Raw genomic sequence first — 131,966 nt, forward strand, 5'->3', positions numbered from 1 at the left:
TACATTTATAAAAACTTTTGGTGTGTGTTTATTAATAATAGTGTATTATTTCCTACAGTTAATACTTAGACAAGAACAGAGAAAGAGGCATATGTTAACCAAAGAATAAGGATTTTGTGTGTTTGTAAGAATATATATATATATATATATATACCGGTTACATATATATATATATATATACCGGTTACACACACACACACACACACACACACACACACATATATATATATATATATATATATATATATATATACCGATTAACCACATATACCTGGTCAGTAAATCACCTATTAAAATATTTGTACCCCACCTAAGGATACAGCCTTGTAAATATATATATGTATATACATATATTTAGGAATATTTAGCTAACATTCCCAAACTCATCTTTTATAAAGATTTACCCCTTAATTTTTGATGATTCTATATCTTATATAGAAATTTCTTTTTTTCTATATATTTTTTCTATTCTGTTGTACTAGATATTAGGCTTTGCCTTCTCCAATATCATTACTGTATTTTTATTACCTTTTGGATTTGAAGCCTATCTTAGTATTTGATAGAAAGACTCATCCTGTTAAAATAGTATTATTATATGAAAATATACAAAGTGAAGAATACACTATTTCAGAAAACTCTACACGTACAATTCAGTGGCCCTGTTTACATTCTTCAAGTTCTGTATCCTTTCCCAATATCCTTTTCCAAATTATTCTACTTTCATGAACATTGACATTTCAAGATTCACCCTTCTCTTTCATTCAAGACTAACTTTGCTGGACACGAGAATGCTATATAATCACTGGAATCAATTTGTTTTATTCTATAGTCATACTACAATAATGGTGATTTGAGTTACTTTATGCTATTTGATTATTTTGTAGAAAATTCTCTTTTTGGAAAGAAAAGTATACAGAAATGCAAGAAAGGCTGGAGTATATAATTATAGCCCCTGTCTGCTACATTAAGAATAAAATTAACATTCTTAAAAAAGCCTTCTCCTCTTTCCCACCTGTCCCACTTCTTTTTCTGCTACCCATGGAACTAAATGTAGGAACTTGTTCACCAAGGAGTTTGGGTACAAGTGAATACTTTGTTCATGATATCTAACTAGATATACAATACATGTCCTGTTTAGAAACACTTTCCTTCTTGTTTCTTTCTTTCTGGACATTATGCAATGTCATGTTAATTAGCAACTTGGAGATACAGATCCCCAAGGTCTTGAGAGAATCCATAAACTGCGTGCCCTTCATTTTTTCCAATCTGATTTTTCTCTAGGGGCTAGTGTTCAAGAAACACTTACATTCATCTAGCTCATGGGTATTGCGCAGTGCTATTGGCTTTAGGGATGAAACTCTAATGGGCTGAACCATGCAATCACCTATCCTCTGCGCTGAACAGTGGCAAAGGTGAGAAGGAGAAGGGAGCCAACAGCTTAGTAAATGTAAGTAATGCATCTTGTTTCCCCTGATCGCCAGGTCATTCTCCTCCTTGAGTTTCTCCCACGTACACTCTGCAGCATTGATGCATGAACTCTGTGACTCAATCACCTCCTCCATGGCGCCTACTGATCCCTCCTCAGGAATTCTTTCTCACACCTGACTTCTAGGAATTTATCTCAAACATCATAAGGACTCATACCATAAGATTCTGAAAAAAATGCTTGGTGGTAAGATTTCCCCTAGAGCATTCTTTTCTCCAAGTAACACTCAATAGTCTTTATTTCATATTTCAGATTCAGAAAAGTAGCAGATCAGAAAGCAGATTTTCTGCATTTCAAACCACACATATGGGTGCAAACTCACACATTTTCAGACTCCAACCTCTGATCATTTTCATCATCTCCCTTAAAGAGATTCCCTTCAAACCACAACTTTCAGACTTGAACCTTTGAGAATATTCCAGCCGATCTCCAATTTATATACTAGGGAACTGACCAAAGAAGTCAAGCATTTGTAAATTTGCCACCGAGACCCTGTATCCACTATATGAGAGGCAATTTATAAATATATGGAACACTGAGCAGGTGAAAAATAAAGAATAACTATTGATTCTTTTCCCTCAGGAAAGAGTTCTGTCAGTAGCTGAGACAATTTATACAACTTGCCAGCTAGAAACAGCTGCTCTTTACCTATGCCACCATGTGCATTCACACGTGAGCATGGAAAACTCCTGAAGATTATTTGCATTATGTATTCCTCTGACCTCCTCAGAAAAATAATTGGCATGGAAGCCTGAAATTCTCACTTTTTCTGATATTCTGTTTTTATTAGTTTGTTTTGGTTTTGGTTTTATGCTTCACTCGGTTGTCTTTTTACGTATAGTGACCATTTTGACCATGGAGAACTGCCCCCAAAGGCTTTCTTCCCTGTGATCTCTATAGCGGCAGATTACAAGTCAGTCACCTGCAGTCATCCAGTGGGTAGACTCAAGCCACTAACCCATTGTCTAGTACTTGGGCACTTAACTATTAGTGTCTCCAGAGCTCCTTTGATAATTGATTATGTAAAATATCCAGGGGAGGTGGAACAATAAATCTTCACTCTTCAATAGACCTCTCCGTGCGATCTAGTCTCTGCGAATAGTGACCGCACTGTGGGTTTCCCAGACTGTAACAGTAATGGGAGTGGACAGCCCAGTGCTTCTCCCAGGAGCTGCTGGTAGTTTTCAATTGTTGACCATCAGGATGCAGTCGGATGCCTAACCACTGCATTACAAAGGCTAGATGTTGTACAAATGCACATAAAATGCAGCCATGCATACATGTATGTGGCATGTGTGTCTAGATGCCTTATTTTATGTGTTTCTAAGTAGTATGACATCAAGCACTCTACAGAATATGCTATGTTTTTTATCTAATTTAATTTTCTTCTTTTGTGTGATGCCCTTGATTCATAGTGAATCCATGTGTAGAAGAGAAAAACTTAAGCTCAGAAAATTAAGTAAATTGTCCAAATACACCCACCTAGCCAGATGTGCAGCCATAATTTTTTAAAAGTCCATCCCAAACCTAGAGCCCAAATATACAGATACCTGACAACTCATATAACCTAAATAAAACTAAAGAAATTCAAGTCAAAAAAGATGCATGGAAATATGTTTTTCCTGTGCTTATTGACATCAATTTTAAAACACGGTTAACATTGCTCAAATAAGAATTATTTTTAAAAGTTTTTCATAATAATTGTACTGACATGAAAAATAATTCTCAAGGCATTGGAAGTAAGTAATCCATGTGGGGAAGTCTCCCCCGGAAATGAGAGGCTTGGGTGCATGGCTGGCCCATGTAGCAGACCAAGCCAGGTTCTTGCACACCTCCCAAAGGCAGAACATGATGGCTTCCTTAGGAGGTACCCATACTTAATCCAAGCCAAGGAAGGTTCCTAATGAACAGGAGTTATGGATCATCCTGTGAGAACAGCTGACAGCCAACATGAATTCTGGTGTTGGGGAATTTCTGGATCACTGCAACCATTTTAGCACATGCTCAAGTATGAGCTACTTCATAGAATGACAGAACTGGAAGTTTCCACAGAACCTGGTCTCATCCCACACCCACATTTTACAAATAGGTCTGGAGATTGTAATAATTGCCCCCAAACCGCACAGATGTAATAAAAGTAAAAGATAGAAAGGAGTTCATATCTCCTGACTGAAATACTGAAGTAAATTGATTACATCCACTGAGCACCCACCCCCATCCCCACCCCAGCCAAGAGGTGTTCTTTTCATGGAAAATACAAAACCAAGTAGTTCCAAGTGGCTGCAGTAAGTAGGCAGTACTGTTGATTCCTGAAATCAACCCTTCCTCCATGGGAAGTAGCTTGTCTTTCTGTCTCCCATCCACATTTCTTCTATATTGATTCCATGCCCAGACTTCCCATGGCAGGAAGATGGGGATGGAAGCTCCAGGTTCAGCATCCTCTTAAGTTCAAGTATAGAGACAGAGAAAATTCTCTTTCACCAAACACGCTCAATCTAAAATCCTGGCCACAATTGTATTTGTTCTTCTCCCTGAAAATCACAAACACCAGGTGACAGAATTCACCCACTGAGGCAGAGACTAAGCTGCAAGCCAGTCCCCAGGGCCCCTCCAAAACATGGGGGAAAGGACTGTGGTATGTTTTCAACAGGAAAAGGGTGAATGAATGGAAGGAGCCAGAAAACCAAATATTCATCATGGGAATATGCATAGCACCATTATGAAGTATGAAAGTGGATGATACTTTGTAAGGAAATATATCTCTTAATTAACAATGTATCAATATGTATGCCATGAAATAACTTTCCTATTGTTTACATTTGTCCAATGTTATAAGTCAACTACCACAAAGAAATCATGGAAAAAATATTTTAAGGGATTAAAATGCCAAAACACACTATCTGGAAAGTGGACACAGCGAGAGTGTGTTCTACCACCTGCAGCAAGTGGGAATGGTGAGAGCCCCGAATCATCCTTTTGACCTCTCTTCGTAAAACAAATGGTGTCTTCTGCTGAATATTTGTCACATTGCATCCTGCGTCCTTGAGGATTTATCATTTTCTGACTGCCTACCTTAATGTTCCTTTTAGTATTCAATAGCGCAGCATATTTAGACAGGTTAGTTGTTCATAGGTGCCACTGAGTCAGTTCCTGCCCATAGCAGCCTATGTATCTTCTCAAGTGTAGTTATGTCTGAGCCAATTATTTCAGCCCCTGGGGATATTCATCTTATAGAGTGTATAAAATATACGTTTGTTATTTTCATTGTTGGTTTAGGAACCGTGGTAGCAAATAGTTTGGCTGCTAACTGAAAGGTTAGCACTTGTAACTTACCAGCTGCTATTGGGCCTAGATGAGCCAGAATGAACTCCTCTAAAAATGTGATTAATGGGATTGCTTGTTCATTTCATGCCTTTTAATAATATGAAATTCTTTGTCCTTTTTTGTACACTGATATATATCTGGATCTATAAGAGTGCCTGACATATAGAAAGCAAAATATATGTGCTGGTCTGGGTAGACTAGAGACACAAATCCAGAGACAATCATATATATGCAAGAGAGTTTTATATCAAAGAGTAATTATATTTTTAAAAAACATCTATCCCAGCCCAGTTCTGATCAAGTCCATAAGTCTGATATTATCCAATATGTCATGCAACATATGCAATATGGAATGCAGGAAGACCACAGGCCATTGAGTAGAAGGTCTTGTGGATCCAGAGGCAGTGGAAGCATCTCAGCGCTGATTTCTATTCAAAGGACAGAGTAGAACTATCCCAAAGCATTCTTAGACAGTATCTGTGCGACAGCAAGCCATCTTCTCTTAGTCCGGAGGAGCTGCTGATGGGTTTCTACTGTGCATCTTCTGAGAAGTAGCACAATGCTTAACCTCATTAAGGTTCCTTTAGGTAACCTTTACATTTTTATATACAACAGTCAGAATTTGTATTTTAAAATACCATAAATGTGGAGTTTTTAATTCTTTTGTATTCACTAAAATCATCTCATGAGCAGTGAAAGCAAGACAAAAATAATGAAAAAAAAACTAAGGATAACACACAACCTCTATTTCAATGAAGTTGAGTGATTTTTTGGCCTTAAACTCCAATATATGAACATGGAGAGTTGGGGAAGAAATGCAACAAGGCACGTAGCTCTTTCTTTTCGTTATAAGTGAACATCTAAGAATCACCAGCCATTTGGGAAAATGGGCAAGAAAGAAAGGAGTTAAATCAATCAAGCAACCAACAAAAACATACACTTGAGAATTACATTTCTTGGACGGAAACTCTTAGAAATTAAGAGTTAGGTTATAAAATTTAAACAAATTAAGGGCAAGATAGCAATTAAAAAGGGGAACAGAAGAAATGAAAGTAAAGTTGTAAGAACAATTCAAGGTTTTAAAAAGCTGTCCACCGTGTAATCAAGTTTCATAAAGAGGAAGAGAAGGCAAAGGAGAATTTTTTGAAAACACAATAAAAGGAAATTTCTTCAAACCAAGAATCCAATTGGATAAACTGACTATGAAGGAAACATACTTCATACTGAGTATGAAGTAATATGTACTATATGACAGAAGGCTAACACTAAATAACATTTATAATTACAACAGTAGATTTTTAAATGTACAATAGCTATATTGAACAAGTAGTGGAGGAGAAATGGCATTGTAGGAGAGGTGAAAAGATTCACTTGCAAAAAGGGACTGTTACTCAATAATGTCTAAAATGGAAAACTATAGAAATAGAATCATATGCATATTATCCAGAAATGTAGTAAATTTAGGCAACATTGAAGCTAATTAGATGGTTGTGTGTTTTTTTTACCATATGATTGTTATTGTTCTAAATACCTTTAAAAATTATCAGGTGACACAAATGTTTAGTGCTTTGTTGTAGTTGTTGTTAGAGGCCCTTGACGATTCTTCCTTGGAGAGTCCCATGTTCAAGAGCATGAACCATTGCCACATTTGTGCTCTCCCCACCGTTGTTGATAGGTTCAAACCCATCATGGCAGTAGTGGTGTGGTGTCCTCTTGTTGAGGATTTTCCTCTTTTTCACGGCCCCTCGACTTTACTGAGCATGATCTACCTTTTCAGGGACTGGTCCCTCCTGATAACATCTCCAAAGTACTTGTGAGAAATCTCATCATCCTTGCTTCTCAGAAGCATTCTGGCTGAACTTTTTAAAAAAATCATTTTATTGGGGGCTCATAGAACTCTTATCACAATCCATACATTGTGCCAAGCACATCTGTACATGTGTTACCTTCATCATTCTAAAAACAGTTTCTTTTTTACTTGAGCCCTTGGTATCAGCTCTTCATTTTGCCCCTCCCTCTCTCTTCACTCTCCCTCATGAACCCTTGATAATTTAAAATTATTATTATTTTGTCATATCTTACAATGTCCGACATACCAACGCAGATCTGTTTGATCTTTTGGCAATCCATGGTGCTTTTAATATTCTTTGCCAGCACCATAATTCAAATGCATCAGTTCTTCTTGGTCTTCCTTATTCAATGCACAACTGTCACAGGCATTGGAAGCAATTGGAAATACCATGACTTAGGTTCGCTACATCTTGGTCTTCACAATAATGTCCTTGCCTTTCAACACTGTAAGGAGGTCTCGGACAGCAGATATATCCAAGGCAGTGCATCGTGTGATCTCTTGGCTGCTGATTCCCTGGGCATTGACTATGGGTCCAAGCAAGATGGATTCCTTGACAACTTCAATCTTTGCTTTATTTATCATGACACGTGATACCATGATTCCCTTTAACACATTATTACTGGTCCACTTGTGAAGACTTTTGTTTTCTTTTATTGAGCTGTTATCCATATCAGTGCTTCAGGCCTCCTCACTTTTAACAAGTAAGATTGTGGTCATCTGCATATCAAGGATTGTTGATAAACTTTCCTCTCATACTGATGTTGCTTTATTTTTCACACAGTTGTTTTATATATATATATATATATATATATATATATATATATATATATATATATATTTAAGTGTTTAACTACTTGACAAAATTTGGCAAGTTGAATCCCACAGAGGTGCCTTGAAGATATTTCTGAATATCTGCCTCTCTGGAATATCTTGGCCTTAGAAAAAACTCATGGAGCAGTTGTATTCTGCAGACAAGTGTTCACCATGAATCAGAATCAATTCAAGGGACACGAAATACAACTAACAACTACAACTTGGCATTTAAAAGCATCCCCTGTAGTAACAGATTTGAAAAAACAACATTAGGCATATTTTCCTATCTTTAACTCACAAGTTAAAGACATTATTCTTTTTTATATTTAGCTAACTCTATAGAAAATGTAGGAACCCTGGTAGGGCAGTGCTTATGAGTTGGGATGCTAATTCTTAGATCAGCAGTTCAAAACCCCCAGCTGCTCCTCAGGAGAAGGATGGGATTCACTACTCTGGTAAGGAGATAAGAGTCTCAGAAACTTAGAGGCAGTTCTACACTGTCCTTTAGCGTGCTCTCAATCAGCATCAACTCAATGGCAGTGAATTTGATTTACTGGTTTTCATAGAAAATACACACATATTACCTTCTTGATCATAGTAAGCCTTAATTTACATTTTTGTCTCCATTGTACTAATAGCACCACTAAGTGCATAATTTATTATTTTAAAATGTGTTGCAGGAATTGCAATCATTAGAGGTCTGTCAGAGAAAACATAAGGATGTTTGTTTTATTATATTAATTCTCTTTAGTCATAGCTTATATTAGAATCTTTCAATTCCGCCCCCAAGAACTATTGGAAACCTCTCATTTTACCATTCTCTAATTTGGAAAATACTTCCTTCCTTTTCCTGCACTTTGGAAATCACCTCGAGCATTCTGAAGCTGTATTTGACGAAGGAACCCTTGAAGTGACCACCCTAAAGTAACCTTAAAACTTTAGCCAAAAGCTCTCCCTTAAAAATTGTAGAACCAAGAAATGGCTTAGCTCACTTAATTAGTAAAATAGGGTCTACCAGAAGCATTGTGCTCTTTTAAGAAATATTTAAATGTGATAAACTTGACAACAGAAACTGGCAACATAGGACAGGAGTCTTAAGGTCAATGAGTCTAAGCTAGTAAGGGAGGACAGACTCACAAAAGGAGAGTGAGCATGAAATCAATGCCTTGTGCAGTAGATACTGTTGAATTGGTGTGTTTGCTGTGTATACGCTCACAACAAAAAGACGGAATAACTAAAATTGTGAAGAAAAATTATTTCTAGCATTCTAGCCCAAATTAAAAAAAAAAAGCAAAGCACAGTTTTACTAAAATCTTAGCTGTATTTATTGAATTGGAGAAACTCAAATTTAAAACAGGAACATATTTTTATTTCTCAACTAGATTAGTATGTAATGACCAGTCATTGTTGAGGATTATATTCCATATACCTGCCTTTCTATAAGGCCTTACAACCCAGTGTAAGGTTTTTTAAATTTTAGCAGGATCAACAAATGGATTTCTACCAGTAGATAGAAACAAGCTCTGGTGTGAAGCTTGAAATTGCCTTTCCCCAATTGTCCTCCCAGGATATTGGCAGGTTCTTTCATGAAATATTTTCCTTTGTCTGACAAATAACCTGTCATGTCTGTGAGATGCAGCTGAAAGCTTAAATTGAAGTGTTATTTGACATCATTTAGGGTGTGGCCCTTTCAAGTTGATGTTGGAATATTTCATATCACAATTCATCTGTAAGTTTTGCTTGGATGTTGCTGTGATATTGGAAGCTATGCCACCTGTATTTCAAATACCAGTGTGGCCATCTGTAGTAGGTTCCTTTCAGTGAAACGTCCCGACACACAGGCTAGCAAGCAGGACCTGGAGATACATTTTTTAAAAACTTTCCATTGAAGCTCTTAAAAATAGCAGGGGAATATTATCTGATAAATTGTCAGAAAACATACTTCTCTTGGTGGGAACTCGAAATGTGACTTAAGAAGTATTGCCTTCTCCAAGCAGAGTTGATGAATGACACAGGTGGACAACAGGTTAGAATGGCCAGACTACAATCAAAAGAAACAGCTACAATCATCCACAAATAACTGGAATGTGAAATATATGAAGGATGAATCTAGGAAAATTTAATATGTCAACAATGAAAGGAAACACTCAAAAATAGATATTGTGGGCATTTTAGTGACTTGAAATAGACTTCGGTTGGACATTTCCCTTGGACAACCATACGGACTCCTGAGCATGTGGTGACAGATAAGAGAAAGTGTATCACAGTCATCATTAGAAAGAACATTGCAAGCTCTGCCTTTAAATAGGACAACGCCCTTTAAATAGGACAAGTTTAGGTACAAACCACATACAGATAAACGAATAAATGGAAGATATTTAAAAGGAAAATTTGCGGTCTGAAATCAATGAAACATGCGACTCATATGCACTGCTCATTACTCATGATTGGAATGTGACTATTGGAAACAAAGTGGAGAGGTGAGTAGTTTAAAATATTGTCCTAGATAATAGAAAAAATGCCAGGGGATTGAGAGTAGAATTTTAGGTGGCCAGTAACCCATTCATTGAATTATTTTTTCCCAGTAACATAAATAATGGTTACTCACCAGGATCTGCCCTGATGGAACCTGCAGGAAGCAAATCTACTACATATGTGGGAAGCTATTATTGAGAGCTCAGTATCATCAGCTAAGGGAAGTCAGACAACTGTGAAACAGTGTATCAGTGACTCATATGCAAATTCAAGTTAAAACTGAAAAAAATTGAAATTCATGAGAACCAAAATATGACCTGGAGTATATTCCACCGGAGCAGAGAGCATCCTAGAACCACACTGGATGCTATTAAATGCTAGTGACCAAACCAGACAGCAACCAGAACCCACAAGGTTCTTCACCCATGAAGAAACCAAAAGGTCATTTAAAATGTAGGGGGAAAGAACCCACAAGGGTTATCAAAAGAGACTATGAAGGCTTCTTTTACGTTTAGAATAGCAACAGAAATACAATTAGAATAGCCAATGGATGTCTGGATTGTTATAAGAGCTGTAAGAGACCTCAATAAAATGATTTTGGAAAAAATTAGAATAGCTAAAGTGACAGGAAGAAATTCTGAAATAAAGGAGCTGCACAGAAGATTTTAAAGGTAAGCTCAAGAAGACAAAGCAAACAAAGGATTATAAGGACATGGAGAAACACCTAGAGTTAGAAAGCAATAAAAGGAGAACATTGCAGCAAATGAGGGCTAAGAGAACTGAAGAACAATTCAAGCCTCGAGTTGAAATATTAAAGAATTGTATAGAAACTAACGAAAGACATAAGATGCATCAACAGACGCTGGACAGAATACACAGTCACTGCATCAAAAAGAATTGCTTGATGCTCAATTATGTTAGGATCGCAGTAATTGATGAATAGTAACCAGTAACTGTGGAAGTAGTCCAAGTTGCCTTGATGGCAGTGGTAGGGGAAAAAGCGCCCCCTAATGGATGGAAAGCCAACTGAGATGCTGTAAAAGCCAACTAGACACTGGATATTTTCCGTGGTCTAAGCCATAACACTTTGGAAAGCAGATAGCTGTCTGACTGATGGGAAGAGACCATATGGATGTCTATTGGAAAGGATGGTGATGTAGAAATTATTGAATATTACCCTTAGTAAGTATTGCCTGCAATTAAAGTTGCTGAGTATAACTCAGAAGAGCTCATGGACAAAGAGATGTCACTGCTGTTTTCAGATCTTGTCTGAAAAGGAACTAACAGAAAGGTGTGTGCTTGACTATGCAAACACAATCAACTGCGTGGGTGAGAACAAATTCTGTACAGCATTGGGAAGGTCAGGACCTCAAGAAAACTCCATTGTGCTCATGTGGAAGCTGTCATTAACCAAGTGGCTGATTTCAAACAAAACAAGAGGACATTACATGGGTTACAAGCAAGAAAGGAGATGTCAGACTTGTGTTCTATCACCATACTTTGTCAGGCCGTCCACTGAGCAAATAATCTGAGGAACTGAACTATTTGAAAGATAGCAGGGCTATATTTCTAGGAAAATTCTTATTAACAATCTGTGATTTGCAACTGATACAACTTTGCTGAGTTCTGTTGGAAGTACGTATTGATGGTGATCAAAGGTTACAGCCTTTTAATGGGCTATAGTTCCCAAATAGACCAATAAGTAATTTGTTAAATGGAGAAATAATTAAAGTTGTCCTGTGTTATAATAGATACAAGTTGGCCTGTGATCCACATGGTGGGCAGATCAAAACCACTAGCACTTCCTTGGGGAAAAGACTGAGTTTTCTACTCCAGTAAAGAGTTATGGTCTCAGAAACCTACAGGAAGTCACTATAATCAGCATTAACTCTATGTGAGTGAGTTTGGTTTTTGGATTATTGAAGCTGACAAGGATTTCATTTCAAATTGATGCACAATTAGCACCCATGGAGACAGCAGTCATGATATAACATAACATTGCCATGGGCTAACATCTGCAACAGACTTCTTTAAAGCGTTAAAAAGCAAGTGTTTCCTTGAGGACTAATGTGCGCCTGAACAAAGTCACTGTGTTTTCTATCACCTCATAGAGTAAGGAGGACCCAAGGAGGATTTATGGCTTACCAGAAACGGGTTCACCGAGAGTACTGACTGTCAGGAGAGCAAACAGATCTATGGGAAGGAGTACGATGCTTCTTCAAAGTGAGGACAACTCTTGTGGGGTCCTGTACTTTGGATGAGTTACTAAGGGGAACCAGTACGTAGGGAAGGAGAGCATGCACTGTAAAGCAAAACAGGGGAAGGCTGTCAACTGTGTGCATTGGAACAGTGGCTGCAGAATCAGTTCCAATATAGCAATGCTTGTGAGTGTGGCACAGGAGCGGGCAGTGTTGTGTTTAGTTGTATTCAACAGCTCTATGAGTCTACACCACCTGGATAAAAGGTTGATATAGTGTCATCTTTCCTGGAATTTAGGGCAATAGCTTTTTCCATTTTGTCTGAGGAGGATGTGTTAAAATTATCTGAACTATGTCTAGATCAGTAAAAGTAAAAATCATCATTATAAGATAAATAACCACTTCATATTGCTATGATTAGGTAGCATATTGAAATCTTTATAATATGACTTTCAAGTTTTGTAAATAGAATACATTAATAGATAAAAGGACAGAAATAATTTTCCCAAATAAAAGATTTCTCAATTTTACTTAAGGTAAAATTTTATGCAACTATGTAGAAAGAAGTTGTTATTCATTTTTCCAAAAGGCAAGTGATTCAATCAGATATATTTCTTAACAGCAGATAATTTGGAGTCAAAGGCAATAATACTATGTCAGGGAGGAGCTATGGAGGCATACAGAATATATGCTTTTTATTGTGCAGGACAATGGAAAAAAAAGAATGACAAAGGTATGTTTTCATTTTAATGCCTTGAGAACATACGAGTTCCTGGTCTGCAAACAACTGAGTATCAGTATATGACATTTTACATGATTTTTCGTCCAAAAAGAAAAGTGTGGTTAGCTGTCTTGACAAATGTATCTTCAAACTTGTGTCTTATGTCTGAATATGGGTGTCTGAAATAACTTTGTTCCCATTAACTTTAAGATACATTGGATTTAGAGTAAACAATTGCACAAAATAGTTAAAGAAAAGTATAACATCATGTTTGTTTCCCTCTGTATTGATACCATGTATGTTTGACCCCGTGTCTCTCTTTGATCAGTTGTAAGAAACACTAATGTAACCTGTCTGTCTCTGAGACAGAGAAGACAAAACAAAACTCCTGTTGTTTTTCTGATCTTCCATTGAAGGCAATCTATTATTTTATTTCTATGTAAAATTGTACTGTGTAACACATTTTTAACAAAAATTAACTCTTTCCCTTAAATAATAATGTATTCTTCTATTGATTTCCCTATACCATATCTTTCTCTTTCACCTTAATAAGCCGATGGAGCACATCAATGAAACGTCTGAAGTGGATTTTATATTGCTTGGGTTTTCAGACCAACCTCAGTTGGAGATCATCCTTTTCGTGGTAGTCCTGCTATCTTATCTTCTCACACTCCTGGGCAACACGGCCATCATCCTGCTCTCCTGTCTGGACACCAAACTCCACACACCTATGTACTTCTTTCTCACCAATCTCTCCTTTCTTGACCTTTGCTTCACGACAAGTGTTGTCCCCCAGCTGTTGTGGAACCTGAAGGGACCGGCCAAGACGATCACTCCCACTGGTTGTGTCATACAACTCTATGTGTCCCTCTCGCTGGGCTCCACTGAGTGTGTCCTGCTGACTATCATGGCCTTTGATCGCTACGTGGCTGTCTGCAGACCTCTCAATTACACTGCTGTCATGCACCCATCATTCTGCAAGTCTTTGGCAGGAATTGCCTGGCTCAGTGGCGTGGGAAACACGCTCATCCAGAGCACCATCACCCTTCGTCTTCCCAGATGTGGACATCACCACCTTCAGCACTTCTTGTGTGAAATGCCTGCCATGATGAAATTGGCATGTGTTGACATTCATGCAAACGAAGTCCAGCTGTTTGTGGGCACATTAGTTTTGCTCCTTCTTCCTATGACATTGATCTTAGTCTCCTATGGACTCATTGTCCAAGCAGTGGTCAAAATTAAGTCGGTGCAAGCCTGGCGGAAGGCACTAGGGACCTGTGGATCTCATCTAATCGTGGTGTCTCTCTTTTTTGGGACCACCTCTGCCATTTACATCCAACCAAAGCGATCTTATGGCCATAGCCAGGACATGTTCCTCACACTGTTTTACACGGTTGTGACTCCCACCCTCAACCCCCTTATATACACTCTGAGGAACAAGGATGTGAAAGGGGCACTGAGAAGACTGCTGGGGAGAGAACAAAATGTGTAAGGACAAATCCAAGAAGCAGTGACTTTCTGTGATGGGCGATGATTTAAGAGACAGCATGGATCTACTTTGGGGTATGTTGTGTGGGTGTATCTACACTCCTCTCTGGCTGTATCTATACCCACATGGACAACGTGGTCTCAAAAAGAAAGACTCTCAGATTAACTTATATAGCTCATAGAGATTCTTTTATATTTCTTGAGGGGATGTTGTATGTAAGAGAAATAGAGAGAAGGGACAAAGAGCAACTTTTCCACTCATACCTTTATTACATATCTTTGAAGAATTGAAGCATATAATAAGACTGGGAGGAACTGATAATTGATCAAATATATGTGACTATAACCCATCTCGCTGCTCTTGATTCAATTTCTACTCACAGCGACTTTCTAGGACAGAGGAGAATTCCTCCGTAGCATTTCCAAGGCTGTTAATCTTCCTGGAACCAGGCTGGCTCATCTCTCTCTCAAAGAGAGGGTTCATACGGTCATCTTTATGTTAGCATCACAGTGCTTACCCCATTGCACCACCTGGGCACCTTATATAACATTGGGAGTTACAATAATGTTTACCTTTCAGGTAGAAAACAGATAATATACATGTTAGGATGAGAAAAGTACTTTGCAGCATTTCCTTGGTAACAGTTCCTGTTACAATATTATGAAAAAATTTGCATACGTTACCCAATTCTTTGAATAAATAAATAGTACAAAATAAAATTTGGAAAAACTGTATAATAAAATATAATATATGTGAACCTATCTGACATTTGTAATAATTCAAATGGTTTCATATCAAATTATAGTATCATAAAATATCTATGATATTAATTATGTAGTGGATTCAAAGCCTCTTATATCCAATCTTAGTTGAGCCTATTGTTTTCCCCAATGTCTCTGTGGTTAATAAATATTTAGACTCTGCTAAAGACTGGAATATACATATGTAAATATATTTATATAAGAGTGTGGGGAAAAATATCTATGTGTATATATTTATAGGTTCAGTATTAAGGCAGCAGATGGACACTGGGCCTCCCGCAAGCACTTACCCAATACATGAACCCATTCTTCTATTAAATTGGCATTCCAGGATGCATACCTTCCTTACATGATCGACGAAGACAAATGTGTGTAGAAGCAAACGTGGTGTAGAATGTTGATGGTGCCTGGCTATCAAACGATATAAAGTCTGGGGTCTTAAAGGATAGCAAATAAACAAGCAGCCATGTAGCTGAGAAGCAACCAAGCCCACATGGAGGAAGCACACCAGCCTGTGTGACCACGAGGTGTCGAAGTGATGAGGTATCAGGCATCAATGAACAAAAAAGTATATCATTGTAAATGAGGGTGAGTTCAGATGGAGACCCAAAGCCCCTAAGTAGGCAACTGGACACACCCTTACACAAGGGTCGTGGGGAGGAGACAACCAGTCAGGGTGCAGTGTAGCAACGATGAAACATATAACTCTCCTCTAGTTCTTAAATCCTCCCTCCCCTCTCTATCATGATCCGAATTCTACCTTACAAATCTGGCTAGAGCAGAGGATGTACATTGGTGCAGATATGAAGTGGAAACACAGGGAATCCAGGACAGCTGATCACTTCAGGACCAGTGGTGAGAGTGGTAATATCTGCAGGTGAAGGAAAGGTGGGGTAGAAAGGTGAAAACTATTAGAGGGATCTACATATAACCTCCTCTCTGGGCAATGGACAAGAGAAAAGTGGGTGAAGGGATACATCGGGTAGTGTAAGATATGACAAAATAATTATAACTTGTAAATTATCAAGGGCTCATGAGGGAAGAGGGACTGAGGAGGGAGGGGAATATGAGGAGATCATATCAAGGGCTCTAGCAGAAAGCAAATGTTTTGAGAATGATGATGGCAACAAATGTACAAATGTGCTTGACACAATGCATGTACGTATGGATTGTGATAAGAGTTGTGTGAGTCCCCAATAAAATGATTTAAAAACAGAATTGTTTTGGGAAAGGTTATTATTTTTACATTTTAAAAACATTTAAACACAGAAATTAGTTGTAGGAATGTAGGTACTGGTGGCATTGAAAATCAAATCTGTAAATCTCATAACAATGGATATCCAATTAACTCTGAATCTCCTAACTTACAAAAGGGTTAAATGTTGGTCACAGCCAAGAAACAGATAATTCAACACTGCTGAATACATACATCGGCATATATAATATGCACTAAAACCTTGTTTAAGACCTGGAAGTAGATTCAAGGTAACATATGAAACTGAGGGAATATTTTGGTAGGTGATTTTCTGGATGAGTCAACAAAGTTGGGTTTTGCCAGACACTTTGTGGTAAACCATCAGGTTATCAGATTATGGTGATGGGTACTTGCTGCTCAGAACATTAGGAAGTTCCGTAGAGAAGAAACCACTCTATCGGGGAAAAATGCAGGATTCTGGAGAATTCATTTAGAGGAAAGAACAAATGATGACGTCTGGATAGAGGAGGGCACCCGTCTCAGCAGGTGAGGTGACCTTTGATTAAATTCACTTATTATACTGGTAATGTTCCAGAAGTAAAGAAACTATAACAGAGTCATTTGATGAGTTAGGGATAGTAAAGGTGGGACTGAAAATGTGTAATCATAATATCAGACTGCTTAGTGAATGACGATAATCTTCAATGCTGGAGCTGGTATTAAGTTTCATCACAAGGTCATTATCTAGAAATGACTTGCTTAAATGAAACATTCCTGGGGTTAATTATCACAGGTACCAAAAAGGCAAGTAGTTGGATAGGACCATCACATGGGACGCATTTGGATGAAGGATGAGATAGATGGTCTATCTATAAATAGACAACACTATTTTCAGCAAGCAGGACTGTAATCACAAGTTGTTAATAAAACTTCCTCTAATCCTATTGCCACATTCATCCTCATATGATCTAGCTTCATTGATAATTTGCTCAGCAAACAGATTGAATGACGATGATTAGTGCATGCAAACTTTCCTTGTTCTGCTTACACAACTGCCTCTCAGGCCATGTACAGTTTCCACCTGAGAACAATGAGGTGTTCTGGAGTTCCCATTTTTCTCAAAGCTACTCATGGCTTGTTAGGATCCACTCAATCAAATGCCTTGGCATATTCAACAAAACAAAAGTATTTCTGCTATTCCCTGCTTTCCACCAAGATCCATCAGTATCATTAATGATATCCTTTGCTTCACATTCTCTTCTGAATCTGGCCTGAACCTCTGGTAGCAACCTGTCAATGTAGTGCTGCAGGTTTTGTTGGATGGTCTTCAGCAAAGTTTACTTGCATGAACTCTTAATGATATTGCTTTATGACCTCAGCATTCGGTTGGGTCCCCTTTCTTTTGAATAGGTAGTAATATGGATCTCTTTCATTCAGCTGGCCAAGGACCTTTCTTCCATATTTCCTGCAATGACGAGTGTATGTTACTTTGAAGACTGGGTGTTCCTGGCCCAAACCATGGTGTTTTCAATTGCTTCCCATGGTTTATCAGAGTGTTGAAATTTTTCAATTGATATTTCATCAATTCCTGGAACCTTGGACACTGCTTTCAGTGAAGCTTGCATTTCTTCCTTCAGTACCATGGTACCATGGTTCTATCTCATCTGCTACCTCCTGACATGGTGGAATGTTGACTAGCACTTTTTGGTACAGTGGCTTCATGTATTCTTTCCATTTTCTGTCAAGGATTCCTGCATGGCTCAATCTTCTTCCCATAGAATCTTTCATTACTACGATTTGAGACTTCAGTTGTTTCCTTGAGGTCTTTCCATTTAAGATATGCTGAGCATGTTCTTCCTGTTTGGTTTTCTATTTCTAGTGTTTGCACATTTCATCATAATATTGGGTTTTGTTACAGTTTTGTCTTTCTTGGATCTACAGCCAGTGCTCACAGAAGCAACAGTCAAATACCCAAAGACCCATTGCATGGGGTAAATCTACTGTGAAAGACCTCATTAAAGAAATAAAGGATATTACTTTGAAGAGTAAGAGGTACCTGACTCAAACCATGGTGTTTTCAGTTGCCTCCTGTGCGTTTGAGAGTTGGACAATGAATACAGGAGGCCAAAAAAGGATGGAAGCATTTGAATCATGGTGCTGGCATAGACTATTCAAAGTAACACAGAATGCTAAAGAACAAAGAAATCAGTCTTGGAAGAATACAGCCAGTATGCTCCATAACATGAGAGCACTTTGGATATGTTTTCAGAAGAGACCAATCCCTTGAGAAGAACATCATGTTGGGTAAACCAAGGGGTATCGAAAAGAGGAAGACCTTCCATGGGATGGATTGACAAAGTGGTTTCATTGATGTGCTCAAACTGAAGGAATGTATTCAGGATACACAAAGCCCGATAGCATTTCTTTCTGTTGTGCACTGAGTCACTGTGAGTCAGAACCAGCTCTAAGCTGCCTAACACCAACACCTATAAATCGTGATCTCATCTAGAGAGATTTTTAAAAAATGAATCAAATTTTAATAATTGAATTTTAACTTACCAACAATAATTATTTTCATTTATTAAAGAACACTCTGACCAAAAGGATGATAGATGAGAACATTTGAAGGTGAATCCATCAATTATTTTGATCAAGTTTTCTTAATAGATCAGTATAGATACATGAACGGCTGTAATAGAAACTTCACATGGCTGTCTCTTACCGTCATGCACATTTCACCTCTTGAATCTCATCCTTAAAACCCTCTTAGAACATTGGATCTCAAAGAGCCTATATCCATTGCACACTTTGGTTTTCATTACATGTATTATATCAATTACTTATCTGTTAAATGATTACTTAACACCTAGCAACCCAGGTGTTAAAGGTTGGGTTGCTAGATTCTTCCCTCCTGCACTAAGTTGTAGGCTTTATGGGGGAATAGATGGTGATTTAGATTTACACCAAATCCCATATAATACCTACTCAAGAGTCTGTGTTCAATAAAAACTTGTTGAATTAGCGGTGAATAAAGTAATAGAAGGAGACATGGATAGGAAATAATAGGATATAAGAAATAATAAAATACATTTATTTTGTCATATTGCAAATGTGAAGAAAGCATGGTTTGAAAAGAGAATTGACATGAAATATATTTCATTTTCCCTCAGTTTCAGGTTGGGTTGCTAGGTGTATTTTGAACACATTAAAGAACTGAGTAAGAGGACTCTTGAGTTGAGATTTTTTGTTATAGTCAGCTCCACTAATAGCCACAGATGTATAATAGCCTAGCAAATACATAGACCACAAAGAATTAAAAAAAGCTACATATCCATAGTCAACTAATTTTTTTACAATTGTGATAAGTATATTTGATTGGTGAAAAAGTGTGTCTTCAATGAATGATGTTGGACATATTAGATTTACACTTGCAGAAAAATGAAACAGAATATATGCTTCACATCGCAAACAACAACGAAATTATTCAAAATGGATTGATTAACTGAGCATGAGAACCCAAACAAGAAAAATCTTAGAAGAAATTGCAGAAGCAAGGTTTTGGGAGGGCCTAGCTTTAAGTAATAGTTTATCTAATAAAATAAAACAACAAGAACACAAATAGCAAAAGATAAATTAAATAATGGCATACCATAAACTATTAAATGCTTCTGGTAATAAAAAAAATCTTAAAATAAATAAAAAAGACAAGCTATCAAATGTGAGCATATCTCTGCAAACCATATACCTAATAGAGTAGAATAACATGTATCTATCTATCTCTCTCTTTCTCTCTCTATCTATCTATCTTTCAACTTTGACAACAACAAATATAGCAGCCCATTCATAACATGGGCAAAGAATTGAACAGGCATTTCACCAAACATAGCATTTCAATAGTTATTTAATAGGCAAATATACTCAACCATTTTAGTTGTCAGAGATTGAAATGCTAAATGTAATAAAAACCAAGATAAGGACAAAGAAAACAAAAACAGAAAACAACAAATGTTGTCAAGTTGTGGGACTTGGAATTCTTCCTCATTGCAGATTTGAAAGCAAAATGGTACACTTATTATAGAAAACGTAACCATCCAAATCCTTGGTGTCTTTGTCATCTAAGTGCTGCTGGAAGAGAAATACCACAAGGCGGGTGGCTTATAACACTGAAGTCTATACTTGTACAGGGTAGGAATCTCTAGCGGAAGGTCTTTGATTTCTGTTGATTCCGTTTAGGAGGAAGATCCTTGAATCCTTTCAGCACCTATGGCCATGGCATTCTCCGGAAACTTTCATGTGTCTGGACATCCAGCGTTTTTCCCCCTGGATCCAAGAAGTTCCCAACACCAGCACCGGGCCCTGAATCCAAAGAATATCGTTGTCTTTTGACAACACAATCAAAGTATTTAAGACGAAATATCGCCATCCCTGTGGCTGCTGAGGAGCATTCCACCTATACATTTTCCAAGAGAGTTAGAGCCCATGGTACTTTCCCTCTTCTTTGTTAACACCACAGATACACGCATATAGTTTCCCAATATCAGTATGTAAAATATAAAGCCGATGATGCTACGTCTCAGATTTAGAACTTATAGGGAGAAGACAGGTTAGGAATAGAGAAAGAATGATGTACTACATTGTAAGGAAAAATATACAAAATCATTATATCTATATCATGCAATAAGGGTTTTTGTTCCAGCTTTAGCACATTACAAGTGTGACTTTCAGGTGATATGGAGGCAGGGTAGTGTGTATACAGCCAGTGGATTCAGGGATTCAGCCAGTTCACACTCACTTTGTGGTGATTTTGGTAAGCTCGCTGTTAAAATGGCACTTGTAATCAGTGTTTGCTCCAATGTGGCTGGCTGGACAGCTTCCCAATATGGACATGGAAGATTTACATTCCCTATAATTCTTTTAATGTGAACCTCTTTTACTGTCCTTATTTAAGTACTAACTGTAGGAATAATAAACTACCTAGTGCTATGTGTATATGTACACACACATATGTATATATCTTTGGACACACACACACATATATATACACATATACACACACCTTTTAGTGTATATATACACACACATTTACATTTATAAAACCTTTTGGTATGTGTTTATTATTAATAGTGTATTATTTCCTACAGTTAATACTTAAACAAGAACAGTAAAAGAGGTATATGTTATAAGAGTAAGGAATGTGTGTGTGTGAAAATATATATATACCGGTTAACTACATATACCTGGTCAGTAAAACACCATTAAAATATTTGAATCCCATCTAAGGATACAGCCTTGTGAATATGTATATATTTAGGAATATTTAGCTATTATTCCTAAACTCATCTTTTACAAAGATTTACCCCTTAATTTTGATGACTCTATATTTTATATACAAATTTATATTTTCTCTATAATTTTTTTCTATTCTGTCGTACTAGATATTAGTCTTTGCCTTCTCCAATATCATTACTGTATTTTTATTACCTTTTGGATTTGAAGCCTATCTTAGTATTTGATAGAAAGACTCATCCTGTTAAAATAGTATTATTATATGAAAATATACAAAGTGAAGAATACACTATTTCAGAAAACTCTACATGTACAATTCAGTGGCCCTGCTTACATTCTTCAAGTTCTGTATCCTTTCCCAATATCCTTTTCCAAATTATTCTACTTTCATGAACATTGACGTTTCAAGATTCACCCTTCTCTTTCATTCAAGACTAACTTTGCTGGACACGAGCATGCTATATAATCATTGGAATCAATTTGTTTTATTCCATAGTCATACTACAATAATGGTTATTTGAGTTACTTTATATTAATTGATTATTTTGTAGAAAATTCTCTTCTTGGAAAGAAAAGTGTACAGAAATGCAAGAAAAGCTGGAGTATATGATTATAGCATGTCTGCTGCATTAAGAATAAAATTAACATTCTTTAAAAAAGCCTTCTCCTCTTTCCCACCTGCCCCATTTGTTTTTCCACTACCCATGGAACTAAATATAGGAACCTGGACACTGAGGAGCTTGGGTACAAGTGAATAGTTTGTCCATGATATCTGACTAGATATACAATACACGTCCTGTTTAGAAACACTTTCTTTCTTGTTTCTTTCTTTCTGGACATTATGCAATGTCATGCTAATTAGCAACTTGGAGATACAGATCCCCAAGGTCTTGAGAGAATCCATAAACTGCGTGCCCTTCATTTTTTCCAATCTGATTTTTCTCTAGGGGCTCTGTTCAAGAAACACTTACATTCATCTAGCTCATGGGTATTGCGCAGTGCTATTGGCTTTAGGGATGAAACTCTAAGGGGCTCCATCATGCAATCATGAATCCTCTGCGCTGAGCTGTGGCAAAGGTGAGAAGGAGAAGGGAGTCAACACCTTAGTAAATGTAAGTAATGCATCTTGTTTCCTCTGATGGCCAGGTCATTCTCCTCCTGGAGTTTCTCCCACGTACACTCATCAGTATTGATGGATGGACTCCGTGACTAAATCACCTACTTCATGGCTCCTACAGATCCCTCCTCAGGAATTCTTTCTCACACCTGACTTCTAGGAATTTATCTCAAACATCATAAGGACTCATCCCATAAGAATCTGGAAAAAAATGCATGGTGGTAATATAATTCTTGACTTTTATTTGCCAAAGGAAAGGTTTTTCCCCTAGAGCATTCTTCTCCAAATAACACTCAATAGTCTTTATTTCATATTTTAGATTCAGAAAACGAGCAATATCAGAAAGCAGATTTTCTGCATTTGAAACCACACATATGTGTGCAAACTCACACATTTTGAGACTCCAACCTCTGATCATTTTCATCATCTCCCTTAAATAGATTCCCTTCAAACCACAACTTTCAGATTTGAACCTTGGAGAATATTCCAGCCGATCTCCAATTTATAAACTAGGGAACTGACCAAAGAAGTCAAGCATTTGTAAATTTGCCACCGAGACCCTGTATCCACTATTCGAGAGGCAATTTATAAATACATGGAACACTGAACAGGTGAAAAATAAAGAATAACTATTGATTCTTTTCCCTCAGGAAAGAGTTCTGTCAGTAGCTGAGACAATTTATACAGCTTTCCAGCTAGAAACAGCTGCTCTTTACCTATGCCACCATGTGCATTTACACGTGAGCATGGAGAACTCCTGAAGATTATTTGCATTATGTATTCCTCTGACCTCCTCAGAAAAATAATTGGCATGGAAGCCTGAAATTCTCACTTTTTCTGATATTCTGTTTTTATTAGTTTGTTTTGGTTTTGGTTTTATGCCTCACTCAGTTGTCTTTTTCTTATAGTGACTATTTTGACCTAGTAGAACTGCCCCAAAGGCTCTCTTCCCTGTGATCTCTATAGTGGCAGATTACAAGTCAGTCACCTGCAGTCATCCCATGGGTAGCCTCAAGCCACTAACCCTTTGTCTAGCACCTGAACACTTAACTATTCGTGTCTCCAGAGCTCCTTTTATAGTTGACTATGTAAAATATCCAGGGGAAGTGAAACAGTGAATCTTCACTATTGAATAGATCTCTCCCTGCCTTCTAGTCCATGGTTATAGTGATCGCACTGTGGGTTTCCCAGACTGTAACAGCAATGGGAGTAGACAGACCGGTTCTGCTCCCAGGAGCTGCTGGTAATTTTGAACTGTTGATCATAAGGATGCAGTCAGATGCCTAACCACTACATTACGAAGGCTAGATGTTGTACAAATGCACATAAAACGCAGCCATGCATACATGTATGTGGCATGTGTGTCTAGATGCCTTTGTTATATGTGTTTCTAAGTGGTATGACATCAAGCACTCTACAGAATATGCCATGCTCTTTTTTAATTTAATTCTCTTCTTTTGTGTGATGCCCTTGGTTCATAGTGAAACCATGTATAGAAGAGAAAAACTTATGCTCCGAAAAATTAATAACTTGTCCAAATACACACACCTAGCAAGATTTGCAGGCATAATTTTTAAAAAGGCATTCCAAACCTAGAGCCCAAATATGCAGATACCAAACAACTCATATAAACTAAATAAAACTAAAGAAATCCAAGTCAAAAAGATGCATGGAAATATGTTTATCTTGTTCTTATTGACATCAGTTTTAAAACACGGTTAACATTGCTCCAATAAGAATTGCTTTAAAAAGTTTTTCATAATAATTGTACTGACATGAAAAATAATTCTCAAGGCATTGGAAGTAAGTAATCCATGTGGGGAAGTCTCCCCCGGAAATGAGAGGCTTGGGGCATGACTGGCCTATGCAGCAGACCAAGTCAGGCTCTTGCGAATCTCCCAAAGCCAGTAGGTAATGGATTCCTTAGGAGGTACCCATACTTCATCCAAGCCATGGAAGGTACCTAATGATAATAAGGTATGGATCAACCTGTGAGAATAGCTGACAGCCATCATGAATTCTCGTGTTGAGGAATTTCAGGACACACTGTAACCATTTTAGCACATGCTCAAGTATGAGCTACTTCATAGAATGACAGAACTGGAAGGTTCCAGAGAACCTAGTCTCATCCCATACCCACATTTTACAAGTAGGTCTGGAGATTGTAATAATTGTCCCCAAACTGCACAGGTGATAATCAAAGTTAAAGATAGAAAGGAGTTCATATCTCCTGACTAAAAAACTGAAGTAAATGGATTACAGCCACCCAGCACCAACCTCCAACCCCACACCAGCCAAGATGAGTTCTTTTCATGGAAAATTCAAAACCAAGTAATTCAAAGTGGCTGCAGTAAATAGGCAGTACTGTTGATTCCTGAAATCAACCCTTCCTCCATGGGAAGTAGCTTGTCTTTCTGTCTCCCATCCACATTTCCTCTATATTGATTCCATGCCCAGATTCCCATGGCAGGAAGATGGGGATGGAAGCTCCAGGTTCAACATCCTCTTAAGCTGCAGTATACAGACAGAGAGAACTTCTCTTTCACCAAACACACTCAATCAAAATTTCTGGGCACGATTGAATTTGTTCTTGTCCCTGAAAATCACAAACACCAGGTGACAGAATTCACCCACTGAGGCAGAGACTAAGCTACAAATCCATCCCGGGGCCCCTGGACAACATGGGGGAAAGGAATGTGGGATGTTTTCAACAGGAAAAGGGTGAATGAATGGAAGGAGCCCAAACCCCAAATATTCATTTTGGGAATATACATAGCACCATTAAGAAGTATGAAAGTGGTTGGTACTTTGTAAGGAAATAAATCTCTTGAATAATTATGTATCAATAAGTATGCCATGAAATAACCTTCCTATTGTTTACATTTGTCCAATACTATAAGTCAACTACCATAAAGAAATCATGAAAAAATATTTTAAGGGATTAAAAAGCCAAAGCACACTTTCAGGAAAAGGGGGCATAGTGAGAGTGTGTTATACCAGCTGCAGCAAGTGGGAATGCTGAGAGCCTTGAATCATCCTTTTGATCTATCACAGTAAAACAAATGGTGTCTTCTGTTGAATATTTGTCACATTGCATCTTTTGTACTTGAGGATTTAACATTTTCTGCCCACTCACGTTAATATTCCTTTTAATATTCTATAGCACAACATATTGAAACATGTTTGTTGTTGTTCCTAGGTGCCACTGAGTAAGTTCCTACCCAAAGCAGCCTATGTATCTTCACAAGTGTAGTTATGTCTGAGCCAATTATTTCAGCCCCTGGGGATATTCATCTTATAGAGTGGATAAAATATACATTTGTTATTTTCATTGTTGGTTTAGGAACCGTGGTAGCAAATTGTTTGGCTGCTAACTGAAAGGTTAGCACTTGTAACTTACCAGCTGCTATTGGGTATAGATGAGCCAGACTTGATTCCTCCCAAAATGTGATTAATGGGATTGTTTGTTCATTTCATGCCTTTAAATAATATGAAATACTTTGTCCTTTTTTTGCACACTGATATATACCTGTATCTATAAGAGTGCCTGACATATAGAAAGCAATGTATATGTGCTCGTCTGGGTAGACGTCTGGGTAGACTAGAGACACAAATCCAGAGATACTCATATATATGTAAGGCTGCATGAGTAAGTGTTTCCAGGCCTCCTCACTTTTAAGGAGCAAGAGTGTGTCATCTGCATATCAAGGATTGTTGATAAGCTTTCTTCTCATGCTGATGCTGCATTATTTTTCACGCAGTTTATATATCTATATCTATATCTATATCTATATCTATATCTATATCTATATCTATATCTATATCTATATCTATATCTATATCTATATCTATATCTATATCTATATCTATATCTATATCTATATCTATATCTATATCTATATCTATATCTATATCTATATCTATATCTATATCTATATCTATATCTATATCTATATCTATATCTATATCTATATCTATATCTATATCTATATCTATATCTATATCTATATCTATATCTATATCTATATCTATATCTATATCTATATCTAATCTATATCTATATCTATTTCTATTTCTATATCTATATCTATATCTATATCTATCTATCTATCTATCTATCTATCTATAAGTGTTTAGCTACTTGACAAAGTTTGGCAAGTTGAACTCCCACAGAGGTCCCTTGAAGATATTTCTGAATATCTGCTGCTCTGGAATGTCTTGGCCTTAGAAAAACCCATGGAGCAGTTGTATTCTGCAGACAATTGTTCACCATAAATCAGAATCAATTCAAGGGACATTAAATACAACTAACAACTACAACTTGTCATTTAAAAGTGTCCTCCTGTAGTAACAGATTTCCAAAAGAGCAGCATTAGGCATATTAGCCTGTCTTTAACTTTTTAACTCATGAGTTAAAGATACTATTTTTTTTTGTATTTTTAGCTAACCTATAGAAAATGTAGGAAACCTGGCTCTGCAGTGGTTGTGAGTTGGGCTACTTATTATTAGATCAGCAGTTCAAAACCCCCAGCTGCTCCTCACAAGAAGGATGGGATTCTCTACTCTGGTAAGGAGATAACAGTCTCAGAACTTAGAGGTAGTTCTACACTGTCCTATAGGGTCCTCTGAATCAGCATCGACTCAGTGGCGGTGAGTCTGTTTTACTGGTATTTATAGAAAATACACTTACACTACCTTTTACCACAGAAAGCCTTAATTTACATTTTTATGTCCGTGTAAAAATAGCACAACTAAGGGCATAATTTATTATTTAAAAATATGTTGCAGGGAATTGCAAGCATTAGAGGTCTGTCAGAGAAAACAAAAGGATATTTTATTCTATTAATTCCCTCTAGTCATAGATTATATTAGAATCTTTCGATTTTTTTCCCCCAAGAACTATTCAAAGCCTCTCATGTTTCTATTCTCTAATTTGAAACATACTTTTTTTCTTTTCCTACACTTTGTAAATTACCTCTAGCATTCTGGAGCTGAACATGACGAATGAACCCTTGAAGTGTCCGCCATAAATTAATCTTAAACCTTAAGGCAGAATATCTCTTCAAATAATTTTGGAATGAAGAAATGACTGAGCTCAATTAATTAGGAAAATAGAGTCTGCCAGGAGCATTATGCTATTTTAATAAATATTTAAATGTTATAAAATTGACAACAGAAACTCACAACATAGATCAGGAATCTAGGGTCAATGAGTCCATGCTAGTAAGGGAGGACAGACTCACAGAAGGAGAGTGAGCGTGAAATAAATGCCGTTGTACAGTAGATACTGTTGAATAGGTGTCTGTTTGCTGTGTATATTCTCAAGAAGAATGAGAACAGAATAACTAAAATTGTGAAAAAAATTATTTCTAGTATTCTACCCCAAATTAAGAAAAAGCAGAGCACAGTTTTATTAAAATCGTAGTTGTATTTATTGAATTGGAGAAACTCAAATTTAAAACAGGAACATATTTTTATTTCTCCACTAGATTAATATGTAATGACCAGTCATTACTGAGGATTGAATTCCTTAATCTCGAATTTTTATAAAGCCTTTCAGCCCAGTGTGCAGCCTTTTAAAACTTAGCAGGGTTAACAAATGAATTTCTACCAGTAGATAGAAACAAGCCCTGGCTTGAAGGTTGAAATTGAACTTCCCCCATTGTCTTCCAAGGCTATTGGCAGGTCCTTTCATGAAATAGTTTTCTTTGTCTGACAAATTTCCTGTCCTCTCTGTGAGATGCAACTGAAAGCTTAAATTCAAGTGCTATTGACATCATTTAAGGTGTGGTCCTTTCAAGTTGATGTTGGAATATTTCCTATCACCATGCATCTGTAACTTTTGCTTGTGTGTGGCTCTGACATTGGAAGTATGTCACCTGTATTTCAAATACCAGTATGGTCACCTGTAGTGGGTTCATATCAGTGAAACGTCCAGACACATAGGCTAGCAAGAAGGACCTGGAGATACACTTCTTTAAAACTTTCCATCGAAGCTCTTACAAAGAGCAGGGGAAATTATCTGATACATTGTCAGAAAGCATGCTTCTCTCGGTGGGAACTTGAAATGTGACTTAGGAAGGACTGCCTTCTCCAAGCACAGTTGAATGACACAGGTGGACAACAGGTTGGAATGGCCAGACTCCCAATCTAAAGAAACAGCTGCGATCATCCCCGAATAACTGGAATGTGAAATACATGAAGGATGAAGCTAGGAAAATTTAAATTTGTCAACAACGAAAGGTAACACTCAAAAGCAGATATTATGAGCATTTTTAGTGACTTGAAATAGACTCCTGTTGGACATTTTCCTTGGAGAACCATATGGACTCCTAAGCCTGTGGTGACAGATAAGAGAAAGTGTATCACAGTCATCATTAAAAAGAACATTGCAAGGTCTGCCTTTAAATAGGACAATGCCCTTTAAATAGGACAAGTTTATGACCAACCACGCACAGAAAAACGAATAAATAGAATATTTTTAAAAGAAATTTTGCAGTCTGAAATCGATCAAACATGTGACTCAGATGCATTGATCATTGCTGGTGGTAGAAATGTGACTATTGGAAACAAATAGGAGGGATGAGTAGTTTAAAATTATGTCCTAGATAATAGAAAAGATGCCAGAGGATTTAAAGCAGAATGTTAGAAGGCCAGTAACCCATTCATTGGAATGAACTTTTTCCACCAACTTAAGTAATGGTTGCATACCAGGATATGCCCTAATGGAAGGTGCAGGAAGCAAATCTACTACACATGCGGGAAGAGGCCATTGAGAAGCTCAGTATCATCCGCTAAAGGAAGTCAGACAACTGTGAAACCGATAATCAGTTGCTTACATGCAAATGCAGGTTTAAGCTGAAGAAAATTGAAATTCATGAGAACCAAAATATAACCTGGAGTATATCCCACCAGAATAGAGAGACCATCCTAGAGACAGACTGGATGCTATTAAATGCTAATTGCCAAACCAAACACCAACAAGGACTTCATCCATGAAGAAAACAAAAGGTCATTTAAAATAAAGGGGGAATGTATTCACAAGGATTATCAAAAGAGACTGTGAAGGCTGCTTTTATATTTAGAATAGCCAGAAAAAAATTAGAATAACCAGTGGATGTCTGGATTGTTATAAGGACTGTAAGAGCCCCCAATGAAATGATTTTGAAAAAAATATTAGAATAGCTAATGTAACAGAAAGAAATGATGAAGTAAAGGAGCTGTACAGAAGATTTTAAAGGAAAGCCCAAGACAAAGCAAAGGATTATAAGGAAATGGAGAAACACCTGGAGTTAGACAGTCAAAAAATGAAATCATTGTGGCAAATGTAAGGCTAAGAGAACTGAAGAACAATTGAAGCATTGGGTTGAAATATTAAAGAACTGTATACAAAGTAATGAAAGACATAGGATGCATCAACAGAGGCTGGAAGGGATACACAGTCACTGTACCAAAGAGAATCGCTTGATGCTCAACTATTTTAGGATGGCAGTAATTCATGAATACTAATCGGTAGCCTTGTTAGGAGTCCAAGTTGCATTGATGGCAGTGGTAGCGGAAAAAGCGCCCCCTAATGAATGGAATGCCAACTGAGATGGTGCAAAAGCCAGCTAGACACTGGATATTTTCTCTTATCTAAATCATAACACTTTGGAAGGCTGAGATGGTGCAAAAAACAGCTAGACACTGGATATTTTGCCTTGTCTAAGCCATAACATTTTGGAAGGCTGATAGTTGGTTAACTGACGTGAGGAGACCATATGTATGTCTATTGAAAAGGATGATGATGTAGAAATTAGGGAACATTACCATCAGTATTGCCTGCAAGTATAGCTGCTGAGTATAACTCAGAAGAGCTCATGGATGAAGAGATGTTACTGCTGATTTCCGATGCATCTAGTCTGAAAACGGACTAACAGAACGTGTGTGCTTGACTATGCAAAGACAATCAACTGCATGAGTCAGAACAAATTCTGTACAGCATTGGAAAGAACAGGATCTCAAGAAAACTCCATTGGGCTCATGTGGAAGCTGTCATTAACCAAGTGGTTGATTTCAAACAATACAAGAGGACATTACATGGGTTATAAGCAAGAAAGGGGATGTCAGACTTGTGTTCTATCACCGTACTTTGTCAGTCTGTCTACTGAACAAATAATCTGAGAAACTGAACTATTTTAAGAATAGCAGGGCAATAGTTCTAGGAAAATTCTTATTAACAATCTATGATTTGCAACTGATACAACTTTGCTGGGACCTGTTGGAAGCACTTATTGATGGTGATCAAAGATTGCAGCATTTTAATGGGCTTTAGTTCCCAAATAGACCAATAAGTAATTTGTTACATGGAGAAAATATTATAGTTGACCTGTGGTGTAGTGGTCACCAGTTGGCCTGTGATCCATATGGTGGGCATTTCAAAACCGTTAGCAGTACCCTGGAGAAAAGACCGAGCTTTCTACTCCAGTAAAGAGTTATGGTCTCAGAAACCTACAGGAAGTCACTATAATCAGCATTGACTCTATGTGAGTGAGTTTGGTTTTTGGATTATTGAGGCCGACAAGGATTTCATTTTAATTTGATGCACAATTAGCACCCATGGAGGCAGCAGTCATGATATAACATAACATTGCCATGGGCTAACATCTGCAAAAGACTTCTTTAAAGCGTTGAAAAGCAAAAGTGTTTCCTTGAGGACTAATGTGTGCCTGAACAAAGTCCCACTGTTTTCTATCACCTCATAGAGTAAGGAGGACCCAAGGAGGACCGATGGCTTGGCATGAACGGGTTCACCGAGAGTACTGACTGTCAGGAGAGCACTGACTGTCAGGAGAGCACTGACTGTCAGGAGAGCACTGACTGTCAGGAGAGCAAACAGATCTATTGGAAGGAGTACGATGTTTCTTAGAAGTGAGGACAACTATTGTGGGGTCCTGTACTTTGGATGAGTTACTAAGGGGAACCAGTACGTAGGGAAGGAGAGCATGCATTGTAAAGCAAAACAGGGGAAGGCTGTCAACTGTGCGCATTGGAAGAGTGGCTGCAGAATCAGTTCCGATATAGCAATGGATGTTAGAGTGGCACAGGAGCGGGCAGTGTTGTGTTCTGCTGTGCACAGGAGCTCTACGAGTCTACACCGCCTGGATTAATGGTTCATATATTTACATATTTTCTGGAAGTTAAGGAATTCCCTTTTTTCGATTTTGTCAGTGGAGGATGTGTTAAAATTACCTGAATTATTCTTGATTAGTACCAATAAAAATCATCAGTATAGGATAAATAACCACATTATATTAAATATTATTATGATTAGGTAGCATGTGGAAATCTATGCAACATGATGTTCAAATTTGGTACATGGAATCCAATAATAGATAATAGGTCAGAAAAATTCTCCCTAATAAAGGATTTCTCAATTTTACTTAATTTACTTAAGATATAATTTAATTTTTGGAATATAAACACATATGTAGCTACGTAGAAAGAAGTTGTCATTCATTATTCCTACATGCAAGTGATTCAATCAGATATTATCTTACAGCAGATAATTTGGAGTCAAAGGCAATAATACTGTGTAAGTGAGGAGCTATAGTGACATACATAATATATGCTTTTTATTGAGCAAGACAATGGAAAAAAAAGAATGACAAAGGTATTTTCTGATTTTAATGCCTTGACAACATATCAGTGCCTGGTCTGCAAATAAAGGAGTATGTGTATTTGTAGTTTTACATGATTTTCTTCCAAAAATAAAAGTGAGGTTAACTGTCTTGACAAATGTATCTTCAAATTTGTGCCTTATGTCTGAATATGGTGTTTGAAATAACTTTGTTTCCATTAACTTTAAGATATATTGGATTTAGAGTAAACAATTGTACAAAATAGTTAAAGAAAAGTATAACATCATGTTTGGTTCCCTCTATATTGAAATCCATCGATATTTGACTCTTTGTCTCTCTTTCATCACTTGTAAGAACACAAATGTAACCTGTTTCTGAGACAGAGAAGACAAAACAAAACTCCATTCATCTTTCTGATCCCCAATGCAAAGCAATCTAATATTTTTGTTTTTATGTGAAATTTTACTGTTACATTTTTTACCAAAAAAATATCTCAGTTTACCTTAGATAATAATGTATCCTTTTATTGATTTCTCGCTACCATATCTTTCTCTTTTACCTTAATAAGCCGATGGAGCACATCAATGAAACGTCTGAAGTGGATTTTATATTGCTTGGGTTTTCAGACCAACCTCAGTTGGAGATCATCCTTTTCGTGGTAGTCCTGCTATCTTATCTTCTCACACTCCTGGGCAACACGGCCATCATCCTGCTCTCCTGTCTGGACACCAAACTCCACACACCTATGTACTTCTTTCTCACCAATCTCTCCTTTCTTGACCTTTGCTTTACGACAAGCATTGTCCCCCAGCTGTTGTGGAACCTGAAGGGACCAGCCAAGACGATCACTCCCACTGGCTGTGCCATACAACTCTATGTGTCCCTCTCGCTGGGCTCCACTGAGTGTGTCCTGCTGACTATCATGGCCTTTGATCGCTACGTGGCTGTCTGCAGACCTCTCAATTACACTGCTGTCATGCACCCATCATTCTGCAAGTCTTTGGCAGGAATCGCCTGGCTCAGTGGCGTGGGAAACACGCTCATCCAGAGCACCATCACCCTTCGTCTTCCCAGATGTGGACATCACCACCTTCAGCACTTCTTGTGTGAAGTCCCTGCCATGATGAAGTTGGCATGTGTTGACATTCATGCAAATGAAGTCCAGCTGTTTGTGGCCACATTAGTTTTGCTCCTTCTTCCTATGACATTGATCTTAGTCTCCTATGGACTCATTGTTCAAGCAGTGGTCAAAATTAAGTCGGTCCAAGCCTGGCGGAAGGCACTAGGGACCTGTGGATCTCATCTAATCGTGGTGTCTCTCTTTTTTGGGACCAGCTCCGCCATTTACATCCAACCAAAGCGATCTTATGGCCACAGCCAGGGCAAGTTCCTCACACTGTTTTATACGGTTGTGACTCCCACCCTCAACCCCCTGATATACACTCTGAGGAACAAGGATGTGAAAGGGGCACTGAGAAGACTGCTGGGGAGAGAACAAAATGTGTAAGGACAAATCCAAGAAGCAGTGACTTTCTGTGATGGGCGATGTATTAAGAGACAGCATGGAACTACTCTGGGGTATATGTGTATGTGTATGTGTGTATCTACACTCCTCTCTGGCTGTATCTGCACCCACATGGGCAGCATGGACTGAAAAAGAATCTCAGAGTTAACTTATGTAGCTCAAGGTGTTTCTTTTATATTTGTTGGAATGGATTCTGTATGTGAGAGAAAGGGAGAGAAGAGACGAAGAGCAACTTTTCCACACACACCTTTATTACATATCTTTGAAGAAATGAAGCATATAGGGAGACTTGGGAGATTTGGGAATGACCGAATATATGTGCCTTTAACCCATCTCACTGCTGCCATTTCTATTTCAACTCACATCGACTTTCTAGGACAGAGGATAATTTCTCCATAGCATTTCCAAGGCTGTTAATCTTTCTGGAACCAGGCTGACTCATCGCTCTCTCACAGAGAGGGTTCACACTGTCATCTTTCTTTTAGCACCACAGTGCTTACCCCACTGCACAACCAGGCTCCTTATATAACATTAGGAGTTACAGTAGTGTTTGCCTTTCAAGTATAAAATAGAAAATATACATGTTAGTGTGAGAACAGTACTTTGCAGCATTTCCATTGTGAAACATTTCCTGGTAAAATATTTTTGAAAATATTTTGTACACATTACCCAATTCTTTGAAGAGATAAATACTGCAAAATCAAAATTAAAAATCTGTATCAGAAAACATAAGAAGATATGCGAGCCTATTTGACATTTGTAATAATTCAAAGGGTTTCTTTATCAAAAAAGATAATATCACAAAATATCCATGCTATTAATTACGTAGTGGAATCAAAGCCTTTTATATCCAATCTTATTTGTGCCTACTGTTTTCCCCAGGTTCTCTGTGGTTAATAAATACGTACACTCTGGAGCTAGATTACCTCCGTTTGAAATTCGCTTTCATATTGTGGTGGTCACCTAATCTGCTGTCAATTGAAGGATAATGAGCATAGGGGTGGGGTCTAGGCTGCCAATCTGGAGATAGCCAATGAGATTTCTGTGGGCATAGCCTTCTTTTGTGAATTCTGGGAAACATGGTACTTCCTCCTTGGAGGTGGAAGTAACCTCTCTCTCTCTCTCTCTCTCTCTCTCTCTCTCTCTCTCTCTCTCTCTCTCTCTCTCTCTCTCTCTCTCTCTTTCTCTCTCTGCTACTCCCTGGGAGACATGGCAGCTGACAATTTCTGTGAAACTAGAGAAGCCACCTAGAGACCCCTGCGTGTGCAGAGATGCTTACCATGCCACTGGATCCAATGACTTTCTACCCACTGGCCTGTGATAGACCTGCATTTAGCCTCATTGCATGCATTTTGTGACTCTGAAGATGACTTTATGGATTTCTGTCAGATGTAATCTCGGACTTATGGACTTGCTCTTGACCGGGCTGGGATGTTTTCTCAATGTTCAATTGATCTTGTATATAAACCTCTCCCTTAGACACGTATGTGTGTCCATGGATTTGTTTCTCTAGTCTACCCAGACTTACACACATACTTATTATATTTGTAGTCCACTCTGACATTTATGTAACCTATAGACTTCTCAGTTCAAGCACTTCATAGATTTGGGATGAGGGTTGAATAAAATACATGCTAAGTGCTTACAAATCACTGACTGGTACTGGTAAGTGGTGCCTAACTCTTAACAATTAAGAAATTACTTTTCAAAAACAATTGTGTCTTGAAATCTCAATGAATATTTTTTCACCCGTCTACCATCATTCTTAACATGTAATTTGTTCATTTGAATTGCATTTGTTTTCTGTTTTACTAATCTTCTTGAGACCAGCTAAGATTTGTCGTTTCTACTCTTGAGTTTCTTTGAGAAACTACTCAAGTTCAAAATTCCATTCTATCAAGAACTGAGCAGGGTATATACTACTGAAATAGAAAAGCTCATGGCACGCCATTTCTGTAATTGACCTCAAGGCTAAGTGAAACTGTCCCACAGGCCTCCTTCTCCCCACTGACACACTTTGCTCAGCCCAAGGTAATCTATATTTTATAATCACAATTAAAACAGGCTTATAGTTGCTCTTAGGCCAATTCTTGTTTAAACTACCCTCTCCATATCAGAGAGAAGTTATAACTCTTCCCCCCTTACCTGGAAGCCTTGGATCATAAAACAAGTGCCTAAGGTTTTGCCTAAATATATTCTTATTTTACTTCTATCTATACTGCTTACTTTGCGAGATATGGTCTTTTAACTTGCTGTTTTGCTTTCTGTATTTAGCTCACTCCCTAAATGATATAAGAGGCGTGGCTACAGACCAACCTCCAGTGCAGTCAGATGGACCGCAGCTGTGTAAGAATGATAACAATAGTTCCTAATTCTCTTAGTTGTTGTGAGATATACCTGATAATTGAGGTAGAATTTAGCCCTCAACTTCTATCTCTGCTTCTGATGATGCAAGACTACTGAAATCTCTTAAATGCTTAAATAAACCAACGTGTTTTCTCTTTACATCCATCTAGCCATTGCTCTGTTTTTTCTTCCAGGTACAGACATTTCAAACAGGTTTAATTCCTTATATCTACTTCTTCAATACACACACTTTATCAAAACTTAGAACCTGGTTACTTAAACTACAACTGCCCTAGAGTTAAAATTTTTTTTCTATATCTGGTAATTTCCCCCTTTTCAATAAAATTACTTTTGCATATGACTGAAATTTATACACCATATTTCTTATTGAGAAATAGTCACAGATTAATACATGTGTTAGATTTCTCAGGTGGAAAATAAATTGGTTCTTGGCTTCCCACAAGAAAGAATTCACACCCAAAAAATAAAAGAAAGAATTCACATCGAAGCCTGGTTTGTGAACAAGTGGGCTTTTATAAAGGACTGAAAAAGCTTCAGGTTTTACAATGTCAAATGAGTACACCCTATTACGGGGAAGCATGCCAAACCCCATGTTAGTCTGCTAGGACTAACCACGGAACACAGGTAACCTCACGGGACTACTCACCCACCTGTGGTGACCCGAGGCCAAAGAGACCTATGCATGGCAGACAGGGTTCAGAAGCAGGGTCAAGGGAAGAAGGCAGAAGGGCCCAAGAGGTGGGCAGGGCCTTCAGATGCTAAGGTATTTAAACCTCTGGCTGGGGAGGCATGCTCAAAGGGATTGGTTGACTCCATTGGCTACATTAAACCCCATAGGCCTAGTTTGGGCTGCCCAGGTGTACTGCCTAACTGGCTTTGAGTTTGAATTGGAGTATGCCCAGTTAAAATCTTTCTGATTCGTTAAGGTTCGCCTGATTCTCTTCTAACCTCTTCTATGGGGGCCTTTGGGTATGGGGAGGGACAATCCCCTTTATTCCCCTGCCTAACACATGGAAACACTTCCTTCTTTATTTTATTGTCACAAATGTTTCATCAGGGCCCCCTCTGTCCTTTATTCTATAACACACTACCCACTTATATTTTTCACTAAGATGGATTTAAGGTATACCTATGGATATGAATTGTTTCCTGATTTGATATCTGCCATTAGGATGTTTTTTTATTACCAATAAAAAGTATATATGGTATAACTTAAAAGCTATTAGATAGCTAGGACAGCACAGTATGTTTGGAACCTAAGACATATACCCTCAAGTAACTAATAATTTAAATTTTTAGAATCCCAAAATAAATGAGCTATATTGAAATTATAAATATTAAAATGATAAGAAACATGTAATGCAATGTCTAGGGCCCAGAGAGGGAAATACATATAATTAAATGCAAATTTTACATCAAAGGGCTAAAATCTGTCAAATAAATAGATGCTCAAGATAGTATTATAAGAATGGCAAGTTAAACTCAAAAACTATGGTGTTGTTCATAAGAAGTATGTTTTAGGTACAGATGAGTTGATTCCAATTCATAGCATACCTATGTACAACAGACTGAAACACTGCCCTGTCCTGATCCATCCTCACAATTGTTCTTACGTTTGAAAGAATTGTTACAGCCACTGTGTCTATCCATCTTGTTGAGGGCCTTGCTCTTATTTGTTTCCCCTTCTACTTTCCTAAGCATGATGCCCTCTGGGTTTCTCCTAATAATAAGTCCAAAACACATGAGGAAATGATGTTTAATAGAAATTAAATATGAAATAGCATACAACTGAAAGGATTAATAAAACAAAAAAGTACACTCTTGGAATAAATAAGAAAAATGATTAATATGTGGCAGATTACTCAAAGGAAAATGAAAGTCCAAGAAACCAATATCATTAACAAAAATGTAACAATATTACATATTCTAAATAGAGCAACACTCTATTAAGAGAATATTTTTTCCTTTAAAAAATTAATTGGGAATTAGTACCTGTATCATAGAACTCCACAGTTCAATCACATCAAGTAGAATTGTATAATTGTTACCACAATCAGTTTTCACACATTCTCTTTCTTCCTAGACGCCTTGACCTCATCTTCCCCTTTCCCCACCTCTCAAAATTCTTATTCTACTTCCTGACCCCATAGTTCATCAATCCTGTGTTTCATATCTTTTGCACATTTGAAACAGGAGCACTTTGTGTGAAGATTTGGTTTTCTAGAAAAACAAAACCGGTAACACTCATATACGTATAAGAAATGTATATCCATAAGGAAATTTGTATTAAGAGTAAGGCCCACACAATCACAAGGCCCAAGCAAGCCCCCTGCCTCTGGAGGCTGGGGGGGTCAAATGCTAAGCTGGAGAAACGTCCTAACTTACACAGCTGCCAGCAGTAGGGAATCAATTAGCTTGGAGATCAACCAGAAGACTGAGGATGAAGGAGAATGGTGGGGAGACGACAGGCTGGAAGAGGCAGCATCTAGTTGATTCAAGTTCTACAGAGAACATGGCAGGTCACTGACAGCTCCTAGAGTCATCAGGCCAACTGTCCAAGTCCCAAGAGGCCAAATACAGGATGTAGGCCAGCAGGAAGAAGCGCGAGAGAGTAATCCACAGCATCTCTTTTGTAGATGTGAAATAGGTCATAGCTTGAATGAGATGTCATTAGTCTGCACATTGTGAGGAAGGTCTTCCTATGGAAATTCTGAGAATCCTGGAAGACCCAAGTTAACGCAAAAAGTATAATTATCCTGGCCCAGCCAAGCTGACACCAGAATCTAAGTATCATATCCTTTTAGTTGGCAATGGGACAGATTCAGAGAAGCAATGGGTGTGTAAATAGCCATGCAGGATTGTGTGTCCATGTGGGATTGATGCAAGCCCAGAAACTGTGTAAAAATAATCAGAGAGATACTTTCCAAGGAAGAGGTGTGGTATATTAGGTATATAGCAAAATCAGACCTTACTCAGAAAATCAATTCAAGAATAGTTAGAAAGCTTTTTGTTTGATTTTTAATGTCGTCAAATAACCAATCTTTTCACTCTGTTTTTAAGATTTCTAGGACTTATTTATCACTATTCATCTGCCAGTTTGTCATACTTTCTGTAATGCTGGGTGCTATGCCACCAGGATATCAAATGCCACCAACGGGATTCCCCTGGTGCACAAATTTCAGTGAAACGTTCACACTAAGACAGTTTTAGAAGGACAATGAGGTCTACTTCTGTCAAAACCGGCAAGTGAAAATTGTGTGGACAGCAGTACAAGATTATCCGGTGAAATGTGAGGAGATGAGCGCCTCAGGTTGGGGGCCACTCAAAACGCACCACGCTCTCACAAGAGAGACAAGCAGCAAAGATGCTGAGAATGACACAGGACTGGGTAGTGATTCATTCTGGTGTACAGGAAGGCACGAAGTATGAGTTGAAATTACCCTAAAACCTCTCACAACCACAAATAAATGATTTAAGAAATCATTGTTGGGATGAGGTCATGAAAATATTTTTCCTTTATAACTGGATCTTAATCGTTTAGGGTGTATGAGTTTGGTCAGCATGAAAAATGGTCACATTTAATTTTTTCCCCTATTGATACTTAATTCTTTCATCACTATGTATTGGGGAAAAAAACATACTCCCCAAAAATGCTTATTTCATTTACTCAAAGTCCCAAATGTGTTTTCAATGAAAGACTAGTTCATATATGGCTCATTATGCAAATATAGTATGTCCATGGCTCATTATACAAATATAATATGGCCTTCTATACTTAAGATTTATATTGTGTTTTGATAGACAATAGAAAATGTCTTCATATCCTTCAGTTTTTTTCTCAAAATATTTTGACATTGTTGGCACTTTTTATTGAGATATCACTCCATACAGAAAATTAAAATATACAATCAATATGTGTGCATTTTGAACCTTGCAATTCAAAAATAACTGCAGTTGTTGTTGCTGCCATTAAGTCAGTTGCAACTCATAAGAACCATAAAAAACAGAACCAAAGTATCACCCAGCCATCACAACTGTTGTTTTAGCCAATTGTTCCCATCACTGTGTCAAACCATCTTGTTGCGGGCCTTCCTCTTTTTTACAGTCCATCTACTTTACCAAGCATGATGTCCGTCTGCAGAGACTTTTCCTATAGAACCTTTCATTTGTGGATCAATCCTATTTGGGGTTCTCTCATCCTATTGACTAGTTATTTTCTTCTCCTTTGTGATGTTGGGGAAATTTTCTTCTATGATTTCTTGTGCTATGTTCTCTCTCTCTTTTTTTTTTTTTTTGCTTCTTCTTGTTCTTTTGAAGATGCCAGTTGTTTCCTTAATAACATCATTCTCAGGATTTCTTCTGAATTCTTTGCTTTATTTATTGATTGTTTCTCTTCTCAGGTGTCAGGGTGATTGTCTTTGAGATCACGGATTCCATTTTCACTTCACCCATTCTATTCCTCCGGTCTTTTGCTGAGTTACCTAATTGTGTTATCTCATTGTCTTATGGGATTCCTTTTGGATTAAGGATTTTAGTTTTTCAATTTTTTCCATTGCTCTTGTGAGTGCTCCCCACATCTCTTGAAAGGATTTGAATATCATTCTTCTGAATGTTGTATCTGGTTGTTCCAGGGCCTCTTCTTCAGATTACTCCTTTGAATTTGGATGATTTTCGTTGTTTGCGTTTGTTTTTCTTGATTTTTTTTTTAGTTTGCTACAGTTGACAGCTGTTTCCTCAGCATTGTGGAACAACTATTAGCAGTGGGCAAGCTGCTGGGTTGAGCAGAGGTCACTCTGTTCAGTGACTGGGAAAGGTCTAATAGGAGCTGAAAACACATGAAAGTTGAAAAAGGGGAAGAGACATGTAAGTGGAGCAAGGGGGCGGGAGACAAGAGAAGAGAATAAAATAAAATAATGGTAGTAATAATGAGTGACTATATGGATAGGACAAGCAATTTATAAAAATAATGAGAAAATTTACTTTTAAAAGTTTCATGAAAATATATTTCAAGGGGCAAAATAGAGGGCACCGAGACATAATGGATGAATGTAGGGCAATCAGCAACAAAAGGGACAAAAGACTCAGGTGTGGTCTGGGTGCAGCTGCTAATTTCTGTTGCAATGATAAAGTGAATTGAGATGTGCACTCAGAGGATGGGGGACCCCTTGCTTGGATAGGTGTGTGGAAATCTAAAGGACTGACTGTTTTTCCCTGAGGGAATGGGTATTCTCATGAGGGCACTGGAAGAGGAAGTGAGAGAGCTCTTTAAAAATATAATAAAAGTATTGTAATAGAACCAACATACCAAACCAATAAGAAAGCAATATAGACCAAAACACCCCTTTGTGGGTGGGGATTCCTGCTCTTTGATAGTATTATTCTATGTACATGTATTCTGAGTGGGGGAAGTGGGACAAGTATGGGGGACGTAGTGGGAGAGGTCACCAAAGAACAAAGCAGGATAAAAGGAAAAAGGGGGTGGGGGAGAGAATTAATGTTGGGTCCTGATTATGTACTGCACCAAGCTGCCCACGCAGAACTATCTCCCAGAGGTCATTCAGGTAAGCTGCTTGACTGGTTGAGTTGCTTCAGGAGTAGGGGAAAATTGGCTGTGCTGGGGAGGAGCAAGCTTCACTGAAGTGTCTCATGTCATTGGTCCATGGTAAAGGAGAGACTGTCAGCAAGTATTGATGCTCTCTCACATTAAGAAATTTGTCTCTACTTAGCTTTATGCAAAAATTCTTGCAGCCAGCATGTTCAAGATGTCCCTCCTTATGGACCTTCTGTGGTAGTTACTGAAGAGGTCTTTGCATGCATGTTAGCTGGCAGTCATCTTCCTTGTATTCGCCTACAAATATTTAAAATATTGCAACAAGATGCTTAAATTTTTTTCTTTAGTTCTGTCTAAAACATGCTGAACATATTCTTTCATTTTGGTTGCGTAACTCAGTCTTTGCACATTTCATTATTATACTTTACTTTCTCTTCCAGCTGCCCTTTGACACTTTCTGGTCAGTTCTTAGAAGTCTTCATTTCTTCTATTTGCCTTAGCTACTCTAGGATTAAGAACAACTTTAAGAATCTCTTCTGACATCCACTTTGGTCTTTGCTTGTTGTCTTGTCTCTTTAGTGACTTTCATCATTGGCGTTTTCCTCGATGTTGTCCCATGGCTTATCAGTTAGTATGTCCTTAGTGTTCAATACCTAAATGCTGTTCGTAAGATGTTCTCAAAATTTGGGAGGGCTATTCTCAATGTCGTATTTTGGATCTTGTGGACTTGGTTTAATTTTCTTCAGCTTACATGTGAGCTAAACTTACAAAGGAGAAGTTTATGGTTTTTTCCCCACAATTAAATCCTGACTTGGTTTTAGGTGCTGACAATGAGCTTTTCCATCTTCTCTTCTCACAGATGAAGTCCATTTGAATTCTATGAATTCCATCTGGAGAAGTACAACTGTGTAATCATCTTTTATGTTGTTGAAAGAAGGTATTTTAGATGAAGAAATTGTTGGCCTTGAAAAATTCTATCACTATCACCAGATTGGCTTCATCACCAAAGCCATATTTTATAATTACTGTTCCATTCTCTTTGTTTCCAACTTTATATGCCTACTGCCAATAATTATTAATGCATCTTGATTGCATGTTTGATAAGTTTCACAATGAAGATGTTGGCAGAATACTTCAGTTTCTTAATCACTAGCTTTTGTGTTTAGTGCATAAATTTGAATGAAAACTAGCCAGGGGCTGACTGTGGAACAGGGCATCAAGTATTCAGACGTAAGTTCAGATTGAAGTTGAATAAAATTGAAACAAATTCTCAAGAGCTAAATTATGAGTAAGTATATCCAACTTATATATTGAGAATACTGCAAGAAGATTTTCTGCAGTGAACACTAAGGACAGGAGTGCGGATGAAACGAGAGATGACATCAGGCACACCATTCATGAAAAAAGCAGAATGACATTAAAATGCAACAGAAAGAAAGAGAGAAAAAAGAAAGATCAAAGTAGATGTCAGAAGAGACTCTCAAACTTTTTCTTAATCATAGGGTATCTAAGGCAAATGGAAGATATGATGCATCCAAAGCCCTGAACAGAAAATGGCATCTCAAGAAGACAAAGTAAAAATTATCATGAAATGTGCAAAACACCTAGATTAAGAAAACCAAAAAGAACACACTCAACATATCTTAAATGGGAAAAAACCCTCAAGAAACAAATCAAGCTTCAAGTTTCAGCATTGAAAGGTTCTACAGACATAATAATGAATGATGCAGGAAGCATGAAAAGAAAATGGAAAGAATACAGAGAGTCACTGTAGCAAAAAGAACTAGTCAACATCCCACCATTTCAGGAGGTAACATGTGATCATAGGAACAATGGTACTGAAGGAAGTTCAAGCTGCACTGGAACCATTAGCCAAAAACAAGGCTCCAGGAATTGATGGAACACCAATTAAATGTTTCTACACGCTGATGAGGCACTGGAAGCAGACACAGATCTATACTAGCAAATTTGGAAGTCAGCTACCTGACCAACTGACTGAAAAAGATCTATATTTTTACTCATTACAAGGTAAGGTGATGTAGCAGAATGCTCAAACTTAGAAAATAGCATTGATCTGATATGTACGAAAATTCTTCCTTAAGATAATCCAACATTGGTTACAGGAGTACATTGTCAAGGAGCTGTCAGAAGGTCAGGCTGGATTCAGAAGAGGACGTGTACAAGAGATATCGTTGCTGATATTAGATAGATCTTGTCAGAATGCAAATAATAGCAGAAAGATGTCTACTTGTGTTTGTTGAAAATACAAAGACATTTTATTATGTGGATCAGAACAAATGACGATAGCTTTCAGAATGAGAATTCTAGAACAGTTCATTGTTCTCAGGTGGAATTTGTACTAGATAAAGAGACAATTGTGGAAACAAAATAAGGAAATACTGCATGATTTAAAATCAGGAAATTTTCACTATGGGGCTGTATCCTCTTATCATATTTTTTCAATTGTTTGCTGAGCAAATAATCAGAGAAGCTTAATTATGAGAAGAAGAATGTGACATCAGGATCGGAGGAAGGTGTATTAACAACCTTCAATATGCAGAAAACTCAACTTTGGTTGTTGAAAGTGAAGAGATCTTGAAGCACTTGCAGATGAAGATCAAGAATTGCAGCCTTCAGTATGGGTTACAACTCATTGTAAAGAAGACAAAAATATTCACACCTAGACCAATAGGTAGCATCATGATAAATGGAGAAGTGATTGAAATTCTGAAGGATTTTGTCTTATTTGCATTCACAATCAATGCTCTCAGAAGCAGAAGTCAAGAGATCAAAGGACACATAGCACAGGGGAAGACTCCTTTAAAATGTTGAAAAAGGGAGGTTATTTTGAGGACTAATGTATGCTTGACCCAAGCCATGGTGTTTTCAATTGCCTCATATGAATGGAAAAGTTGAACATCAAATAAAGAGGAGCAAAGGAGAGCTTATGCATTTGAATTTGATATTGGAAAGTGTATTGAAAGTATATCATGGACTACTAAAAGTAAAAGAACAAACAAATGTATCTTGGAAGAAGTACAGCCAGAATGTTCCTCAGAGACAACGATGGTTAGACTTGTTCTCCCATATTTTGGACATGCTGTCAGGAACACAAGTCTCTGAAATAGGACATCATGCTTGGTCAAGTAGCAGGTCACCCAAAAAGAGGAAGACCCTCAGATGAATTGACACCGTGGCTGCAAAGATCATAGGAACAATTGTGATGATAACACAGGTGTGGGCAATGTTTTGCTCTTTTGTGCACAAGGGACGCTATGTGTCAGAACTGACTTGTTGACATCTAACAACAACAACAAGTAAAAGGCATTTTATTTTATTTTTCCCCTCCATCAAAATTCCCAACTACATTAGCAACGACGTTTTTGTCAAGAGACAAAATAAGCTCTGGAAACACATGCAAAATAACAAAGAGCAGTAGTCCAAAATAGTTGATGACTGCCTAGCTCTGAACTAGGAAAATAATCTTAGACTCTTGTATAAGTATTACAGAAAAGATCTTTAAATGACTTCTAGATAGATGATAATCTGGTCAACTTCACAACGACATTCCTACTACATTTCCACCAAAACTAAACCAATCTCACTTCCATGGATTCAATGTAAACTACCTTAAATCACAGGATAAAACTGCCCGTTTGTGTTTCTGAGACTGTAACTATTCTTAAGAGTAGCCTACAAAATGATTAAACTGAAAAGAACAGAAAATGCAAAGTGCAAGCGTAGATAAGGAGCAATTAGAACTGACTCTATTGTCGGGATGTCCATTTGGTAGAACTAAATTACCAAATTGATGTTATCTACTAAAATTGGACTTAAGCATTTTTCAAAATAAGCCCCGAGCGTTACAAAATAAATCCCAAGAACAATCTACATAAATTTGTTTACTTGCTAAAGACATGGACAAAGGCATTCAATATGACATTATTTATTAAAAACAGAATTTAGAAATCATCTAAATGCCTATTAACATTATAGTAGAGGATAAATAAATTGTGTCATATTTATACACTGCAAATAAAGTACAGAAATAAAAATTGTATTCCATTGTTACCTATGTCAACATGAACGAATCTCTCAAACTTATGCTGAGAGGAAGACAGAAACAAGAAAAATCATATTGCATGTGTAGTTCATAAACAATCAACATGTTTTTATTTCCCAATTGTGTTCACGTTCTAATAATTCATTAAGCTGCCTTTGGTGGTTTTTTTAAAAAAACTTTTTGTTTATAAAATAATTTATTTTTAATAAAATGAATAGGCTGTCATAAAAATCCAGATTCTTGTATACCAGAAAGGAGAAAACAATCAACTTTAAGTACATATAAGAACAGAAGTTAGATAGCTTTGCAGTTTTGCCTAGCTCTAAGCAATGCTGAAAGACCAGAGAAAGAGAAACACCTGTTTTAGAATGGTCTCTCGAGGCAGTTCATCTTTGGACACTGCAGCACCTGGAATTAATTGCCATACTGGGAGAACTAAGTCTCTGGGACCTCTTAGGATTCTGTGTTCTATGTCCTTTCCCAGCCTCTTATACTTTGCTGATTCTCCACTCAACAAAGAGCTCCTCCATGTAGGACAGAGATACTGACTGGGCGCTGCAAGGTAGGGATAGAGCACACTTATTTCACATGCAAATAAGATGATCAATGTACAAAAGAAGATGGGAATACCTCCTCTGGTAATTTATTCACTTCTTTTGCACCTCAGTCTTAGACCTAAAGCAAAATAATTGGTCATGCATCCAATTCTTAACTTTTAATAGTAAATGGAGATTCTAATGGAATCTGATGTTTATCTGAATGAGGGGCAATAACACGGTACACACATTTTTAAGGTTTGTATCCTGGTGAAATACAATTCCTCTACCAACATAAAAGGAACATACTGCTCTAAATTAGGAACCACTTGGGACTGTGAATTGACCTTACATGCCATTTTCATTTCAGGTGTTATATGTACATACGTCTGGTATAAAAACATGGGAGAAATTCTCCTTTGACGTGGAATAGCATTAAAGAGAATAGAAGAAGGGAATGGGTCTGCTTTATCTTCTTCTGCTGATAGAAGGAAAAGAAAATTGTTTTTAGAGTGCTACAGGAAAATGGATAGGAAGTGATTATGAATAAATAGAAAAAGGTATTGCATTTATGTGTATATGTGTTTGTGGGCATAAATTTATATGTGTTTGCTAAAAAAATTTTAAAGATTTTTGTTAGAATTTTAAAACAGTGATAAACTTATTTCTTCCATAAAAAGTCTTTCTTAGTCACTTTTTACTCTGTTGCTTCCTTTGCTTCATATTCAGGAACCTGGCGGTGTACTGAGTAAAGAGTTCAATGGCTTACATCCATTAAAGGGTCCACAGGAGAAGAGGTATAGTGATTTGCTTTCATAAGAACCAGCGCTTTGGGAAAGTTATGTGGCAGTTGTACGCTTTGTCACAGGGTCACTATAGGTTGGAAAAGTCTCCACGGAAGGCAATTAAAACATTTCCAGTTGAAGGAGCCCCAATTGCTTCATATTACTAATGAGGGTAAGATCCTTCACCTGGCATTTCCTTTAACTTCGTCTCATTTCTACTAATTTTTACGAAATATAATGTTATATGAAAACTTAAACTTAATAGTTGAACATTGATCTATTTTACTTCCATAATTATTATAATAAGTAATTAAGTACAAAACTACTTAACATTTACTTTTGGAGATGCTCAAAATTTTCAAGGCCTTTAAGAATCTCGATTCCTTTAATCCTCTAGAACAGTGGTCCTCAACCTTCCTAATGCCATGACTCTTTAAGACATTTCCTCATGATGTGGTGACCCCAACAATTAAATTATTTTCGTTGCTATTCCATAACTGTAATTTTGCTACTGTTATGAATTGAGCGACCCCTGTGAAGGGGTCATTCAACCCCCAAAAGGGTGGCGGCGACCCACAGGTTGAGAACCGCTGCTCCACAAGGTAACATTTTGTGTGGGCTTGATTGATGAGAGCTGAGCTAGCGCTTTCATTGAACTGAAATCTCACTATTCACTGATATTAATTCACTCCATTCAGATACAGCACCGTCTTCATTCAGCCAGCAAGACCCGAAGGCTGGTGTCCATCCCCAGCACCACAAATCCAGGAGGATTAGAAGCCTTGTTCTGAATGCACTCCATGAATTTCTATCACTAAGAAGGTGATGGCATTGAATGAGTTAATGAAATCTTAGAGATAATATGTGCATGCACAGAAATTCTGCAACATGCTCTTTCAAAGTTATCTACAACTGTTAGTATTATTACTTTTAGCAGCCATATATTTTGCCAATAAAAGGGGGAAAAGGGGAAAATCTCTACAATCCCCAGAAAATGGCTACCATTCATATAATGAAAATCCTTGTAAAAAACATCTAGCTCAGCACTGATGGTTGAAGAGTGAAAACTCTGCCATATCTTATTTGTATACATTAAATATCAATATTGTAGAGTTTCCTAATTTAATTTGAATGACATGCCATAAGTCATGCATTAATTAAATGTGTTCTATGACCCTGGCCAATTCATTTTGCATCTCATCTTTGTGTGTATGTGTAGGTGTAATAAATTTTATGCAAGTTTCTAGCAATTTTTTTAATCACGCAAATGCTTTCCACTCACAATAAGACTTCACATGCCTCTCAGCACAGTTTTCTTAATATGATTTATTTTACCTGATGAAAAACGTATCAAAATGTGTTCCATGGTTCCCTGTGATGTCTCTTAAGGCCTGCAGTTGAGTTACTTTGAATGCTGGTAGTGTGACAAGTGGCCATGCATTTTCCTCTCTTCCTGTCCTGACAAGATTTTCCTCTTTTTGTCTGAGCAGAGTAATGGGGAGGACTAATGGCAGTTTCCATGGAGACTTCATCCTGGTGGGCTTCTCTGAGGAGCCCCAGCTGGAAAAGACACTCTTTGTGGTGGTCTTGTGGTGCTACCTCCTGACACTCATAGGAAACACACTCATTATTTTGGTTTCCTTCATAGACCCCAAACTGAAAATGCCCATGTATTATTTCCTCACCCATCTCTCCTTAGTTGACATCTGCTTTACCACCAGTATTGTCCCCCAGCTGCTGTGGAACCTAAGAGGACCAGACAAGAGCATCAGTCTGGCGGGCTGTGTTGTCCAGCTCTATGTGTCCCTGTCCTCGGGCTCCACCGAGTGTGTTCTCCTAACTGTGATGGCTTTTGACCGCTATGCTGCTGTTTGCAAACCCCTGCACTACTCAGCTGTGATGAAGCCTCAGCTGTGCCAGGCTCTGGCAGGAGTTGCATGGCTGTGTGGAATGGGAAATGCGCTCATCCAGGGCACTGTCACCTTCTTGCTTCCTCGCTGTGGCCACCGGTGGATCCATCATTTCTTCTGTGAGGTGCCCTCTCTGATTAAGCTTGCATGTGTCAACATCCATGCCAATGAGGTCCAGCTCTTTGTTGCTTCCCTGGTCTTGCTTCTCTTGCCCTTAACCCTGATACTGTTGTCCTATGGACACATAGTTCAGGCGGTCATCAGAATTGGGTCAGTCCAGGCATGGAAAAAAGCCCTGGGCACGTGTGGCTCTCACTTGATGGTAGTGTCTCTGTTCTATGGGACCATCACTGCTATCTACATTCAGCCCAATAGTTCTTATGCCCACAATCGTGGGAGGTTCATTTCCCTGTTGTACACAGTCGTGACTCCGACCCTCAATCCCCTCATCTACACACTGAGAAATAAAGATGTGAAAGGAGCACTGAGAAGATTATGTCACAGAGACGACAGTCTATGACAAATAGGATCCATGGTGGCAAATCTTTGGTAAAGAAGCCTGGAAATCTTGTACAATATTTAGCTGAAGTTCCTATAAGGAACAATGGTGACCATTGCTGCCTGTATTATTGTATGTTGCTCATCCTCCAAGCGTTCTACTGCAGGATGCTTTTGGACACTGTTGAAAAATAGTTTTCCAAGTCCTTTACTTCCCTTTCATTTCTGTTATTTATTCCTGTGTCTTCTCTGGTCATCCTTAGTTTCCTGATTTGTTCCTTCCTTTCACCCTTTCTTCCTTTTTTCTTCATCAATATCCCTTCTTTTCCATGTCCACATAAGGAATCTAACAGTTTACCTTGATATTTAAATATATATACATAATAGAGTTATTGACTTATCTTACACATTTAATTATATCTATTCGCATACAATTCTGTTGTTCAACCCATATAGGTGGGGTTATTCAATCATCGATGCCATCTGTCTGCCCCTCTCCACACCCTCTCTTCCCCTCCTCCCTTAAGCTCAGTGAATCATGTCTCCTGTCACTGTCTCTGATAGGTCATCCATCTTGACCTTTATGGACAAGAGATCCTAAGTATACAAATGAACATGCACAAATCTAATGTGGTCATTGAGGTACAACACACAAAATTCTTACTAGTGAGAGAAGGAAATGTTGAAGAGCTGGAGGATAATTATGTGTTTATCAGTGTCATTTTGCACCCTGGTTCTATCATGCATTCCATGCGACCCTTTGAGAGGGATTGTCCAATAATCTTGCAGGTGGATTTTGGGTCTCCATTGCATCCATGCCCCTATAAAGCAAACTGGTTGTGTGTTTTTGAAATTTTGATATCTCTTCACATTGCAAACTCATGATTACTCAGGCTGGTGTGCTTCCTCCATATGGGTTTTATTTCTTCCATGCTAGATGGCCAATTGTTTGACTTCAAGCCTATAAAACCTCAGATGTTATATCTTTTGATAGCTGAGCACCATCAGCTTTCTTCACTACATTTTCTTATGCATCCATTGTGTCTTGATACATTGAAAATTATAATCTTCATATTAATATTTTAACAAATCCTAAAAACTTCCCCCCAAAACTTCCCCTACACCAGAAAGAAACTATTTCTTCAAGGCTAAAGTGATGTAGTTGAGTTATTCAATTGAAACTGAATTTTAGCTCCATTGTTTCCTTTTTGACCTTGTGCAAACTTTTGTTTGTTTGTTTTCTCCTAAAGCTATCTTATGAGAAAAAAATCAATTAGCTCTATTCTTACTTTGATTAATACATTTTAAAGGTCATAAAATGAAATAACATGTTCTAAACACTGACCATAAATATTAATAATACCTTTTTATAATTGTACTAATAGTTACAATATTTACCTTATTTTGAGCAAACATATTCTCATTACTTGAATTGTATCCAATAAAAGCTCTAACCTAATAAGTAGCTCATTCTCTCTTGTCTCATGTCTCTAAATAGAAATAATTGGTTGAAAATGTGGGGAAATAGGTAAACATTATTCTACCTTCCAAATATGTAAGCCCATAACATTATTTTTCTACTTATTTATACAGGAGACCTGGTGTCCCTTTTAAGATATGTGGTCATTTCCATCTCTCTATGTTGGAGGAATGGGAAGAAACTCGTTACCAAGTAGAATGCATTGGATAGATGATTCTAGAAGATCAAAATGATAAACCTTAAAACCTTGTCAGTTGTCTCTCCCATCTTATGCATGTTTGTCCCAATCTGTCTTTCGACCTTCTCTGGTTTTTTGTTAGTTCATATTTGGGTTTATCTCAGATATGTTTTGTCATTGGGGGTCACCCTCTTGAAATTGTGCTACATGTTTCTGTATTTTTCGGTATATGAAACCAAGGATTGATGAACCTATAAGGACAGCTAGGTGAATAAGGCTTTGGGGTGGGGGTGGAAAATATAGGGGTGGTGTAAAAGTGGAGACAATATCATGGAACCCAGGCAGGCAAAAAATGTTTGGAAACTGATTGTGGTAACAATTGTAACTCTTTACAGGAGTAGAAAACCCCATCTTTCTTCTGGTGAGTGGCTACTGGTTTTGAACTGTTGGTCTTGTGGTTAGCAGCCGAATGTGGAACCACTGTGTCATAAGAGGTCTTAACATATATCCCGAATTCTTATCAGTTCCATTGCCAACCCCCTCACATGAGTCTCCCTCATCTTTACCTTTGATTTCATGACTTCTACCCTTCTCTCAAGTGAAACTCACAGCCAGTAAAGAGTTACAGTCTATGAACCTCATGAAGGTCACTTCATGCCTGTCCTATGGGTAACTCTAAATTGGCATCAGCCCCGTGGCAGGAAGTGTTTGTGAACTTATTTACCAGTAGTCTTATATTGGTTGTTCCTATTGGGGCAGCTGCTTTGTTTCCGGGATACTGAATATATCGAACAAGTCCATATGAAATGTCAGCCAGGTAGCCCATGGTAGACAGATTTCAGGGTAACTTCCAGACTAGGGGACTGGGGGAAAGGAACTAGAGATGTCTTCCTGAAAAAAGAAAAGTAGCTTGGAAAACCTCATGAACAGGCACAGCACCCTGACTGATATAGTGCAGGGAAATGACCACCTCCGTTTAGAAAGGACCCCAAATATGCTGTGGTTGCAATAAAGGAATCAAACACAGCCATGATTGTGTGTACTTGAAATTTTCATACTGGCCATGAGAACATTTTCAATTCAAATGATTTATATCTTGATCTCTTTTGATGATATATGCACACAGTCATATCCTCTGTAGGAATTCAAACAAATGCTTCTACATGAACATTCACAACAGCACTATTCACGACTACCAAGAGAAGAAAAATCCAAATTAATTCCTTACAGAAACTGCATAACCACACAGTGTAATGCTATCTAACTATAAGTTGAATGAAGTACCGACGCATGCTACAACATAGATGATCCCTGAAAACAGTAGGATGAATGGAAGATTACCTAGTATATCACTATAAGAGATTATAGTACATAATCATAAAACATTACCTATAATATAATCACTTAGAGGAATATTCAAAATACATAAAGTCATAGAAACCAGAAACAGATGGATAGTTATCAAGGTTTGAGAGAAGGAACAAATGATAATGACTTTTTTGTAATTATTTTTTTGGGGGCTCGTAATATTCATATCACAATCCATCCATCTATCTATGGTGTCAATCACATTTGTACATATGTTGCCATCATCATTCTGAAAACATTTGCTTTCTACTTGAGCCCTTAATATCAGCTCCTCATTTGTGCCCCCTCCTTCCACATGATAATGACTTTTTAATTGGCTCATGATTGTCTTTGGGGATGATTAGATATTTGGAACTGTACAGAGATGGTGGCAGCATAGTATTATGAAATCTTCTAAATGTCACTAAATGCCCCTCGAAAGGTTAAGGTTGTATATTATGTGATGGAAGTTTTAATGAAAAATCATACTTCTTCATGATAAAAGTACTGAAAGGGCTTATTCCATTCTTGTCAGATTTAGTAAGTGTCTATTGATTTGAGTCCCTTTCACACCATCAAAATGCTTAAATAATTAACGACAAAGTTTTATTCAAATGACAAAATAAAACAAGGTTATCTTGAAACATATATTAACTAACAAGGTCTTCAATCCAGAATATTTGAAGATTTCCTATCTATCAATTAGAAAACAATCTTAAAGATTCTTGAAAACATAGTACCCAATCGTGAAGTGACTTAGATACGTAGGATGATCTGTTCATGTTTACAATGAGAGTCCTACTCCATATCATGAGAATGGCTAACAGTAAAAGGACAAAAACACAAGCAGAATATTCATAACAACAGGATTTATAGATGAAAAAATTGGAAAGCAATCACCAATGATCATCAACATTAAAATGCATAATGCGTTGCAACATATTTCTACAATGAAATAAAATACATCAGTCAAATTTGTACGCCATTGAGACTGTACTAATGTGAATGAACCTCACAATAATATATTGAGAGCATGCAATAAGAGGAGAAATAATCTTGCATGATTATTTAGATGTTGTTCATAGATAATCAAAATGAGAGCTGCACGGGGGACAGAAGATGTAATATATGCAAAGGGTGTTAGCGATTCTTCTAGTGTGCTCCATATGGTTCAATTTTTGAGTATGTTAATTTTATCATAATTTCCCTTTTTGTTTATAAACTAATCTTTAAGAAAATGAATCGACACATAAAAATTCGGATTCTTTTATGCTAAAAAGTAAGAAAATAACGATATTAAGCACATGTAGGAAGAGACGTTAGCTTTGTAATTTTGCTTAGCTCTAGACAAGGCTGAATGATCAGACAGGTGGAAACATCTTCTCAGAATGGTCTCATGGGAAAGTTTCTCTTTGGATACTCTGACACCTCAAATTATTTGCCCTACTGGGAGAACTGGGTCCCTGGGATCTCTCTTGGGTTCTGTGTCCTGTGTCCTTTCCCAGTCTCTACTGACTTGCTTGTTTTCAGTGATCACCACTCAGATAACAGCCCCTCACCCTGCACACAGACACTAACCTGTCGCTTCAAGGTAACAGCAGTTTGCACTTCAGGACAGAAACTCCCTTTTCAAACTCAAATAAGATGATCCGTGTATAGAAGACTAGAATCATTTTTCTATTTTAATTTATTAATTTCTTTTGGCAGTCCTGATTCATACCGATGAAAGCATGCTTTCTTATGCTTCTGGTCCTTAGTATTTAAATGTAAATTGAGATTTGGGTTTAAATCAGATGTTAAATGGATGAGGGGTGGTACTATGTGCACATGCTATTTTAAAGTTTGTGTGTTGGTGACAAACAATCCATCTACTCGCTTAAAATGAACACACTCATATAAATAAAGGGCCAACTCAGGACTGTGAATTGAACTTGTATGGCATTTTTGGACGTGAAATATGGGTATGTTATAAAACATGGGGCATATTTTTATTTGACTGGGAGAAGTAAGGTGGCTAGCTGCAAGCAGCCTAAAGACAATAGGGCAGTGACATGGGCCTTACTTTATCTTAGTCCTTTGATTTAAAAAAAAATAAGTACCTTGCTGTGAAATAATAGCTAAAAGGATAGGAAGTTAACATTAATGAATGAAAAAGTTATTACATTTAGGTATGTCTATGCATCATTGTTTATTGCTACATATGCACTTGTTAGAAGTATAAGAAATTAGAGGGGGGGGGAGAAAAAAAATAATTATAAGAAATTGTGAGTGCATTTGTTAGAATTCTTAGTAAATATTATAACTTGCTTCTTGCCTAAGGTCCCCTTCTTAGTCACTTTTTACTGTATTACTCTCCTTAGGCCACTTGGAAAGAGCCCTGTGGGTGTAATAAAGTGTTTAGCTGCTACGTGGCAAGTCAGGGGTTCCAGTCCACTAGTGGCTCTGTGGAAAAAGGAACTGGTGGTGTGCTTTTAGGAGACTCTGGGAGGCACTTCTACAGTGTTCAATAGGGTGGTTGGGGTTGGAAATGACTACATGGAACATTTCTTTATGAGGGAGCTCTGATTATTTCTAATTTCTACTGGATCTCCATAGTCACCACTTGACACTTCCCTTGACTTCATCTCATTTCCACTGATTTCTACTAAGTATATTTTTACATGAAAACTGAAATTTATAAAAGGAGTTAATTGTTGAGATTTCATAATTTTATTTTCATAATTATTTCTGACACAATTATAAAATTTCAGTGTATGAACCTAGGATATAATTTTAAGATTAAGAGATGATTTCTTAAAAATGTAAAGTACCTCTTTGCCCTCCCATGAGGTATAGCTATGGCCTTGGGTTCGATCTTTTGCATTGTGAATATAACATTTACTTTTATATTTTGTTCACATTTTTGAGAGCTTGTTAAGAAACTTGACCCCAAAAGACAAACTTCTGTGTAGGCTGATGAGCATAGAATTAATCTCTTTCATTCAATCCAAGTGCCTTCCTCTCCCTGGTACTCATTCACTTTATTGAGATAGAAAAGCCTTTTCATTCAGATTTCCACCCGGAATGCTGCTTTCCTTTGAGACATCGACGAACAAAGGAGCGCTAGCATACATTCTTCTGAATGTATTCCATGAATTTTTGTCACTAGTAAACTAGTGAAACAAATGAGCTGATGCATTCATAAAGGTAATATGTGAGTGCTCAGGAATTATGTAATGCACATTATAAAATTTAGTGACAACTGTTGATATTATTACTTTTAGTTGCCAAAAATTATGCCAATATTGCAAAGGGGGAAAATCTCTATAACCTCCAGAAGCTAGTTATCATGTTTATAGTAAAATTCATGAAAAATATTTCCATTCCAATAATGATGGTGGAAGAAGGAACATCTTGACACACATTATTCACATAAATTAAATATTCTTATTGTTGAGATTTCAGACCTAATTTTAATGACTTAAGATAAGCAACACATTGATTATATATGTTCTATTACTACACTATTCTCTTTTAAGTTCCTATTTCCTTTTTTGTTTATGAGTATGAATGACACATTTTATCCCAGTTTCAAATTTTACTCTCTCATGAAAATGGGTTGCACTCACAATTCGATATCAGGTGCCTGTCAGTCCAAAGTTTTTTACCTCATTTATTGCACCTGATGAATAATGTACCAAAATGTGTTCCATGGTTCCCTGTGATGTCTCTTAAGACCTGCAGTTCAGTTACTTTAAAAGCTGGTAGTGTGAAAAATGGCCATGCATTTTCCTCTCTTCCTGTCCTGACAAGATTTTCCTCTTTTTGTCTGAGCAGAGTAATGGGGAGGATTAATGGCAGTTTCCATGGAGACTTCATCCTGGTGGGCTTCTCTGAGCAGCCCCAGCTGGAAAAGACACTCTTTGTGGTGGTCTTGTGGTGCTACCTCCTGACACTCATAGGAAACACACTCATTATTTTGGTCTCCTTCATAGACCCCAAACTGAAAATGCCCATGTATTATTTCCTCACCCATCTCTCCATAGTTGACATCTGCATTCCCACCAGTATTGTCCCCCAGCTGCTGTGGAACCTAAGAGGACCAGACAAGAGCATCAGTCTGGCGGGCTGTGTTGTCCAGCTCTATGTGTCCCTGTCCTCGGGCTCCACCGAGTGTGTTCTGCTAACTGTGATGGCTTTTGACCGCTATGCTGCTGTTTGCAAACCCCTGCACTACTCAGCTGTGATGAAGCCTCAGCTGTGCCAGGCTCTGGCAGGAGTTGCATGGCTGTGTGGAATGGGAAATGCGCTCATCCAGGGCACTGTCACCTTCTTGCTTCCTCGCTGTGGCCACCGGTGGATCCATCATTTCTTCTGTGAGGTGCCCTCTCTGATTAAGCTTGCATGTGTCGACATTCATGCCAATGAGGTCCAGCTCTTTGTTGCTTCCCTGGTCTTGCTTCTCTTGCCCTTAACCCTGATACTGTTGTCCTATGGACACATAGTCCGGGCCGTCATCAGAATTGGGTCAGTCCAGGCATGGAAAAAAGCCCTGGGGACGTGTGGCTCTCACTTGATGGTAGTATCTCTGTTTTATGCGACCATCACGGCTGTCTACATTCAGCCCAATAGTTCTTATGCCCATACTCGTGGGAGGTTCATTTCCCTCTTGTACACAGTTGTGACTCCGACCCTCAATCCCCTCATCTACACACTGAGAAATAAAGATGTGAAAGGAGCACTGAGAAGATTATGTCACAGAGACCACAGTGTATGACAAATAGGACCCATGGTGGTAAATCTTTGGAACAATAAAAAAGCCTGAAAACGGTGTGCACTATTTAGTTGAAGTACCTGTAAGGAATAACGGTGACTACTGCTGTTTGTATTATTGCGTTTCACTCATCCTCCAAACGCTCTACTTCAGGATTCTTTCAGACACTCTTGAGCAACATTTCCCTAAGTCCTTTATTTCCCTTTCATTTATATTATTTTTCTTATTTCTTACTTAGTTTATTACCTTGTTCCTTCCTCTCGTCCTTTCTTCCTTTTCTCTTCATCAACATCCCTTCTTTTTCATGTCTACATAAGAATTATAACTACCAGTCTTCTGGATGCTTTTAAATTATAACCCTCATACCAATATTCTAACAATTCCTGAACATTTCCCTTAGAGCTGCCCATATACAACAAGGAAACTCTTTCTTTGGGGTAAAGAGTTCAAGTGGAGGTATGCAACTGAAATCGTGCCTTTTAGCTCCACAATTTCCTTGTTTGACCTTGAGCACGCTTTTGTTTGTCCTTCTTTTTCCCTGAAGTTATCTTATGAGAAAAGATGAAAGAACTCTATTCTTACCTTGATTAATAGATTTAAATGGTAATATTATAAGAAAACGCATCTAAAATGTTCATAACAGTAATTAGTATATTTTATTTGTCATATTTATACTTGCACTATTTACCTTATTTTGATCTATTATATTCTCATTACTTTAATTGTATCTAACAAAACCTCTAACCTGGTTAGTTATTCCCTCTTATCTCATATTTCTAAGTGGAAGTAATTCAGGGAAAATAAGTTAAACTTTATTGTGCGTTCATAATTTGTAAAGCAATATAATTTATTTTTTCTACTCAAATATAAAGGTGTCCTGAGCTCCTTATAGTAAATGCAGCACAGTTTCATGCAATGGTGGTAACAAAGCTGAGGGTGTTTTTCCAGAAGGACATGTGGTAGTAAAGAGTGATACTTGACATGGAGAATCTAAGAGTCTACAACATGCCATTTCAATCTGTTTGGGAGCTACATAATCCTAGGCATATTTTGAAAATTCATTTGAGAATCAGTTTCTTCATGTCTAAAATGAGGACCCTCTCAATGTTTTATTATGGGCATTGTACAAGATAGTTAAAAGGCATGAAGATAGAACCCAATAAATGTCTGTTATATTAATATATCTGCTGAATTTTTTGTTTATAACTATGATCTAAGAGCTCTGGAGATACAGTGGGTAAGAGCTCAGATGCACAATGAAAGAGGCATGTTTTGAACCCACCACTGTATCTTAGAAATATATGACATTCTGCTATCCAAAGACATACAGCCTGGGAAACTGTACAGAGCCGTTCGACTCTGTCCTGTAGGTTTCCTATGATTGGAAACAACCTAGGTAGCATTTTTTATTTTAGCATGAGTGCCCTTAGTAATAAGTCTACCCCATGCAGAGATGCCTTGAAATAATGTCCTATCTGCTTCCTAAGGCAACAGCCTTGAAAACCTCTGGTGAACACGTGTCCTCTGCATACATCGGGTCACAATATGTCAGAATCTACTCTATAGCAACTGTCCCCACTCCCACCCCCAAGTTCAGGTGGAAGAAGGACCTGATTATCTACTTCCAGCAAGCAACTAATGAAAACTCCATGGATCACAATATTCTGATGCTACAAAGATGAGAGGGCATGTGCAGAACAATATGTAGAAAAGATGAAGCCATTGAAAAAGAAAGCATATTAGTGGCCGTTGGGGTTATGAGAGGAGAAAGTGATTATGATTACCTAATGACTGTTCTTTGGTTCTTTAGATATTTAGGATGTTTTGGAGGGTGGAGGAGATAGTCAAAATGATTTGAAAATGGATAATTGTGGTACTTTCAAAGATTGAGGGTATACTAAATGCCACTGTCTTGTATACTTCAGACTGATTAATATTATGAATGTTTCTGTTGTATGAATTTTAATAAGACAATATTGTGGTCTGAAGGTCTCATTTGAGGAAAGTTTTAAATTACAGATGCTATTTCCTCATCACAACAATATTTGGAAAAATAATTTCTTCTAAAGTTATATTTTGTAAGGTGCTTTGTGTTCTCCCCACCCCATTTTTCTATATATTCAAGTATACTTTTGAAAGTTTCCAATCAAATGCTAAAATCAAATGAGTAACTTAAGCACATATAAATAATAGGTAGTCAACTAAATCCTCATATACGTACTCACAGCAGCACTGTTCATAATCAATAGGTGTAAGATATATATATATATATAAATGAGTAAAAAAAGACTATACACACACAGGGGTTTCACACAAGGGCTCTAACTGGCCCATGCTGTTGTTAGGTACCATTGAGTCAGTTCTGACTCATAGTGATCCTGGGTAGCACAGAAGAAAACTCCACAGACTCCTGCTCCCTTCTAAATTGTTTAAGCCCATTCATGTTCTAAACATGCCTCTTTCATTGTGCATCCTGCTCCATTCATGTTTGAGCCCATTCCTGCAGTTCCTTGATCAATTCACCTTCTTCAGGGCCTTCCCCCTTTCCATTGCCTTTGTATGTTACTAAGCATGATGTCCCTTTACAGGATCTGCTATCTCCTGATGACATACATGAAGTACATGAGATGAAGTATCACCATCTTTGCCTTTAATAGGATTTCTGGCTACATGTCTTCAAGACAGAATATTTTTGCTTTTTGGCATTCCTGCAAACCTTCGATGATCTTTTTCTAGCACCATAATTCAAATGCATTGCTTCTTCTTAGGACGTATTTAGGGTCCAACTTTTACACGCATATGAGGCTTTGAAAAAAACATGGCTTGGTCAAGCACCGTTAGTCCTCATAGTAAGATCCGTGCAAGAAAGAATCTTTCACACCTTCAATCTTTTCCCCATTTATCATTTCAAGAATAGAGTTCATGCACTGAACACTAATGTCAGAGACTCAATGAACTGTGGGATGACATCAAGAACATTATACATAACTAAAATGATGGTCATTTAAGTACATAATGAAAAAACGGTGAAAGCAGATGTCAGAAGAGAAGCGCTCTATGAATATGATCAATTTTAGCATTTATTAAGGAATGAAAATTTAATCTTACACCATTTATCTTCTACATACTATGAGAATTGCTAAAGTGTAAAGAATAGAAAACCAAGTTTTACTATTGATATATAGCAATGGGATTTCTCATACTATTTGTGAGAGTATAAGTTTGTACAAGCACTTTGCAGAATAATTGATGGCAAATGCGCTAAGTATAAAATGTGAAGTTCAAAGTCATCAGGCACAAGTTGGGAAAGAAATGAGGCTGTCTTCTCCCTTAAAGACTTACAGTTTCAGAGACTCTATAGAAGAGAAGTAGGAACAGGAATGCCCTAGATGGTGGTGGGTTTATGAATCAGAGTGAATTCAATGACAGAGGTTTTTTTTTAATATTTGTTGTCATTAGATGTGTTCACTTTGCTTCTGACCCATAGCCATCCTGTCTCCAATAGAGGTCAATATTGCCCAACCTTGTACCACTTCCTCCTTTTCACTGCTCTTCTGTTTTTTTACCAAATATGCTATCATTTCCCTCATGGCATATCCAAATATTGTGAAACAAATCTAGGCATATTTGATTCTAAGGAGTCTTCTGACTACATTTCCAAGACAAATTTGAGTTTTCTTCTGGGAGTCCATAATACTTTCAACATTCTTCCCCAGCACCATAATTTAAATGCATCCACTCTTTGATCTTCTTTATTCGATACACAACTTTCAAAGGCATATGAGGCGATTAAAAATACCATGGCTTGCGTCAGGCACACATTAGTCCTCAAAGTGACATTCTTGCTCTTCAACACGTTAAAGAGATCTTGCATAGCACATTAGTTCAATGCAGTAAGTGTCTTCATTTCTTGACTGTCACTTCCATGAGAATCAAAACAAGGTGAAAAATCCTTGAAAACTTCATGCATCCATCCATTCATCATGAAGTTGTCTATTGGTCAAGATATGCAGATTTCTGGTTTGTTTTAATTTAGTTGCAATCCATATTAAAAGCTGAAATCCTTGATCTTTAGTAGCAAGCATGTTGAAAACACCTTACAATTAGCAATGGAGGTATGACATCTGCGTAATGAAGATTGTTCATGAGCCTTCCTCCCATTCTAATGCTATTTCCTTTATATTACCCACTTTCCTGTGTTACCTGATACACATTGACTATGTGTGGTTAAATCATACAATCCTGACACACAACATTCCAGATCTTAAATCACTCAGGATTCTCTTGTTTTGTTCACACAACTGCCTCTTGATGCATGTACAGGTTCAACATAAGTGCAATGAAATGTTCTGGAATTCCCATTCTTTTGGAGGCTATCCATAGTTTATTATGATTCACACAGTCAAATGCCTTTGTTATTGTTTTGTTTAAATACTTTTATTGGAGGCTCCTACATTTCTTATCACAATCCATACACAATCCCAGTGTGTCAAGCAAATTTGCCCATATGCCACCATCATAATTTCCAAAGCATTCTTTTCCCACTCAATAGTCAAATGTCTTTGTATAGCCAATAAAATCAAGTAAACATCTTTCTGATTTTCTCTGTTTTGAGACAAGATCCATCTGACATCAACAATTGTCAGGGAAGCCAGCGCCTAGCAAAACATCACGGGTCTGGTAGGCACAAGTGCACAGTGCTAATAAGTAAAGATTATAGTGAAGTCATAGAAAATATGAGAGATAGAAGAGAGATTGAAGTAATGGAGTAGACACATTTCGTGGCCAATGTCACCTCAGCTTCACTTGGGGGTCCACATGGAGAGAAAAAGATGTATTGCTAACCAAGGCTTATCTAATCTCTGGGGATGCGCAAGCCCCCTAATTACAGGTGAAGACATATGTAACAGGAAAGGGTTGTTCTATAGGCAATACAGTAAGAGGAGGGGAACAATCTTGGGGTATGTACACAATAGGAAGGGGTGGTATTGGGGTACACATGGACAAGATGGAAGGAACCTAGATTCAGGGAGGCAGCTTAATTTTGGATGCTACTGAGCCTGTTTGAACTGTTCCCTGGCTCATTATTGAAAACCATTTTCAGTAGAGTGTGAACCTCCCCTTCATTGGCCAGACTGTTGGCCACAAGCCTTTAGGGAGAAGTAGCCCTTTGTCCTTAACAGCAAGCAATGAATGCCTCTTGTGGTGGGATAGACAGTAGTCTGGCAACTGAATGCCTTCTGGGAGGATGTCTCACCATTCTGCACTGCAAATAACCTCTAATATTTGGAATACCTTTTGGGGGAAACAGAGCAGCGGAAAAGTCTCTTTATAATGCCACAAACAATGATATTGCTTGTGCCATGTCACCTTTTGAATCTGCCCTGAATTTCTGGAAGCTGCCTCTGACTGTACTGCTACAATCTGTTGATTGGTCTTTAGAAAAATTTTACCTGCATGTGATATTAATGATATATTTTATAATATGAACTAAAATTTGGCCCAACCTTCTTTGAAATAGCTACAAATGTGAATCTCTTTGGTTGGTTGGAACAGCCACATGGACCTATCCAGACCTCTGCAGTCAGAGAAGCCATGTAGAGAACCCTGCCAGCATTGAGATGCTTCCAACCCCACTGGATCCAAAGACTTTTCACCCACTGGCCTGTGATTGTCCTGCACTCAGTATCATTGCATGTGTTTTGTGAGTCTGAAGAGGACTTTATAGATTGGTAGTGGACATATGGGCAAACATCGGACTTACCGGCTTGGACTGGACTGGGTTGAGATGCTTTCTTAATGTACAATTACCCTTTATATAGAATTCTTTCTTATGCACGTATGAGTTTCTATGGACTTGCTTTTCTAGTCCACTTGGACTGACACAGTGATCATTGATCCTTGCATGACTGAAGTTTCTTTTCCTATAATTGATCTATTCAACCATTATTATCACTTACCTAGAACTTGTATATGCATCAGTTTTTAACCTGAAGCATAAAAATAGGAAGAAGAATTAGCGTTGAAAAAAATGTTTTTCTCTTCTACTGAGATGTGAAGAAACATTATATTCTGAATTCCTCACATTAAGTGACAATTGATAGTATGTTAATAAGAGAAAATGAATGAATGAAAGCAAGTGTGTAAAGAACGGAAGGGCCAAATCATAAACCAATACATGAATAGGTTATTTATTATCCACTCTATCAGTAATAATTTAAGTATTTTAAGTTTATCACTGTGAAGAAAACAAAATTAGGGAGTACCAGCACTACCTAAAATTAATAAGTATAACAACTAATAAATATCTATAAGATCCATTGTACAAATATATAATAGAATATTAATCTTCAGTAAAGGGGAAATGGAATGCTGGTTTATGCTCTATAACATTAATAAACCTTCAGCACTATACTGAATGAAATATATCCATCACACAAGGGAAAATAGTATGTGCTCCCACTTATGTGAAATATTTAGACCAGGCAAATGAGTCAAGACCAAAGTGGTTTACTGGTTACCAGGAGTGGTGAAAGGAAGGAGAAATGGGACCCATTATCTACGAGACATTTCATTCCTATAGAATGATGGACAATTTGGAAAATGAAAGATGGTGATGGGTTAGCAACATGATAAGCATAGTCACTCTCATCAACTTGTACATGAGAAGTGTTAAATGTGTTCGGTTTGATAGAGATAGTGCGTGCACTTGGAGTTCATTCCACTATGTCAGACTGTTAAGTGAATTATCTAGTAAAAGGTTCTGAAAGGATTACATAACAGTATGCGACTAAAAAGGCCTGATTTGTAGCAGACAGGGGACTGGTTTTGCCACCACGACAATGCACTTGCTCACAGTGCTCTCTCAGTGCACCAGTTTTGGGCAATAAGCAGCATGCCTCTCTTGCCCCATACACCTTACTCATTTGACCTCAATCTGTGCAACTTCCTTTTGTTTCCCTGATTGAAGATGGACATGAAAGAACAACAATTTGATGACATAGAAGATGTGAACAAAAAATGAGGGAAGTGCTCTCCTCTATCCAAAAAGAGGAATTTTTAAAATGTTTCCAACAGTGGAATAACAGATTTGACAAGTATATTAAATGTATTAGAGAGTACTTTGAAGGTGATAAGGCTGTTTTGTAAAAAAAAAAAATTACTACACACCTTTGAAAAAAAATTCTGGCTTTTTTGTGTACCTTCCTCATATATTTTTTGCCAAACCTTCTATCACCAGAAACAAACACAGAATACTTCCTAAAGAATAAGTGCCCTTTCTTCCTATTTTTCTTTCTCTGGTATCTACTGTTAAACATTTATCTCTGTAAATTTGCATATTCTAAAATATTTCATATACGTGGGACCATACAGTATTGGTCTTTTGTGATCAGTTTACTCCTTATTGGTCTGAATTAAATACCAGGCCTTCTGCCACTGTGGAATCACTATTCCTCGTTTGTAATGCTTCAACCCAGATTCTCACTTGGCTAATTGCTTCCCCCTTTCAAAATTCTTAAAATTCACCTTCTCAAGAAGCCTCCTCATGACCACCCTCTTTAATCCTGACATCCATCCACGTCCCCACCAGCTAGGCCTCACCCTTTCCATCTGCTTCTTTCACCCAAAGCACATGCCATTCTCTTATTTAGCACACAATACTATTTATTAGATTTGCTAAGTTCCATCTGTCTATATCCCTTAGATTTTTAACTTCTCAGGTGCAAGGATATTTGTCATAAACCCTGGCATACTATGAGCTGAATGTTGCAAATTGAATTAATTTAGCAATATTCAGGAGACGGTCAGGTAAGCATTTAAAAGAGCTGAAAGTACTTATCTTCGGAGAATGCGGAATGGAGAAGAGGAAGTGGAATACTAATTTAAAATCAATAAATAATCCATGTGCTGGAATCTGAGTTTAGATTATGTATACATACTCCTTTGAAAAAATAAATTTCCATTTTGAAACGTAAAGATGTTCATATTTAAGTTTTTGATGAAATTGAAATGTTAGTTTATTTATTTTTGGAAGTTTGGCTTATTTTCTCATAAAGGCAGGGAGCCTAACTAGAAGTGCTCAGTAATGCTGTCTCTTTGTCATTGTGTTTGTTATAAAAGCAAAATATGTAAAAAGTACCGCAGAAGTAGTAACATAATAAAGGATATCCATATGAGAAACAAATCCCTCTTCCACTGCTTGCCTCATCTCCCTATTTTTCACCCTAGTACAATGAAGAATATTAAATGTTTGTGTATTGTTCTCAATACAGTCTGCGAACATGTATATTGAGTTATACATGTCAGTGATTGGTGAATAGGGTGACAAAGGTCTAGAAGAATCATGTGTTAAGAATTAATCCAGTGTCATGGAGTTTACTCCAATCCATCCTGTCCCCGTGTGTGTCAAAGTAAACCTGATCCACAGAGTTTTCAATGGCTGATATTTGGGAAGTGGATCACCAGGTCTTTCGTCCTCAAATCTTATGGTTATTATGTAATATTTTAAACCACTTGCATCACTCAGAAATACCCGTCTTCTCTACACTTTCCTGTAAATAGCTCTTCCCCCTTAAGTATAAATATCTTGGAGGTCACTCCAATTCTGTCACTACAGATTTACTTCATGGTTTTTATTGACTCCATAATATTACATTGTTAAAATGTCCTTAACAATATTGGGACTGGTGTTCATTTTCAATGCTTCTCATCTTTTGGTAAGATAGACAAGCTGCAATGCAGGTCCTTGTGCATCTGTCTTTTCACACATATGTCGTAAGATCTCTGAGGCATACGTCCATCAGTGGAATTGTGCCAAAAGACGCATTCGAGTTTACATGCTTTCCTATATACTCACTGTTATTGAGTCAATGATTCACCGCGACCCCGTGGGACAGAGTAAAACTGACTATCTCTATGAGTTTCCAGAAGCATAACTCTTGAGAGGAGTGGAAAGCATCATATTTTACCTGAATAGCAGCTGATGGTTTCAAACTGCTGACCTTCCAGTTAGCCACCCAATCCCATGCCCTGCACAAAGCATGCAATACTATTTTTACAATTTGATGTTCAAGCACCAAGTCTCCACTGCTCCTGGCTGGAGAATGCTGGGCTCCCATATGTGTCTTTGTCCCCAAACACCAAACCCAAGGAGTTCAGAGCCTGGTAGACTCTCTCTTTGAGAGCTAAGTCTCTGTAAGTCAGTTTTACTGATGTTACATTATGCTCAGTTGCTCTCTGCAAAGAGGCCAGAGTCAAGTGGTTTGATGGCATGAAGGAAAATGCAATCATTTGGTTTTTGCTAATTTGAAGCATAACACTGGAATGCAACTGGATTTAATTCTCACTTCTTGCATTCGTAAGGATAAACCTTTTAAAACCATATGTGTGCAAGACATGTAGAAACCAGTGTCTTGCTCCTATGTTGTTTCCTTCAGAGCAGTGGTTCTCAACCTGGGGTCATGACCCCTTTAGGGGGGGTCGAATGACCCTTTCACAGGGGTCACATGCTTCATAAGAGTAGCAAAATCACAGTGATGAAGTAGCAATGGAAACGAATTTATGGTTGGGGATCACCACAACATGAGGAACTGCATTAAAGGGTCACAGCATTAGGCAGGTTGAGAGCCTCTGCTTTAGAGTAATGGGTCGCTGCTAGGGTTGGGGTTGAACAGCTGACTTTATTGTTAGTACTTGAGCCCTTATCCCACACTTATCCAGCACACTCAGGACTCCAGTGGCCATAAGACATCTCACAGGCCCCTAATTCAAACAGAGGCTATTAGTATAAAATAGATTCATATTCTATGTCTTGTACTATTAATTCCTGTTGTATAACAAACATAATTATCATGGAAGAATAAACAACACGAGGGAATAGAGTACTGGAGGTAGACAATCTTTCCACAATTAACAAACATTATCTTTTTCAAAAATAGTACGCACATATAAAGGAGACGTTCACCTATTTTATAATGTTTAATATGCAAATTATCTTGGCAACAAGAGAATTAATTCCGTTTCTCCTGAGCTCATTCACCTAACTTGCATGTCCGAAGTTTGCATTTTGTGAGGAGCATGTTCATGATAACTTATGAGGATGTCCTGTCCTTCTAGTTCTCTTCTTCTGGACACATTGGCAGCAAGAGGTGCCAATTATTCTGAATCTCAGAGGCTTAAATACAGGATGAGGCCAAAACTGTAATGAACTGAAAACTCATGGAAAAATTCCCATGGGTATATTGCTTGTATGGATGGCCATTAATTGGGGTTGGTTTCTTGTGTTTGACCCTTCAGTAGACTAGAGAGAGCTTCTTTGAGTCTGTCCATGACGGAGAAGAAACCCACCTGGCCTGGCCAGCCAGTGTCTGGATATTATATCCAAGCTACAGCCCATTCGTCCATCACTTCCCATCTCTGAACTGATTATCCAACACACTGATGGTTGAAAACCCACATCACGTAAATGCAAAGAGCTGTGGGGAAAGAGAAATAGCCAAAAATAAAGGTAATCTTGTCATTTCTTCATAGGCTGGGTGAAAGGAAATTCAAGGGCATAATTATAAAGTAATAATAAGTTTCAAAGGTGTGTTCCAGAAGCTGTGTGTGTGTGTGTGTGTGTGTGTGTAAGGGAAGACTAAAAGGATTCTGAAGAGTTCTGGCATCTAAGATAAAAAATATTTCATTGTTTATTTCTTTGCTATTTTTACTTCACAATTTTGAGCAACTGGCAACAAATATCTCTTTACAGTGTTTAAAGTAAATATGTCACTTTGAGTTTTAAGATGCTACTGATGCAGGCCATGCTATTTTCAAAAGCCTCATATACATACAAAGTGGGACAATGAACAACAAAGACTAAAAAAGAAACTCCTTGCATTTGAATGATGGTATTTGCTGAAAATGTGGAAAGTATCATTGATTGTTTAAATAACAAACAAATCTATCTTGGAAGAAATCCATCCAGAGTCTTTCTCAATGATGAGCCTTTCATCTCAAGTACTTTGGACATGGAATCAGAAGGGGCCAGTCCTAGACAAGGACATGGTGTTTGGTAAAGCAAAATGAAGGACCCTCTAAAAGAGAGAGATTGACACAGTGGATCCAACAAGCAGATCAGACAGAAGAGGGCACGGGATGTACCATGCTTTGCTTCATTATATGCAGCATTGATATCTGTCAGAAAAATAAAATGTGCTAGCGCTTAACAAGGATATCAACTCCATTACAATTTGGAGAGCCACTGACATTTTTGACCTAGGATGAGCATAATTAATTTGAAATAAGGAAGGACTTTTTATTCAAACATGTTAGGGTATTTTGAAAATGTGAGCACAAGTACAAGTTGGGAGAAAAGTGTAATAGTTAGTGACTATGAAATATTGAACAACTCTTTCTGTATCTGCTTTGTTTGGGATATGTATATTTAATTGATAGCTGTGAGTGATAACATTGAAGTACAATTGGTTCTGTTTCACTACTTGAGTGACAGATACATAATTATACATCAAAGAAAAGGGTTATATGCTGAGTACCAAGAACATCGTTGCTCTGTAAACAAAATGAAGAGATTACAGTTGGGGTATTGGTGGTTAATGAACTCAATTTTTGGGTTTAGGAATTTAAAGGTTTGAACTGCTTCTCACTGGCACTCTCCTTCCCACAATCTCTAATGAATTAGATGACCCTAACACTAAAAGTATAGGTCCAGCTCACCAGGTCCACTAATCTCATTACATAAGAATCTCTGTGTATAGAGACTATAAGGAAGGACCAACTAGGAGAATCATAAAAAGGGATAATCAGAGGATCCTGTGACTGATTTCTTAGTAGGCAAATCATGTTTACTATCACTCAGTGAATATTTATTTTCTATGTATTACTCTTTTCTCTTATACTCGTAGATGCCCCAAATAAGGAAAATGTAACATTGTGTGGACCTCATAAATAAATTAAATCATCATGAATAATAGCTGGTTATGGAATTATTATCATGTGGCAAGACCCGAACTTCATATGGAGTTTACATTACATCACTTACTCTACACATTATTTCTCTAAACTAGTTATAATTATGTTCACCTTAAAGATGAGGAAATTTCCCCCAAAGAAATTAAATGACTTCTCCAAAGTCACAGAGCTAGCATATGGAATTACTTTATTTATAATAAGGAAGAAAATGCCTTTAGAAGCATAAGGGAATATATAAGGTAAATTTATCATAGGATGACAATTTTTTAGCTAGGAATTTAAAGGAAAAAGCAGTCATTGATTTAAACTTCAGATATTATGTCAGACTCACAGTGTGTGATTGCATGGGGGAAGAGGAAGATTGAGGCACCTCAGTGGAAAACAGTGTAACTAACAGGAATAAATAAGGAAAATGGGGGGAAGTATTTATGTATATATGTGATATTGATTATCCTAAGGAATTATAAGGTACGTAGTCCCAAATTTTCGGGAGCCAAATATTTCAAACTCTTTCTGGTCATTTATCTCATGGTGAAATCCCATGAAGTTTACCAAGATATTTTTTAAATGACATTTTCATCGCGAGCAAGTTCTGAGTATGTTTTTCCATACACATATATGTGATTTTATCTTGTTTGTGTGTGTGTGTGTGTGTGTGTGTGTGGTTCTCTTTTCCAATTCTCATGAAAATGACAGTGTTGAAGCTTGGAAGGGGTCAAAGGAGCCCTGGCATCCCGTCCTTCCATGGTACTGCTTTGCTGAAGTGCTCCAGTTCAATGAGGCTTTGGTTGGGGGTCACTGTGAAGAACATGAAGATGCCAAGATGGCTTGGCGCTGTCCTCGGCTGCTGATGTACCAGCTGTCTTCATAAAATTGCCTGCTGGCCTTTGTTTCAAGAAGCACTGCTTTCTCCTAATCTATGTAAGTCTTCATTCACTTGTGACCATTAAGCATTCATGACATGTTGAACTTATGGTAGTACTAATGAAACTCTTGAGAAGAGAACACATCAAAATCTCAAAGGAGTAAGTACTCAAGTGGAAGACACCCATGGACTAAGCAAAATCTCCCAATGACTTTGCTGGTTTTCACAACAATATATCCACATTTAACTGACCATGCTGATTAAACATTTTACCATAAGTATATATATAAATAAATAAAAATGATGCCCTTTTATTATAATCATGCTACAGATGCAGATTACTACACAAATGAGAATTTCATTTCGGTATCTGGTTCACAATTCTCAGTGCCTTCTGCCTTTATAAGTGACAACCAGCCCTACCTGGGGGTCTTTAGAGGTCTCAGCTGAAATTTCATCTAACAGTGGCAACATGTGGGTCAGCAACCAGAGCTCCCTGGATGATTTCATTTTATTGGGCTTCTCTGACCATCCCTGGCTTGAGACACCACTCTTTGTCATCTTTCTGGTGACTTACATCTGTGCCTTATGTGGGAATATTTCCATTATCCTAGTTTCCCGGCTGGATCCTCAGCTTGACTGTCCCATGTACTATTTTGTCTCCAATCTTTCCCTTCTGGATCTCTGCTACACCACCAGCACGGTTCCACAAATGCTAGTCAACCTCAGGGGACCAGAAAAGACCATTAACTATGGTGGTTGCGTCGCCCAACTCTATATTTTCTTGGCCTTGGGTTCCACTGAGTGCATCCTTCTAGCTATCATGGCCTTCGATCGTTATGCGGCTATTTGCAAGCCTCTTCACTACCCAATCATCATGAACCAGAGGCGCTGTATCCACATGGCCACTGGGACCTGGATGAGTGGTTTTGCTAACTCCCTTGTTCAGTCTACGCTCACGGTGGTGACTCCAAGATGTGGGAGGAGAGTGGTGGACCATTTCTTCTGCGAAGTTCCTGCCCTTTTGAAACTAACCTGTACAGACACTCGTGTCAATGAGGCTGAGCTCAATGTCCTAGGGGCTTTGCTTCTCCTGGTGCCTCTCGCCCTGATCACAGGCACTTACCTCTTCATAGGGAGAGCAGTCATGAAAATCCGCTCTGCAGAAAGTCGCTGGAAGGCCTTTAATACATGTGCTTCCCATTTGCTGGTGGTCTCGCTCTTCTACTTCACAGCCATCACTATGTATGTCCAGCCTCCCTCTAGTTACTCTCGTGACAGAGGGAAGATCATGGCTCTCTTCTATGGAATCATCACACCTACCCTGAACCCGTTTATCTACACGCTGAGGAACAAGGATGTGAAAGCGGCCCTTCGACGGGCACTGACCAAGGAGTTTTGGGTCAAGACAAGATGATCTCTGAACAAGGAGACCTAAGTGACAAGCATGGATGTGTTAACCTTGCCAACAAGATGTCGGCTATGACAGTAATGAGAAGCAGGGTATCAGGTGGCATAAAATTCACAAGTCGAACAGGACCAAGAAATGAACAGTGTCTACATAGCGTATCCACTTAGGACAAGAACGGTTTCACCAAACTGAAACCTTCCAGGTTGGCGTCAGTTTTATGATAACCCTCATTACCTGGTCATGTAGCCTTAGGGAAAAAGTAGTGTCACACATCAGGAAACATATCTAGAGAGTTGTATGTTTGGGTTAAATGGTTTATATAAGTTAATCCCAAGCAAATGAAAACTGAGCATTTTAGAAATGCATGGCACTAATATTCTGAGATAAATGGAATCAATATGCATTGATAGCATTAGTCATCTTCCAATGTTCAATGTCTGACTATATTAAGACTCTTTCAAAGAGATCCTGGTGGTGCAATGGTAAAGCGCTCAGCTTCACACCAATAGGTCAGAGTTCCAACACACCAGTGGCTCCATATCACGAAATACCTAGAAGATCTTCTCTCATTAAGATTACAGTTTAGGAAGCCACATGTGGCACCGTTCTCATCTGTCCTGTTGGGGTGCTATGTGAGGGAATTAACAAGGCACATATCAAGAAAGTTTTGGTTTTTTTGTCTTTGATTAAAGCCATAAAGTCAACTGAATCGACAGAAAATTCTGGTAAAACATAAGCTAGAAATATGAAAACAAAAATGCATGAAATATTTCATATTGGTGATTCTAACAATAAATTATTTTTTGCCAGAATCTTTGGTCAGGCTTATGTTGCTTTTTTTAAACAACAGAGAGGGTGATGACAATATAAGTAGAAGTTGTTCTGTGGCAAGGAAAAATCTGGGGTGTGCTTTGGATGGTAAACAGAGGTGGAAAATACTTAAGGTGGAAAAAGTCCTAATGTAAGAAAATTAAGATTCTAGTCATTTACTTGCTTTTCAATGATGCTTTCTTCACCACTTGGTTTGCTAAGCTCTTCATATTTCATTGTAAGCGTTTTAAGAGCTTCATATATAACTCACAAGCTTGGTTGAATTGTTAGTGAGATTTTTTAAATGTTTTATACCACCTGAATGAAAAATATGCAGATCCAAAGATGTCGAGAAAAAATGACATATTATCAGTGCAGAAAAATACTCATCTTTATTTTCTGGAATAACAGGGAGACCGCATGCATTCTGAAGGGGCATATGCTGTTTCATCAGTAGAGTGATGGACAAGCTTTGATATTGGGAGAGGGAGAAATAACTTCTTGTCTTTTACTACTTTTCTGAACTCCAAATTTCTCTTAATTTGGATATTACATATAGAAATGTATTATAAATCCATGATGATAAAAATAATGAAACAGGATAGAGTTTCCAGAAGCAGACTTACACATACCCTATTGCGAAGTTTATGATACTTATGTCATTGCTTATGGTGGGGAAAGTTTCATCTTTCCAAGATTCTGTGTGGGAACAAGCAAATATCCATATGCAAATGTTTCAAATTCTTTGAAAAGGATTAATACTTATGTCATGAAAAATTTCCAGGTAATGAGAGAACATCAGTAGTCATTTGAAATTGACATATTATAAATCAAAAGTTTGAAAAGCCAATAAAGTGATACTTTTGTAATAATGTATAGCCTTACATATTTAGGTTAGGAAAGAAAAGTATTCTGAAGAATTAGGTAAGCTAAATACCTAAATAACTATCAGTAGTTAGGATGGAACATTTTCAAACTAAGTAGAAGAAAGGAAGTGATGCAAATCAGATCAAAAGTTACTGAAACAGGAAAGTACAATGTATAGTGGAGGGGGTTAAATCATTGCCTCAAAAGCATTACTGAAATGTCAAATTTCTGGCCAAATCACTTAAGAATAAAATATAAACAACAAAAACATGTATGTGTGTGCGAGAGAAAAAGAAGATGGAATTTTGAACACAGTCTTTGAAGTGCTTTATTTCTCCCATAGGGAATTTAATTTGATATGTTATTCTTCGTCCCAGAAGACAATTAATAAATAATAAAATGTTCATTTTGTCTTCCATATAGTTCCACACTATTTTCTATGTGGGGATTCATGCAATCATAAGTTAGGCAATCATACTGAGTTCTCAATTATAGCATATCCGTTCCCACAGATTTCCCCAAAGCTTCTTGATAAAGGTGCTGCCCACCTATAAATGCATTGGATGTATGTATGCATTGTGATAAGAGTTGTATGAGGCCCCAGTAAAATGATTTTTAAGAGAAAGATCATATCCAGTAAAAAATGCATGTAATCACATTTCCTCCTCTCAGTTCACTGTTGCCACTATTTCAAAATAATAAATTAAGTTCCTCTAGGAAGCTATTGCTAAACATGAACAACGTTCTGAAAATGCTTCGGTCTTTTTTCATTATAAATTACTTAATATTATATTATAAGTGAAATGACAGTATGAGTGCTGGGGTTTGAATTAGAGTGCTATGTGACTGGTAGCATTAACCATCTATCTGAATTCAACACTGCCACAATTTATGAATACTGAAAATTGCAAATATTCAATCTGGGATCTAATAAATTGAATACAAAACAAAACTCGACTATACACTGCCTACAAGGTACATATTGACATATAAATATATATTCACTGGCATTGAGTTGATACCAACGAGTAATAACCCTATAGGACAGGATAGAATTGCCTGCCTCTATTGGCTTCCGAGGCTGTAACTTCATGCATGTTGAAAGCCTCAGCTTTCCCTTGCAGAGCAGCTGGTGGTTTTGAACTGCTGACCTTGTAATTAGCTGCCCAACTCATAACCACTGCATTACCAGGGCTCCCTTAAATATATAGGAAGTCGGCGCGCCTCCTCTCCTGCCTCCAGAGTGGGAGCCCGGCGCCAAGGGCGGGGGCCAGGAACCAGCGGGCGTGGGGGCTGTTGGAGCCATGGAGCTGGCTCCAGAGCTGCTGCAGCTGGAGCAGGCTGCTGAGACAAAGGCAGGCAACAGGGCCAGTTGTGAATGTATGGATTCCTGAGTGAGACCTGGAACTTAAGCAAAGAGAAACCTTCAAGGAACAGCTTCCACTGAAAACTACCACTTACAGGCTTTGGGTTAAGACAGCAATTTCTGTGCCTTCCTGATAGTACCGAGACAAGCTTCCCTGCGACCAGCAACCAAGAAAGGAGAAACTCTCTTCTTTACGAAACTGACTGCTTAAGATACCTGAATCGCAAGAACAAAAACTCAAGTGAAGTGCTAAAATTATTCTGACATCGTTGGACACTCATCCTACTGCGGAGCATATTTTTCAGAGCTTCCTGTGCTGAGGTTCCGAGCCTTCCCTGGTGCTTATTTATCCCCGGGACTGTGACCATGTGTGAATTCTGGCTGTGTTTCAACTGCTGTATTGCCGAGCAGCCCCAGCCTAAAAGGCGACAGCAGATTGACGGAAGCATGATCAGTGAGCCAACCAACTTTGTGCACACAGCCCACGTCGGCTCAGGAGACCTGTTCAGTGGGATAAACTCTGTTAGCTCCATTCAGAACCAGATGCAGTCCAAGGGCGGCTTGGGGCGTCATTGGCCGCCAATGTGCAGATGCAGCTGGTGGACACGAAGGCTGGCTAGCCCAGGGCTCCTAACAGATGTGTGATGGTCCTGTTCACCCTCTTGTGGTTGCTCCAGTGATGCGTGACTGTCCTGTGAAGAAGCTATCGCCGGATGACTACTGTGTCCCCGTCAGCTGGCATGCATGCCTCGGGACTCGTGGACAGAGTTCTTTGGATCGTGGCTTACTTTTCCAATCACTCTGAATCTGACCTTAGCATGATCTTTTTCATAACTGCTCCCACCATGTTGAAACCTCCTCCTTTTTTGTTGTTTTCCTTGCTCCCCGCCTTAAACATTTCTCTCCCCACTTGCTGCCCTCCGCCTCATGATTTGGCTTGGTAAGCAAGGACCTAGTAGTATTTTTTAATCTGTCACATGCTGTATATTTTGGCAAGTATGAGACACACAAGCACAGTTCCTTCGCGACTTCAACGGAGTGGATCTCGCGTGCTTCATGGAGTTGCTTTGTGGGGAGCCCACCGAGCGCCAGAGGCCAGTCTCTTTGCTGCCGGGGGCTGACGACCCTGCTGCTATTGGGGAGAACATGTAGCTGGGACAGCGGGCCACGTGGGCTTCCCAGGAAAAGATGACTTGTAGCGTTATTTAGAAGGAAGCCTTTTTGGTCGCTTTGATTAGAATTGCAATAAAAGAAATGCTTACACTCAAAAAAATATATAGGAAGTCAAACACACAAAGATTTAAAAGGATATACTGTCTTAAAACAAATTAAAAGAAAACTGTATAAATTATGGAGAAAGTAGATTTTGGACCCAGAGATTACCCGTATTAAGGAGTTCTTTCATGATAATAAACGAGAATGTGCAAAAGAGAATATAACGATCTTAAATATTTATTAAGTTGGGTTTTTTAAAATACTTTTATTGGCGGCTCTTACATCTCTTATCACAATCCATAAATTCCTCCAGTGTGTCAGGCACATTTGCTCATATGCTACCATCATCATTTTCAAAGGATTCTCTTCCCACATGAGCCTCTGATATCCGCTCCCCCTTTATTCTCCCACCCTCCCCTACCTACCCTCCCTCATTCATGCTTGATAAGTTATAAATTATTTTTTCCATATCTTACATCGTTCTACATTGACCCTCGCCCTCTTTTCTGTTATTGGACCCCTGGGAGGGGGTTCTAGTTTGAGTCTTGTGATCACTTCCCGCTCTCTCCCCCCACCCTCCCCTAATCCTCCTGGTAACTCTACTCTCCTTGTTGGTCCTGAGGGGTTTTTATCTACCCTGGATTTCCTGTGTTTTGGGCTCTTATCTGTAGCAGTGTGCATGTTCCACTCTAATCCGATGTGTAAGGTAGAATTGAGGTCATGATAGTGGGGTGAAGGAAGCACCAAAGAACTAGAGGAAAGGTATGTTTTTCATTGGTGCTATGTACCTTCACTCACTCATCTCTTCCCTGTGACCCATCTGTGAGGGGATGTCCAATTGTCCACAGATGGGCATTGGGTCTCCACTCCATGGCCCCCACACCCCATTCAACTTGGGTATGGTTTTATTCTGGGTCTTAGATGCCTGATACCTGATCCAATCGACACCTTATTATCACACAGGCTGGTGTGCTTCTTCCATGTGGGTTTATTGCTCTGAGGTAGATGACCGTTTGTTTATCTTCAAGCCTTTAAGACACCAGATGCTATATCTTTTGATAGCCAGGCACCATCAGCTTTCTTCACCACATTTGCTTATGCACCCATTATGTCTACAGTAATCATGCAGGGTAGGTTAGCATCACAGAATGCCGGATTGTTAGAACAAAGTGTTCATGTGTTAAGGGGGTATTTACGTCAAGACCCAATAACCATCTGCAACCTCAATTCTTAACATAGAGATATGAGTACATAGTTCTAGGCCCCTTTCTTTATATATATGCCTATATTTAAGCCTCTATAAATGTCCTTTGCCTCCTGGTTCTTTCCTCTATTTCCTTTTTACTTCCCTCTGCCCCACCATCATGTTGGACCTTCATTCGGGTTTAGTAATTCCTTGCAGCTACATTACCCTTGATTGAACCCCACTAGGCTTCCAATGACCTTCCTTCCATTGATTTTACTTCACTTGCTGTTTCCTTGGTTCCCCCCTTTCCCCTTCCTTTCTCCCACCTCCCCTTCTTCCTTACACCCTGAAACCATTGGTTCCATTCTTTTCATCTCTGGATTATTTGTCCCACTTATCTAGATAGACATGCAGATACATTAATAAGTGCAAAACTCAGGCAAAGCCAAATAAGATAACAAAGGAAGCGAAAAGCAACAAAACAATAACAACAATTGCACAAAATAACAATAAAAAAAGCAAGCAACCTACCAAAATGGGAAAACCTATAGGAACTTTAAGGTGTGTTTGTTTCCCTTTACAAGTGTTTTCCAGTCAAGTCTGCTAGGGTGGCACACTCTGTCTCCCAAGTCTATTTTTGCTATTCCCCATGGTTTCATCAGTCTGCTCCTCCTGCTGCTCTTCTGCATGACTTCAGTGCCTCACCCCAGGGTGATGGAGCCAGACAACTGTGCACTATTTCCGCGCTGTGTCTCCACTGCTGTCCCCGCGGCGTCATGGTTCAATGAGGGATGCTATGTCCCATGGTGGGGCCAGCCCAATGGTTCTTCCTGTGTGTTGTCTGCTCCAAACAGGAACATTGTCATTGGGGCTTGGTGGGCCAGGATATCCTCTCCTCCCTCTCTATCCCTTTGTATTTCTCCCATGTGTGCTCTAGTCCTACGTGCCCTCTCCCCAAGCTGTAGTCTCAGTGCTGCCCTCTAAAGTTCATTCTTATGAGTGTGGGGGAGGGGTTGTGGTGGTGTCCACATCGTTGGGATTGAGGCTGGCCCCACAGATCTCTCTATTGGTTCCCTGATACATGCCAGTATGTCGTATTCATGTTTTGGCATATTGGGTTGAAGCCTGGTCTCTCTTTCTCTCTCCCTCTCCTGTGGAGATGTAAACAATATTCTCCCCTTGGGTGGATTAGTGCCCTATTCCCCCTACTACTCATGGCTTTTTCCCCCTTCTGTTTCTTCACACTTGTATTTAGTTGGCTGCCACGTATATCCCTGGATTGGGGTTGGCCCCTGCCATAGTTGCTGGACCTCACCTCAGGGATGTATGTATATAGCATTTCCCCTATGCCCCCCCCTTTTTTTCTTAAGCTTACCTCAGTGAACTCATGTTGTACTTGTCCTTTTGTCTTGACTTACTTCACTTAGCATGATTTCCTCCAGTTCTTCCCATGAGGCAATGTGCTTCGTGGTTTCATCGCTGCATTTTACAGACACGTAACACTCCATTGTACATATGCACCACAGTCTTTTTGATACATTCATCTGTTGGTGGAAATTCGGGTTGTTTCTAACACCTTGCCATGCTGTGACACAATGTGTGGCACAAAACGGTGCCACAATGAGCCTTGGAGCTCAGAGGACTGGCCATGGTTATTTCTCGCCTCTTCTGGGTAAATGCCCAGTAGGGGGATTGCAATGGGGTATGGTAGTTAAATCTCCATCTAGTTTAGACAGCACTAAATCAATTTCCATAATGGCTGTACATATCTACAGGTGCACCAGTAGTGGGCAAGCAGTCCTATCTCCCCACAGCCCCTCCAATAATTGTTACTGTATGATTTTCTGAATTGGGCTATTTTTGAGGTTGTTGGGTGATATCTCATCGTTGTTTTAATTTACATTTATCTTATGTCTAATGATCAGGAATATTTTCTCCTATGTTTATTGGCCATTCAGATTTCTACCCCTGTGAAACTGTTATTCAGGTCCTTTACCCACCACCTTAGTGGGCAATTAGTTTTATTCTTATTGCAAGCTTGCAAAGTATTGTACATCTTAGTAATAAGGCCTTTGTGAGATGTCTGTATAATCCTATGTGCTAGAATTTACTCAGGTTCAACTTGTGTCCAAGCATGTGGTCTATCCTAAGTGTGTGTCATGAGGTCTTGAAAAGAATGTGAATTTTGTCACATTTTGGTGGAAAACTCTGAAAATATCTCTCAGGTCAATTCGTTCAATTTTACTGTTTAGATCTGTAGCCTCCGTGTTGAGTTTCTTTTCTTTTGATCTGCCTTTGAATTAGTTAACGTTTATTGTGTCAACCTGGCCGATAAACAGATGTAGGGGTAATGGAAGGGCAGAAAAATAAATGGCTCGGTGAGCCTCACCTTTTGATTTCTTGAGTCTCTTGCTTTGTGATGGTCAGATCAGGGTGCAGCTGCCTTAGCCAGCTCCCTGCTTCAGCTGTCAAGGCTCACTTCCTGCAAGATATCCCTGAGGTGAAGCTGTATGGACCTATTCCGATGCAGCCCTGGGTGCTGGATCATCTGTTTGGAGACCCCTGCCAGTCTTGAGTTGCTTACATGTTCTCTGATTCAACTTTCCTCTTGTAGTTGACGTCTAGTGTGTGCTTTGTGAGATGGAGGAGGACTTTGTGGATTGGTGTTGGACCCTAACAAGCCATGGTTCCCCTGTGGAAGACAGACTGGGAACCAAAGTTCACAAATGAAAAGCTGAGGATCCTCTAAGCAAGAGACGTTAACTTTGGTTCAGACTTGTGTCCATTGGTTTGTCCCTATAAGTGGTGTTCACATCCTACTGATAATGGTTTCTATGGAGATCCAGAGAACAGGTCCAAACTGCTCAGTGACAGCCAAAGTTAGGCTGTCATCATGAATCTAGGGTCCGCTCATATTGTCACATGTATACCCTTATTCCCTCCTCTTCCAATAGTGTATGACACCCTAGGTCATCCTTCTCCCATTACTGTATGAATTAGTTAAAGTTTATTGTGCCCACCTGGCCGATAAACACATGTGGGGTTCATTGAAGGGCAGAGCGATAAATAGCTCAGTGAGCCTCGCTTTTCTAGATCTTGGGTCTCTTGCATTGTGAAGGTCAGACAAGGGTGCAGCTATCTTAGCCAGTTCTGAAGGAGCCATGAAAGGAGGCTGTGCCTCGTGTCATCTAACTGTCTAGGACAGTGTGCAAATGTCTATCCTAGCTGGTTCTCATAAACTGCTTCCTTACTGCAAATGGCAAGAAATTTGGGGGAGCCGCTGCAAACAGTGTTCCTTGATAGAATGTAAACAAAAGTGGTATGGACTGAGACATGGATTTCACTCTCAAGGCTATGAGAAAGTCAAGTGTGGGCATAGCAAACTTGTCTGGGAACACTGCCAGTATTTAGTACAAAAAAAAAAAGTAAAAGACACTGACATCCATTGGGGCTGCAGTTTGTACCGTCTCTGTGTCTACTTTGTGTTGCAGTCCTGTATTGCCTCTGTATTGCCTGTGTGTGTGTATGTGTGTCTGTTTGGTTCATGTCCATTCTCCCTGCTCAAGAAACCACATCCAGTTCCCTGCTTCAGCAGGCAAGGCTCACTTCCTGCAAGACATCCCAGAGGAGAAGCCACATGGAGCTACACTGATGCACCCCTGGGTGCTGATGCAGCCATGTGGAGACCCCTGCCAGTGCTGAGATGCTTACACATTCACTAATTCAACTTTCTCCCTGCAGTTGACATCATTGTATGTGTTTTGTGAGCTGGAGGAGGAATTTGTGGATTAGTGTCAGGCATATGGGTTCATGTTGGACTTGTGGGCTTGGGCAGCACTGGGTTGGGAAGTTTTCTGGATGTGCGCTTACCCTTCATATAAAACTCTCTCTGATACTCATGGGTTTCTGTGATTTGTTTCTCTAGAGTATCCATACTAACACACTGTATTACATATACCACAACCCTTTCCTGTGACCTATGTCTTTACCTGTAATTAGCGGGTTTGCACGTCCCCAGAGAATAGATAAGCCTTGGTTATCAATAAATCTCTCTCTTTCCACGTGGACCACCAAGTGAGGCTGAGGTGAGCACACTACCTTGAAATGTGTCTGACTCTGTTATTTCTATCTCTTTCTTATCTCTCGTGCTCTCTCTTACTTTACTATAATCTTTACTTATTATCTCTGTACAATTGCGCCTACCGGACTGGTGATGATGTGTTAGGGGCAGGCTCCCCTGAGAAACTCCCACCGAGAACGAGAAATAACCCATAGCAAACAGAGCATTCAGCATCTCTCATGCTTGTCGTTCTATGCTGTTGTTCTAGGATAGTGTTTTTTTCCTTTTTCTTACTATATTGCTGGTTACTGTGTTAACATTTGTGTGATAGAATATAGATCATCAGCAATTTATACCTGTCTCGTGTGTATTTTCCTTGTGTTGAGCTCGGTTCCTTGAGACATACTCTAAATGAGTGCTGACTGGATATCTGAGAAGAATCTACAAGGTGGGCAGCTCCAGCTTTGAATAAGAGAGATCATCTAGCAAAGCCTTGAGCACACTGTGCAGGGACAGTAGGGTCAGGTACAAACCATCTGCCACATCGAACACTCGATCTGGGGAAGAGAGTACATTTTTTAATGACAGATTCAAGTTCTCAATAATAGTCAAGGACACCCTAGTGTTTGTTCTGTTATTTAAATTAACCAATATTCTAGCAAGAATCCTTTTCATTCCCAGGGATTTTATGTAGCTCTAGTGGTGTAGTGGTTACTTGTTGGGCTATTGACCGTAAGGTCAGCCATTTGAAACCACCAAGTGCTCTTGGGGAAGACAGATGGGAATTTGTGTTCCCATAAAGAATTACAGTCTCAGAAACCCACAGGAAGAAGGTCTACCTTGTCCTGTAGCGTCAGTATTGATTCAATGGCAGTAAATTCTTTTGGTTTTTTGTTTGTTTGTTTGTTTGTTTAATGATATCATAATAAACTGGCCACTGGCAGATATAGGCCCTCTGGGTTCTCACACATCCCTGCTGTCCTTGGCAGTAACTTCATCCATCTTAACTCCAGTGATTCTGTGCTGTCACTTAGCTTCTGCTACCAAGAGATCCCATTAGACTCAATGAAATTAAGGAGTTACCTCAGTGGTGGTGTCTTCTCTGGTCCTCCTTGACTCCCTTAGTGTCTTAATGCTGCTGCAATGAAAATAATATAAACAAGTGACTTTAAAGAACAGGAGTCTATTGTCTCACAGTTTTGAAAGTTAGATGTCAAATTGTGGCATCATCTCCAGGAGAGAGGTCTTGCTTATTGGTAGCCCCAGGAGTCCCTTTGGCTTATAAGAAACTAGAAAAATTCAATGCCATCAAGTTGATTCCAACTCATAGAAACCTTATAGACAGGATAGAACTGCCCATGTGGGTTTCTGCGATTTTACTGCAGGGGAAAACGTCATCTTTCTCCCGCAGAGAAGTCAGTAACTTTGAACTACTGAGCTTGCAACTAGCAGTCCAAGTCATAACCACTATGCCACTGGGGTTCTTTGGTTCATAAAAAGATCCTTATTCTCTATGTGTGGTTCCATGCCTGTTTCCTTTTTTTCCTATGGCATCACTCCGAAGGGCATAGGTTTAGGACCCAACCTGGTTAACATGCCCGCATTAATATAACAAAAGAAAACCTTCCTTCCAATAGAACTCAGGGATTTAGACTTCCATGTAACTTGAGGTAGGGAGACGGGAGTCGAGGGGGAACACGATTCAATTTGTAACACTCAATTTTTAAATTCAAAAATTACTAGCTCGGGGCTGACACTTTCTCATGTGACTCTGTCTTTCCTTCCTTAGACTTGGGGTGCCCCTTTATCTGTGTCGTCATGAAAGCACAGATCCAGGCTATCTTAATACATGTTAATATAAGAAATGCTCACTGTCAGTCTAAACATTAATGTCTCTCAAGTAAATTTCAATATATTCAGAAGTAAAAAAGAAGGTAGAGTATACTCCCAGATCTCAGTGGAATTAAATTAGAAATCACTAACAAAATCAACAATAATTAGATAAATATTTCACAAAAGAATGTAGTTTAGGACACATACAGAGAGTGACATCTTCTACTAGCTACATTTTAAAAAAAGGTTAAAAGAAACAGGCAAATTAATTTTAAAATTTATGTAATCTAATATGTTAAAAATATTCCCATTTTCAACATCTAAGCAGCATTTAACACATGAGATGCTTTATTTTCCTTTTCTATATTGAGGCTTCAAAATCTCATTGGTAGCTTACACTTACAGCACGTTGCCATTTGAACCAGCCATATTTCAAGGACTCAAAGGCTGCATGTAGCTAGGGGTAACCATACTGGATAGTACAGTTCTGTATCATAAGCCAACAGAGGTTTTGCAGGAGTGCTGGTGGCATAGTGGGTGCTGTGTTCACATTTGTTCCATATGATTTACAGCCTTGTGAATCTACAGAGCCGGTTCTATTCTGTTGTAGAGGGCCGCTGGTCCTACTCTGTACTTTTGAATGACTATGAGTTGGAATTGAGTGCAGGGGAGCGAGTTTTGTTTGCTTTTAATGTTCTTGTCCATCTATTACTAATTTGTTTTGTTGTGTTTGTTTTCAAAACCATTTATGACTTAAGATAGAACAAGATTTGAAGCATTTAGATATATGTAAAACACATGTTAATGTTTCCATCAGAGGTTGGTCATTTGTCTCCTAACATGTACTACTTTGTACTCAACAGTCATGGGTGAATTCGACTCACTCTTTGTGACTAGCCTACCACATATTCCATGAGTAAATGCTAGCTTATCCAGGATCCTTCTTGTTCTCGGGCCACACATCACAGTCCCAGCACAATTACCAAAGCACACGTATTTAATGCCAGGTCAATTATCCCAACTCACTCTTAAATTGGTATCCATGAGGTTGCTTCATCATCTGGTTCTATTGTACACGTTATCCAAGGCTTTGGGCTGCTATGTTTTTATGTGGGATATTGGGGTGGGGGGAGCAAAAATCCCCTATCTCAAATAATCAACATTTTCTCAAAATTTGATTTTGTGAAAATGTATGCATATTTACTGTGATTTAAAAAACCTTTAAAAAGGGGGAACACACTATCTGAATATCCCACATACACCCCTTGGCCACATCTATGACTACTTATCATGTATTATGCCAGGATTGACACAATCAAGAAGAATGGGGTGGCATTCATTGCCAAAAAGGACATTTCAAGATCTATCTTGAAGTACAATGCTATTTGTAATAGGTCTATATCTATCTACTTCCTAGGAAATCTCATCCATGCTTATTCAAATGTATGCACCAACCACATAAGCCAGTGCTGAAGAAATTCACCAACCTCTTCAATCTGCAATTGATCAAATGTCTGATCAAGATGCAATGATAATTATTGGAGATTGGACAGCAAAAGTTGGAAACAAAGAGGAATAAACAGTACTTGGAAAATATTGTCTTGGTGATCCCATGATAGAATCCCATGATAGAATTGTGCAAGTCCAATGATTTGTTCATAGCAAATATCTTTCTAAAAATAATACCAACAACAACTATATACAAGGATTTTTAGAAATGGAAAAGACAAAATTCAAACTGACTACATCTGTGGGGTGAGACCATGGAGGCTTACTATCAGCAGATAAAAAAAGAGGCTAGCTCAAGATAAATGTGAAGAAAACTAAAATAAGTCCACAGAGCCCAAATATGGCCTTGAGTCTCTCGCACCTGAATTGTGAGAACATCTTTGCTGCCTTGAACAGTCATGACAGAAGACAAGATCACCATTCATGAAGATAGACAAAGGTCATTGAAAAGACCTGAAAGAAAGAAAACATCAAAGTGGATGTCAGAAAAGACTTTGAAACCTGCTCTTAATTGTAGAATAGTTAAGACAAGTGGAAGAAATGATGATGTCAAAGAAATGAACAGAAAAATTCAAAGGTGAGTTAAAGAAGACAAAGCTAAATATTGTAATAAAATGTAGAAAGACAGAATTAAAATATCAAAAGGGAAAAGCATGCTCAGCCAATCTTAAACTGAAAGAGCTGAGAGAGAAAAATTCAAGCCTCAAGTTGTAATCTTGAAAGATTCTATGGAAAAAATATTGAATGACTCAGGGAGCATCAAGAGAAGATGGAAAGATATCTAGCGTCACCATAACAAAAGGAATTAATAGACATTCCGCCACTTCAGAAGGTAGCATATGACAAGAACCAGTGGTGCTAAAGGAAGACTTTCAGGCTTCACTAAAGGCATCAGTCAAAACCAAGTCTCCAGGAATTGATGGATTACCAATTTAAATGTCCCAACAAGCTGAGGAGGCAGTGGAAGCACCAACAACTCATCAATGCCAGGAAAGTTGGAAGACAGTTAAATGGCCAACTGAATAGAAGATATGTATATTTGTACACATTCCAAAGAAAGGTGACCCACCAGAAGCCCAGATAGAGAGCAATATCATTGATATCACATGTAAGTAAAACTTTTGTAAAGATCATTCAACAACAGCTGCAGCAATATATTAGCAGGGAACTGCCAAGGGCTCAAGCCAGATTCCGAAGAGGATATGGAACCAGGGATATCATTGCTAATGTCAGATGGATCTTGACTGAAAGGAGAGAATAAAAGAAAGATATTTCCTTGTGTTTCATTAAGTATTAGACTACATGTGTCATAACAAATTATGGGAGCCTTGAAAAGAGTGGAAATTCCAGAATACTTCACAGTATTCATGTGGAATTTGTACATGGGTCAAGAGGAAGTCGTGAGAATAGCACAAAGGGATATTACATGGTTTAAAACCAAGAAAGGTATGCATCATGGTTTTATCCTCTCACCAGATTTATTCAATTATATACTGAGAAAATAATCAGAGAAGCAGGATAATATGAAGAAGAATGTGGCATCAGGATTGGAAGAAGTCTTATTAACAACCTGTGATATGCAGATGATGTAACTGTGCTTGCTGAAATTAAAGAAGATTTGAAGCATTTACTGATGAAGATCAAGGATTGCGGCCTTCAATATGGATTGAAACTTTGTTAGTCTGGGTAGACTAGAGAAACAAATTCAGGAAGACTCATATGTGAATGAGAGAATCTTATATAAAGGGTAATTGTACATTAAGAAACCATCCCCAAACAGTCCAGTCCAAGCCCATAAGTCTGATATTAGTCAATATGTCTGATACCAATCTCTAAAATCCTCCTTAGACTCAAAAAACACATGCAATGACACGGAATGCAGGAAGATCACAGGCTAGTCAGTGCAAATTCAGTGGCGGTAGAAGCATCTCAGTGCTGGCAGGGGTCTCCATGTGTCTCCTCCAGTTACAAGGGCTGCATCAGGGTAGGTCCATGTGGCTTCTCCTCAGGGGTGTCTCTCATGAAGTGAGCAGAGAGACAGAGTCTCTCCTGAATTCAAGGAGGAAATACAGGAAATTCCAGAATTCTCAGGAGAAGGCCATGCCCACACAGAAGCCTCATTAGCTATGATCCCATTGACAGACTAGACTCCACCCCTTCACTCTTAATCCTCTCAAGTGCCAATTTATACCAGACTATATAACTACCACAATAACCTAATGTAAAGAACTCAAATTTTTACACCTGGAAAAATAGGTAGCATCATGATCAATAGAGAAAGGTTTTAAGTTGTCAAATATTTTGTCTTGCTTGGGTTCATAATCAATGCTCATGGAAGCAGCAGTCAAGAGATCAAATCATACATTGCATTGGATAAATCTACTTAAAACACCCTTTATATTGTTGAAAAGCCAGGTTACTTTGAGTACTAAGGTGTACCTAACCCAAGCCACGATGTTCTCAATTACCTTACATGAACGTGAACGTTGGACATTAAATAAGGAAGATTGAAGAAGAATTGATGCATTTTAATTTCGGTGCTGGTGAAGAGTAATGACAACTTCATGGACTTCCAGGAAAACAAACAGATCTGTCTTAGAAGAAGGAAGGACAGACTGCTTCGTAAAGGCACGGATGGTGAGACTTCATCTCACATGTTCGGATATATTGTCAAGAGAGACCAGTACCAGAGGAGGACATCATACTTGGTAAAGTAGGAGGACAGTGAATAATACAAAGGCTGTCCACAAAGTAATTGACATAGTGGCTGCAACAATATGCTCAAGCATGGGAACAATTGTGAGGGTGGTGCAGGACCAGGAATGTTTCATTCTGTTGTGCATAGGGCTGCTATGGGTTGGAACCAACTTGATGACCCCTAACAATAACAGGAACCCTGAGAGTATCGTGGTTAGGCATTGGCTGTGACCTGCAAAGTTGGCAATTTGAAACCAGTTGCTTTTCAGAAGAAAGACAGGGTTTTCTACTCCCGTCTACAGTTCTATAAATAGTCACTGTCTTGCAAATGCCCAGGGACAGTTTTACTCTGCTCTACAGGGTCGTGATGAGTTGGCATAAACTCTATGGCAAGGACATCAACGACAGCAGAAAATAAATACGTCCTTGTGATATTAATATTATCCTATAATTCTGCATTCTGTTGGGTCACCTTTCTATGGAATGTGTACACAATGGATCTCTTCCATTTGATTGGCCTGGTAGCTGTCTTCCATATTTCTCAGCATAGATGAATGAATGTGTCTAGTGCTTCCTCAGCTGTTGAAACATTTCAATTGGCATGCCATCAACCCTTGGAGCTTCACTAACATCAACATCCGATCATAATCAATATCGCAATCTCTTCCTAAAGAGTCGTTCTACTATGGTCAAACAGATGCAAAATGTGATAGCTTATATCTTAACCATCTTGATGCACAGTAATTACCTATAGATTTTTACAATGGAACTACAGAAACAAATGTTTGAGAAAGCAGATTTATGGTGTAATATCCTAAAACCTGCCTACCATTGTCATGTGATCACCCTATAATAAACTGATGAGCACGTATGCTTGTGTTTTCATGCTCTAAACCAATCATGCAACGTAATGTCAGTCACAAAAACTCATATATAAGATTCCAGTCCCTAGAATAAGAAAATCTATAAAGACAAAATAGATAATTGATTGCTTAGGAATTGGGTTAGGGCAGAGTTTGGGGTTATAAAGGTTATAGTCAAAAGCACTGACTGTTTTTGAAATGATGAAAATTTACCAAAGTTGGTTTTGAAGTTGGTTATTTATATTTGTGACTTTTCTAGCAACATTATCTATGATACCAGTTTATGTGGAAAGGGACCAAGACAGTTTAAAATGAAAAGAACTCTAATGATCCTCACTTCTCCCTAGATCAAAAAAAAAAAAAAAAGCTGACATAACTGGCCATTTCTTTTTCTTTTTTTTTGATTAAATCATTTTACTGGGGGCTTGAACACTCTTATCACAATCCATGCATCAATTGGATCAGGCATGTTTGTACATATGTTGCCTTCCTTCTTTTCTAGATATTTACACTATATTGAGCCCCTGGTATTAGCTCTTTTTCCCTCCTCCCCCCAACCCCTGATAGATTACACATTGTTATTATTTTCATCTCTCACACCAACCACTGTCTCCATTCCCCCATGTTTTCTGTTGCTTTTCCCCCTGTAGAGGGGTGTATGGTTATGTGTCGATCATTGCGACCGGTTCCCCCTTTCTCCCTATTTCTCCCTCATTCCTCTTACCCTATTCCTGGATTCTGTGTGTCATGAGCTCCTATTCCTTTCTATACCTGTCTAGATGTTTGGGTCTAGTCTGAATTGAGAAGCAGCAGTGGGGTCATGGTTGGGAGGGGGGGGGGTCGGTGAGGAAGCCTCAAGGAACCAGAGGTATATAGTGTTTCATTGATGTTTTACTGCACTCTGGTGACTCATCCTTCCTTTTGGCCCCTCTGTGGGGAGATTATTCCATGGTCTACTGATGGGCTTTCGATCCCTGCTCCAGCACCCCTCGTGCTGAACAATATGATTTTGTTTGTTATGTGTCTGCTGATGCCTATTACCCAGTCCCTATGACCCCTCATGACTGCACCAGTAGTGTGCTTCTTCCATGTGAACTTGTTGCTTCACTTCTGATAAGCCTTTAAGATCCCAGACACTATATCTTTTAATAGCCGGGCACCATCCGCCTTCTTCTCCATATTTTCTTATGCACCCATTTTGTTTTCAGTGATTGTGCAGGGAGGGTGAACATCTCACTGCCAATTGGCTGGAACAAAGTGTTCTTTTATGAGTGTAAAGCCAAGAGTCCAGGGTGGGTCAAGCACTCCAGAGAACTACACCTTTTAAGATGACTGGGCCCAATCCTGGAATTGATATATATTAGGAAAAGTTTTGGGATTTCTATGCACCAGTAACTGCTGTATGCGTTCTTTCCACCTCACCACTTAAAAAAGTGGTGTCTATTGAAGTTATTTTATGTTTGTTTAAATAATATATATTGTTAAACACATAGGGTTTAGATAACATGCCTTTGGGTTCACAAGTCTCCAGTTATAGTTCAGATGTTTTTAGATTTATCTCTTGAAACTGAGGATCGTTGTTGATGAGTCTCACTTGCATCCAGGGTTGATTTAAATAAAATATTGGATTTGGGCCAGTTCTTATCAGAGGTGTTGGAACGGTCCCGTTGTATATCATCGAACTCATAGTGCCCCCTGTAGGACAGAATGTAATACCCATATAGGGTTCCCTAGGCTGTAATATTTAAGGAGCAAATTATCAAGTCTTTCCTCCCATAGAGAAGTAGGTGGTTTCCAATCACTGATGTTCAGCAATCAGCCAAGTACTCTAACCATAGCACCGCTACTTCGTCTTATTGGAAAGGTAGTAGAGGATATTTTTCATATGGGACAAGAAAGACAAGAATTGTGGTCATCCAGGTAGATGAATTATAAAAATGACTGCAATCAATTTCTTCCATCTCTATGTGTATAGACGGCTTCTCACACCAAGGGCTAAAGTTAATTCTGCTGGTGTTGAATCTTCAGTGGGCTTGGTCATTTGCTTTATCAATAAAATGAAGTGGCCATGGGCATCCCAGCAATTCTGAGGCAAGGTCATAAGAAGATTTGCAGTTTCCATTTTGGAAACCTCCTTCTTGAAGCCTACCTGGCTTATTTTGAAAATCCAAGCTACAAAAGGAAATCATGCACAGATGCAGCTAAATGTTCAGCCATCAACTACCAATCACAGAAGTGATCCATTTCAGACATCAGTTTAATCTGGTTGAATCTTCAGATAGCGATAACTCAGAGTCATATCTCCCTATAATTCTACAGAAGACCTCATGCAAGGACATTCCCACTGAACCCAACAAAACCACACACACTAAAGCAATAATAATACGCTGGTCTAAGTCACCAAGTGTTAGAGTGCTTTGGTCTGCAGAAATCAAAAGAACAGAGACACATACATAAGTTATAAGAACTTTTTCCCATCTTGACAAACTGTAGGATTTCCAAAGTACTCGTGTGGTTATTTAAATAATAAAATTTATAATATTATTTAAGGACCTAGGGTGAAGTTTTTTTCTGTTTGTCTTCAGGTGAAAAAAGTGTTAGAGATTAATTAAATTAAATTCTACAAAAGGAATTTAGGATTGAATATGGGTCATGGTTCCAGATGTTGTTGAGAACACACGTGCTTATTGATTACTTACGGCTCATTGTCCCAGATGATAATATTCCAATAGAGATGTTTAAAATAGTTGAAGAGATAATAATGAATAGTAGATGACTACCAACAAAGTAAAATCAAGCAAGTCTTACAACACTAAATTCTGATATAATTTCACTTTGAGTGATAAATGATAGCTATGTGCTCATATATACTTTTAAAAAATCCAGATGTATATTTGATGATTTTTCCTGTATCCAACTATTAATTATTATTAAGTAAACTGGATAAAATCCACTGACACAGTTAACGTCTATCCATTCCACCCATAGTTTTTTTTTTCAATTTATTTATTTATTTATTTATTTTTACTTTTTATTAGGGGCTCATACAACTCTTATCACAATCCATACATATACATATACATACATCAATTGTATAAAGCACATCCGTACATTCTTTGCCCTAATCATTTTCTTTCTTTTTTTTAAATCTTTTTATTGGGGCTCATAAGGCTCTTATCACAATCTGTACATACATCAAATGAGCAAAGCACCCTTATACATTTGTTGCACTCGTCACTCTCATAATTCACCTTCCACTTGGGTTCCTGGAATCAGCTCGGTTTCCCTTTTTTTCCCCCCATACCCCTCCCTCCCCGATCCCACCCCTGGTCCCTTGATAGTTTATAAATAATTATTATATCTTATCTTACACTCCCCGGCGTCTCCCCTCACCCGCCTCCCCCTTGACAATCTCCCAGAGAGGAGGTTACAAATAGATCTCCGAGATCGGTTCTCCCTTTCTACATGCCCTTCCCTCCTGGTGTTGCCACTCCCACGGCTGGTGTTGAAGGGTTCGTCTGTCCTAGATTCCCTGTGCCTCCAGATCCCCACTGCACCGCTGTACATCCTCTGGTACAACCAGGTCCGCAAGGCAAGTTAGGATTGGGATTCATGATGATTGGGAGGTGAGGAAGCGTTCAGGAACTAGAGGAAGGTTTTGAGTTTAATTGTTGTTACACTGAACCCTGTGTGGCCCATCTCCTCCTCACTACCCCTCTGGAAGGCCACCCATAGTTTTATATCAGACCATCATACCACAAATATATAATTTTCCAATCATTTTTAAAAACATCAAAATAGAACATAAAACATCTCCAATGAAGTACCATTTCAAATCAACCTTTCATCTGGTGTTGCAGTGGGTTAAGCAATGATCTGCTTGGGTGTTCAAATTCAACAGGTACTCCATGGGAGAAAGATGAGGCTTTCTATTCTCATAAAGATTCGCAATCTCAGAAATCCTGCAGAATAGTTCTACTATGTCCTATAGTATTGCCATGAGTTGGATGTGATTCCACACAGCAGCTGGATCACTTTTAGTTCTATATAATATTTTTAAGAGCCTTTCATTAAGTACATGGCTCTGCTCTCTTGAGCGTAGAAAGAAATTCTTTTCAACTAAATAATGAAGGAAGCAAACTAAGCTTCTGATGACATAAGACAGGAACAAAGCTGCATATATTTTTAAATAATAAAAATTTAGACATTAGGGTGGACATTTGCAAATTATTGAGATTTAAGGAAAGATATTCCAATTCAGTAAGAGAAAAAAATTTAATCGTAAGACTCTTACCACTATTCAATAAGTTGACTATAAAATATCTCATAAGCAACTTTGGTACTAACAATTTGTTCTTTCATATCTTAAGTTTGAAAAACAAAACAAAACCTCACTGCCATCAAATTGATTCCAACTCAGACTCTTCCTGTAACACAGGTTGAACCACAGGGGAGTAAAGCTGCTCCTGTGGGTTTCTGAGGATAATGCTCTATGGAAGTTGGAAGACTAATCTATCTCCCTAGGAGCTGCGGGTGGTTTCCAACTGTTGGCATTTCCGTTATCATCCCATCTCAAAACCACTATGCCACCACTTTAGAGAGAGTAAACTGGAAGACCAGTGGGCTCATTATGAAAAAGAATTCTAAAAAGTTGTGAACTCCCACAAAATGTGTCCTGAAAATATTCGCAAGTTCTTTAATTGAAATATTCACCCATAGGATCGGTGACAACCTATATGAAGTGGAGAAAGGGTTTATATTTGGGTAGAATGTTGGCCAAGATAGTCTTTAAAATGCTTTCTAATTCTTTATACTATGCAGAGTCTTTGAATTTATAAACCTAATGCTCTGGGTTGATGATGACTCATATCAACTCTATAGAGCAGGGTAGAACTGCTCTACAGGGTTTCTTTTGCTTGTTTGTTTGTTTTTTATAGTTTTATTGGCATGTAATTCATATATCATACAATGTAGTCATTCAACCATACTAAGAAGACATATGTAATACCACAATCAATATAAGAAGATTTTCTTCTCATACTCATTGTTGCTAGCTCCCAACTTCCACCCAAGTTCTCTGCCATGCCCTTGGGTAATTATTAATCCATTAATATCTCCATAGATTTATCCATCATGGATATCTTTCTTTCCTTTTAAAAAAGCATTTTATTGGGGGCTCATACAATTCTTATCACAATCCATACATCCATCTATTGAGTCATGCACATTTGTACATTTATTGCCATAATCATTCTCAAAACATTTGCTTTCTACTTGAGTCCTTAATTTCAATTCCTCATTTTTCTCCCTCCCTCCCCTCTCACCCCTCACTCATGAACCCTTCATAGTTCATAAATAATTATTATTTTTGTCATATCTTACACTGTCCAACGTCTCCCTTCATCCACTTTTCTGTTGTCCACCCCACAGGGAGGAGGTTATGTGTAGATCCCTGTAATCGGTTCACCCATTCTACCACTCCTTCCTCCACCCTCCAAGTATTGTCCCTCTCACCACTGGTCCTGGGGAGTCAACTGTCCTGGATTCCCTGTGTTTCCAGTTGCTATCTGTACCAATGTACATCCTCTGGTCTAGCCAGATTTGTAAAGTAGAATTGGGATCATGATAGTGGGGGGAGGAAGCATTTAAGAACTAGAGGAAATTTATATGTTTGATTGTTGCTATCCTCAACCCTGACTGGCTCATCTCCTCTCCACAACCCTTCAGTAAGGGGGTGTCCAGTTGCCTACACATGGGCTTTGGGTTTCCACTCTGCACTCTCCCTCATTTAAAATAATATGATTTTTTTGTTCTTTGATACCTCTACAAGGTTTATTAGACTATAATGTTCCCCCATCTCAATTGGGAACATTTCATTTCACACAAAAGATGGCTCTGTCTTTCAAAATTTGACAAGAAGACACTTCAAGTGTACATACAATACACATCCACCCAATTACACTTTTTTGGTACCTATTCTTGACTGGTTAAATGTAATCAAAGTTATCTGAGAATCAGTCTATATTTTGACATAATTCAGAATGTCAAAGTAGTGCTTAACCTAGAGCAGCACATCCTCCCAAGGACAGTGATGGACTAAGAACAGCAGTAACATGGTTTTCTTTTTGTTTGTTTGTTTTCAGCTCTTTCTGTATGCCAGAACTTCACGTGTACTTTCTTCATTTAATCCTCATAAAAACCTATATACAACATTGTCTATTTGTAGCAGGTTATATTATCCACAGATGTCCACAATAATATCTTCCATCCCAAATGCTTACCTACAGTGGGACCTCTCCACTTCTATAATGATTATGGTGTCCTATGTGCCCACCTTTTGAACCTAGGTTGACTATGGTCCATGGACAATGGTGGAATAATGCCATAGGATTTCCCAGCCTAGGTCAAAAAGCCTTGCAGTTTCCACCAGGCTCTTTGGGCTGTTTGTTCTGGGAAGTCCTACTACCCATGGGTTACCAATTGAAGAGCCACAAGTAGGCATTTCCAGTGAATACTACCATCTGAGCCCTCAATCAACCGGAAGCATCTCCTGCCAACCATGTGTGTGAGCCCTCTGCAACATCCAGCCCAGTTGAGCTTTCAGACAACTGTACCCCAGTTGATGTCTGACTATAATTGAAATAAGGACCCAGTATCCCAATGGAGTGATTTTGTGTCCCACCATCAAGTTTAAGGTGGTTTATTACACAGCCATTGTAACCAGAATAATTCATTTTTTAAATGAGGTTGAAGGACTAGCCTCCCTATATTTAACCAATAGTTTATCCTGCTTCCTCATGTGTGCTGTCCTTCTCAAGATATGTGTTCATTTCAGCATATTCACCAGCTGAGATAGTTAACATGCATTGTGTCAACGTGGCCAATGAACGCATGTGGGATTAATTGAAGGGTGGAGAGATAAGTGGCTCGGCCAATTTTCTCTTGCTCTTTGATCATCGGACCAGTGTGCGGCTGCCTTGCTTATTCTCTGCCTATATTTACAAGCTACTCTATCTGTGGGACACCTATCCCATGGACTGTGCTGCTGTAATTTGAGGTTCCTTCAAGTCCTGCTTTGCCATTCTATTGGAATTTACATCTCTTGAGCTGGGGACTCTCAGACTGTCTCGTATCCATGCCTGTGTGTTGTCCCTACCATGTGGAGCAGGGTTGGTCTGTCTACCAGGTGACCTCAAACTACGTCCCACGGGCCAAATGCGGCCCGCCTAGGACATTTATCTGGCCCTCTGGCATTCATGTCCCATTTGTTTTTTTAATTCAAAATAAGATATGTGCAGTGCGCATAGGTATTTGTTCACAGATTTTTTTTAACTATAATCAGGCCCTCCAATGGACCTGAGGGACAGTGAACTGGTGCCCTGTTTACAAAGTTTGAGGACCCCTGGAACCGATAGAACATTTCAAATTGGGCAGTGTGTGGATTCTGGGGCTACGTCCTAAACGCCCTTGCAGGGTCCACTTTGCTCACTCTGGGTGAAATACACCTGGAGAGGGACTGGGGCATCTTTTCCCTTCCTTTTTCTTTTATCTTACTCAGAGGTTTCCAGCACATGTTGTTTTGCAGACCACTAGGATGTAGCTTTGTAGGCTCAAAAACTGTATACATTCCTATAACATGTCCAACAAGTTTTAATTCCAGTGTGGCCTCTGATATTATGTATGGCTTGAGTTGTAGTTACACATGCATAAAGTCTGCTCAGGCATTCCAAAAAGAGAATGCAGCCCAGTTACAGTCTCTTCTGGAAGCTTCTATCTGGTAAGTTGACCAGTTTACAGGGCTCTGGGGCCTCGGGGACCATCATGACTTCAGGGGCCAGATCCGCACAGAGAGACACTATAATTTTTTAAGCAAGCCAAATGATACATCTTTTTCTCCCCGAGCTGCTTGTGGGTTCCAGTCATTGACTTTTCCATTAACAACCAACCTCTTAACCACTTTGCCACCAGGGATCTTTATGATTTTATAGTAGTATCCAAATAAAACATTTTCAAAAGCACATGAGGGAAGTGATATCTGGATTTACAATGATTTATACAAAAGGGCATAATTCAATCTAAATTGCATTGACTTTGTAACAAACAAATTGACGGGGGAGTTAAACCCTTCTTGCTGGGAGTTCCTGGATCTGAAATGATTGCTTTTCAATAATTTGTTCCAACGAATACAACTAAACTGAAATGTCACGTAAGCAGATGATCATTAAATCATCTCAACAGAAAAGCACTCCACAGAAATATGCTGTGTAATTGCAAGCGTTAGTCCCAAGGTATTTTCAAGAAGCTCCAGAGACCCACAGCAGCCAGGGACCTCTCTGACCTTGCCAGAGGAGCTTCAAAGTCTAACCTCCAGTCGGTAAAAAAGGACGAAAATACCATTATGCTCCCTCTCCACAGACCAGACTTCATAGAATGTTGCTGCACGACATAGATCTAGTCTCTCTGTCTAGTCATCATTGCTCACATTCAGAGCTTCTCCTCAAGTTCAAGGAAGATGTTCCTGGATGTGCTCTGGTGAGTCTTCTTGGGCTGTAAAAAGGAAGATTGCCATGAATAATGGACTCCCATATTTAATCACAGTGGGTAAGATTAAACCAGTCATTGTTATTTGGTTTACAATAGCCAAAATCGACTTTAGGAGCGATGGCTTTATTTAAATGGAGGTGAGATATCAGGGAGAGAACGTTGCAAACTCCTTTCATTCCAGAAACTTAAATGGGATGCAATGTCTATCTTTCTAGCAAAGCTCTCTTGGTGTAACCATCATGTAGAAAATCAGGGGTGAAGAGAGGGTGGGAGGAGACCATTTTTAATTCACTATTTCTTATTATTCATTGACTCTGGATGGCTTAAACGAGATTTGAGAACTTTCATTGACCAATGTTCACAAGTAAAATGTTCAAATATGAAAGAAAAAGTTTCCATTGTGATAAGAGCTGAAGAACCCCCAATAAAATGATGCTTTGAAGAAAGGAAAAAGGTAAAGGAATATCATAGGTGTGAACCCTTTCACTAGCTGCACAAGCAATAATCAGTTTTTAAAACCACAGATAAATCATAACAGGACAAAATGTTTCCAGTAACAATGAGTCATCCTTGATTTTGGTTTTCTTCCATTTCTTAGAAAGGACTGACATAGATAAAAGTTCACAAAATCACAAGTTGGTCCAGTATATGTTTCATATTTTAGGAAATAGAGGGCAAAATTTATAACCCAAAATATAAAATTCAATTAAATTTCTCACATCATGCTTTTATTATCATTTAAAGTCGCCATTTTTTTACCTCAAATTAAGATAGAGACATGGGTTTTCAATGCCCTCTTTGTTACAAGGCAGTGAATGTGTTGGCAAGAGAGTGTGGGATTAAATAAATGTAAATGTAATATTCTGAATTCATCCTCAGAAAAGAAAAACGGCACAGTTCTGGGATACCCAGAAAATGACATGACCATCTTTCTCTTCTTAGCTAAGGAAATTAGATTAGATAGGATGGTCTTTGGTCTTGAGCCTTAGAACCTACAGAAATTTATAAAGAAAAATAGTTTGACATAATATCTAAACATTAGATACATATCAGGTCCCCTTCCTTTCTTTTTCTACTTCTGCCTCTGTTATCAGACATGACTGTGACAACCAGTGAATTCGATAGGAATTCCCACCCACTGCCTTTGAGGTGAACTGGACCCACAGTGACCCTGTAAGATGGGATAGAACTTCCCATTTGGGGTTTCTAGGCTGCAAATACGTATGGGAGCAGATAGCCTCTTCGTGGGAGTTGAAAGCTTCTTTCTCCTTGGCTCAACTAGTGGAGTCACATGAGTGGTTGTCATCTCAAAGTATAACCCACACACCACTAGAAAAAAAACAAGTCTTTGCCATCCAGTCCATTCTGACTCATAGGTATTTCTCTTCATTGATTTCCAAGACTAACTCTTTATAGGAACAGAAAGTTTGTCTTTCTCTTGAGGAGCAGCTGCTAGTTCTGAACTGCTGACCTTGTGGTTAGTAGTCCAATACATAACCACTATATTATAAGGGCTCCCAGGCACCCTTTACATAGGTTTTAGGTGGATATTAATTTCTGGTAAATTAATAAACTTATGTATTACTGTATAGCTTTATCTGTATGCATAAGATATACAGGCAGTGAATGGTTAAACTCTTGACTGCTAAGCTAAGAATGAGACGTTTGAACCCACGATGGGAGGAAAGAGCTGGTTATGAGCTGCTATGAAGATTACGGACCAGGCAATCCTGCAGGAAAGCTTATCCATTTGGTTATTATTTCCTTTCTAAAATATATGTCGATAAATACCTCCTCTTTGGCCATTTCTACAAGGAATTTAGAATATTTAAATTCAGTTTATGTATGTTCTCATAAGGATAATGATTATATTCCATATTACTGCAGAGATATTGTCCGTATAATATATGATTATGATTTTATTTTTCCAAGAAAAATAATTGCTTTAAAATATCATATATGAAGCAAAATTATAAAATTACAATAACAAAACCTATATTGTAATAAAGGCATGCAAATACCGAAAAATAATTGAATACAATCATAACAAGAAGCTTAGTTTTACATATGCATCGGTGTACAAATGGAATAAAACTATATAAACAATTTCATTGTTATATAATGTAATGTTCATAAGATATATCAAGAAACTTTGCTCTTAATGTGTCCCACTAAGAAACTTCTATCACATGTATATAAATTTCCCTAGATGCAAATTTTAACCTGTCTTAGTCAATGGTTTTTCTAATGGTCAAAGTCATTTAAAATGGCTCAACATAATTATTAATATGTAACATTCAATATGCAACAATGTGTAACAATATGTGATGTGTACCATTCAATAATAACATGATGATCCTGATTTCTTTTTCTTAACTTCACTGAATAGGTTTTAGATTTTTCAACAATTTCTTGTTTTCTTTGTGTATCCAGTTTGCCGTGCAGCCAGCATTGCTCTTAGAAATCCAGAGGGAACATGGCTAATTTCACTGCATTGACTGGCTTTCTTCTCATGATTTTTTCTGCTAATCCTGAGATAGAAGTCTTATATGCTTCTTTGTTTTTAGTCTTATATTTGGTGGCTTTAATTGGCAATATTCTCATTATCACTGTGATTTCTGTCGACAATAGCCTCCACTCACCAATGTATTTCTTCCTTAAAAACCTCTCCTTTTTGGATCTGTGCTACATTAGTGCCACTGTACCAAGATTCGTCTGCAACTCCTTCATGCACAGTGGCAATATTTCCCTCTGGGAGTGCATCCTGCAGTGTTTTGCCTTCACAGTCTGTGGTTCTACTGAGATGGCCATACTCACAGTGATGTCCTATGACCGCTACGTGGCCATCTGCTTCCCACTGCGCTATGAAATCATCATGGACACCGGCAGCTGTGTTCACGGAGTCTTAGCTGCCTGGACCGGTGGGTTCATCTCTGGGGTCATGCATACAGCTGCTACTTTCTCCATCCACTTCTGTGGTCCCCATGTCATTCACCAGTTCTTCTGCAATGTCCCCCAACTCCTGAAACTCTCTTGCTCCAATGACTACATCAGTGAGCTTGGGGTCTCTGCCTTCCTGTCCTTGGCAACATTTCTTTGCTTCACCTTTATTGGCCTCTCTTACACACGTATATTTTCTGCTGTGCTCAGGATGCCATCTGCTGATGGAAGATCCAAGGCCTTTGCTACTTGCATCCCCCACCTATGCGTTGTCATATTATTTACTTCTACAAGTGTTTTTGAGTTTCTAAAGCCAGCTTCTGACTCTCCAACTGGATTCGACTTTTTGCTCACTTTTCTTTATACTGTCGTGCCCCCGACTTTCAATCCCATGATCTATAGCTTAAGAAACAAAGTCATGAAGAGTGCTCTGAACAAGATGTTTAAAGGAAGAAAAGCCTAACTGTTTTGTTGGGGCACTTCTTCTCATTCCTGGTGAGGAGGCAAGGTTACAACATAATGGGAAAGGAGAACATGGCCCATCGAGAAATTGAAACTAAATAAAAACGCATTTACTAAAAGTTGGTTCGTCTACGTAAAATCAGTTCACGAGCATTTATATCAGAGAAAGCCATGATATAACAAAGTAAAGACAGAACATTTAAATAGTCTTAACAAAACTTGTTTATTATACCTTTTACATTTAGTCCTATAATCCCCTGAAATCCAACTTTTGTCAATGGTGCGAGGTAGAAGTAATTGTTTATTGTACTCATATGAATCTCATTTAACCAGTGTGGTTAATTGGGAAACAATCTTTCTCCAATGATTTGAAGCCATATCTAAAAACAGAAGAACATCAATATATTCATGGAGATACCCCATGATTATTTATTTTACTTTCAAATATTTTATTTTATTTTTAACAGTTTTATTGGCATGTAAATCACACATCACACAATTTAATTGTTCCATCATATTAAGAGAGTTTGCACACTCATAACCACAATCCTTTTCAGAACAGTTTCTCCTTTCTCGTACTCACTGTTGTTAGCTCCTCCCAACGTCGCTTATCACGTCCCTCGTTACTGTACCTAGAGATTCACTTGGCCCTCATATACAGAAAATCACACAAAACAAAATCAAGAAACAACGAGAACAAAAACCACCAAGGACGAAAGAAACAGAAAAGCTTGGTTTCTAAAATTGAAACAAAAGTTGAAAATATACTAAACACAGCTTGAAAATGGGTCAAAAGGGATATTAACTCATAAGGTGTTAAATGCTAACCTAACTACCTCATCTGTAATTGACTTTACAAGGCTCTCTGTCTAAGAACAAGGGTATTCACGTCCCTGGACTATGTTCGGAAGGGAATTACTAATGGCAGAACTCATGCGTTGTCCCTGAAAATGGATTTGGGCTTCCATTGTCATCCATAGCCTTTTCAAAACTGGGTGTTCACAGTTTAAGAACTGAGACCATTTGCTCTTTTGTATATGCATTTTACTATTTGCAGTCCTTGGATCACGCAGGCTGGTGTGCTTCTTCCATGTGGACCTAGTTGCCGCTTTACTTAGATGGCTGCTTGTTCTAATACAAGCCTTTGAGAGCCCAGGTGCTATGCTTTCTGGTAGCCAGGAACCATCTGAAATTATGCTTGTAAAATCTGGCTTTTCAGAGCCCAATACACAATTTGTTATCATGTATGGATTAGAGAGTTCAATGACTGTGGGCATTGTTTACACAAATACTGACAGTTGGGCATAGGGCAGAGGTTTCACTAATGCTCCTTCACAAAAGCACCAGACTAGTACTCCCTGGGCCTTAAGGCTGAAACCCCTTTGTGTGAGAAGGAGCAGATGAATTTGTGGTCATTGGACTTAGTTCCGATTTCTTGTTTGAAAGTGTTCAATGAGCAGTAGCACAGGATTACCATCTATTTACTATTTTAACGCTCTCTTTGCTCTTTTAGGACATGCTGTGGTTCATTATCTTTTAGTGCCACTTTCCATACAAATTTGGAAGGCCCCTCATATGCACAGAGGTCTCCAAGCCGTTCAATTAGAATCCTAAAACTGTAACACTGTTGTAATGAGTGAGCTGGAAAAGTGTAGCTCCCAAATCACAGGAACTTTCATCCAATGAAAATGTGAAAAGGCGAAGCTATTTCTTTCCAAGTAACCTTTATCTAGGTTAGTATTCTGGCTAAAAACAGTGTTTGGATGCCTCTAACCTTTTTTTCTGAAGAATGCAGTGCCCTTTGGTTAATACCACACCAAAGCCGTAGTTTGGACATTCTCAATAGATTCTAATCATGTTCCTTGGCACCGTTCTCTGAGTTTAGAGAAGAACAATTTTAAAATGTCTAAAGAGTCAAGGTCAGGGCTGGAGGGTGAATGGGTAAAGTTCCCCACGGAATTGCTCACAGAGAACAAACAGTACATGTCTTGATGAGGGGAAATATTCTCAATGCAGCTTTCCAGGTCTTTTCTCATCAATGAAATCTTCAATTTTCTTCATGCGTTTCCTAATAAGCCTCCATGATCTCCTGCACCCTTTGATAAAATCCATTAAGATGAGTCCTTTGAAATCCCTAAAAGGAGTCACCATGACATCCCGAACTTACCTCTCTGCCTTGAATTTAACTGGCACAATGGATCTCACTTAGAAGCCACCATTTTGATTGGTCCTTGTTTTAAGAAAACACCCGATCCTTAATGGTTTCTGGAGCAAGTCCTGTATTACAGTGAGAACTGGTTTTCACTTATTCACAGATTACAGAGACATTTTAGTTAGTATAAGCCCATGAATGCATGTTCTGAAACTCTAGTACCAATTCTTTTTTACTTACCCTCAAGTGTCTTTTTAATGTGTCCTGCTAGCATAGTGGGTTAAGTGTTTGGCTGTTAATTGCCAGGGAGGTGGGTCAAGCCCACCAACCAATCTGCAGGAGAAAGATGCTGATGACTACTCTCATAAAGATTGACCATCTGGTAAACCTTAGGGAATAGTGCATCTGATTCTATTCTGCCATATATGATTGCTATGAGTTGGAATCAATTCAATAGCAGTGGGTTTCGGTATTTTTGGTTTTCATATATCTTTTTGTTTATAATAACAGTCTCTTTATTATTGAAACACTGAGATATCTATCTATTCCAAGTTATATTCTAATTCTGTGTTCCACATTTTCTGATCTCTATAATTTCCACATCCATACTGGATTAGTAGTTGTTTTTGATTTTATTCCCACATAACATCTTCTGGGATTTTGATAGGAATAGCACTGCACTACAGATTAAGTCTAAGAGAATTGTTTTCTTTAAGGATTGCATTTTATAATCTATGATCACACATTTCTTTTCATTGATTTAAGGCACAGAACAAATTCTCCCATAGGACCTTTAGAGAGGTTGTCACCCCGATAACACACAGAGTTCAGATTTTTGGTCTCCAGCATTGTAAAGACAAATTTATGTTGTTTTAAGATAACCACTTTGTGATAATTTGTGACAGGAGCTACAGGGAATTAAAATCGCTGGTAAAATGGAATTAGATAATGCTAGCCTAACTTTCCAATTGAATGCAATGATTATACCTGGGTTGAATGCACAGAACAGATGTCTAGGATGATGCCAGAGGTAACTGCGAAGTGCACTGCATAAGAAAATCAGAATTTGCACTTCCACCAAATCAGAGGAAAGTTTACAATTTTTTTCCACTTGTATTGGTTGCACTGAAGCCAAGCAATCTGAAATATGGAAAAGGGTGTCTTCACAGAAATAAAGAGAGACAGATACAAAATAAACCCTGAAGTTTGGGATCTAGGAATAGATATGGTGTCTCCTAACCCATACAATTATAGAAATCTTGTTCTAAAAATATTTTTGTTAAAATGGGTGAAGGGAGACATTGGACAGTGCAAGATATGACAAAATAATAATTTATAAATTATCAAGGGTTCATGAGGGAGAGGGGAAAGGGGAGCGGAAGGGAAAAATGAGGAGCTGATGCAAGGAGCTTAAGTGGAGAGCAAATGTTTTGAGAGTGATGAGGGAAATGAATAAACAAATGTGCTTTACACAATTGATGTATGTATGGATTGTGATAAGAGTTGTATGAGCCCCTAATAAAAAGATTAAAAAACATTTTTGTTGTTGTTTTCTTGTATCACAATCCCCCAAGTAAGATTATGCTGTTGGTTAACACAGCACAATATTTAATACCACAGAGAAACTTCAGAGTCTCATTGAGAGCATTTTAAAATGAAAATTGTATAACAACAATAGAGAGCTCAAAAAAGTCATTAGATGTGGTAAATAGCAGGCTAGGGATGGCAGAAGCAAAATGACACCACAGTCCCAGATTAAAACGACTGTGTGGGCAGGCAGATAGATCCATAAAAGCTATTCTGTCTTGGTGAATTCAGGAGGTTGGTCTGGACAAATCTCCTACGCAGACTTTCTAAAACGAAGACTTGAGAAATGAAGTTAAACAGATTCAAATGGGAAGCCTGGGCTTAGAGCTTCATGGGAATATATAGAAAATCAGGACAAATACCTATGAGAGGTAGAGACTGTGTGACCACAGCAGACGAGGAGGGATAAGCAGCAGCAGGCAGCTGTGTGGCACACAGGCCTTTTTGAAACACTGCAGCAGTCCTCTCACAGCAGGAGCCGCATAACCAGTTCCACTGGTCCAGAACTGCACCAGCACCTACAATGCTGATCGACAATCAGGAAGGTATGCTTTCTTCCATTACCTTGCACACACTCTTGGTGAACAGAGAGGTGACCCCTTTATCCAGTCAGGAGCTGGTCAGAACCCTTCACAATCAATGCCAGTACTGTCTCACTTTGTCTTTTTTCTATATCTTTCTCCTTGGCTCTTCCTTCTTTCTCTGAATTTCCCCCCTTTTCCTTTCTCTTCCATCATTGTGTGGCCCCCTTGTGAGCTGGTAGAGCTAGCTTGGTTGTGTTTGTTCACTACAGGGGAACACGCTGACCTTTCACCAGGACTACGTTGCTCCTCCAACTCTTCCTTCTTAGGTTTTTCCTCGTCACCTGTCCCTTCCCCTACTTTTTTCCTGTTCTTTTCCTCTACCTCCTCCTTTTCTTTTCCCACTTGTTGCTGGGGCAACAGAAGCACCCACTCCTTCCCTCAAGGGACAGTGGTGCACACGCCCATTTGGTGAGCTTCACACCAACTGCAGCCATGTTGGCAACTAACATTTTTGCTAGTATTGTGATGCCTGTTTTTTCTATGGTTACTTGCATTTGTCTTCATTTTAATCTTTTTTGTTTTTCTTTCTACCTTCTTTGGGCTTTCTTCTGTGCCTCCCTTACTTTTTCATTTTCTCCTTTGAACTTTCTCTCTCCATTGTTCTCCATTGTTTTTTCACCAGTATGAGGGAGTCAGCAATCCTACCCAGCCTTACACAGCATAGCTGCTGTTATCCTCACTGAAAGAATGTCCCATGCACTCCAGAGGGACACTGTGTAATGGCTCTTGGGTCAACTCAACAGGAATGATTAGCCATAATAAATATCTACACACCCAGTGAAAATATCACAAAATACAGAATAAATGTTAACAGAATTGAAAGAGAACTAGAAAACTCCAAAATAATAATAGGTAACTTTACTAAACCCATTCCAGTAAAGGACAGAACAAGTAGAATGAAACATCACAAATGTGTTAGTTTGGGATAGCTAGAGCAACAAATCCAGGGAGACTCATGTGTGATCAGAAAGAGCTTTATATAATGAGTACTTTTATATTAAGAAAACATTACAGCCTAGTCCAGGTCAAGTCCATATGTCTAACACCAGTCCACATGTCCCATACCAGTCTATACATTTCTCTTTAGACTTATGCAGTGTAGCCTACAGAATGATTAAACTGAAAAGAACAGAAAATGCAAAGTGCAAGCGTAGATAAGGAGCAATTAGAACTGACTCTATTGTCGGGATGTCCATTTGGTAGAACTAAATTACCAAATTGATGTTATCTACTAAAATTGGACTTAAGCATTTTTCAAAACAAGCCCAAAGCGTTCCAAAATAAATCCCAAGAACAATCTACATAAATTTGTTTGCTGGCTAAAGACATGGACAAAGGCATTCAATATAACATTATTTATTAAAAACAGAATTTAGAAATCATCTAAATGCCTATTAACATTATAGTAGAGGATAAATAGATTGTAACATATTTATACATTGCAAATAAAGTAACGAAATAAAAATTGTATTCCATTGTTACCTATGTCAACATGAACGAATCTCTCAAACTTATGCTGAGAGGAAGACAGAAACAAGAAAAATCATATTGCATGTGTAGTTCATAAACAATCAACATGTTTTTATTTCACAATTGTGTTCACGTTCTAATAATTCATTAAGCTGCCTTCAGTGATTTTTTAAAAAACTTTTTGTTTATAAAATAATTCATTTTTAATAAAATGTATAGGCTGTCATAAAAATCCAGATTCTTGTATATCAGAAAGGAGAAAACAATCAACTTTAAGTACATATTAGAAGAGAAGTTAGCTTTGCAGTTTTGCCTAGCTCTAAGCAATGCTGAAAGACCAGAGAAAGAGAAACACCTGTTTTAGAATGGTCTCTCGAGGCAGTTCATCTTTGGACACTGCAACACCTGGAATTAATTGCCATCCTGGGAGAACTAAGTCTCTGGGACCTCTTAGGATTCTGTGTTCTATGTCCTTTCCCAGCCTCTTATACTTTGCTGATTCTCCACTCAACAAAGAGCTCCTCCATGTAGGACAGAGATACTGACTGGGCGCTGCAAGGTAGGGATAGAGCACACTTATTTCCTATGCAAATAAGATGATCAATGTACAAAAGAAGATGGGAATACCTCCTCTGGTAATTTATTCACTTCTTTTGCACCTCAGTCTTAGACCTAAAGCAAAATAATTGGTCATGCATCCAATTCTTAACTTTTAATAGTAAATGGAGATTCTAATGGAATCTGATGTTTATCTGAATGAGGGGCAATAACACGGTACACACATTTTTAAGGTTTGTATCCTGGTGAAATACAATTCCTCTACCAACATAAAAGGAACATACTGCTCTAAATTAGGAACCACTTGGGACTGTGAATTGACCTTACATGCCATTTTCATTTCAGGTGTTATATGTACATACGTCTGGTATAAAAACATGGGAGAAATTCTCCTTTGACGTGGAATAGCATTAAAGAGAATAGAAGAAGGGAATGGGTCTGCTTTATCTTCTTCTGCTGATACAACGAAAAGAAAATTGTTTTTAGAGTGCTACAGGCAAATGGATAGGAAGTGATTATGAATAAATAGAAAAAGGTATTGCATTTATGTGTATATGTGTTTGTGGGCAAAAATATATGTTTGCTAAAATTTTTTAAAAGATTTTTGTTAGAATTTTAAAACAGTGATAAGCTCATTTCTTCCATAAAAATTCTTTCTTAGTCACTTTTTACTGTGTTGCTTCCTTTGCTTCATATTCAGGAACCTGGCGGTGTACTGAGTAAAGAGTTCAATGACTTATATCCATTAAAGGGTTCACAGGAGAAGAGGTATAGTGATTTGCTTTCATAAGAACCAGTGCTTTGGGAAAGTTATGTGCCAGTTGTACGCTTTGTCACAGGGTCACTATAGGTTGGAAAAGTCTCCACGGAAGGCAATTAAAACATTTCCAGTTGAAGGAGCACCAATTGCTTCATATTACTAATGAGGGTCAGATCCTTCACCTGACATTTCCTTTAACTTCATCTCATTTCTACTAATTTTTACGAAATATAATGTTATATGAAAACTTAAACTTAATAGTTGAACATTGATCTATTTTACTTCCATAATTATTATAATAAGTAATTAAGTACAAAACTACTTAACATTTACTTTTGGAGATGCTCAAAATTTTCAAGGCCTTTAAGAATCTCCATTCCTTTAATCCCCTAGAACAGTGGTTCTCAACGTTCCTAATGCCATGACTCTTTAAAGACATTTCCTCATGATGTGGTGACCCCAACAATAAAATTATTTTCGATGCTATTCCATAACTGTAATTTTGCTACTGTTATGAATTGGGTGACCCCTGTGAAGGGGTCATTCAACCCCCAAAAGGGTGGTGGCGACCCACAGGTTGAGAACCGCTGCTCCACAAGGTAACATTTTGTGTGGGCTTGATGAGAGCTGAACTAGCACTTTCATTGAACTGAAATCTCACTATTCACTGATATTAATTCACTCCATTCAGATACAGCACCCTCTTCATTTAGCCAGCAAGACCCGAAGGCTGGTGTCCATTCCCAGCACCACAAATCCAGGAGGATTAGAAGCCTTGTTCTGAATGCACTCCATGAATTTCTATTACTAAGAAGGTGATGGCATTGAATGAGTTAATGAATTCTTAGAGATAATATGTGCATGCACAGAAATTCTGCAACATGCACTTTCACAGTTATCTACAACTGTTAATATTATTACTTTTAGGAGCCATATATTTTGCCAATAAAAGGGGGAGAAGGGGAAAATCTCTACAATCCCCAGAAAATGGCTACCATTCATATAATGAAAATCCTTGAAAAAAACGTCTAGCTCAGCACTGATGGTTGAAGAGTGAAAACCCTGAAATATCTTATTTGTATATATTAAATATCAATATTGTAGAGTTTCCTAATTTAATTTGAATGACATGTCATAAGCCATGCATTAATTAAATGTGTTCTATGGCACTGGCCATTTCATTTTGCACCTCCTCTCTGTGTGTATGTGTAGGTGTAATGAATTTTATGCAAGTTTCTAGCAATTTTTTTAATCACGCAAATGCTTTCCACTCACAATAAGACTTCACATGCCTCTCAGCACAGTTTTCTTAATATGATTTATTTTACCTTATGAAAACGTATCAAAATGTGTTCCATGTTTCCCTGTGATGTCTCTGAAGGCCTGCAGTTCAGTTACTTTGAAGGCTCGTAGTGTGACAAGTGGCCATGCATTTTCCTCTCTTCCTGTCCTGACAAGATTTTCCTCTTTTTGTCTGAGCAGAGTAATGGGGAGGATTAATGGCAGTTTCCATGGAGACTTCATCCTGGTGGGCTTCTCTGAGCAGCCCCAGCTGGAAAAGACACTCTTTGTGGTGGTCTTGTGGTGCTACCTCCTGACACTCATAGGAAACACACTCATTATTTTGGTCTCCTTCATAGACCCCAATCTGAAAATGCCCATGTATTATTTCCTCACCCATCTCTCCCTAGTTGACATCTGCTTTACCACCAGTATTGTCCCCCAGCTGCTGTGGAACCTAAGAGGACCAGACAAGAGCATCAGTCTGGCGGGCTGTGTTGTCCAGCTCGATGTGTCCCTGTCCTCGGGCTCCACCGAGTGTGTTCTGCTAACTGTGATGGCTTTTGACCGCTATGCTGCTGTTTGCAAGCCCCTGCACTACTCAGCTGTGATGAAGCCTCAGCTGTGCCAGGCTCTGGCAGGAGTTGCATAGCTGTGTGGAATGGGAAATGCGCTCATCCAGGGCACTGTCACCTTCTTGCTTCCTCGCTGTGGCCACCGGTGGATCCATCATTTCTTCTGTGAGGTGCCCTCTCTGATTAAGCTTGCATGTGTCAACATCCAAGCCAATGAGGTCCAGCTCTTTGTTGCTTCCCTGGTCTTGCTGCTCTTGCCCTTAACCCTGATACTGTTGTCCTATGGACACATAGCCCGGGCGGTCATCAGAATTGGGTCATTCCAGGCATGGAAAAAAGCCCTGGGGACGTGTGGCTCTCACTTGATTGTAGTGTCTCTGTTTTATGCGACCGTCACGGCTGTCTACATTCAGCCCAATAGTTCTTATGCCCATACTCGTGGGAGGTTCATTTCCCTCTTGTACACAGTCGTGACTCCGACCCTCAATCCCCTCATCTACACACTGAGAAATAAAGATGTGAAAGGAGCACTGAGAAGATTATGTCACAGAGACCACAGTGTATGACAAATAGGACCCATGGTGGTAAATCTTTGGAACAATAAAAAAGCCTGAAAACGGTGTGCACTATTTAGTTGAAGTACCTGTAAGGAATAACGGTGACTACTGCTGTCTGTATTATTGCGTTTCACTCATCCTCCAAACCCTCTACTTCAGGATTCTTTCAGACACTCTTGAGCAACATTTCTCCAAGTCCTCTATTTCCCTTTCATTTATATCATTTTTCTTATTTCTTACTTAGTTTAATACTTTGTTCCTTCCTCTCGTCCTTTCTTCCTTTTCTCTTCATCAACATCCCTTCTTTTTCATGTCTACATAAGAATTATAACTACCAGGCTTCTGGATGCTTTTAAATTATAACCCTCATACCAATATTCTAACAATTCCTGAACATTTCCCTCAGAGCTGCCCATATACAACAAGGAAACTCTTTCTTTGGGTTAAAGAGTTCAAGTGGAGGTATGCAACTGAAATCGTGCCTTTTAGCTCCACAATTTCCTTGTTTGACCTTGAGCACGCTTTTGTTTGTCCTTCTTTTTCCCTGAAGTTATCTTATGAGAAAAGATGAAAGAACTCTATTCTTACCTTGACTAATAGATTTAAATGGTAATATTATAAGAAAACGCATCTAAAATGTTCATAAAAGTAATTAGTATATTTTATTTGTCATATTTATACTTGCACTATTTACCTTATTTTGATCTATTATATTCTCATTACTTTAATTGTATCTAACAAAACCTCTAACCTGATTAGTTATTCCCTCTTATCTCATATTTCTAAGTGGAAGTAATTCAGGGAAAATAAGTTAAACTTTATTGTGCGTTCATAATTTGTAAAGCAATATAATGTATTTTTTCTACTCAAATATAAAGTTGTCCTGAGCTCCTTATAGTAAATGCAGCACAGTTTCATGCAATGGTGGTAACAAAGCTGAGGGTGTTTTTCCAGAAGGACATGTGGTAGTAAAGAGTGATACTTGACATGGAGAATCTAAGAGTATACAACATGCCATTTCAATCTGTTTGGGAGCTACATAATCCTAGGCATATTTTTAAAATTCATTTGAGAATCAGTTTCTTCATGTCTAAAATGAGGACCCTCTCAATGTTTTATTATGGGCATTGTACAAGATAGTTAAAAGGCATGAAGATAGAACCCAATAAATGTCTGTTATATTAATATATCTGCTGAATTTTTTGTTTATAACTATGATCTAAGAGCTCTGGAGATACAGTGGGTAAGAGCTCAGATGCACAATGAAAGAGGCATGTTTTGAACCCACCACTGTATCTTAGAAATATATGACATTCTGCTATCCAAAGACATACAGCCTGGGAAACTGTACAGAGCCGTTCGACTCTGTCCTGTAGGTTTCCTATGATTGGAAACAACCTAGGTAGCATTTTTTATTTTAGCATGAGTGCCCTTAGTAATAAGTCTACCCCATGCAGAGATGCCTTGAAATAATGTCCTATCTGCTTCCTAAGGCAACAGCCTTGAAAAACTCTGGTGAACAAGTCTCCTCTGCATACATCGGGTCACAATATGTCAGAATCTACTCTATAGCAACTGTCCCTACTCCCACCCCCAAGTTCAGGTGGAAGAAGGACCTGGTTATCTACTTCCAGCAAGCAACTAATGAAAACTCCATGGATCACAATATTCTGATGCTACAAAGATGAGAGGGCATGTGCAGAACAATATGTAGAAAAGATGAAGCCATTGAAAAAGAAAGCATATTAGTGGCTGTTGGGGTTATGAGAGGAGAAAGTGATTATGATTACCTAATGACTGTTCTTTGGTTCTTTAGATATTTAGGATGTTTTGGAGGGTGGAGGAGATAGTCAAAATGATTTGAAAATGGATAATTGTGGTACTTTCAAAGATTGAGGGTATACTAAATGCCACTGTATACTTGTATACTTCAGACTGATTAATATTATGAATGTTTCTGTTGTATGAATTTTAATAAGACAATATTGTGGTCTGAAGGTCTCGTTTGAGGAAAGTTTTAAATTACAGATGCTATTTCCTCATCACAACAATATTTGGAAAAATAATTTCTTCTAAAGTTATATATTGTAAGGTGCTTTGTGTTCTGCCCACCCCATTTTTCTATATATTCAAGTATACTTTTGAAAGTTTCCAATCAAATGCTAAAATCAAATGAGTAATTTAAGCACATATAAATAATAGGTAGTCAACTAAATCCTCATATATGTACTCACAGCAGCACTGTTCATAATCAATAGGTGTAAGACTTAAATATATATATATATATATATATATATATATATATATATATATATGAGTAAAAAAAGACTATACACACACAGGGGTTTCACACAAGGGCTCTAACTGGCCCATGCTGTTGTTAGGTACCATTGAGTCAGTTCTGACTCATAGTGATGCTGGGTAGCACAGAAGAAAAATCCACCGACTCCTGCTCCATTCTAAATTGTTTAAGCCCATTCATGTTCAAAACATGCCTCTTTCATTGTGCATCCTGCTCCATTCATGTTTGAGCCCATTCCTGCAGCTCCTTGATCAATTCATCTTCTTCAGGGCCTTCCCCTTTTCCATTGCCTCTGTATGTTACTAAGCATGATGTCCCTTTACAGGATCTGCTATCTCCTGATGACATACATGAAGTACATGAGATGAAGTATCACCATCTTTGCCTTTAATAGGGTTTCTGGCTACATGTCTTCAAGCCAGAATTTTTTTGTGTTTTGGTATTCCTGCAAACTTTCGATGATCTTTTTCCAGCACCATAATTCAAATGCATTGCTTCTTCTTAGACGTATTTAGTGTCCAACTTTTACACGCATATGAGGCTGTTGAAAAAAACATGGCTTGGTCAAGCACCGTTAGTCCTCATAGTAAGATCCTTGCAAGAAAGAATCTTTCACACCTTCAATCTTTTCCCCAGTTATCATTTCAAGAATAGAGTTCATGCACTGAACACTAATGTCAGAGACTCAATGAACTGTGGGATGACATCAAGAACATTATACATAACTAAAATGATGGTCATTTAAGTACATAATGAAAAAACGATGAAAGCAGATGTCAGAAGAAAAGCGCTCTATGGATATGATCAATTTTAGCATTTATTAAGGAATGAAAATTTAATCTTACACCATTTATCTTCTACATACTATGAGAATTGCTAAAGTGTAAAGAATAGAAAACCAAGTTTTACTATTGATATATAGCAATGGGATTTCTCATACTATTTGTGAGAGTATAAGTTTGTACAAGCACTTTGCAGAATAATTGATGGCAAATGCGCTAAGTATAAAATGTGAAGTTCAAAGTCATCAGGCACAAGTTGGGAAAGAAATGAAGCTGTCTTCTCCCTTAAAGACTTACAGTTTCAGAAACTATAGAAGAGAAGTAGGAACAGGAATGCCCTAGATGGTGGTGGGTTTATGAATCAGAGTGAATTCAATGACAGAGGGTTTTTTTTAATATTTGTTGTCATTAGATGTGTTCACTTTGCTTCTGACCCATAGCCATCTTGTCTCCAATAGAGGTCAATATTGCCCAACCTTGTACCACTTCCTCCTTTTCACTGCTCTTCTGTTTTTTACCAAATATGCTCTCATTTCCCTCATGGCATATCCAAAAATTGTGAAACAAATCTAGGCATAGTTGATTCTAAGGAGTCTTCTGACTACATTTCCAAGACAAATTTGAGTTTTCTTCTGGGAGTCCATAATACTTTCAACATTCTTCCCCAGCACCATAATTTAAATGCATCCACTCTTTGATCTTCTTTATTCGATACACAACTTTCACAGGCATATGAGGCGATTAAAAATACCATGGCTTGCGTCAGGCACACATTAGTCCTCAAAGTGACATTCTTGCTCTTCAACACGTTAAAGAGATCTTGCATAGCACATTAGTTCAATGCAGTAAGTGTCTTCATTTCTTGACTGTCACTTCCATGAGAATCAAAACAAGGTGAAAAATCCTTGAAAACTTCATGCATCCATCCATTCATCATGAAGTTGTCTATTGGTCAAGATATGCAGATTTCTGGTTTGTTTTAATTTAGTTGCAATCCATATTAAAAGCTGAAATCCTTGATCTTTAGTAGCAAGCATGTTGAAAACACCTTACAATTAGCAATGGAGGTATGACATCTGCGTAATGAAGATTGTTAATGAGCCTTCCTCCCATTCTAATGCTATTTCCTTTATATTACCCACTTTCCTGTGTTACCTGATACACATTGACTATGTGTGGTTAAATCATACAATCCTGACACACAACATTCCAGATCTTAAATCACTCAGGATTCTCTTGTTTTGTTCACACAACTGCCTCTTCATGCATGTACAGGTTCAATATAAGTGCAATGAAATGTTCTGGAATTCCCATTCTTCTCAAGGCTATCCATAGTTTATTATGATTCACACAGTCAAATGCCTTTGTTGTTGTTTTGTTTAAATACTTTTATTGGAGTCTCCTACATCTCTTATCACAATCCATACACAATCCCAGTGTGTCAAGCAAATTTGCCCATATGCCACCATCATAATTTTCAAAGCATTCTTTTCCCACTCAATAGTCAAATGTCGTTGTATAGCCAATAAAATCAAGTAAACATCTTTCTGATTTTCTCTGTTTTGAGACAAGATCCATCTGACATCAACAATTGTCAGGGAAGCCAGCGCCTAGCAAAACATCACGGGTCTGGTAGGCACAATTGCACAGTGCTAATAAGTAAAGATTATAGTGAAATCATAGAAAATATGAGAGATAGAAGAGAGATTGAAGTAATGGAGTAGACACATTTCGTGGCCAATGTCACCTCAGCTTCACTTGGGGGTCCACATGGAGAGAAAGAGATGTATTGCTAACCAAGGCTTATCTAATCTCTGGGGATGTGCAAGCCCCCTAATTACAGGTGAAGACATATGTAACAGGAAAGGGTTGTTCTATAGGCAATACAGTAAGAGGAGGGGAACAATCTTGGGGTGTGTACACAATAGGAAAGGGTGGTATTGGGGTACACATGGACAAGATGGAAGGAACCTAGATTCAGGGAGGCAGCTTAATTTTGGATGCTACTGAGCCTGTTTGAACTGTTCCCTGGCTCATTATTGAAAACCATTTTCAGTAGAGTGTGAACCTCCCCTTCATTGGCCAGACTGTTGGCCACAAGCCTTTAGGGAGAAGTAGCCCTTTGTCCTTAACAGCAAGCAATGAATGCCTCTTGTGGTGGGATAGACAGTAGTCTGGCAACTGAATGCCTTCTGGGAGGATGTCTCACCATTCTGCGCTGCAAATAACCTCTAATATTTGGAATACCTTTTGGGGGAGACAGAGCAGCGGAAAAGTCTCTTTATAATGCCACAAACAATGATATTGCTTGTGCCATGTCACCTTTTGAATCTGCCCTGAATTTCTGGAAGCTGCCTCTGACTGTACTGCTACAATCTGTTGATTGGTCTTTAGAAAAATTTTACCTGCATGTGATATTAATGATATATTTTATAATATGAACTAAAATTTGGCCCAACCTTCTTTGAAATAGTTACAAATGTGAATCTCTTTGGTTGGTTGGAACAGCCACATGGACCTATCCAGACCTCTGCAGCCAGAGAAGCCATGTAGAGAACCCTGCCAGCATTGAGATGCTTCCAACCCCACTGGATCCAAAGACTTTTCACCAACTGACCTGTGATTGTCCTGCACTCAGTATCATTGCATGTGTTTTGTGAGTCTGAAAAGGACTTTACAGATTGGTAGTGGACATATGGGCAAATATCGGACTTACGGGCTTGGACTGGACTGGGTTGAGATGCTTTCTTAATGTACAATTACCCTTTATATAGAATTCTCCCTAATGCACGTATGAGTTTCTATGGACTTGTTTTTCTAGTCCACTTGGACTGACACAGTGATCATTGATCCTTGCATGACTGAAGTTTCTTTTCCTATAATTGATCTATTCAACCATTATTATCACTTACCTAGAACTTGTATATGCATCAGTTTTTACCTGAAGCATAAAAATATTGGATGAAGAATTAGCGTTGAAAAAAATGTTTTTCTCTTCTACTGAGATGTGAAGAAACATTATATTCTGAATTCCTCACATTAAGTGTCAATTGATAGTATGTTAATAAGAGACAATGAACGAATGAAAGCAAGTGTGTAAAGAACGGAAGGGCCAAATCATTAACCAATACATGAATAGGTTATTTATTATCCACTCTATCAGTAATAATTTAAGTATTTTAAGTTTATCACTGTGAAGAAAACAAAATTAGGGAGTACCAGCACTACCTAAAATTAATAAGTATAATAACTAATAAATATCTATAAGATCCATTGTACAAATATATAATAGAATATTAATCTTCTGTAAAGGGGAAATGGAATGCTGGTTTATGCTATAACATTAATAAACCTTCAGCACTATACTGAATGAAATATATCCATCACACAAGGGAAAATAGTATGTGCTCCCACTTATGTGAAATATTTAGACCAGGCAAATGAGTCAAGACCAAAGTGGTTTACTGGTTACCAGGGGTGGTGAAAGGAAGGAGAAATGGGACTCATTATCTACGAGACATTTCATTCCTATAGAGTGATGGACAATTTGGAAAATGAAAGATGGTGATGGGTGAGCAACATGATAAGCATAGTCACTCTCATCGACTTGTACATGAGAAGTGTTAAATGTGTTCGGTTTGATGGAGATAGTGCGTGCACTTGGAGTTCATTCCACCAGGTCAGACTGTTAAGTGAGTTATCTAGTAAGAGGTTCTGAAAGGATTACATAACAGTGTGCGACTAAAAAAGGCCTGATTTGTGGCAGACAGGGGACTGGTTATGCCACCACGACAATGCACTTGCTCACGCTGCTCTCTCAGTGCACCAGTTTTGGGCAATAAGCAGCATGACTCTCATTTGACCTTAATCATTTGACCTCAGTCTGTGCAATTTCCTTTTGTTTCCATGATTGAAGATGGACATGAAAGAACAGCAATTTGACGACATAGAAGATGTGAACAAAAAATGAGGGAGGTGCTCTCCGCTATCCAAACGGAGGAATTTGAAAAATCTTTCCAAGAATGGAATAACAGATTTGACATATGTATTAAATGTGTTTGAGAGAACCTTTGAAGGTGATAAGGCTGTTTTGTAAAAAAAAAAAATTCTTATACACCTTTGAAAAAAAAATTCTGGCTTTTTTGTGTACCTTGCCAAATATTCTATCACCAGAAACAAACACAGAATACTTCCTAAAGAATAAGTGCCCTTTCTTCCTTTTCTTCTTTCTCTGGTATCTACTGTTAAACATTTATTTCTGTAAATTTGCATATTCTAAAATATTTCAAATATGTGGGACCATACAGTATTGGTCTTTTGTGATCAGTTTACTCCTTCTTGGTCTGAATTAAATACCAGGCCTTCTACCACTGTGGAATCATTATTCCTCGTTTGTAATGCTTCAACCCAGATTCTCACTTGGCTAATTGCTTCCCCCTTTCAAAATTCTTAAAATTCACCTTCTCAAGAAGCCTCCTCATGACCGCCCTCTTTAATCCTGACATCCATCCACATCCCCCACCAGCTAGGCCGCCCCCTTTCCTTCTGCTTCTTTCATGCAAAGCACATGCCATTCTCTTATTTAGCACACAATATTATTTATTAGATTTGCTCAGTTCCATCTGTCTATATCCCTTAGATTTTTAACTTCTCAGGTGCAAGGATATTTGTCATAAACCCTGGCATACTATGAGCTGAATGTTGCAAAGTGAATTAATTTAGCAATATTCAGGTAAGCATCCAAAAGAGCTGAAAGTACTTATCTTCGGAGAATGCGGAATGGAGAAGAGGAAGTGGAATCCTAATTTAAAATCAATAAATAATCCATGTGCTGGAATCTGAGTTTAGATTATGTATACATACTCCTTTGAAAAAATAAATTTCCATTTTGAAACGTAAAGATGTTCATATTTAAGTTTTTGATGAAATTGAAATGTTAGTTTATTTTTTTTGGAAGTTTGGCATATTTTCTCATAAAGGCAGGGAGCTTAACTAGAAGTGCTCAGTAATGCTGTCTCTTTGTCATTATGATTGTTATAAATGCAAAATATGTAAAAATTACCGCAGAAGTAGTAACATAATAAAAGATATCCATATGAGAAACAAATCCCTCTTCCACTGCTCGCCTCATCTCCCTATTTTTCACCCTAGTACAATCACGGATATTAAATGTTTGTGTATTGTTCTCAATATAGTCTGCGAACATGTATCTTGAGTTATACATGTCAGTGATTGGTGAATAGGGTGACAAAGGTCTAGAAGAATCATGCGTTATGAATTAATCCAGTGGCATGGAGTTTACTCCAATCCATCCTGTCCCCGTGTGTGTCAAAGTAAACCTGATCCACAGAGAATTCAATGGCTGATATTTGGGAAGTGGATCACCAGGTCTTTCGTCCTCAAATCTTATGGTTATTAGTTAATATTTTAAACCACTTGCATCATTCAGAAATACCCTTCTTCTCTATACTTTCCTGTAAATAACTCTTCCCCCTTAAGTATAAATATCTTGGAGGTCACTCCAATTCTGTCACTACAGATTTACTTCATGGTTTTTATTGACTCCATAATATTACATTGTTAAAATGTCCTTAACAATATTGGGACTGGTGTTCATTTTCAATGCTTCTCATCTTTTGATAAGATAGACAAGCTGTAATGCAGGTCCTTGTGCATTTGTCTTTTCACACATATGTAGTAAGATCTCTGAGGCATACGTCCATCAGTGGAATTGTGCCAAAAGACGCATTCGAGTTTACATGCTTTCCTATATACTCACTGTTATTGAGTCAATGATTCACCGCGACCCCGTGGGACAGAGTAAAACTGACTATCTCTATGAGTTTCCAGAAGCATAACTCTTGAGAGGAGTGGAAAGCATCATATTTTACCTGAATAGCAGCTGGTGGTTTCAAACTGCTGACCTTCCAGTTAGCCACCCAATCCCATGCCCTGCACAAAGCATGCAACACTATTCTTACAATTTGATGTTCAAGCACCAAGTCTCCACTGCTCCTGGCTGGAGAATGCTGGGCTCCCATATGTGTCTTTGTCCCCAAACACCAAACCCAAGGAGTTCAGAGCCTGGTAGACTCTCTCATTGAGAGCTAAGTCTCTGTAAGTCAGTTTTGCTGATGTTACATTATGCTCAGTTGCTCTCTGCAAAGAGGCCAGAGTCAAGTGGTTTGATGGCATGAAGGAAAATGCAATCATTTGGTTTTTGCTAATTTGAAGCATAACACTGGAATGCAACTGGATTTAATTCTCACTTCTTGCATTCGTAAGGATAAACCTTTTAAAATCATATGTGTGCAAGACATGTAGAAACCAGTGTCTTGCTCCTATGTTGTTTCCTTCAGAGCAGTGGTTCTCAACCTGGGGTCATGACCCATTTAGGGGGGTCAAATGACCCTTTCACAGGGGTCACATGCTTCATAAGAGTAGCAAAATCACAGTGATGAAGTAGCAATGGAAACGAATTTATGGTTGGGGATCACCACAACATGAGGAACTGTATTAAAGGGTCACAGCATTAGGCAGGTTGAGAGCCTCTGCTTTAGAGTAATGGGTCGCTGCTAGGGTTGGGGTTGAACAGCTGACTTTACTGTTAGTACTTGAGCCCTTATCCCACACTTATCCAGCACACTCAGGACTCCAGTGGCCATAAGACATCTCACAGGCCCCTAATTCAAACAGAGGCTATTAGTATAAAATAGATTCATATTCTATGTCTTGTACTATTAATTCCTGTTGTATAACAAACATAATTATCATGGAAGAATAAACAACACGAGGGAATAGAGTACTGGAGGTAGACAATCTTTCCACAATTAACAAACATTATCTTTTTCAAAAATAGTACGCACATATAAAGGAGACGTTCACCTATTTTATAATGTTTAATATGCAAATTATCTTGGCAACAAGAGAATTAATGCCGTTTCTCCTGAGCTCATTCACCTAACTTGCATGTCCGAAGTTTGCATTTTGTGAGGAGCATGTTCATGATAACTTATGAGGATGTCCTGTCCTTCTAGTTCTCTTCTTCTGGACACATTGGCAGCAAGAGGTGCCAATTATTCTGAATCTCAGAGGCTTAAATACAGGATGAGGCCAAAACTGTAATGAACTGAAAACTCATGGAAAAATTCCCATGGGTATATTGCTTGTATGGATGGCCATTAATTGGGGTTGGTTTCTTGTGTTTGACCCTTCAGTAGACTAGAGAGAGCTTCTTTGAGTCTGTCCATGACGGAGAAGAAACCCACCTGGCCTGGCCAGCCAGTGTCTGGATATTATATCCAAGCTACAGCCCATTCGTCCATCACTTCCCATCTCTGAACTGATTATCCAACACACTGATGGTTGAAAACCCACATCACGTAAATGCAAAGAGCTGTGGGGAAAGAGAAATAGCCAAAAATAAAGGTAATCTTGTCATTTCTTCATAGGCTGGGTGAAAGGAAATTCAAGGGCATAATTATAAAGTAATAATAAGTTTCAAAGGTGTGTTCCAGAAGCTGTGTGTGTGTGTGTGTGTGTGTGTAAGGGAAGACTAAAAGGATTCTGAAGAGTTCTGGCATCTAAGATAAAAAATATTTCATTGTTTATTTCTTTGCTATTTTTACTTCACAATTTTGAGCAACTGGCAACAAATATCTCTTTACAGTGTTTAAAGTAAATATGTCACTTTGAGTTTTAAGATGCTACTGATGCAGGCCATGCTATTTTCAAAAGCCTCATATACATACAAAGTGGGACAATGAACAACAAAGACTAAAAAAGAAACTCCTTGCATTTGAATGATGGTATTTGCTGAAAATGTGGAAAGTATCATTGATTGTTTAAATAACAAACAAATCTATCTTGGAAGAAATCCATCCAGAGTCTTTCTCAATGATGAGCCTTTCATCTCAAGTACTTTGGACATGGAATCAGAAGGGGCCAGTCCTAGACAAGGACATGGTGTTTGGTAAAGCAAAATGAAGGACCCTCTAAAAGAGAGAGATTGACACAGTGGATCCAACAAGCAGATCAGACAGAAGAGGGCACGGGATGTACCATGCTTTGCTTCATTATATGCAGCATTGATATCTGTCAGAAAAATAAAATGTGCTAGCGCTTAACAAGGATATCAACTCCATTACAATTTGGAGAGCCACTGACATTTTTGACCTAGGATGAGCATAATTAATTTGAAATAAGGAAGGACTTTTTATTCAAACATGTTAGGGTATTTTGAAAATGTGAGCACAAGTACAAGTTGGGAGAAAAGTGTAATAGTTAGTGACTATGAAATATTGAACAACTCTTTCTGTATCTGCTTTGTTTGGGATATGTATATTTAATTGATAGCTGTGAGTGATAACATTGAAGTACAATTGGTTCTGTTTCACTACTTGAGTGACAGATACATAATTATACATCAAAGAAAAGGGTTATATGCTGAGTACCAAGAACATCGTTGCTCTGTAAACAAAATGAAGAGATTACAGTTGGGGTATTGGTGGTTAATGAACTCAATTTTTGGGTTTAGGAATTTAAAGGTTTGAACTGCTTCTCACTGGCACTCTCCTTCCCACAATCTCTAATGAATTAGATGACCCTAACACTAAAAGTATAGGTCCAGCTCACCAGGTCCACTAATCTCATTACATAAGAATCTCTGTGTATAGAGACTATAAGGAAGGACCAACTAGGAGAATCATAAAAAGGGATAATCAGAGGATCCTGTGACTGATTTCTTAGTAGGCAAATCATGTTTACTATCACTCAGTGAATATTTATTTTCTATGTATTACTCTTTTCTCTTATACTCGTAGATGCCCCAAATAAGGAAAATGTAACATTGTGTGGACCTCATAAATAAATTAAATCATCATGAATAATAGCTGGTTATGGAATTATTATCATGTGGCAAGACCCGAACTTCATATGGAGTTTACATTACATCACTTACTCTACACATTATTTCTCTAAACTAGTTATAATTATGTTCACCTTAAAGATGAGGAAATTTCCCCCAAAGAAATTAAATGACTTCTCCAAAGTCACAGAGCTAGCATATGGAATTACTTTATTTATAATAAGGAAGAAAATGCCTTTAGAAGCATAAGGGAATATATAAGGTAAATTTATCATAGGATGACAATTTTTTAGCTAGGAATTTAAAGGAAAAAGCAGTCATTGATTTAAACTTCAGATATTATGTCAGACTCACAGTGTGTGATTGCATGGGGGAAGAGGAAGATTGAGGCACCTCAGTGGAAAACAGTGTAACTAACAGGAATAAATAAGGAAAATGGGGGGAAGTATTTATGTATATATGTGATATTGATTATCCTAAGGAATTATAAGGTACGTAGTCCCAAATTTTCGGGAGCCAAATATTTCAAACTCTTTCTGGTCATTTATCTCATGGTGAAATCCCATGAAGTTTACCAAGATATTTTTTAAATGACATTTTCATCGCGAGCAAGTTCTGAGTATGTTTTTCCATACACATATATGTGATTTTATCTTGTTTGTGTGTGTGTGTGTGTGTGTGTGTGTGGTTCTCTTTTCCAATTCTCATGAAAATGACAGTGTTGAAGCTTGGAAGGGGTCAAAGGAGCCCTGGCATCCCGTCCTTCCATGGTACTGCTTTGCTGAAGTGCTCCAGTTCAATGAGGCTTTGGTTGGGGGTCACTGTGAAGAACATGAAGATGCCAAGATGGCTTGGCGCTGTCCTCGGCTGCTGATGTACCAGCTGTCTTCATAAAATTGCCTGCTGGCCTTTGTTTCAAGAAGCACTGCTTTCTCCTAATCTATGTAAGTCTTCATTCACTTGTGACCATTAAGCATTCATGACATGTTGAACTTATGGTAGTACTAATGAAACTCTTGAGAAGAGAACACATCAAAATCTCAAAGGAGTAAGTACTCAAGTGGAAGACACCCATGGACTAAGCAAAATCTCCCAATGACTTTGCTGGTTTTCACAACAATATATCCACATTTAACTGACCATGCTGATTAAACATTTTACCATAAGTATATATATAAATAAATAAAAATGATGCCCTTTTATTATAATCATGCTACAGATGCAGATTACTACACAAATGAGAATTTCATTTCGGTATCTGGTTCACAATTCTCAGTGCCTTCTGCCTTTATAAGTGACAACCAGCCCTACCTGGGGGTCTTTAGAGGTCTCAGCTGAAATTTCATCTAACAGTGGCAACATGTGGGTCAGCAACCAGAGCTCCCTGGATGATTTCATTTTATTGGGCTTCTCTGACCATCCCTGGCTTGAGACACCACTCTTTGTCATCTTTCTGGTGACTTACATCTGTGCCTTATGTGGGAATATTTCCATTATCCTAGTTTCCCGGCTGGATCCTCAGCTTGACTGTCCCATGTACTATTTTGTCTCCAATCTTTCCCTTCTGGATCTCTGCTACACCACCAGCACGGTTCCACAAATGCTAGTCAACCTCAGGGGACCAGAAAAGACCATTAACTATGGTGGTTGCGTCGCCCAACTCTATATTTTCTTGGCCTTGGGTTCCACTGAGTGCATCCTTCTAGCTATCATGGCCTTCGATCGTTATGCGGCTATTTGCAAGCCTCTTCACTACCCAATCATCATGAACCAGAGGCGCTGTATCCACATGGCCACTGGGACCTGGATGAGTGGTTTTGCTAACTCCCTTGTTCAGTCTACGCTCACGGTGGTGACTCCAAGATGTGGGAGGAGAGTGGTGGACCATTTCTTCTGCGAAGTTCCTGCCCTTTTGAAACTAACCTGTACAGACACTCGTGTCAATGAGGCTGAGCTCAATGTCCTAGGGGCTTTGCTTCTCCTGGTGCCTCTCGCCCTGATCACAGGCACTTACCTCTTCATAGGGAGAGCAGTCATGAAAATCCGCTCTGCAGAAAGTCGCTGGAAGGCCTTTAATACATGTGCTTCCCATTTGCTGGTGGTCTCGCTCTTCTACTTCACAGCCATCACTATGTATGTCCAGCCTCCCTCTAGTTACTCTCGTGACAGAGGGAAGATCATGGCTCTCTTCTATGGAATCATCACACCTACCCTGAACCCGTTTATCTACACGCTGAGGAACAAGGATGTGAAAGCGGCCCTTCGACGGGCACTGACCAAGGAGTTTTGGGTCAAGACAAGATGATCTCTGAACAAGGAGACCTAAGTGACAAGCATGGATGTGTTAACCTTGCCAACAAGATGTCGGCTATGACAGTAATGAGAAGCAGGGTATCAGGTGGCATAAAATTCACAAGTCGAACAGGACCAAGAAATGAACAGTGTCTACATAGCGTATCCACTTAGGACAAGAACGGTTTCACCAAACTGAAACCTTCCAGGTTGGCGTCAGTTTTATGATAACCCTCATTACCTGGTCATGTAGCCTTAGGGAAAAAGTAGTGTCACACATCAGGAAACATATCTAGAGAGTTGTATGTTTGGGTTAAATGGTTTATATAAGTTAATCCCAAGCAAATGAAAACTGAGCATTTTAGAAATGCATGGCACTAATATTCTGAGATAAATGGAATCAATATGCATTGATAGCATTAGTCATCTTCCAATGTTCAATGTCTGACTATATTAAGACTCTTTCAAAGAGATCCTGGTGGTGCAATGGTAAAGCGCTCAGCTTCACACCAATAGGTCAGAGTTCCAACACACCAGTGGCTCCATATCACGAAATACCTAGAAGATCTTCTCTCATTAAGATTACAGTTTAGGAAGCCACATGTGGCACCGTTCTCATCTGTCCTGTTGGGGTGCTATGTGAGGGAATTAACAAGGCACATATCAAGAAAGTTTTGGTTTTTTTGTCTTTGATTAAAGCCATAAAGTCAACTGAATCGACAGAAAATTCTGGTAAAACATAAGCTAGAAATATGAAAACAAAAATGCATGAAATATTTCATATTGGTGATTCTAACAATAAATTATTTTTTGCCAGAATCTTTGGTCAGGCTTATGTTGCTTTTTTTAAACAACAGAGAGGGTGATGACAATATAAGTAGAAGTTGTTCTGTGGCAAGGAAAAATCTGGGGTGTGCTTTGGATGGTAAACAGAGGTGGAAAATACTTAAGGTGGAAAAAGTCCTAATGTAAGAAAATTAAGATTCTAGTCATTTACTTGCTTTTCAATGATGCTTTCTTCACCACTTGGTTTGCTAAGCTCTTCATATTTCATTGTAAGCGTTTTAAGAGCTTCATATATAACTCACAAGCTTGGTTGAATTGTTAGTGAGATTTTTTAAATGTTTTATACCACCTGAATGAAAAATATGCAGATCCAAAGATGTCGAGAAAAAATGACATATTATCAGTGCAGAAAAATACTCATCTTTATTTTCTGGAATAACAGGGAGACCGCATGCATTCTGAAGGGGCATATGCTGTTTCATCAGTAGAGTGATGGACAAGCTTTGATATTGGGAGAGGGAGAAATAACTTCTTGTCTTTTACTACTTTTCTGAACTCCAAATTTCTCTTAATTTGGATATTACATATAGAAATGTATTATAAATCCATGATGATAAAAATAATGAAACAGGATAGAGTTTCCAGAAGCAGACTTACACATACCCTATTGCGAAGTTTATGATACTTATGTCATTGCTTATGGTGGGGAAAGTTTCATCTTTCCAAGATTCTGTGTGGGAACAAGCAAATATCCATATGCAAATGTTTCAAATTCTTTGAAAAGGATTAATACTTATGTCATGAAAAATTTCCAGGTAATGAGAGAACATCAGTAGTCATTTGAAATTGACATATTATAAATCAAAAGTTTGAAAAGCCAATAAAGTGATACTTTTGTAATAATGTATAGCCTTACATATTTAGGTTAGGAAAGAAAAGTATTCTGAAGAATTAGGTAAGCTAAATACCTAAATAACTATCAGTAGTTAGGATGGAACATTTTCAAACTAAGTAGAAGAAAGGAAGTGATGCAAATCAGATCAAAAGTTACTGAAACAGGAAAGTACAATGTATAGTGGAGGGGGTTAAATCATTGCCTCAAAAGCATTACTGAAATGTCAAATTTCTGGCCAAATCACTTAAGAATAAAATATAAACAACAAAAACATGTATGTGTGTGCGAGAGAAAAAGAAGATGGAATTTTGAACACAGTCTTTGAAGTGCTTTATTTCTCCCATAGGGAATTTAATTTGATATGTTATTCTTCGTCCCAGAAGACAATTAATAAATAATAAAATGTTCATTTTGTCTTCCATATAGTTCCACACTATTTTCTATGTGGGGATTCATGCAATCATAAGTTAGGCAATCATACTGAGTTCTCAATTATAGCATATCCGTTCCCACAGATTTCCCCAAAGCTTCTTGATAAAGGTGCTGCCCACCTATAAATGCATTGGATGTATGTATGCATTGTGATAAGAGTTGTATGAGGCCCCAGTAAAATGATTTTTAAGAGAAAGATCATATCCAGTAAAAAATGCATGTAATCACATTTCCTCCTCTCAGTTCACTGTTGCCACTATTTCAAAATAATAAATTAAGTTCCTCTAGGAAGCTATTGCTAAACATGAACAACGTTCTGAAAATGCTTCGGTCTTTTTTCATTATAAATTACTTAATATTATATTATAAGTGAAATGACAGTATGAGTGCTGGGGTTTGAATTAGAGTGCTATGTGACTGGTAGCATTAACCATCTATCTGAATTCAACACTGCCACAATTTATGAATACTGAAAATTGCAAATATTCAATCTGGGATCTAATAAATTGAATACAAAACAAAACTCGACTATACACTGCCTACAAGGTACATATTGACATATAAATATATATTCACTGGCATTGAGTTGATACCAACGAGTAATAACCCTATAGGACAGGATAGAATTGCCTGCCTCTATTGGCTTCCGAGGCTGTAACTTCATGCATGTTGAAAGCCTCAGCTTTCCCTTGCAGAGCAGCTGGTGGTTTTGAACTGCTGACCTTGTAATTAGCTGCCCAACTCATAACCACTGCATTACCAGGGCTCCCTTAAATATATAGGAAGTCGGCGCGCCTCCTCTCCTGCCTCCAGAGTGGGAGCCCGGCGCCAAGGGCGGGGGCCAGGAACCAGCGGGCGTGGGGGCTGTTGGAGCCATGGAGCTGGCTCCAGAGCTGCTGCAGCTGGAGCAGGCTGCTGAGACAAAGGCAGGCAACAGGGCCAGTTGTGAATGTATGGATTCCTGAGTGAGACCTGGAACTTAAGCAAAGAGAAACCTTCAAGGAACAGCTTCCACTGAAAACTACCACTTACAGGCTTTGGGTTAAGACAGCAATTTCTGTGCCTTCCTGATAGTACCGAGACAAGCTTCCCTGCGACCAGCAACCAAGAAAGGAGAAACTCTCTTCTTTACGAAACTGACTGCTTAAGATACCTGAATCGCAAGAACAAAAACTCAAGTGAAGTGCTAAAATTATTCTGACATCGTTGGACACTCATCCTACTGCGGAGCATATTTTTCAGAGCTTCCTGTGCTGAGGTTCCGAGCCTTCCCTGGTGCTTATTTATCCCCGGGACTGTGACCATGTGTGAATTCTGGCTGTGTTTCAACTGCTGTATTGCCGAGCAGCCCCAGCCTAAAAGGCGACAGCAGATTGACGGAAGCATGATCAGTGAGCCAACCAACTTTGTGCACACAGCCCACGTCGGCTCAGGAGACCTGTTCAGTGGGATGAACTCTGTTAGCTCCATTCAGAACCAGATGCAGTCCAAGGGCGGCTTGGGGCGTCATTGGCCGCCAATGTGCAGATGCAGCTGGTGGACACGAAGGCTGGCTAGCCCAGGGCTCCTAACAGATGTGTGATGGTCCCGTTCACCCTCTTGTGGTTGCTCCAGTGATGCGTGACTGTCCTGTGAAGAAGCTATCGCCGGATGACTACTGTGTCCCCGTCAGCTGGCATGCATGCCTCGGGACTCGTGGACAGAGTTCTTTGGATCGTGGCTTACTTTTCCAATCACTCTGAATCTGACCTTAGCATGATCTTTTTCATAACTGCTCCCACCATGTTGAAACCTCCTCCTTTTTTGTTGTTTTCCTTGCTCCCCGCCTTAAACATTTCTCTCCCCACTTGCTGCCCTCCGCCTCATGATTTGGCTTGGTAAGCAAGGACCTAGTAGTATTTTTTAATCTGTCACATGCTGTATATTTTGGCAAGTATGAGACACACAAGCACAGTTCCTTCGCGACTTCAACGGAGTGGATCTCGCGTGCTTCATGGAGTTGCTTTGTGGGGAGCCCACCGAGCGCCAGAGGCCAGTCTCTTTGCTGCCGGGGGCTGACGACCCTGCTGCTATTGGGGAGAACATGTAGCTGGGACAGCGGGCCACGTGGGCTTCCCAGGAAAAGATGACTTGTAGCGTTATTTAGAAGGAAGCCTTTTTGGTCGCTTTGATTAGAATTGCAATAAAAGAAATGCTTACACTCAAAAAAATATATAGGAAGTCAAACACACAAAGATTTAAAAGGATATACTGTCTTAAAACAAATTAAAAGAAAACTGTATAAATTATGGAGAAAGTAGATTTTGGACCCAGAGATTACCCGTATTAAGGAGTTCTTTCATGATAATAAACGAGAATGTGCAAAAGAGAATATAACGATCTTAAATATTTATTAAGTTGGGTTTTTTAAAATACTTTTATTGGCGGCTCTTACATCTCTTATCACAATCCATAAATTCCTCCAGTGTGTCAGGCACATTTGCTCATATGCTACCATCATCATTTTCAAAGGATTCTCTTCCCACATGAGCCTCTGATATCCGCTCCCCCTTTATTCTCCCACCCTCCCCTACCTACCCTCCCTCATTCATGCTTGATAAGTTATAAATTATTTTTTCCATATCTTACATCGTTCTACATTGACCCTCACCCTCTTTTCTGTTATTGGACCCCTGGGAGGGGGTTCTAGTTTGAGTCTTGTGATCACTTCCCGCTCTCTCCCCCCACCCTCCCCTAATCCTCCTGGTAACTCTACTCTCCTTGTTGGTCCTGAGGGGTTTTTATCTACCCTGGATTTCCTGTGTTTTGGGCTCTTATCTGTAGCAGTGTGCATGTTCCACTCTAATCCGATGTGTAAGGTAGAATTGAGGTCATGATAGTGGGGTGAAGGAAGCACCAAAGAACTAGAGGAAAGGTATGTTTTTCATTGGTGCTATGTACCTTCACTCACTCATCTCTTCCCTGTGACCCCTCTGTGAGGGGATGTCCAATTGTCCACAGATGGGCATTGGGTCTCCACTCCATGGCCCCCACACCCCATTCAACTTGGGTATGGTTTTATTCTGGGTCTTAGATGCCTGATACCTGATCCAATCGACACCTTATTATCACACAGGCTGGTGTGCTTCTTCCATGTGGGTTTATTGCTCTGAGGTAGATGATCGTTTGTTTATCTTCAAGCCTTTAAGACACCAGATGCTATATCTTTTGATAGCCAGCCACCATCAGCTTTCTTCACCACATTTGCTTATGCACCCATTATGTCTACAGTAATCATGCAGGGTAGGTTAGCATCACAGAATGCCGGATTGTTAGAACAAAGTGTTCATGTGTTAAGGGGGTATTTACGTCAAGGCCCAATAACCATCTGCAACCTCAATTCTTAACATAGAGATATGAGTACATAGTCCTAGGCCCCTTTCTTTATATATATATATATATATATATATATATATATATATATATATATATATATATATATATGTACATGCCTATATTTAAGCCTCTATAAATGTCCTTTGCCTCCTGGTTCTTTCCTCTATTTCCTTTTTACTTCCCTCTGCCCCACGATCATGTTGGACCTTCATTCGGGTTTAGTAATTCCTTGCAGCTACATTACCCTTGATTGAACCCCACTAGGCTTCCAATGACCTTCCTTCCATTGATTTTACTTCACTTGCTGTTTCCTTGGTTCCCCCCTTTCCCCTTCCTTTCTCCCACCTCCCCTTCTCCCTTACACCCTGAAACCATTGGTTCCGTTCTTTTCATATCTGGATTATTTGTCCCACTTCTCTTATCTAGATAGACATGCAGATACATTAATAAGTGCAAAACTCAGGCAAAGCCAAATAAGTTAACAAAGGAAGCGAAAAGCAACAAAACAATAACAACAATTGCACAAAATAACAATAAAAAAAGCAAGCAACCTACCAAAATGGGAAAACCTATAGGAACTTTAAGGTGTGTTTGTTTCCCTTTACAAGTGTTTTCCAGTCAAGTCTGCTAGGGTGGCACACTCTGTCTCCCAAGTCTATTTTGGCTATTCCCCATGGTTTCATCAGTCTGCTCCTCCTGCTGCTCTTCTGCATGACTTCAGTGCCTCACCCCAGGGTGATGGAGCCAGACAACTGTGCACTATTTCCGCGCTGTGTCTCCACTGCTGTCCCCGCGGCGTCATGGTTCAGTGAGGGATGCTATGTCCCATGGTGGGGCCAGCCCAATGGTTCTTCCTGTGTGTTGTCTGCTCCAAACAGGAACAATGTCACTGGGGTTGGTGGGCCAAGATATCCTCTCCTCCCTCTCTATCCCTTTGTATTTCTCCCATGTGTGCTCTAGTCCTACGTGCCCTCTCCCCAAGCTGTAGTCTCAGTGCTGCCCTCTAAAGTTCATTCTTATGAGTGTGGGGGAGGGTTTGTGGTGGTGTCCACATCGTTGGGATTGGGGCTGGCCCCCCAGATCTCTCTATTGGATCCCTGGTACATGCCAGTATGTCGTATTCATGTTTTGGCATATTGGGTTGAAGCCTGGTCTCTCTCCCTCTCCTGTGGAGATGTAAACAATATTCTCCCCTTGGGTGGATTAGTGCCCTATTCCCCTACTACTCATGGCTTTTTCCTCCTTCTGTTTCTTCACTCTTTTATTTAGTTGGCTGCCATGTATATCCCTGGATTGGGGTTGGCCCCTGCCATAGTTGTTGGACCTCACCTCAGGGATGTATGTATATAGCTTTTCCCCTATGCCCCCCCCTTTTTTTCTTAAGCTTACCTCAGTGAACTCATGTTGTACTTGTCCTTTTGTGCTTGACTTACTTCACTTAGCATGATTTCCTCCAGTTCTTCCCATGAGGCAATGTGCTTCAATGCTTTCATTGCTGCATTGTACAGACACGTAACACTTCATTGTACGTATGCACCACAGTCTTTTTGATACATTCATCTGTTGGTGGAAATTCGGGTTGTTTCTAACACCTTGCCATGCTGTGCCACAATGTGTGGCACAAAACGGTGCCACAATGAGCCTTCGAGCTCAGAGGACTGGCCATGGTTATTTCTCACCTCTTCTGGGTATATGCCCAGTAGGGGGATGGCTAGGGGGTATAGTAGTTAAATCTCCATCTAGTTTAGACAGCACTAAATCTATTTCCATTATGGCTGTACATATCTACAGGTGCATCAGCAGTGGACAAGCAGTCTTATCTCCCCACAGCCCCTCCAATAACTGTTACTTTATGATTTTCTGAATTGGGCTATTTTTGAGGGTGTTGGGTGATATCTCATCATTGCTTTAATTTACATTCATCTTATATCAAATGATCAGGAATATTTTCTCCTAGGCTTATTGGCTATTCAGATTTCTGCCCCTGTGAAACTGTTATTCAGGTCCTTTACCCACCACCTTAGTGGGCAGTTCATTTTATTCTTATTGCAAGCTTGCAAAGTATTGTACATTTTAGTAATAAGGCTTTTGTGAGATGTCTGTATAATCCTATGTGCTAGAATTTACTCAGGTTCAACTTGTGTCCAAGCATGTGGTCTATCCTCGAGTATGTGTCATGAGGTCTTGAAAAGAATGTGAATTTTGTCATATTTGGGTGGAAAACTCTGAAAATATCTATGAGGTCAAGTCGTTCAATTATACTGTTTAGATCTGTAGCCTCCTTGTTGAGTTTCTTTCCTTTTGATCTGCCTTTGAGTTAGTTAAAGTTTATTGTGTCAATCTGGCCGATAAACACATGTAGGGATAATGGTAGGGCAGAGAAATAAATGGCTCGGTGAGCCTCACCTTTTGATTTCTTGCGTCTCTTGCTTTGTGATTGTCAGATCAGGGTGCAGCTGCCTTAGCCAATTCCCTGCTTCAGCTGGCAAGGCTCACTTCCTGCAAGATATCCCTGAGGTGAAGCTGTATGAACCTATTCCGATGCAGCCCTGGGTGCTGGAGCATCTGTGTGGAGACCCCTGCCAGTGTTGAGTTGCTTACATGTTCACTGATTCGACTGTCCTCCTGCAGTTGGCGTCTAGTGTGTGCTTTGTGAGATGGAGGAGGACTTTGTGGATTGCTGTTGGACCCTAACAAGCCACAGTTTCCCCATGGATGACAGCCTGGGAACCAAAGTTCACAAATGAAAAGCTGAGGATCCTCTAAGCAAGAGACGTTAACTTT

At 38.6% G+C, this 131,966-nt stretch overlaps 7 protein-coding genes and 3 pseudogenes across 7 annotated transcripts; all 10 read left to right on the forward strand.

Moving 5' to 3' along the window:
* Positions 1-13,419: 13,419 nt before the first annotated feature.
* LOC142437543 (olfactory receptor 2G3-like) lies at positions 13,420-14,361 on the forward strand. Its single transcript, XM_075540659.1, has one exon. It carries the CDS (start codon positions 13,426-13,428, stop codon positions 14,359-14,361), a length of 936 nt encoding a protein of 311 aa, XP_075396774.1. The 5' UTR covers positions 13,420-13,425.
* Positions 14,362-32,899: 18,538 nt separating this feature from the next.
* On the forward strand, positions 32,900-33,844 carry LOC142437546 (olfactory receptor 2G3-like). The gene has a single exon (XM_075540660.1). It carries the CDS (start codon positions 32,909-32,911, stop codon positions 33,842-33,844), a length of 936 nt encoding a protein of 311 aa, XP_075396775.1. The 5' UTR covers positions 32,900-32,908.
* A 14,808-nt stretch (positions 33,845-48,652) lies between these two features.
* Positions 48,653-49,594, forward strand: LOC142437547 (olfactory receptor 2G3-like). The gene has a single exon (XM_075540661.1). The coding sequence runs from the start codon at positions 48,659-48,661 to the stop codon at positions 49,592-49,594; it is 936 nt and encodes a 311-aa protein (XP_075396776.1). The 5' UTR covers positions 48,653-48,658.
* Positions 49,595-56,391: 6,797 nt separating this feature from the next.
* On the forward strand, positions 56,392-57,333 carry LOC142437548 (olfactory receptor 2G3-like). The gene has a single exon (XM_075540662.1). The coding sequence runs from the start codon at positions 56,398-56,400 to the stop codon at positions 57,331-57,333; it is 936 nt and encodes a 311-aa protein (XP_075396777.1). The 5' UTR covers positions 56,392-56,397.
* Positions 57,334-70,637: 13,304 nt separating this feature from the next.
* On the forward strand, positions 70,638-71,582 carry LOC142437549 (olfactory receptor 2B6-like). Its single transcript, XM_075540664.1, has one exon. The coding sequence runs from the start codon at positions 70,638-70,640 to the stop codon at positions 71,580-71,582; it is 945 nt and encodes a 314-aa protein (XP_075396779.1).
* A 3,298-nt stretch (positions 71,583-74,880) lies between these two features.
* LOC142437550 (CDC42 small effector protein 2-like) lies at positions 74,881-75,239 on the forward strand (annotated as a pseudogene).
* A 23,763-nt stretch (positions 75,240-99,002) lies between these two features.
* Positions 99,003-99,929, forward strand: LOC142437551 (olfactory receptor 14J1-like). The gene has a single exon (XM_075540665.1). The coding sequence runs from the start codon at positions 99,003-99,005 to the stop codon at positions 99,927-99,929; it is 927 nt and encodes a 308-aa protein (XP_075396780.1).
* Positions 99,930-108,525: 8,596 nt separating this feature from the next.
* Positions 108,526-109,461, forward strand: LOC142437552 (olfactory receptor 2G3-like; annotated as a pseudogene).
* Positions 109,462-122,762: 13,301 nt separating this feature from the next.
* LOC142437553 (olfactory receptor 2B6-like) lies at positions 122,763-123,707 on the forward strand. Its single transcript, XM_075540666.1, has one exon. It carries the CDS (start codon positions 122,763-122,765, stop codon positions 123,705-123,707), a length of 945 nt encoding a protein of 314 aa, XP_075396781.1.
* Positions 123,708-127,005: 3,298 nt separating this feature from the next.
* On the forward strand, positions 127,006-127,364 carry LOC142437554 (CDC42 small effector protein 2-like; annotated as a pseudogene).
* Positions 127,365-131,966: the final 4,602 nt, after the last annotated feature.

Source organism: Tenrec ecaudatus, chromosome 1 (assembly GCF_050624435.1).
Source record: "Tenrec ecaudatus isolate mTenEca1 chromosome 1, mTenEca1.hap1, whole genome shotgun sequence".
NCBI classification, from domain to species: Eukaryota; Metazoa; Chordata; class Mammalia; order Afrosoricida; family Tenrecidae; genus Tenrec; species Tenrec ecaudatus.

What these genes read in the sequence shown, in the direction of transcription:
- LOC142437553 (XM_075540666.1), top strand. Translation starts at nt 122,763, where the DNA reads ATGTGGGTCAGCAACCAGAGCTCCCTGGATGATTTCATTTTATTGGGC.
- LOC142437548 (XM_075540662.1), top strand. Translation starts at nt 56,398, where the DNA reads ATGGGGAGGATTAATGGCAGTTTCCATGGAGACTTCATCCTGGTGGGC.
- LOC142437547 (XM_075540661.1), top strand. Translation starts at nt 48,659, where the DNA reads ATGGGGAGGACTAATGGCAGTTTCCATGGAGACTTCATCCTGGTGGGC.
- LOC142437543 (XM_075540659.1), top strand. Translation starts at nt 13,426, where the DNA reads ATGGAGCACATCAATGAAACGTCTGAAGTGGATTTTATATTGCTTGGG.
- LOC142437551 (XM_075540665.1), top strand. Translation starts at nt 99,003, where the DNA reads ATGGCTAATTTCACTGCATTGACTGGCTTTCTTCTCATGATTTTTTCT.
- LOC142437549 (XM_075540664.1), top strand. Translation starts at nt 70,638, where the DNA reads ATGTGGGTCAGCAACCAGAGCTCCCTGGATGATTTCATTTTATTGGGC.
- LOC142437546 (XM_075540660.1), top strand. Translation starts at nt 32,909, where the DNA reads ATGGAGCACATCAATGAAACGTCTGAAGTGGATTTTATATTGCTTGGG.